This window comes from Plectropomus leopardus, chromosome 16 (genome assembly GCF_008729295.1).
Source record: "Plectropomus leopardus isolate mb chromosome 16, YSFRI_Pleo_2.0, whole genome shotgun sequence".
NCBI classification, from domain to species: domain Eukaryota; kingdom Metazoa; phylum Chordata; class Actinopteri; order Perciformes; family Serranidae; genus Plectropomus; species Plectropomus leopardus.
The window spans coordinates 11004847-11149025 of NC_056478.1; the positions used below are offsets into that span (position 1 = coordinate 11004847).

Below are 144179 nucleotides of genomic sequence, written 5' to 3' on the forward strand. Positions count from 1 at the left end.
ACCTGGCTTCTCTTTAGAGGTGACTCCATCCAGACCCTCCTGTGTTATGCAGGTGACGTAGACGAGTCGCCGAGGATTCGCCTGGTGTCAAGGAGCTGTTTAAAATTAGAGCATGGTGGCGCAATTGATTTTGTTTATATTTAATGTGATTAAACACAGTGGAGACCATTCGCTGTCGCTGGAATCACAATCACGGCTTTCACTGGAGCACAGTTGCAGGTTAGAAAAATGTCCTCAGGATAATGTATGCCATTTGGCGATTGCATTTAACCAAAGTGTCTTATCATGATTGAGGGCATTTTAATAATGAGTGGTGCAGTGATAGTGTTGGTGCAACAATGCAGGAAAGCACCAGTGCAAGTAATTTAAGAGTTTATAAAGACTGATTTTTCTTTAAAATCATGATAAAAGTAAAATATTGAGATTTTGCACTGTTATGAGTAATCAAAGGGATCTTATCTCTAAATAACTATAATACAGTGTATCCTTAATATAAGAAGCTGCAGTGCAAGTGCAGACGGACAGTTTAGGAGAAGCTAAAATATGCATTTATTTTACATTTCATTTAACATTTTTAGGCATCCTCTGCCTGTTGGTTACTGTCAGAGATATTAAATCCCACCACCACTATAAGAAATGACCAACTGCCATTATGGATATCTCAGTTTGACAGCAAAATTAGGTCCACTCTCAATGCAAGACACATCCCAGCATACATTTCTGTCCCTCATCCTGTGTGTCCAGCTCCCTCAATCAAGATATCTGAGTCCTGCTACGAGTCCCTGATTAACACCGCCGCTCTCGTAGTTTTGTTTTAACTGTCCTCAGTTAAATGAGAAATTAAGAGGCAAGAGATAGAGGCTAATAGCATTTATTAACCCAGCGTGAACGGGCAGCGGGGCGACCGCAGTCCTCCACCAGCACCGTCTAGTCCTGGTGGCTCAGGCAGCGCAGCCCAGAGAGGGGGAGTGGAACATAATAAAAACCAACAAATGCACCCAGCTGATTAATGCAGCCCTGTGGCTATAGTAATTATCCCTCTCCACACTCCTCCGGCAGACGAGCCAAACGAGTGTGTGGCAGTGAGAGGGGATTGTGGAAGTGATGGATCTGTGGGGTTCAGGGTGTTTTTAGTGAGCTGCGTGTTAGTCGATTGATAAAGACACTTTTTTTGTTGATTTGGTTGTTTCTGGAGGTGGAGTTGAAGATTTTACACTCACATTTTAAAAGTTTTATCTCAATATCTGTGTACAATGTGTTTGTTTTTAGGGTGAGGGCTCAAATTTTATACGTGTAGATGAAAACTTAATTCGTATTGGGGCTGCATTATTTTCACTGTTGATTAATCTGTTGGTTGTTTTCTCAGTTAATGTATTAGTTCTTGGGTCTACAAAATGTCAGAAAATTGTAAAAAATGTTGATCAGTGTTTGCCAAAGCACAAAATGACATCTGCAAATGTCTTGTTTTGTCCAAAACCCAAAGATAATCAGTTTATTGGCACAGAGAAGTAAAATAAAATATCACATTAAGAAAGGTGGAATCTTTGGAGGAATTTAGGTGTTTTTTTTGTCCTTTAAAATGACTCCAACTGATTAATGGATTATCAAATTAGCTGGTGATTAATTCGATAGTTGAAAACTTATCAATTAATTCATCGTTTCAGCTGTAGCTGTGGATATGACTTGTGACAAATGCGATGTGTCAACTTTTAACAAGGAACTGATTTTACTCATTTGTTTCTGCATCATTTTATTAAACAGATTATTTATTAGGACAAACACACACAAAAAAAACAATAGAAACCAGAAAATATACACATTTAAAAGCTGGAATCAGATCATTTTTACTTTTTTTATTATCAAATTAGTTGGTGATTAATTTAGTAGTTGACAACGAATTGCTCAATCCATTAATTGTTGTAACTGTGATTTGTATCTTCAAAATATTTTGTTTCAGTATTAGAGTGAGAGCATTTACATCCGACATGGTCCCAAGATGTTAAAACATTTAATATGAGCAAAAGCATCTTGAAACAAAAAAACTACATCATTGCAAAGTTAACTAGAGAGAAAAAAAATAAACATACACCTCCATAAATAATTACTTTCAGAAATGTGCACAGCAGAAACATCGGACTCCTCATATCTTTTTTCTTTCTTTTTATTCTAACCATGTTTCCACAGTGTGCCAGTACGTCTGGCAGAGATGAAGTTGTACACCTCACATGACTTTAGTTTCCTCAGTACGAATAAATTGTTAGTTAAATAACATAAATTTCTATCTCAAGCTAATAATGATATTTCTTTATTTTTCATTTTTTGGCTCTCATAAGACAAGACGTATGATGAACATGAATCATCAGCTGGTTTTCTTCTCTTGTTCTGAGTTGAGCAGAAAAAATCTAATTTGAATGAAAACAGTTTTTTCAGTCCTAATTTTCTCTGAGATGAAACTGATTTCATCAACTTGCTACAATTAAAAACAAAATTGTATTTGATAACTAATCATTTCAAAAGTGAAACATCACTGACGAAATATGTTTGGGGAAAAAGACTGTTTGACTCGTATATTTTCTAGATTTCTTTATTGAACTATCAGTACTTTGATTAAAGCAGCAGAAGGTCATGTAATGACTTCATTAAAAAAAAAAGAGAAGAGAGAGAAGCTCCTCAATAATTCTTTGTAAGGGAGCTACTTTAATATTACATTAAACAAAACATTCTGTTGTCTTGCATTTCATTCAATTATTCTTATATATATATATATATATGTGTATATATTTCAGAATATATTCCAGAAACAAATCAGTTAACAAAAAGTTTAATCCTGTTAAAAGTCATATCCACAGCCAGAGCTGAAACAATGTATCAGTTGATTATGAATTCATTAATAATAGATTAATTGATTTGAGTCATTTTTAAGAAAAAAAAACCTCCAAATTGTCTGATTCCAGCTCCTTGAATGTGATTATTTTCTTGTGTCTTTACTCCTCTGTGACAGTAAACTGAATGAATATCTTTGAGTTGTGGACAAAACAAGACATTTCAGGACATCATGTTGGGTTTTGAATAACACTGATCGACATATTTTAGCATTTTCTGACATTATATAGACTAAAAGAATAATCACTTAATTAACTAATTGATTAGCTGTCGATTATTAAATTAATGTACAACTAAGTTTAGAATCAGTTAATCAATCTGAGTAATTTTATAGAGCATAAAAGTCTCATGTCTCAGATTCCAGCCTCTTAAATGTGTTTTTTTTTTTTTTTACCCCTCTTTGACATTAAACTGAACATATTTGGGTTGTGGACAAAACAAGACATTTAAAGATGTTATCTTGGCCTTTTGAAAACAGTTTTAAATGTATTTCAGCATTTTCTGACATTTTATAGAACAAAGAACTAATTGATTAATTGTGAAAATAATTAATGGACAATAAAAGTGATGATAAGTTGCAGCCCTGTCCACAGCACAGAGTGAGCTTCCTGCTGAGCCATCGGCCGCACAAACAGTGTCTGTTCAGAGAGGTCAGAAGGTCAAACATAAAAGACCAGTTTGCTCATGAATCAGGAATTTAATTACATGCAGCCAGTGTGACGGGGAGATTGTGTCCCTCAACTCACCGCAATATGTAATTACTATTTATTGACAGATAACGATTGGTTCTGTTTCACTTTTCAGAAACAAGCTCCTGATTGCACACAGACGGTTAAATCTCAGATCAGCTTTCAGAAACGTTTTGTTCAGGTTTTATGCGTTTTCTTCACGAGTGCACACATTTTCAATTGTGCACACTGTATTTAAATCTCCAAAAATAAACCCAATTCCCTTTTCATTCCATCTGTTCTCTGTTAAATTAAGGCCATATTCCTGCATTCAGATGGGGAATACATCGCTGAGAATGAAAAACAGCAAATGAGAGCAAAACTATTATGAAAAACACAAACTGCTGCCTGAAAAATGTGCTGCGTGCAGACTCGCTGTGATCTGCTTAAAGACACACAGTCTTGGTTGTAGAGCTGAAAATCTGTTTTGCTTAAATACAAACCTAATGATTGGATTACTGTTTCTTCGTTTGGCGATAGCGTGATAGTGGGATTACAGACTGTGCGCTCAATAGATTTCCTGTCAGATGCCATGAAGCCCTGGTGTCCCCTCGCTGTGTAAGCTGGCTGGCTGAGTGGGAAGGAGGCAGATGAGCCTTGGACTCACAATATGGCCCACATCAAAAAACTGGCAACACAAAATAACTGTTTTTTGATTGATAAAACGAAATGAATCCACCATGATAGATAAGAATGTCAATTTGATCATCTTTATTCAATTAAAAAGAGTTTAATTACCTTTTATAAAATTTGCTATAGCTGATGTTTTCACATGCCTTCTAAATTTGCATCTCACTTAAACATTTATTCATTTTTATTTAATTAACTTCATCCCCTCTATTCATCCCTAATGTGAAATCATACATACCATCTAAACATTAGTGTCTTTTCTTTTCTTTTCTCTCTCTCTCTCTCTCTGCCTCATTAAAAACATAAACATATCTCCTCTATTGATTATGTCTGGATGTCTTAATCAGATCAGTGGGAATATCCTGGTTTTCCCTCCACGGGAAAGTACATTAAATGCCAAAATATTGATCAAAAATTTAATTGAGAATGCACAGCTGCTTTTATGAAAGCAATCAGCCCTCGCTCCCGTGACTTTGATACGGACTGACATGAAAAGATTCAAATTTATAATTCCTCTTTATTTAAAAGACAGTTGGGGAAACAGAGTCTGTCCCGAGGCTTCTGGCGACACAGCAACGCTGTGATCAATAAGAGCGTGTGATGGGTTTTGTATCGATCAGGAAAATGTGGGTTGATGAAGTGGGTTGAAGGGGAGGGAGGGTTGGGGTGGGGGCTTTGGGTTTCCTCTGCCACATTACACCGACGCGGTAAAGATCCACTCAAAGTTGTCTGTCGTCGTCATCATTATTATCATTCCTGCCGAGGTCATTATCACTCTCGGTTTCGCTCATCCTGCCTCCTCCGGGATTGGTGGATCCCCCTCTCTGTAGAGGGTGATTGGTGATATGTGGTGGGAAGCAGCTGCCGTTACTTTAAAGGAGAGCAGGCTGTGGAGAGGCAGAGGAGAGGATAAAAGAGTAAAGGGAGCTGTTTAGCTCTGTAAGCTGGCACTGAGCCTTTTAAAGCACTGTAAACAGACCTCTTTAAACTGCTTTCAGTGAGCGTGTTTCTACTTCTGATGCTTATCAATTACTTCTGCCCACTTCAGTTTACTTCTGCAGCTATAAACACCAGCTGTGACTCCCAAGAAGCTCATCTTTATAACCATATTCACTATTTATCTGTCTGAGGGGGTCTACATGTGTTTTGCAGTGCTCCCTTGTGAATGACTGGACACAGACTGGTCCCTCATTAGCTCGTCCCAGCTCAGTAATCTGTCACCCCCATTGGCTGCTCCCAGGACAGCCTTCCTGAATGTGACCAATGGCAGCAGCTCCACAGGCACCAAGCCACTCCCTCCTGCTCTTAAAGAGCCCCCATGACTTCAATGGAGACTCAATCCCCTCACTGACTTACTCAGCCTGAGTGCGCTCTCACCGCTGCTGCTCTCCATCCATCTGTGTCTGTCTTTTATTCTCTCTTTCTCTCTCCATCACTCCCCTCATCTTTCTTCTTTACGCTTACTTCCTCTCTTCATCTCTACCTCAGGTTTTTTCCTCCTCTCCTCTCTTTATCACCTCTTCCTCTCTCCACACGCACTCCTGAGCTTGAGTGTGCAGCACCTGTGCAGACTGGAGTTTGTCGGGCCGAGGCAAGAGGTTTTTTTTTTTTTTTTGGCTTTTTTTTTTTTAATATTGTGTGAGTGTGTGTTGAACAGGGGAGGGAGGGGAGACAACACCCAGGGACACCTGACCAACATTTCAGCAAGATATGTGGAGACTTAGGAACTGATCTCCTCCTCCAGCTCCCCCCCCCACCCCACCCCAGCTGTTTGTTTATCCGCTTTTTTTATTGCAACACCTGGAATGCTTAACGTGGACTGATGGATGTTTCCGAACTGTGCATCCCTGACCCTCTCTGCTACCACAACCAGTAGGTGCATCGATTTACACTTTGTCCTATTCTTTGTTTGATTTTCATCACTAATTTAAGCTAAAAAGGAGAGAATCAAAAATCTCAGTTTAAGTTATTTGTGGAAAAAAAATCTAATGCAGGAAGTTAAGTATTTCGAAACTAGGGAGTTCCTCGCTTTATCTCAGCTCCACCTCCCCTTGTACGGGACAGCAGAGCTCAGTAGTGTCAGCGAGGCTGCGGTAGTGGTAGCCCGCGGGGAGTCCAGGTCGGACGGTTGCCCTACAGCTGTCTAGCTCTGCCTCAGGATCCAGGGTTTAACCTCAGCCACAGGGAAGAGCCAGAGGCAGATTAATGCAGACGATATCCAGACGGCTATCCTCTGGCAGCAGCCGCTGTCCGGCGGCGTCCCAGGGACAGAGAACTGTGACTGTACTGTCGCCCAGTGTGTGTGCATGTGTGTGTGTTTGTGTGTATGTGTGCGTGTGTTCTTGAGAGACAGATAAGAGTATCTGCCTGCGTGCTCTCTGTTCAGTTAAAGCTTTGATCACTTTTTGTGTGATTTTTCACTTAATTTAGCTGCTTATGATTAAATCACAGGGATTTGAAGTTGCACTTTAAGTAAAGCAAATACAGTTTATTCTATTTAACGGAAATGAAAGTGCTGCCAGCTTTGCATATACATATTTTCATTGTGAATTTAGCTCATAAGTGCAGCTTGTTTTACGAAAAGAAACTCTCAGATCTCTAATGATCACCAGCCCTCGTCATTACCTCACTCGTTGCATGCCTGGAAAGACGCTCTCCTCTTGAGCAGATATGAGTGGACGGGGAGACCCTTTCCTGGGATCCTCTTAATGTTAAGCTGTAGATTGGATTGGAAAGGTTTAACCTGTTTAGCACTTTTTACAGGACCCTGATTAGGAATATTTCCAACTCCACACGAGACTCTTTACAAGTTAAAAAGAAACAATCTCCTGTGGTGTTAAAAAGTTAAAATCAGCCTGTATTTGTAAAGCAAGATAAATTATATAGCCTTTTGAGCATTCAAAAGTAACTGCTTCCTTTCAAAGGGATTGGTAACAATTATTTAAAAGTATATGTAGCTTTTATACACTTTGCAGTGATGTGATGCTATTTAAAATGTTTTAACATGAACTTTTTATGATGCATTTTAGAGCTGTACTAACAAAATGGCACTTAGGTAACAGATATAGTGTAAGATTGACAATTCAAACTGTTTCAACGGTGCAGTGAAATGTGTAGCACTCATAATGTAACATACATTACATGAATTACATCAATTTAATTTAATTGAATTACTATGATCAAATTAATTGCTGTAATTTCTCAGTGGACAGATGGAAATTGTTTCAGGAGTGTAACGTTTAACCACAAGTGTTTAAGAGAATTGTTTTGATATCGCATATAAAAGTAACACATCTGGGTTACATTTCTTTTTTCAATGTTTCAATGTAAATTTAAATATATATCAGTTTTATGTGTTGTCTTATAAGTTTTTAGCATTCAGTATTGTAATTCTTGTGCACATTGCGCTGCAGTTGAAAAAACCTCTGAGCTCTTCTTTTTTGCACAATCATCAATTTTCAGAATCTGTAAAACTGCATTTTGTACACATCCATTTATTTGTGAGCCTCAACTTAGTATATATTTCACATTAAAAACATTTTCAGAGCTGAATCTGAATTACAAAAAATGTGATGATAGTGATCCTCGGCCAGGTCTTAGTTATGTGTTGTACATTGTGTTTGTGTATGTGTGTGTGTGTGTGTGTGTGTTTTATTGTGTTAGTGGGACTGTGTGTTTGTGTGTATCTGCATGTAAATCCTGCAGATATGTTCGCACACAAAAAATAAGCATGTGTGTTTTGGCGAGTCTGGAGCTGGTTTGTGCATGCATGTGCACACACATGTACATAAGTGAATGTATGCGTATCATCGCTGCTTTCAGATTGCCTCATCTGATATCAGCAGGATCTTTGGGTCACATTTGATGGGACAGTACTTTTTATGACACTCTGGCATCACCCAAAAACCCCATAAAGTGGCCTCTTTACATATTTGAACTACTTATATTTGAGATCTTCCTGAGATTAATGCTGTATTTTCTAAGGGAGCAAGTTTAACTTGCTACAGTATGTTGATTTAGGTTTATTTTATGATAGAAAAACGTGATAAAGCTTTTAAATAAAACAGCCTGTTACTGTAGGAAACTTGCGGTTTAAAGTTTCAAAAACTCTCTTTTGCAAAAGAGCATCGTAACAGAGGATACAAAAAGTTAACCCTTCTGTCACTCCACCTAGAAGTAATTGTAGTTGAACGTGTTCTTGGAAATCTGTGCTTTCAGTGTGACATAAAGCTGTGCTTAGTAAGGTCTGGCTATTAATAATCCCCTTGAGGACTTTTGGTCTGACGAAGATCGTACTGTCTAGAGGTGAGAGGTCCCACGACTACTCTCACCCTCGACACGACTCTGCTGAGGAAGCTAACATGCCCCCCCCCCCCCCACCAACAAACTTTTATTAGCTTAGCAGTGTCTCACTAGAGATATTTAATCAATATATGCAAACAAAAATTACATTTATTTATTTATTTTATCCTTTTAAAGGATAACAGAAAGTGACTCGTGTATCAGAGATGTTGTATGTCACAGTGTTTCTTCTGTGCACAAAAAAAGAGAAAAAATTGTACATGCATGTAGATACCATAATATGTTAAAACGTGTGTTTAGAATTTATTATTTTAATTTTTATATAAAATATTTTCATGAGGGCCATCTTGGGGCTTCTTCAACCAAATTTTAAGCGGATTTGTGTGTAACCATAACCTAAATTACCTGCAGATGCAGTGTAGATTAATAAACACAAACTGGACCAGAGTCCGTTAAAATTGTTAAATTAACCTTCTCAGTAACTCCTTCACTTTTTCAATCAGACAACATGATTTTAAAATTCTGTGGAGAAACATGTCTTTTGATTTTTGCTTAGTTTTTTCATGGTGGACACTTCTTTTTACAGAGGTGATAGGATTTTATATCTTCATTATGAAACAAAGACACGTTATTTTACATTTTAAATGTTTGCCAAGTTATTGCCAATTTAAAATGCTCACCGTTATTATGTCTGTAATTAGCCGCGGCCGTTTTCACAACTGCATCATTAACACTTTCAGTTTAAATGCTGTTTATGTTCACTTTGGCTTATTTCTTTCTTGTTCCGCCTGCTTTTCCTACACGTGCCCTTCACAAGCAAACCAACAGGAACACGTAAGCTCAAATGTATGCATACACACACACTCACACACAAACACACACACATCATCGACACATACACACATATGTCCGTGCACATACAGATGAGAGCAAAGAATCACACACTGACCTGGGATCTAATTTTAGCGGTGCCATATCATGGAAACACCTGACCGTGTCTGTTAAGAGAAACAGATCTCATCATGCTTTCTGCATTTATTACAGGAGTTATGGTCATAATGTGTTTAAAATGTAACGTTTACATTAGTTGGCATCATAAATATTCAGAAAAATAAATAGATAAAAGCACCACAGTCTTGTCAAAAGTGTTAACTTGGCTTCATAATTCCAGATCATAAAGAAAGTTGGTATTAATATATATGTAAAAAAAAAAAAAAATATTTGTTTTTCTTGACTAATTATTCACATATTAAACATTGAATCAAAAGAAAATATTTTTGTCACCGGGTAACCACGTCTGCCCAATAAGAGGACATTTTTAAGACACATGCAAAAAATTTGAAAATGACCATAAGACATATTAGCACATATCAACACTGACCAGTTTTTGCTCTGTGATTATTTTTATTTATTTTTTAAGTTATAAAGAGCCACATGAGGTGGTGGAATGTGTCCTATATATGTTTAACCAGTCATCTTCGGTTAACTTGTAGTTGCCTTTTTTTCTTCCACCGTATTTTAATGTGCATTATGGAAAGATTATTAAATCCTAGCAATAGGTTTTCTGTCAATATTACCCTTATATGTGTGGGTGAATATCCTAATCAGACTCACTCCTTTAGTAATTGTAATATTGAAATAAAATATTTTTTATTATGTGGAATGGGGGGGTTAAACCCTTTAAGACCTGGATCTACATCATATTCAGATGCCTATTTAACCCTTTGAGATCTGAACAAATTGGTTTGATTTCTTTTGAAAACATGTGGGAAAAGGCAATGCAAAGCAACTTGGAAAGAAAATCTCCCACAAATTGCAAGAAATTGGTAAAAGGTGACAAATAAATTACCTTAAATGAAATGAAATTAGTTTAGAAAAAACTAAAAAAGAAAACAAAAAACATGTTTAAAATTATTATGATAATATGTATATTTTGAATAATAAGAATTCAAAAAATATATACTTTTTTTCTATTTTCAGCAATTTGGTAATTTTCTTGTTTGTTTTGTTTTTTGTTTTACGTTTCTTTTGTTAAAATAATGTTAGGGTAATTTTCTTGTAACATTTTGCTTCAATTTTGATAAGTTGCTTATTTGCTCAGGTTTCAAAGGGAGTGGATCATGGAGTGTTATAGTGTGCTATGTTGTAATGTGTTGGGCCGAGGTTAAGGCTTTTAACCTGCATCTGCCATCTTATAAAACTCCCCCCCCTAAAAAAATATCTGACACAGACAGACCACATTGAAATTTCTGCCACGTAGTGTTGTGGAACAGATTTAATATGTTCACTGATATATTTGGGGCTTATCGCTGCATCTTTGTGTGCCTTAAAAGCCTTTAAGTGCACGTCAGAAACAGTAAATTGAATTTTAAGTCTTGGTAACATTACTGCTGATGTTGGCCCAGTGTTTTACACTCTGCTTCATCACTGCAGTGAGTGGACAGTTTTGGCTGCTTCCAGCACACCTTTCTGCTCTGCATGGAAACAGAAATTCACTGTCTTTAAAGTGACACAGTCACTGGTACCAAAATTATGAAAACTAAATAATGAAATAAGTAAATAAAAAAACATCTTTAAGTATGATAGTTGGCTGATGGTATAGTGTCTGGACTGCCTTAAAAAATTTACTAAATTTGAGCAGACAAGTTGAGATAATTTTGCAGTGATTCAATTTGTCTTCTCAAATTCAGTCAATTTAAAAAGGAAGTCTTGAGACTAACTTTTTTAAGTTTAAACAAAAAGTTTATTTTTTACAGTACACCGTCACATTACAGTTGTTCAGTTATGCACAAGAACCAGATGCGCTGTGCTTAGTGTTTGTAGCATAACACTGATTTGCAACTCCCTTCCACAGGAGGCGTCTGTTAAAAATTAAAATGCTAAAAAGGAAAGAAAATGCATCCGTAAGTATGTACACAAAAGAAATATCAGCAAATCTATGCACAAATATTACAAATACATCTACTAGTAATACACTAAGATACGTCCAAAAATAAAGACACAGAAGTACATCCACACAAAATACAAAAAATAACAAAAATCGAGTCAACGGAAAGTCGATGAAAGGATGGAGCAGTTGGTGAGACAGTAGTTGTGTGTTCACAGTTTTGGGGAAAAAAATGCTCTTTACGTCCAACTTTTCTTTTTAACGCCAGCTTTAAGTTTTCGTAAAGAAGTTCAAGAAAAATAACTCAAAAGTGTTCAGCCTGACGTGTTTATTAATGGCTGCTGCATGCGGACGGTCCAGCTCTGTGTGACGGCATGAGAGGAGAAATAACTTCATTACATGTCATGACCCTCTCTTGATATAGATATATCCTTTAGGCAGCCCGTCAAGGACTCTGAATTCATCAGGATGTAGATGGACGCCTTTTTTTTTCTTTTTTTTTTCTTTTCTGCAGCCGCTATTCAATCAAAACGTGTATGTGGCTTTCACAGGCCGAATGTGAGCAGCAGAGAGGACTTCTTAGTTTGTTTTATTGATCAAATGAAATTAACACAGAAGAAGAAGAAGCGGTGCGTCTAATCATCGAGTGTGGGTCAGCCAGCATGTTTAATTTAATGGGCCTCATCGTAGCTTCACGAGGTCTCACATTGTGAACTTAATTCCTCTTCACCACGTTAATTTGCATTGTGTCAATTGACCGGAGCGCTTACTGTATCAGCTTGAGTCTCACTTGAAATTCAGCCCATGCCCTAATACCATTAGGCAAATGCAAAGTTGTGTCATTTACACATTTGGAAAAAAAACGAGAGAGGGAGAGAGAGGGAGAGAGAGAGAGAAAAGCCAATTTGCGCCGGACAAGACTCGCTTGTGATTATCAGTGGATGTTATTACTGTGGAGGAGCAGACGTTTGAAGGTTATGTTTCTGGGCAGTAATTGAAATGCAAAATAACATTAGGATCGATGGCCATCTCTGTTTATTTATGAAATCAATATCGTAACTGTCCCTCATGAGTCCCCCTCTGATTCCCAATGACGGCTTAAGTCTCCACTCGTTTATTCTTCTCTCCCCCATAACCTCCTTCTTCTGTCTCTTTTTAAAAGGCAGTTAGGGGTGTGTTTGACTTTGCAGGGAGAGCAATTTCCTGGAGGTGGTGGACGCGTATGTAGATGGGGGTTGATACTCCAGGTAAGGAGACATCATCCATGTGGGAAATCTATGCAATCTCTCCTCGTGGCAGTGACATTGAAGAGGCCATATGCTGGAAGTTCTGTGTGTGTGTGTGTGTGTGTGTGTGTGTGTGGGTGTGTGTGTGTGTGTGTGTGTGTGTGTGTGTGTGCGCGTGAGTGCATGAGTGCATGCTAGAGAGACAGAGGCACAGAAACAAAGTAAATCTGCCATGCAGTACAAATGGAGTACTTGAACTTGGTCAGAAGTGACAACTTTAAAGTAATATTTTAACCGTACAGCAAAATGACAAAGATTGTGGAGATTTATTCATTCAACTCTGACATAAACCTATCGTAAATATTCTAAAGTCAACTTACTTCTTCCCAGAGCTTTCAACCATATCCCCTGACCTTCTTCTAAGGGCATAAGTTTCATTTTATTATTGTGGGGGGGCGGCACATGTAAAAACGAGGGGTTGGGGATTAGGGAATCGTGAGCATCAAACACTTGGATTTGTTAAATTTTTATGCACCAATTTGTGCCTTTTCTGCATCAATGCTGGGTGGAAATTTCTTCATTTTCGTCAAAATTAAAGTATTCTGCTATTTTCATGTTTTTATTGGTGGGCGACAAATTCACATGTTGTGAATATAGAAGGGGACGCGTCCCTCCTGAAATATACGCCCATGCTTCTTAAGCTTTCGAACCTGATCTGGCAGCAAAGTAAGCATGCTTAAATTGATTACTGCCGAAAAATTGACTTAGTCCTTCACAATTAGAGCACAAAATACAAACTTCAGCTTTGAATCTTTAGAGATAAAACAGTTACAAAATTAGGTGGCGGCTTTTTTGTAAATCAGTTGATCATTGAATTATTTTTTTAAAGCAATGATGGCAAACATTTACTGGTTCCAGCATCTCGGTTTTGAATATATGATGGGTTTTTTTTATTCTACTATAATAATAGATTACTTATCTTTGAGTTTTGGACTGTGCATTAGACAGAACAAGACAGGCGTCCGTTAGGTCTCTATGAACTTGTGATGATTCTTTCAGTTTTTTTTTTTGTTTGTTTTTCAAAATAATCAGCAGATTAATCAATAATGAAAATAATCATCAGCTCCAGCCCTAAACTTTATTTTCCCTGTCTTGAAGCGAGGTGAAACACTAAATGCACACACACTTGAACATGTAAATTTAATCAAAATAAAATTAATAAAATTAAATGCTTTCTTACTGCTTTTATTTTATTGTATTCTATTTTAAACTACTATCATTGTAGCCTACTTGAGTATAATGACAAAGATAATTCATTCATTCACTCATTTATTAATTTCTCCAATTTCTCGTAAGAGAAAGGCTTATATCATACATAAATACACATAAATACCATACATATACCTATTATATATATACATGTAAAGCAGGCACAACCTACCACCAAGAGGCAAGATGTAAAGGTACAAAAAATTACAATAAAATCTAAATTGGTAAGTAAAGTAATTTGCATAGCACCTTTTACGTATAAAAAAAATCCTAAAGTGCGTTACATAAAAAACAGATACACAATAAAAGCTATATAAAAATAAAAATAAAATAGCTGTGACAACCAGCTCAGAGCTGACAAAGTTAAATCAGAAAAACAACAAACCAAATGAGGGCAGACCTGGAATAACATTTAAGAAAAGAGAAATGACCTCAGTCCAAAACAGCCAGGTAAATAAGTGTTTGTCTAGTGTTTTTGTTTAAATGCATACTGATTGAGGTAAACTCTTCCACAGTTTAAAGGCAAAGGCAGCAACTGCATCATCTAATCCAGCAGACGTTGATTAGCAGACATTAAGGTGGTATATGGACACAACAATCCAGACTTGATAGGTAGTAACTAGATTTTTATATGTAATATATATTTTATGGCTGAGAGGCTGTGATTTAGTTGTGTTAACTGAAGCTGCAAGGCTTGAGCGGACAGTTAAAGATGATGAAGACATGCACAGGCTGCACATTTTAATAAACATGTCTGTTTCCATTGTAACAAATAACCTTAAAATATGCTTTGAAAAAATGTATTTAGACTAATGTCTTCTCTCTAAAACCCGACCTACAGCAGCGCATAAATGCATTTAAATTTGCACACTTTTTTTTTTTTGATGACCTTCATTTGTGCCAACACTATGTCACGCACATGTTGTTGTTACTACTTAACACTTGGGCAACACACGCTACCCCATTTTCCCGCTCGCATGACCATTCATTTCCCAGACACCCCGGCTGCGGACTAACAGTGTAATCTATGTGTCAGGCAGGAAGGGGGCACTCAGTTTAAAGCTGATAGAGTTTGCCCCAAACAAGGACAGCCTATCATAGAAAGATTAATGAACTAATTTCATGCATGGCTCCTTGCCTCTGTCCTTCTGCGGCTTCCATGTTCGGCTGTGTGTTCAGCACCATGATTTACGCTGTGTTCCTTGCTACAAGCTTAACCCCAAGCTTAACAATAATATTTCCCCTCAGTGGGAAAATGCATAGTAAAATATGGAGAGTTTAACCCTTCACTCGTAGAGCCAAGAATAGCATGAGGTCATTGTGGAGAATTGCTTTGAATATGCATTTTTAAAATATATTTTTTATTTTATTTTTGTGACTGCTGGTAAAAATTTATAGCGCAGAAATGTGGAAGCTTGAAAACGTATTTCATGGTTTAGGGAAGAGGTGGATGGATTCAGGATTTATGTAGGGAAGCAGGGGATCTGCAACACTGCCAGCAGGAGGAAGCATGCCAAAACACACACACACAAACACACACACACACACACACACACAAACATTTGAGATTTTAAGCCGCTCTGTTGGGACGTTTTCACACCCATCACACTTTGGCTCCAAAATAAAATGAAAATAAAACACAGTGGTCACTGATCTGAGCGTGTTCAGCCAGTCAGGCAGCGTCTCGATCATATTAAACATTATGGACAGCTCTTTTTTTTGTTTTTGTTTTTTTACACGGCACTGCCCTCGTTCTTCCAGCGTGGTGGACACACTGAAACCTGTGCCTGCTGCTGCTCTGAGGCGTCCATTGCGGGACCGTCTGGGCCTCTAACAACAGCCGAGCAGAGAAGGCAGGTGACCTTCACGTCTGTCTGATGAGTCTTGCTTGTCTGCTCGGTTTGTACCATTTTTCTGCGCGGCAGAGCAAACACCACCCCATTAGATATTAGGTGCAATGCGTGTTTGAGTGTGTGTGTTGCCAGGGGAGCGGGGCGGGTTTCAGGAGAGTCAGCCTGAGAAAACTGTCTTTATAATAAGAGGAAGAAACCAAATTATGAAACTATGAAGCTATTTCTGTCGGCACGAATTGGTGGTTCGTGCCATTATTTCATTTCGACAGATTTGAAAGGACCCATTAGAAATTTCCATTAAACCTAACAAAAAACATCTCCCCAGCGTTACTGTGTGCTAAGTGGGGAATGAACTACTTTTTACATATGCCACAATGTACTATTCCATAGGGAATCCCCCTATCTGGCTGCGATGATGTATTAACTGTTACCACGCCGCTCTCTGCAATTCCCTCAGATGGGAGAAAATATACCTTCTGATTGACTATAGGTGCATGCTGATCGCTAACAAGATTTAACATGAGCCATGTGAATCTTTTATAAACCGCGATAGAGTCAGAATGAAGACTAACATAATGTATCGCTCCATCTCGCACTATGTTAACAGTCCTGACTGATTAAAAATGCATAAGGAATGTCTGGGACCCGTAAGAGGAGGGTTTATTTTTTCATGCCTCATCTGGAACAGGAAGGAAGCAGAGGATCAATAGATCTGATCTGGGCCCAGGGGTAGAGGCTATCTCCTCCTCCTCCCTCCACCGGCTACCCGTTAGCAGTTAAAAGAGAGGTTTCATGTTGTCGGGGCCTGATGACTTCATGGCTTTATTTAAACACTTATGCAAAGAGGCAGCAGAGAGAAAATACAAACCACAACGCCAAAATTGAAAAAACAGGGGGCAGCCAAAAGGCAACAAGTTCAGGGGAATCTGGTCGGCAGCAGCTTCCTGTTAGTTTCAGACATTCTTAACATGGTTTTCCACTGTTCTCACCCCACGTTCACAGCTCACAAGCACGTAGGGCTCAAGTTGTGTAAGATCAGCACCAACTCTGACGGACAGAGTCAGCGGTTCTAACACCGATCCAGGCCTCATTTCATGCTTTGTTTGAGAGGATGTTATTGAAGCTACTGCAAGTTAAACAGCATGCAGCACAGAGGCTATACTGCCTTAAAAAAATATTGGCCAACAAAAGCAGTATTAGCAGTTGCTGTGATTAATGCCCAGCCAGTCATAACTTCTTACACAAAATGTAATACGCCAAATAAAGAAATGTGTCCTCTTCAAAGGGAAACTATTTTTCTTATTTTCCCATGTTTTTGTGTCTAAAGCCCCTTTCCCACTGGGCAGTGACTGGACTATGCTGTAGTCACAGTATTTATTGTTTCGAGCTCCTATCAGCTCCAACTGGCAGTGATGGAAATACAACATACACTACACAATGTTTTTTTTTGTCCCGTCCATGATATCGAACTTGACACCAGAAAAAAAACAGAAAGTCATACTCATCTGCTACAGAGCTGTGTATATGATTCTGGTCTACTGGCAATGGGAAGAGAATCTACAGTCTATTTTAAACAGATTTTTGGCGTTTAAAAACCCACAAATGTATTAATTTGAGTAGAAAGAGTGGAAAAAACATGGTCCAGCATTGATAAAGACCATTGCAGGCGACAGTGGTGTAACAGGCTGCAATGTAATCTCTGCGGCACTGTCAATTTTTATCCACTAAAAAGTGCTTGTTTTTGCTAGTGACAGGCTGACAACATTGCGGACATAAAAATTAAAAGTTTTTTCTTTAACCTGTCTGTTTGCTCAAGGAGAAATCTCGCATTGAAATCTGAGAGTTGACTAAATGCAGGAAAAACAACTATGGTAGAATTAATGAGGTTTGGTAGAGAGAAAAGGTAGCCGAACGTTTTCGAAAAGATTTTCACTGTCATGGCTGAATATTTAACATATATTTAGTTGACGTTAATTGATGACTGACATTGCGCCAAGTTGTTACATTGCAGCTTGTTTAAATGCTGCAGTGGTTTCATTCAAAACTGGGCCAGTTTTTAAAGTTGTCATTTCCATTAGTCATGTAGGCACAAAAATGGGCTAATATGGTCCAGGTTGAAAAATCCTGATGTTTATCTTTTAGCTTTACAAATAAAATCTGCTTTTAAGCAGCACTGCAAGAAGTCCTCCAGGACCCGTCTGTTTTTGATCACATCTGATCATATTTAATAATTATCTTGCAACCAAAACAGTTGCTTTTTGCCCATTAGTTTGTCATCTGTCTTGTGTACATAAGCACTGTTTCCATTAATTCTGTCTTTTCCCAAATTTTATGATGAAATTTGGGATCAAGTAATTTAATCCCGGGTCAACGCCTCTTCCTCAGCCTCTCTAACCTCTCTCTTAAATCCACCGTAACCCGGCACCGTCCTTTGGCAAACTAACCGGGACTATTGATTGGGTCATGTATTACCCATGATCCTCCATATGCTGAGTGTAACACCTCTCTCCGTCCATTAACAGCCTTCTGAAGTTTCATTCATTCATTTACTCCTGGCAGCCGACCAATTGTGGGCATTGTTTGCAAGATGTATGGGGCATCTGTTGACATGGTCGTTAGTTACCATTTTGCCTGAGAGAAATAAGCTGCTGTAGTATATCACTTGGCATTCCAACACATAAATGGTTGTGTCTGTAACATAATCTATCAAACCGGGACGGAGCGGCGCGCTCCATCACAGCTGATGAATCTCTCGCAGAATGATCAGGAGATGATGGAAGAAAGCAACGCTCAGTGCATCTTGTCAGACTTGTTAGTGGTGATAATTTCACTGATACCGGGGTTTTCTGATGTGCATTTACTTTAATGTGAGGTTCTTTGTGTCTGTAGAAAATCAGTCCTTATTTGCATGTGCAGAAAACATGGGCCATTTCAATATGGCTGATGTCTGAAATTCTAGTCCCTCCAGTTTTTTTACTTTAACCCTTTACATCTCGATCCACATCAGTTTTCTTGTACTGCGTTCAGACGCCGTTCACTACCATTTAAAACACTTAAACCCGAGAAAATGTGTTTTATTTCTTTGAGAAATACAGAAAAAAACATAATGAGCAACTTGGTAAGAAATATCCCAGGGATTATTAGATATGATCAACAAATGACGGAAAAACTATATTTATGGTTCTCTTAATTATATACTTAAAAGTATGTGACAAAAAAGATTGTGCATACATTTTCAGCACAGGTAATTTTCTAGCTTTTTTTTTGTTTATTTTATTTACTTTATTTTTTATTTCTTTCTCTTTTTTGTGCATATTTTCAGGTAATTTTCCATTTAATGTAACGTTTTACTATTTTTTTTTGCTAATTTTTGGGCCATTTCTTGTTAAGTTGCTTGTCTCCTTCCTATGTTTTTGAAAAACATCAAGCTCAAGTAAAAAAAAGGGCTAATTGAAAGATCCATGACGAGTTAAGAAATTTAGGAAACTTCTTGGGCTTGCAGAGTCCTTACAAAAAATAATTCTCAATTCCTGAACTTGCTCAGTTGTTCCCCACTTTGCACAATATTTTTTGCAAATTCAGCCCCCAAAACTGACCACAGTTCTCGCCTTGTGTGTGTTTCTCCAGGTTGCTAACCAGAATGCCCTCTGAGGACAGACACCTATCCTCCAGCTGTGGTTCATACGTCAAAACCGAGCCTTCCAGTCCATCCTCCTCACTAGTAGACACCGGCAGTCACCACAGTCCCAGCGGCAACTCTGACGCCAGCGGCGGCTACGTGAACGGCAGCAGCAGACACTCGCACGCCCTGGACTCCCCGCCAATGTTCAACCCAGGCATGCTCGGAGGAGGCGCTGCCTGCCTACGCCGCTATGAAGAGTGCTCCGGAGTCGTGGCGGACGACTCGCCGATCAAGTGCGAGTACATGCTCAATGCCATTCCCAAGAGGCTGTGCCTGGTGTGTGGTGACATTGCCTCGGGCTACCACTACGGGGTGGCCTCCTGTGAGGCCTGCAAAGCCTTTTTCAAAAGGACGATACAAGGTATTTCCCACTTCTTCTTACTGCTTTCACTGGCTCACCTGAGTCGCTCCCAGTTAAACCTGAGAATAATCAAATTTTCTGTAATTTCCCAGGTGGTTGAATATTCTGCAAAGAAAGTGTTCATCCTTTAACCGAGCTGTACTATCACACCTTTTCGTGATGATTCTAAATACTTTTTATTAGCTTTACCACGACAGTTGTGATTGCCAGGAAAACATATTGACCTGATTGTTATGTGCTCCACGTGCTCCTCAGTGCTGGTATCCAACCGTCTGCTCATATGGGACTAATACGAGATAGTGATTACGAGAGTCCACAGCAGGCATTAGGCCCAGACTGTAAATCTGCTCTGGGTTGTGATTTTTTTTTTTGATGCGTCTGCATGTGAATCGTACGTCTGGCATCGACTCTGCCATGTGTGGGAGCCGCTCCAGAATAATCACTTGGACAGAGATAATGTGCTGCAAAGTGAAATGCAGAATTTTGTATTTTATCTGCAGGATTTGTTTGTCTGTAGACATTGAGCTGGACAGCAGGTTAGTGAGGTCTGGGTAAATTTGATCTGTCTAGACTCTTCTGAATCACTGAAGTAACACAAAAATCTTTTGCATTCCCTTTTTAATTTTATTTATAGTGCATCATAGGCAGCAAAAGTTGAGAAATATAGCTGATTTAAAAAAATGTAGCTGGTTACAGGTGTTTCTAATCTTCCTATTTCTGCTGATATACAGCACAAGTATAAAATATTGACTCAGTCGACATGTATCCTATTAGACTACTCAAACAGTAATACACTGGAAGGTTACCCAGATACTCCTAAATGAAGAAGAAATATCAAGTAACAAAATATCAATCATACTTGCATCTTCATGACAAACTTCTCATAGTGCCCAACAAACTTTTTTGATCTACGTCTGATTGTACAGAGCAACCACTCATCTCTTTTTCCCTCTGCACAGATACTCTTGATAAACTCACTGATTTGTGGTTTTGCAAAAAACACAAAATCAATCTCAGTGACAACAAGATGATGTGTGACCGCCTTTACTGACGTACAGAATAAGCAATCACAAAGAAAAGTGGAGACAACAACAGTTAGTCTTCAAACAATGCTGCTAGATGGGCATTTATGAAACGGACTGCATACAATAACATTTTCTTAAGCTGTAGTTGATAACTTTTATAAAAAAGACTTTTTGGCATATTTGCTGAAATTGTCACCACATCCACACAGCAATACATGAAACAGATAATCTGTTGGAAAAAAATCCTCCTCTTAGTGCTTTTAATGGTGTTTGCATATGAACAAAAATAACCAGAGTCGAGGAGTCTCTAACTCAATCATGTCGATCACTGCTTGTGAACTTTGGTCAAACTAGGCAGCGCTGATCAAATATGACTTAAGATTCTGTTACTGCATTTCCTGCTTTTTGCCTAAAATGTTTTCTTCAGAAACATATAACATTTGTGAACTGTTTAGCTATAGAATTAGTTGAAATTAAAGTTTGACGAAAAAAGACGAAATGACTCCAAAAATTAGCTAGAAATTAGTTAAACGTACAAGAAAATTATGATTTTTTTTAGAGAAAGAAAATAAAGTAATAATAACAAGTGCTTTAAAAATACAGTAATTTCATAACATAATTTTAAATATATAATTATTATCATAAGTAGTTTTTCCCTAGACATTTTTTTCTGTTTTTTAGAAATTATTTTCTAAATCTACTAATTTCTTGCAGTTTGTGAATCATTTCTTGCCAAGTTTTTTCCCCACGTTTTTTTAATGAAATCACATCACTTTCCTCCGGGTTAAAAGGTATAAATATTGTGAAAGGAATCTGAAAGGTTTCAGAGGGTTAAATAAAAAGCAGAGACTTCCTCTCTGCCTAACTTTGTCATTTTCACTCCATGTGATCATTTACAGTCTCCATGTGTCTAAATCTGACCAGCAACACAGTGACGGACTGTAAATAGCGCTCATGCGTGACTTTGTGTTGCCTTGCAAAGATCCCCCCCTCTCTCTTCTTCTTCTTCTCGCTCTCCTTCGTGGAGGACAGCCCCATAATGAACCTAATCTGTCCGTCATTCGTCCTGAGCCGCGGGAGTTTCAGTCAATAACAATCAGTGTTGGGTGACTGTAATTAAGAACCAGGCATTTCATTGGGAGAAAGTCGAGAAAGGAGGGTGGGAGGTGTGGATCTGTTCTGTGCCCCCGGGCCCCTCCAGCCCACACCCATGAGGGAGGAGATGGGGGGGCCAATTAGAAGCTCAGGCACGTGTTATCAGGGCAATAACAGAGGACGGGGAGAGAGGAGAGAGACGCCGAGGAGTCCTCCAAATAAAAGGCAGAGGGACAAGGGACAGGGGACATGGTCATTCACTGAAAGGAGAAGCCGCTTTAATGGAATGGTAATCAGGAAGGGGGGTCCCGGCCCCGGTAAAGGAGGAGGACAAGGAGAGGTCCATCCTGAGTGGAGATGAGTGCGTGGATAATAGCATGGCATAATAATATATCAAAATTTAGAGGGAAAATAAGAGAGGTTAAGGAAGGATATTAGAGTGGCTGAAATGTCCTTTGAGAAATAAAGGTGGACACAAGACCTGATTAACTAAGAGGGTATGCCGACAGTGAGCTTTTAGAGGTAGGCAATTTAAGACTATTGTGGACCCCTAATGCACCCTTCACATACACACATAATCATGAACACACACACACAGGTTATTTTTGATCCGTTCAGGAATAAAATGTTTCCTTTAATAATCTGAAAAATATTAAATCAATGTGACCTTCTCTAACACGATGAAAAATCTTCTGTATTCTTTTTTTAGTTGTGTTTTTTTTTATTATGTTTATGAATAAAAGAAAAATAAAAGGAGAAATCGTTATCAAGGTTTACTCTAGTACAGGATTCGTATGAAATCCTTGAAAACATGCGTTTTCAATTTTTGAAGTGCTTGAAACTGCTTATAATTGCAATGGCATTACATTTATAATAATTCACTATCTGACTGAGTATTTCCTGTTTTAGAAGTAAAACAAGTAGGAATTCTCTTTTGCCTTTCACACAAGATGAAGATGACTCCGCTCGCGCCACGCTCGCCACTCTGTGCATGTGTGACCTGTCAGTGTTTTTTGGTGTTTCCTCTTAAGGAGCGTTGGTAGGCGAACAGACAATAACATGCCAATAGGTTGCAGTTTCAATGAGCATTGGCGTAAAAACGAAAAGTACATTAATGGCACAAATCATTATTTTGATCATTTATCAAACAAAAATATCTAATTTAATGTGATGAAGAGGGGAAATCATTAGTATTTACAGCACTGTATATGCATCCATTAATTGATTTTCATTTAAAGGTAATGGCTTTTTTTGGCCCATCTCACATGGAATTACAACACATTGTTACTTTGAAACCATCTTCCTGTCTAACATGTGGACAAAGACAAGAAAATGAATAAAAAAGAAAATCCCAAATGAACAGCTCAAACAAGAAACTACCAACATTTACAATAAAGAGCTCTATTTCAGAAATATGTAATGTACCACTGCTGTAAGGTCCCTGAAACGCTTGAAAATGCTCCCTAAAAAAGCTTGAAAAGTGCTTGAACTAGGCTATGGAAAAGATGTAGGAACCCTGGTAATAGGCACTCTGTAGTTTCTTTGTGAGTGGTGAATTGAGATTTTGGGGCACTTAGGGATCATCAGCACTTTTCAGTGCGATTAACAGATGGACAACAACACTAAAATGTGATGCATTGCACTTTGGGACTGTTAGAAGAAAGTAGTGTACATGCAGTATGTACTACTACTAATTTCATACTCAGAATTCAAGCAAATGGACATTAGATAAAGTGTACCGCAGTGTGACAGGAGGACACAGCAGTAACACTGATGTGCACTGCTAAGTATTAAAAACAAAAAAAAAAAAAGAATCAATAAATAGAAAACATTTGCTTTTGTGAAGTTAATTGACATTGGCATCTGAAAGACAGATTTACTGCCTGTCAGCACATGTATTGCATCACTCTCTGCTTGTAGAAAATAATACATTAGGTGTGCCCAAATTTTATACTACATACTTCTCATATACACTATGTACTGCAGATTGTCATAGTACTGTTTTTACAGTATACTGTGACATAAGTGCATATTTTTTTGTAATATAAAAGAAAAACTTATACAGGTTTCCAAAATGTGCCATCAGTCAAACTATGATCATAAAATACCACCGCTAATAACATTTTTTAAGGAAATCATATACATCTTTTGTCTTCCAACATCTCTTGTGTGAACTACTTGTGTGTATTGTGGGAAATTAGTGTTCATCGACAGGATCTTAAGAAAAGTGCTCTGTTATTATGCATACTTTTGCATACTTCATTTCTCACTTTAATGTAAACACAGCGCATATTCAAATCCTGTCGTAGTCTTAAATTGGGACTAACTGATTCAACTGTAGTATTTTAACTGCACAAACAGTAAAATATGAAAGATATACAGTAGTACATGCTGCATACAATAAGTTTGTGATAAGAGTTATTTGTTTTTAGCTTTGATATTTTAAATTTGGGTCTATTCGTTACTCTGAGCCCATTTTAAATGTTGTGGTTTACTTATGATTGACATTTAATACTACCAGCTGCATTTCAGTCTATTCTAAATGTTGGCATCTTTTTAGTCATGACGTCATGTTGATATTATGACAGCAAAATAACTGAGTCTATTTAACAACGGTTGTCTATATGAACCTGTGATGACGCTGAAAGGTCAGCAAATGAAGCAAAGTCTGTAGTGTAGACGTGGTGCACAGCATGTGTCTCTACACATGAGCTCTGCACTCCACTCTGTGTTCCCTCTGCTAACGCAGCTCAGTTTAAAAGACTTCACCCACCCTGAAACCAGCAGCAGCCTCTGCCAACATGCTGGCGTGGTGCCCCGGGCCCCTCACTGTGCATGTGACCCTGCTGGCACCATCGATGCCAGGGATCCTGACAAATGTTGGCACCTTCTCCTTGACCAACAGGGGATTGTGTGTGTGTGTGTGTGTGTGTGTGTGTGTGTGTGTGTGTGTGTGTGTGTGTGTGTTGTGAGGGGCCGCTCTGGCAGAACTGTAACAGATAACACCTGGTTTGCTGTTTTTAGGTACCATTAATACATCTCTGGACTTACGGGGAATTGTTTAAACACTCAATCAAGGGATTTGGATACCTGGGAATGAGGATTTGTCATTGGATTCTTTGGGACATGTCAACTTTTGATGTGACTGCGTAATAAACCCCGAAAAAAAAAATTGTTAACCGGAAACTGGTGGTAAAAACAGACAGCAGTAGATTCAATATGTCTGCATTTTCTGGCTTTTTTTGGACTCAGAGTGATTAAATTGCATAGGAAATATTTCCATAGTGAGCCAACAACCGTCGAGACGGACTTGAATAATACATCGAGCTTTGCTACATGATATGGCAGCCTTAGATTGGCGAATCTTAACTGCAGCTCTCGGTCTTTACCGGAGAGCATTATGTAGAGCACTCGGCTGCTGCGCGTCCATCTCCTAGCCCTTGTGTTGTTGAGGGAGGGCAGCTTTCCCATCATCCTTTAGGTGAAGAAGGATGGGCTGCACGGGGTCGTGGTGAGCGTTGCTGAGAGGACGCTCTGCATTAATGAAGCTAATTTATCCGTGAATCAAAATGGGGGTGGGACTCCGGGGCGGAGAGGTGCTTTTTACATGTCCCATCAAAATGCCACTAAACCCTCCTCTCCTTCAGGAGTGTCACACGGGGTCACCTTGGGACAGGTGTGTGCGTGTGTGTGTATGTGTGTGTGCATGTGTGTATGCGTGTGTGCGCGTGTGTGTGTTTTACCATCTTTGTGTGCCTGTTGTTTACCGTTTCTGATTTGCTGATGTGCAGGCTTTTTTAATTTATTAATTTAAAAAGGGAAATTGTCATTAATCCACATTTGAACAAATGTAAATGCATCCAAGTTAGCTGGGAAGCTAATTTTCATCGGTGGCCTGATGTTAAAAGGCATCCTAATTTTTAAAATACAATATGTAGATACAGTATGTAAAATGGTTAAGACAAACAACATTAAGGTAAAACGGCACACAGTATTGTTAAACTTGTACAAATTAAGAATATTTTAAATTAAATTTTAAATTAAATGTTACATTTTGTGCTCACAGAATTAATAAAACCATGTTTTCTAACCTTCTGCAGGGAATATTGAGTACAGCTGTCCAGCCACCAATGAATGTGAGATCACCAAAAGGAGACGCAAGTCGTGCCAGGCCTGTCGCTTCATGAAATGTCTTAAAGTGGGCATGTTGAAAGAAGGTGAGTGCTGATTTAATTACCTGGTCATTTTTGTTTGATTTGACTTTATTATTGAAAAAAATTCTATTTGTCTTAAATAAAATAAAAAAATATTTAACCAAACAACAAAACCATTCTACAAATGCTACGCATCAAATCATACATTATGAAAAGTAGATGCAGTGCAGCAAATAATCCTTCTTTTTGCATTCAGTGTTTGACCCATGTATCATGAGGCTACTTAGAGGACACACTCTGATTTAATAGGTTAACATATGACGATTTCTGACTTTAATACCACTTATATAGATATAGATAGATATATAGATATAATTTAAAATGTATAAAAAATGCTCGTTCTAGCTTCTCAAAGTTAAAGTGTAGTTGCTTTTCTCTTTGTCATGTCATAAAATTTAAACAAACACAGTTCACCTTGGCAACCCTGAAAAATTGGGCGGCCTTTTTTACTATTTCAGGACACTTAAAGATGAATCATTCAATAATTAGAATAACTGTTTGCTGCAGCCCTGGTGAGATTTTCAACAGTCAAGTCACTTTTACATGTATATATGCCGCATTTTTAAACAACAGGGGTTTAACCAAAGGGCTTTCCAGTCAAAGCAGATGGGGTTGGATCTGCCTCAACACAAGTTTACATGATTGAAAAAGTAAAAGCTGCGTAAAAGGTTATATATAATGTAATACAATAAAACAGTAAAGCAGAGAAGGCAGTTATATGAAAAAGCCTAAAACAAAACACATGATAAAAGCTACATCCAAGCTAATCTACATCCATTCCATCTTTATCTTAGGAGTATATATATATATATATATATATATATATATGTATGTATATATATATTCAGTTTTCTTCCAATTATTATTTTTTTAAATATCGTCGGTTGTCTCGTGCCAGTGAATCCAATACAGTCTAACAGTGTCTGTGGGAGCTAGACGAGGGGTCGGTGATCAGATATTACAGTCGGAGACACTGGTGACATCACCCACAAACCTTACTCACCTCTCTCCTCGCACCGCCGAACCTCTCTCGCCGCGTTCAAAAAGCTACTGAGTTGGATGTTCCTATCAAGACTGACTGAGAAGTGTAACATTACTCTTGAAAAGCACAGGCTGTTCCCCCAAGACTTCCCTCTCCCCTGGGCTCTGGGTGTCTCTCTCCCTCACCCTCCTCTCCCTCTCTGTCTGTCTGCCTTCCCCTCTCTTGCCTGGCGTATTGATCCGCTAAATGCTTTCCGAACATCCCACCTCACTTCCTGCATGTGTTGTTTCTCCTCCAGAGAGAGACCTTTGGGAGTAGTGAGGGAAAATCTAGCTGATAGATTTTTTTTTTCAAAGGAAAGAGGGTTTTTTGTGTTTGTTTTTTTTTTTACATTTGTGTGTTTAGCTTAAAGGAGCTTTTCCATGTTTGTCTGTGGCACTAAATATAAGAAAAGTCCCAACACACTATGGACAATTGTTGAGGTTTTTAAAAAGAGGCTCAAGACCCATCTTTTCAATCAGGCTTTTAACTAACTAACTAAGTATTTATTTATTTATTCTCCTTTTTTATTTTATCTTATCCCACTGTTTTAGTCTCCCATTTATTTATCTATCTAATTATTAGCGGTTATAACCTTTAATCTATTATATGTATGTATATATATATTCAGTTTTCTTCCAATTATTATTTTTTTAAATATCGTCGGTTGTCTCGTGCCAGTGAATCCAATACAGTCTAACAGTGTCTGTGGGAGCTAGACGAGGGGTCGGTGATCAGATATTACAGTCGGAGACACTGGTGACATCACCCACAAACCTTACTCACCTCTCCTCGCACCGCCGAACCTCTCGCCGCGTTCAAAAAGCTACTGAGTTGGATGTTCCTATCAAGACTGACTGAGAAGTGTAACATTACTCTTGAAAAGCACAGGCTGTTCCCCCAAGACTTCCCTCTCCCCTGGGCTCTGGGTGTCTCTCTCCCTCACCCTCCTCTCCCTCTCTGTCTGTCTGCCTTCCCCTCTCTTGCCTGGCGTATTGATCCGCTAAATGCTTTCCGAACATCCCACCTCACTTCCTGCATGTGTTGTTTCTCCTCCAGAGAGAGACCTTTGGGAGTAGTGAGGGAAAATCTAGCTGATAGATTTTTTTTTTCAAAGGAAAGAGGGTTTTTTGTGTTTGTTTTTTTTTTTACATTTGTGTGTTTAGCTTAAAGGAGCTTTTCCATGTTTGTCTGTGGCACTAAATATAAGAAAAGTCCCAACACACTATGGACAATTGTTAGGTAACGACACAAAAAACAAAAGGTAATTCTATAGAAATGTAGCTATTATTATTATGGACAGTACCTCTCTATTCACTGTGTTGGATTGGTGCTTAAATTAAATATTTAGAAGTGTTATCAACTTTTATACACTTAGTTATTGTGGCAGTATAAGTCTTATGCAAGAGTGTAAGAAGGTATTATGTGTGTCATTTATTTGTGAGGCACAGAGAGAGATATGCGAGGCAAAGACACTGTGTGAGGTGAAGGGGACAGGTGAATGCAGGTGTTCTGAAAGCAACAGGAAGTTAAGCTGGATACACTGTGCAATTTTAGAAATGTTGTTTTAATTCCAACTCCTACTGTACAATGAAATCATCTGTGATGTGAAGCCAAACCAAATATTTTATGCGTTCACGCTGTATTTTGCAATCGTCAAGCCACCTGAGTGCTCACCCTGCACGTATAAATAGAAAATAAAACGGTCTGGCAGCCCCTGCGGTCTGCTCTGGCCACTGACAATTGTCAATAAAGATTTGTTTGAAAGCCCCAAGACAGGAAGAGGTTTGTTTGCTAACAGAAATCTGCAATGTTTCACCAGTATAGTTAACAGTAATGCATTTTTGCCAGCATTTCTCTCATTCATATCAGTCGTGAAAGGAGGAGTGATCCTAAAGCTTAACCGACCTGAGCTTCATATTTTTCATCTACGTGGCACAGTAACTCTTTACTAGTTTCTTGCTCATGTTTGGAGCCATTTCTTGGGTTTTTTTTTTTTTTTTGAAGAAAATGAAGCCAATTTGCTTAGGTTTTAAAGCCTCAAATTTTTAAAACCTCAAATTTCATGCTCCTTCCAAAAGTAATTCAGTCAAATCTGAATGCAGATTTAATATACAAATATTTAGATTAATCTTTATGTCATTCCACCCCAAATAAATGTCCATAAAGAAGCTTAAATTCATAGCAAAAAAAAGACATTCCCTCAAAAAACTTGCCTGAGAACCATGAGGTTTTTAAGTTTTCTTGAGTATAAAAGTAACACAGTGAGGGGGCATAAATGTCTCCGTTTTGTCCGACGTTGTATCCCAGTTTTAGGACAGATCACAGCAGGTTAAGTTCTGGAGTTTAATCCACTGCCATCAGCACTGATTGTATGATTTATAGATATCCTGTATATCCTGCTATAAAAAGAGGTGTTTAAAGAATTTGTTTCTAGACTTATCTTAGAGACACAACATCATTAATTTCCTAAAATAACCCGTAGTCACAGTTTTGTTGTGTTCTGCCAACTCCAAACACAACTCATAATAGAAGCCAGCAGCAGTTAACTGCAATCTGTGCTGGTAACACAAGATTGTATGTCAGCCTCTTGGTCCACTGCCACTAATACAACTTCACTACGTACTGACGTAGCTGTGTTTGTTCATCCCACAATGAAGGGTCATCCATTGTATTGCCATTACAACACTATTTATACATGCGCCCACTCTTGATGTCTTCATCCCGGCCCAAATATCTCACACCGAGGCTTTGACTCTCGGCCAGAAAAAACAAAGTTGCTTCAGAAATAAAGCTGAAACTATTAGCGCGTGCTTAGAGGAAAAACGGTGGGGTATTGTCTGTGGCGGGCCGAGCTAAGCCGTTGATGTGGACAGTCAGCATGTGTGTGTGTGTGTGAGGGGGAATCTGTAGCCTCCACCGCCTGCTGCTCCTGAGACGCGGCATCACAGCCACAGCGACATGTGGCACAGTAGGTGATTCTCTGAAAGTGATGGCATTCAATTAAAAGGAAAAAGGACATTTAATCGTGGCGTAGTGCCGTGGCGTGGCCTCTCACAGACGTGGGGGGGCTTTGATCATGGAATCAGTGGGGGACAGCGGCTTGCCCTACTTCATGTAATGAGATCAGCATGTAACAAGTGGCCAAGCGCTGGTCATGGAAAAGAAATAATCGCATAGTGTCACAGGAATGCAGGTGTCATGTAAGAATCAAACTAGTTTTAAAGGATAACTCTGTTTTTTAAATGTTTTTAAATTGGCGTTGAGCGAGAGCACTGCAGCCAGCAGCAACAAAACAGGCTGTACTGTAACCACTCTGGGCTTTCGTGCACCCTCAATTAACGTCCATTAAAAGTGCCTGTTTTTGCTACAGACGGGCTCAGATTGTTTGAAGACATTATAGAAAGGATCTCTACAGAGATAAAACTTTTGGCAAAAGTAATTTTGGGGCTGTTTCTGGTTAAACAAAAGGTCCATCTCTGCAGGGATCCTGTCCAAGCTGTTGTCACTTGACGGTGCACAATTACCCCAAGTAGTAGCAGCTTTTAATCTCAACTGCCGGCTGCAGTTTTCTCACTCACTACTGGGCCTATTTCAAAAACTTCCATTCCCATTAGTCACTTGGACACAACACGTGCTAAAATAAGGGTCAAGATTTAAAAAAAATACCAAAGTTATCCTTTAAGAGATATGCATTACATTACGACCACATGCTGCCATTATTATCCTCTGCTCTATTTTAATTCTATTCCAAAGACCAAAATATTAATTTTTTACAGTTATTTCCTCATGAACTCTTATTACCGTTGCCCACATTATCCCAAAGTTGGGCTTTCACCTCCCACAGTGCGGCAGTATCACAAGAAATGCCTCACACTGCCGAAGATGTTGAGAGAACTTATGTGATCACTCGTTCTAAAAGTGTCTAATATTTCCACAAGGACCCCTTTAAGCTCCGCTCTAAGCATGCCATCCTGAATTATAAAGTGCCAGCTGCCACAGTTATAGACCAGCACCGTTGGTGGGCATGGGAAGCCCCTCCTCACTGCAACACCTGCCGCTAATCAGCCGAGTTCAGTTTTTAAACTGGCTTTGGTGGCTTCAGGTGTGTTTGGAGTCTGGTGTCGGCCAAAACATCAACTGCAGCTGTTATATATTAGGTCTGTTTGATAGTTATGCGTGAGTGTGGTTGCGAGTGACCAGTTTTTGTGAGAGGAAAATCAAAGAAATGCTTGGATAAAATATTCGAATCAGAGGCTTCTGTCCAGATCCCGCTTTGCCTCTCAGCAGAGCAGCTGGATGAGCTGTGTGGAGGGTAGCGACAGGCGTCTGTTCGAGAAAGCCTGCCTCGCTCAGTGACCCCTTAAATGTCCAGCTGAGGCTGATAAAAGGTCACAGGTCCAATGGAAAAACTCTCACGTAATTACAACTCGCGGAAGGTATGGTGTCAGTCACTCCTGCCAGGAGTCCGAGCCGGCAGCTAATAGCAGCGCTAATAACCCCATAGCATTACTGTATGGTGTTAAATGATGCAAGAATTTTTTTGGACTGAATTAGCATTTTTTTGGCTTTGTGATTTGACTCACTCCTAGTATTTTCTGCTTCAGATGGGAGGTTTATTTTTTAGCTTTTTTTGTTGTCAGAGGGCTGCAACAAGTTGCTTTTGTCAAGTAATAGCACCTTCACGTTAACAAATCAGAATGTTTAAAAAGTATGTCCAGTTAAAAAAGACGTGTACAGCCCCTGCTGGCTGACATTTTGAACAATTTCAATAAAAGACACTTCAGCCTTTCCTCCTCTGAGGTCGATGCGCGCCGGTTTTAGCGTTAGCTCAGTGTTCCTGTGGTGTATTCTTTGCTTGTGAGGTTTTTCTGACACCACTGTAATGTGGTGGATAAATACAAGCTGCCAGACTATTTTGGCAACCTACACTGCTGTCTCGCCCTCGCCCGACCACAGATAGGGATCAGCAGTCTTTCCTGAGCGAACGTGGCTACCGGGGTAACGTTACAGCCTTATTTTCCTCCAGCCACATACACAAAAGATTAGTAAAGCCATATCCAATATCACAGACTGTCAGGTCCCTTTCCAATCAATAGGCTTAGATCAGAAACCAATCTATACACTAAGATTACATCATCAAAATAAAGATATAGCAGAAGTCTATACTGTATGGATGCCTTTAAAGTCTTAGCCGATACGTTTGAACTGCACTCAAAACCTGTGTATTCAAGGGAGTTAACCCATTGAAACCTCGAGCGACATCATTTTTCTTGTGCTGCTTTCAGATGCCCTTCACAAGTATTTTAAGCTTTCAACCTGAAGCCAATTGGTGCAATTTCTTTAAAAAAACATAAGGGAGAAAAAGCAATGAGCAACTTGGTCAGCAATGTGCCACAAATTGCAAGAAATTAGTAGATTTAAGAAATTATTTTAAAAAGCTAGGGAAAAATGTTTAGGGAAAAAAGAAAAAAGTAGGGAAAAACTATATTTCTAATTATCATAATTACATTTTTAAAATTATGTTACAGAATTCTTATAATTTTTAAGCACTTTTTCTTGTGTTTTCTTGTTTTTCCCCTTTTTTTGAAAATTAATTTTCCGGTAATTTTCTTGTACTTTTTACTAATTTCGTCTGTGGTTGCCCATTGCCTTTTTTTTTTGTTTTTTTTTTTTTAATAAATCAAGACGATTTGCTCAGGTTTCAAGGAGTTAAACTGCGAAGAGAGACCCCTCTGACCCCGTGCTACTTGATTTTTCCTTGTACTGCAAACTTGTCTATCTAACAGCACATGTTTGGGGCCTTGTTTGCTTTTTCGGGTGTCAGAGTAGCTGGCAGACTGCAGCTGAGAGTCAGCGCCCACCCAGAGGCTCCGCGCTGGCCTGTCCTCACTGTCTGGCAGGTGATAGATCAGACACGGAGGCTAACACGTGTTCCTCTGAAGAGGGGGATTTAGCGATGTGCTGACCTCTTTACAACCCTCTGACACACACACACACACACACACAGACACACACATATTCATGTACGCACATGCCAAATGTATATCACCCATGACAAGTGGCATGGGATCGGACCTTGAGGTCCATGTTTCCTGCTGGCACCCTTCTCCCTCTTTGTCTTTTTCTCCCACAACAGTTTGTGTGAACGCCACAAACCAAACGCCTGCTACGCCAACACACCGGGGGATCCTGAATCGACCCGGCCATCTCCAGCCGCGCAGATGTTTTCGATTACAGGCACATTTGTGGTCAGCGCGGCTCTGTAATACACAGTAATACCCCTTGCGGACACGCCGGCTCAGATTTATGAAAAGTGTAAAACATGATAAAGAGAGCGATGCCAGTGTGCGCGGTTATGGGAGAACAACTCCTGCTTTGTCTTGTCAGCCCACTGGGGGTTAGAGCAGGTGGGACGCCATCCTGAAACGCCCCCCTTCCTCCCCCTTGTCCTGTACCCATTTCCCTCTTCCCTCCCTCTCTTGCTACAATCAAACAAAAGCTGTCCGATGTCTGCAGCTCTTCGCAGACTCGGCCCTCAGAAGGAGCTCTGGAAGGGTAAGGTCCCTGCGCCTTGTAAAGGCTGAGCGGCTGTGTAGGAGGGGGCGCACGCTGCATCCCACTGATTTTTCCCAGCTAAAATAGGGAGCTCCTAATCTCCCTTTGGCAGCGTTAGCCAGCCAGCCAATTCTGACACATTCTCTAGAAAGAAGCGCCTCTGACAGGTGAGCGGCTGAAAATAGTTGCGTGAGATACACGCGCACATGTTCATAGTAACACACAAGCTTGATACACAGTGTATAAGCCACATGCACGTGATGAAATCTGTCCTCTGTAGAGCCTCTGTTAGTCTCTAATAGATATTTCTGAAGCTTGCTGTTTTGACTTTTAAACTATTTTTCTTCCAAATCACTTTTTGTTTTTTTATGTTTTTTTACTGCCCACCCTTCTCTCCACGTTGTCTCTATTGGTTATGTTTGATTTGTTCTACTTTTTTCTAATCAGTGTGCAGACCCTGCAGCTACTGAGGTCACAGAAGTCATGTTTTTAAGGGGTTTTAAAAAACAACATAAGAGTTACATACTATAATTTAAACAAAAACTTAAGATTACACTTAATTAATCTCACACTTACAAAATGTACACATTATAGCATCTCAAGAGTCAGAAGCATGAGGAAAAAAAGGGGGGGGGTGTTAAATGAATAATGATATGACAAAAATTAAACATTTTAAAATATGTTCAAAAATAATGATAATAAAAAATGTAAATACACTATATGCACTTTAGAAAAACTTGAAATGTTAGGATGGTGGGTATTATATATGGTGATTCCAGTATCTTTGGACCTCAGCTGTAATTATAATATGTATAAATATTCAAATGTGCTCAAAATATTCCCCCAATATACTAATATATATATTTATTTTCAAAAAACATCAACTTATCAGATTTGACAATGTACTAGGCTGTAAGACTCATTAGAGTGATGCATCTTTTCATCAATATGTCTCACAACATGTGAGACACAATACGTACGTTTTTCATAAGCAAAACTTGATGTCAAATCTTTCATTGGTGAGAATTAATTATACCTGTCTACAAATGTGTTTGTAAGATTTTGACTTTATTATTATTACTATTTTTATGTGGACATAAAAGGAAGATTGGCTGCTTGGTTTAAAGGAATAGGGATCCAAATAAATAATAAACACATTAAATTAATGAAATAAACCACATGACACATGCACACAGCGGCCGCCACATAAAGGAAAACACGGCCACTCTAGTCGGGAATGTGCTTTAAGGTTGTACAAGTCAATAAAGATATTGAATGTGAAAGGGAAGCCGGGGGTCAGGTGGCCGTAAAGATTGCTCCTATGCAAACATGCCTCATCGTCTTTCCACACACACACAGAGCAAGGAGCGACTGTCAGCCAGTATCTTTGTGTCTCAGCCCGTCTGTACTGCTCTGTATGATCTTACCACGCTCGTAACATTCAGCACACACACTTCCACCACCACTCATTCCCCACAGCCTCACCCCTGCATCCATATTTTGGCTGCCACACTTTATGAAGGGCCAGCAACCGTAAAAAATGGATCTGGATGCTTTTAAGATGATCTGTGCCCCCCAACCCACCCCCACCCTCTCCCATGTCACAGGCTCTCCCACAGCCGAGACACGAGCTCTCCTCTGGACCAGATTGTCTTGAAGCACTGAGGCTGCTGCGGTTTTGGGCCTGAGGTGTGGAATGTGGTGCTGACGGTGACACAAACCCTCCCTCCCCTCCGCAGCCCTCTACAAGGGGCCTCATCCAGCTGTCTTGTTGTGGTCAGATTCTCAGTACTGTGCCGTATCACATGGGGAGGAGATAATCCTGCGCTGGTCGGATCAGGCGCTGGCTGGGACAGGCAGGGCTGTCAGGGAGGGAGATGTTACACCCGATGCTGAAAAGGAGAGAGGAAAAGAGACAGACAGAAGGAAGAGGAAGAAAAAAATTGAGATCTTGCAGAAAACTGATACATTCAGCCAAAAACAGCAGCTTGTTCTGTCTTATTCGCTCCCCGTTCTTCAACATTATCCGACCCCCTCTGTCAGTCTCTCTGCCCTCCTGCCTCTGGTCTCTGCCGTTTGCAGCGCCGCTAAGCTGTAAACTGAAACTGGTTAGCGCTGAGCTCTTAATTCTTGTCAGCGTCTATTAATTATGGGCCAGTTGGATGTTCCAGTTCAAACAGCCCCCGCGGATCTTGGAATTCTAACTCCGGCTGTTTGGTCACTTGTCGCTTGTCGCAGCCACATGACCCTGCAGCCTGCAGCAGGGAAACCTGTGTGTGTGTGTGTGTGTGTGTGTGTGTGTGTGTGTGTATCTGTGTCTGTGGATGTGTGTGCTTCTGTGTGCATGTGTGTCAGGGACAAAAGCAGCAACAATTTGAACAGCATGTGAATTTAGTGTATACACCTGCTTGTTACAGTGAATTGCAAACATACAGTGGATGTCAGTCAGCAGGCCCCAGTTTGGAGAAGCAGACAGGAGTCCAACATGGAAGCTAAGCAATGTACACTGTAAAATCTGACAGGTTGATTGTACTTTTAAAAAAAAACATCTAGGAAACAGATTGCCTTGATATAATGCTAATTCTTAATTGATGTTTTCTTTATATCTGGTTGTTCACTATTTACATTTTTTATATTTACTTAATTTTGGGGAGTTGTTGCAACATAAAAATGACAGTTTTAACAACTTCAGTTCACCAAGTTTACTGGTGAACTGCAAACTAGTCAGTCATATTTGTATATTCTCAAACATGCTAGGAAACAGAACTCTAACTTCATCATTAGGCAAAATCCTCTTTGTCATGATCAAGTTAAGTCAGATTAACTTGGTTTACTGAAGTTGCTAACGTTCAGAAAAAAACAGCTAATCTCACTTGTCATTTTTAAGTTGCAACACCTTCACAAAATTAAGTAAATGCAGCTTAAGTTTAGGTAAATTTAACACTCAGATATAAAGTAAACATAAAGTAAGATTTGAAGTTGTATTTTTTTTCCTTTTTCAAGACATTTGGATTCCAAGATTATTTAAAGTAAGATCAACTTGTCAGATTATAGAGTGTACTGCTGTGGATGGGGACAGCAATAAAATATATTTTAGCTACTTAAAAATAGGTTCCAGTGAAAGAATGGGTATTAGTTCAAGTGTATTTAATATCAGTGGTTCCCAAATGGTGGGTCACGGGTCCATTGTTTGTTTTTTACATCAATGGATTGGTTGTATGTTGTTGGGCTTGGCTTTTTTTTTTTTTTTTTTTTTGCTGATTTTCAGCTAATTTACCTGTACTTTTTACTAATTTCTTGCTCATGTCTGGGTCATTTCCGCTGATGCACATTTTATTGCTGACCCCCATCCACAGCAGTAAATTGCTTTGCTTCCGTGTCGGACTCCAGCCTGCTTCTCCAAACTGGAGGTGTGCAGACCGCCCTCTACTGTATGTAATACAGTGACTATGGAGAAGTACCTCATACAACTCCGCTCCAAAAAATCTGAACTCTCCCTTTAAGTTTTTGCATCACACAAGCTTGTTGTTGTGAAAGCCTTTACTAACTGCATATCCCTTTATTAGGCCTATGTGTGTCATTTAATAGAGAGAAGCTATTGAATTGATTAAATATCTGGAGTGCATGTGCACACTTCCCTGAAGCACAATTTATAATTTTAAATTTACCTTAACCAAGAGTAATGGTAGGAACAACCACTGAAGCTCCATCTGCCGCAAAAACCCAGTTCCTAGCTGCCTAACTGACTAATTAAAACCGCATCCACATGTGTTCAAAGAACAAGAAGTCTATTTGCAAGCCTTATTGATTACTTTAAGGCGTACAAATGGAAAGCTGTGTTAGGAGAGGGGCTCTCGATTTAGCTTCAATCTGCCAGGCATAAAATGATCTCACTGTGTTTGCTGGGAAGAATGAGCTCCCTCTGGGCACGCTGGGTAATTAGGTTAGTGGATAGTCGGTGTCAGGAAATTGAAAGACCATCCTAATCGGATTCTTTTGTTTCCAGGGGAATCAAAGGAATTTATACGAGTCACTGGGAAATCTCACACGACTCAATTCCACTTGACCATGTAAAATCTGTTTGCTCTCTCTCAGTGCTCAAACAACTTTTAATACGAGGGTGTAAATCCAGCACATAAGGTGCGCCTGATGTAGCCTGCAGTGTCCTCTGAGATGGCTTTCATGATAATCCCTCATATGTCAGTTTGTATACTAACTAGGTACTTACACTCTTCCATCTGCAACAAGGACTCTTTCAGATTAAAGGTAAAAAATAATGTAAAGTATATGCGTATATATAATTACTACATTATAAGAAAGGCTTCTTTGACGTACTTGGTACTCCAGTTAGAAATATAATATAACCAGAAAAATGTTTCTTTGCAAAGCTGTATGATACTGAAGAAATAGTCCTTAGTTTTATCATGAAATTAAAAATAATAAAAAACACTGAAATCCTTTTCATGACTCAGCAAAATATATGCAAATAGCTTTAGTCAGTAGAGGTAGTTATTGCTACAGTAGCAGATGTAAATGCATAAAATCTGCATCAAAGTTGCTTTGGATTTAGCTACTGTTTATACAGTGCTGGACCTCGCAAATTTTGCGCCCAAGGCAAACTTCCCCTGACCCCTGACACGCCCCCAAACAAGAACAAGAGCATAATCAGAAATCCACATAAATACATAACAAAGTAAACAAACAATAAAGACAAAAAACGTAGCAGGGCAATAGCAGAATACGATACGTGTAAATTTGCAAATTTCTTATTGTTCTCATTTCTTTTTGTGTACTGCATTCCTAATGGCTTTTGCCTACAGGCACTTTTACACTTCCTGTTCATGGCGGGAATGTAGTTCTGTTAAGCCACCTCGCCATTCTCTATTTAAGGTACAGTTGCAGAATGGGGGGGGGGCAAAGTTGTCTCACCTTTGAGCTGTCACAAGAGGTAGTAACGGTGCCAAATTGGTGTCTACATAAACAAGACAGCTGGCAGCACAGGACCATGGGTAGGACGGGTGTGACGTTTTAATGACATGTTATCATGCGACCCATTGCAGGAGATTTAAAAAGCAGACAGTGGCAGTTAGCGGCTACTTCAAAGAAGAGCAGCAGCCTTAAAGGTCCGCCAATTGTGAAAACAATGAGATTCAATATCTCCGAGATCAGCCGCCATGTTACAGAGATTAACAATGAGTGTTATTGGTATGTTAATGCTATTGTTATTATTTTTAAAGCATGGCTGTAGATGTCACACTTGACCCCAACACTGTTGTGTTTATCATCACGCCCGTCACACCTCTTTTGATTCCATAATACCGGCATGCTGTCTAAAATCACACTGGATACCACCATTGTTCTGTGCAAAAATGCAAAGGAGGCATAAAGAACAAACTTCATAGCGGCCCTTTAGCACGATCGCTGTGGTAAAACCGGTTTGTGTCGCCTTTAGGCACATCCGACACTGCATTTATACATGTATGATATTTTTTGCAGGTGTACGTCTGGACCGGGTGAGAGGGGGGAGACAGAAGTACAAACGGAGGTTGGACGCAGAGAACAGCGCCTACCTCGGCCTCAGCATCCCCCCTCCAGCCAAAAAGCCACGTGAGTCACAGAGATTGTTTTTCTATCTCGGTCGGCTGAACGTTGCAGACTTAATTGGAACCCTAGCATTACAGAAAGACTTCATTTAGCGTTTATATCAAAGCTGTCGTTTCACAACTTGCACAACTGCATTTTAAAAAAATTGGGACTAAGAATGTATTTATTTTATAATGCACAGTGACATTTTTTGTAGATTTTCGCTATGATGGGGAAAAACACCTGTTTTCAGTTATGCTATAGTCAGATTCATCATCAGGCTGACCTGCAAACTTTTTTTGACTTTGCACCATACATTATGAAGTACCAGACTATATCTTGAATTAATATTTTGAAAATGTAATATATATTCTTTGGATGTATAGACAGTAGTTTTTACTACATTAATGTTGTTTTGTATTTTATTGTTTATATTTAATCCACATGTACTCAGTGTAACTTTGCTGCCTTCTTGGTCAGGTTATCATTAAAAAAATGATTTCTTTTTATCTCTGTTGGTTTTTATGTGGTTAAATAATGTTTTAAAGAATGATAATATTTTTTGTTACCCTAGTTAAATCCAGCCTACAGTTTTTTTGTTTTCTATTTTTAAACTGTACATGCTGTCCCCTAAAATTGTCTCACACCACATTTCTCTCCTCTCCCTCCATTCCTGCATCCCCTCTTTCAGTGACCAAGATTGTTTCCCATCTGTTGGTCGTGGAGCCAGAGAAGATCTATGCCATGCCTGACCCCACCATGCCTGACGGAGACATCAAGGCCCTGACCACGCTGTGCGACTTGGCCGACCGCGAGTTGGTGGTCATCATCGGCTGGGCGAAACATATCCCAGGTAGAGAGGCGTGACTGCTGATGAATGACTGTGTTATCTGGGCTATGGTTTTAGGACCCATCTCTTATTTTAACATTTTAACAATTTTAAGCACTTATTTGAACTTTTTTTGTAGATAGATGAAATAGATGAAAACAAAATACATTTTTTTTAACTCATAGAAAAATAACTGTATGACATAAGAAATAGATTAGGATTATTTGATGAGTTGTTTTGGTTCGTGACATTTAAAAATCTATTTCTAATGCATTCATTTGTGAGTTTTAATAACTGGATTCATGAAAGGTAAAATGATTAGGTGATATGCTGTTGGTAAAGCGAAGAAGTAAAGCAGCATTTGAACATTAATTTGCTTTAATGATACAGTATGAGATTACTGAAGTAGTTCACTGACTGTTGCACACACATAAACACCCCCCCACCACCACACACACACACAGAGAGAGAGACACACACAGGATAATTAACATCTGCTACTCATCTGCACCTAAGGGAGAAGCTAGTCCCATATTCTAAAATCTAATCAATAAAGAGCAGCTGAAACCTTTGATTTGACTGGGTAGGGTAGGAGAGTCTGGGGGGGTTGTAGGGGGGATCCGCCCCTATGTCAATGTATTCCATTTCAATCCCAGACTTAAAGAAAGCAATCCTCTTACTTACTTAAGGAGACTACACAGTAAAATTGATTTATTTGGAGAAATACTGATGGATTTCCCTGGCCCTTGTTGACGAATTCTTAAATAAGACTTGTTATGCAAATGTTGTAAGATCTTCTTTCCTTTTTATCTCTGTCAGTTGAAACAGACACTTTTAGGCTCAGTATGTTTAAAGGGAGCACAGGTCAGACTCAAAGTAAAAACACCTCATTGATCCAGTTAAATGTAACGTTGACAAAATTGCACATGCGGCTATTCCACAATTTTTTCATTCGCTGCAGCAAACAAGTGTCATTATGAATTAACTGCCAATTGTTTTCTTTACTGATCAATTAAATGTTCATCACAGTTTCTCAGAGCACAAGAAAAGCAAGCAAGAAAAACTTTCTAGCACATTTCATTTCAGGTGGAAGCACAATGTGCTGCACAAAGTGTGAGATAGTAGTTACAGGTGCAAAACAAAAGCCAGCAACCAACAATATAAATTAATCAAATCCATTAAAAATATCAACAAAACATCATAAAGTAATAAGCAGGATGGAGAATAAGCCAATAAAAGATAAAATGATGTGAGTCAGAACTATTAATATATATTATATTAATATATAAAAAAATAATACTATAAGTAGACCATTTAAAGTATAATATGTATGAATTAAAATAAATTGAAGGACAAAAACAGAATAAAATAAGATAAATAGGCCAAAAAAGATTATAGCATGTGTAAAACCAACAAAATAAAATAAAATAATAGATAACCCTAAAAACAGTAAAATAACTGAGTCATGGTTTTACCTGAGTTAAAACCAATAAAATAATGTAAAAAACAAATATTGTACAAAATTGTCTTGTTAGACAAATCCACAATCCTTGTTTCCTCCACATATACTTCTCTGCTATTGGTTGAGGCTGCGACTTCGCTGGTCAAAGTTCACTAAAGTTGAACTTGGTGTGATGCAAAGATGCAAATTTGCTTTGCCGCCAGAAGCAAATATATTATTTTCCTCTTTGCTCACACTGAATGGAAGTGAACTATTTTGATTTTGTTCACGTGTGACCTTATACAGTATATGTATGTACAAAAACCTAAGATATTTCATTTAAAATGATGTAAAACAAAGAAAAATGCTCACATTTAAGAATCTGGAATCAAAGAGCACTTGATGGTTGTTGTTTTTTTAGAAATAATTAATCAATTGTCAAAATAATATAAGCCGTAATGTAATGTTACATAGTTATACATGGCTAGTTTGGAGATTTATTCACTCGTTTCCCAGCTGGCAAAATACAAACCAGCAGCATTTGTCTGGTCTGTCCATGGTTAGCCCTAATCACTCATTCATCATCAAATTTCCATTTTGCGCCTTAATGAATGCAGTTTGGAGTGGTTAAAAAGTGTTTCGTTACCAAACCTGCCCTGGGAACCTTTCGAGGATTGACTTAACAAAAGTCTCAGGGGAGCTGTGAGGTCTGATCAGCAGATTTGGCTTTTCGAGGGACACTGGGACCACTGGGAAGACGCTTTCATGGGAACAAAGAGAGTTTTTCCATCTTGAGAATGCAACTATATTATAAATAGCTTATTAAAAAATTAAATTCCTGAGAGTGATCCACAATCAAACTCTTCTATTTTAATCACAGCTACAGGGGTGCAGAAATTAATTTATGAAATTCACCATCATTTTTTTGGACCTCAATCTCTGTTACATTTTCTATGCATAACTATTGATCTTGAATGCTATGCAGTAGATCTAAATCCAGACTTGACAGAGTTATTAAAGGGGCATGTGACACTCTGGGGACATTTTACCCGGGGCCAGCGGGTCAGAGTGTCACCAAGTAACGATTAAGACAAAAGGGGTCCCTACAGTTTAACAGTCCACTCCCACCATTACACTCATAGCCCACTGCGCAAATGGCCTTAACGATGAGGTAATAAGAGTCATTACTGCAGATCGCTCCATTAATGTAAAAGTCCTTCAACATACAGATGTGGAGGAAGCATGCAACGTATTTCTGTTACATGTTGTCATTTTAAAGGCTTGAATATTCCCACTATAATCTGCCCGAGTTTACTTTAAATATAGAAGCAAAATATTTGCATCGAGACGTTTTTCTGTGAAGCCGACATGTTTGCGAGGAAGGCTGTAACTCATCACGAGGCAGCCATTGATTGGATGTTACATGCACTGTCATGAAAATGGAAACAGAATCGCAGCACGATTGCCAGGAGGTCAGAGGTGGCCGCTAATTTGCGCACAGCTGTTAACACACACGCCGTCACCGACATGGAAATGCAAACAACATGTGTAGATTTATATTCGAGGCAACAGCATTCACCACCCTCTTGTATTTACCGTTCAGCACCACTTTCTTCCTCTTTCCTCGCTTTTCCTCTGCCACACACACACACACACACACACACACACACACACTCATCATATCTCTCACACACACTCTCTGGCTTCCTTGTTCTCTTGTTCCCCTGGCTCTCCCCCCTCCTACTCCTCCTGCTCATATAGGGCCCTCTAGTCTCATTATTACCTCTGTCTTTTTATTAGGCCCATTAGGGCTCTTAGGAGGCCTGTAATGATACTAAATGAATAGAGAGTGAACTGCTGTCTGTTTTAGACCCAGCTCTCAATGACAGCTTCAAGCTTCACTGCCAACCACTCAGTCTCTTCATTGTACTGAATAGGGATTCAACTACTTATCTGATCTGTACCTGTACTGTACTGTTGCATAGCCAGAGCACTCTTCTTCTCTGTAAACAATCACTAACAGCCCACAGTCTGCTGAGGACTGGGCACCGTATAGAAATAGACACATGCTATGGTGTTAAATCATATGGTTCAGTATGTCCTATTATATCATGGAGTGTTACGGATAAAGAATTAATTTCCAAATTGGATTCACCATCATTCAAAAGAGCATTACAAAGGCAGAATGGACTCGTGTGGTTAAATTGTTTAGGCAACATAAGACTTGGTGGGGGAACATTTTGATTTTGATGCTAACAAATCTCCCTTTCCCACCAAAATTAGCGCATGCACACAGGTTTTTCAAACACGGGTAAACCCACTAAATATCGGTGATAGACTGCATTCCCCGGCCAGTGAACACACCACTGCAGCACACAAGTCTGACTTTCTGTTAGCTTTTGTATGTGTGTGTGTGTTTTGTTGATGTGCCCGTGTGATGTCACGGACAGACCAGAGGTCCCTGAAATTTTTTCAGTGGCTTCTTATCTTTATATATAATGCATTTTTATTTTATTTAGACAGGGACAGTGCACAATAAAACATTAACCTTATATAAAATAAGGAGAGATGCATTGTAACAGGTCTTAGCAACCTTCTATTTTCCGCCCATAGTCCCTGGGCAGGTATTTGGAGCAAATAAATTAATGAAAGAATTTGATTAAATAAACATTAGTTCATTTTCCACACATTATTTCCCCCATATGCCACCCCACTTAATTATGATGAATCTCAAATTTGTGACAAATTAGAGCTAGAAAATGATCAGGGCACAGTCATTCTTACATCCTAAAACCAGTTTGTTCCTTTTTCCATCCAATAAAAATTAGATATGTGCAATGCTGCACAATCCCATATCCCAAAACAGCATGTTAAGTATTACAGAACTACAAAACAGATCTTAAAACCAAACCACAGTAGATGAACTCTGGTTTGATTTGGCTAAAGCTAAATTTACTTACCCCGCTCTCTCCCTTACTGATTCTGAACCAATACTTTGAGAATTTTTTTTCATTATTTTGAGATATTTAGTTTGTTATCTTACTTACTATGACAGTAGCTCTACAGCGTACCTGAGCTAGTTTGACTAAAAAGGTAACTCGCCAAGCTTAGCTGAGTTTTAGTTCTGCCATCTCAGCTTTTGACTATAGTAAAATTCTCTCAATTTGGTGTATTTAAGTTCCTTATTAATCACATATTTAAATGCATATAACTGTAGATAGGTTTGCATTTTGTTTCAAGTGCATCTTTAGGTATTTAGGTATTATGATAAGTCTTAAAGGTAGCAAATGAAGGCATTCAACCCCTTCTGTGTTGTGCTGGTTAACTCCTTTTCCTTAATTTCTATTTTACTGCTCTCCGTCTTTGTTGGGTGGAGTGACAGATAATTCCTGTTCATATAGTGCAGTGAAAACCTGTCGTTCCTCCTGTCTCCTCATGCTTTTTGTCATCAATAGGGGAGAAAACTGCAGAGACGGAGACATAAACATTACCCAGTTTGCTCAATATTGTGTCATGTTTGGTCAAACGGCAGTAAATCAGTGGGGTGAAATATTGATATTTCATCAGTGGGAATCACCCTCCACAGCGACACTTAACTCAGCCACCTCGGGGCGACACACCTGAAGCTCCGGGGCGACCCCCAGGGAGCCGGGAAGTCACTCCATCGCTTCAGTAAATTGAGTGGAAAGGGAAAAAAACACAGGCTGGGGAAAAGAAAGATGAAGAGAAGGAGGAGGCAGCTGAAGAGGGTGACGCTTCCTTCAGAAAATGTGTAAAAATAAATGTAGAAAGAAAAGGCGGAGCATATAAAAGAGACGATGCCCCAAAAGGTGGTGTACTACTGATTTATTAACGCTTTTATTCTGAACTGAATGAGAGGTTTGATGTATGAAACATAATAATAAGCATTAGTCTTGTCTGAATCATTGCTCCTTCACATCGGTTTTTCTAACTCACTTTGTCCACACATGTAACATGCTGCAGTCATTGATCCTCCCTCATTATTCTAAATACACCTTATGGGATTAAAGCCATTAATTTTCTCGTCTTTTGGGGATGGAGAGTAAATTCATGAATTCCCGATGCAGCCTACAGTATCTACGTTCAGTGATCCCGTAGTTCCTCCATCCCCCCACTAAACGTGTACCGGATGTCCTCCATCAACTGTCTGTTTGTCAGATCTGAGGCTTGGATCGATCCCCCTTTCGCATTTGGTGGACTGATTACAATCTACTAATCAATGACACCCCCAGCACTCTTTTCTCTCTCCCTCATTCTCTCTCTCTCCCCGTCGTTTCTCTATTTGCTTGATAAGAACCATCGGGAGGACCTCCTTTTAAGTCAGCCTGCCCCACTCCCATCCATACAGCCTCAGATTTAAGTAAGCAGTGTGTTGGGTTCAAGGCCCTGGTCAATACCCCCCAATCACCTTCCTATTCACTGTAGAGCAGTGAAAGGTATTGTGGCGCTGGAGGTCCTTTCAGATGTCCGTCTGTTTGATGTGGTGTGTGTGAATGTTAGAGAAGAGAGTTGATGGGTCGACCTCGAGATCTTGGAAGAAATGTTAGAAGGTTGAACACGAGAGACAAAAGGATCAAGAAGGTGTCTATCAGGTGTAATATATTTTGTTATTCTCACTTTTTTTTCTTGTTTCGTGCTGAAAGTGGCTTTATATAAATCCAAAATTCCTTGAAAGTTCACATGACTAATTTATAACCTTTATTTTAAGAAACAACACTGATAAGAAATGATACCTGCTACATTGGAGAGAAGTTTTGCACCTTATTTGATCAATAATTTTATAGTATAATGACAAATGGTGACACATATCAGAAATAATGATGAATCGGGACATTTTGTCAATTTTTAAATCCAGGCTTCAGTTTTTTGCTATGAAAAGAATTAATTTTGTATTCTCTCGTGTACCATGACAAGAATAAGAGGTGGTTGGGTTTAAGAGTGGATTTGTCCTCACTAAGCGGTGTCTCATGTGCTTATGTGGTGGGTTGCAGCAGGACCGACTGTCGACGGTTGATGGTTGAAGCAGCCGGCTCATGTTTCAAAGGCCTCCGTACTTGACAGATTTATATTCTTCTCTTAAGCCACCGCATACAGTCATCGGCCTCTGTTTCAAGTTGGACTTCTCTGGGGATTATACAGGGTTGTATACACAGCCCGTAAAACACATGGAGGACTTGAGTCGGCCAATTACAATGCGGCGAGGTTAATGGGTTGATCTCATGATTTGTCATGTGGTTAAACAGTGTGTGTGTGTGTGCAGCGACACCTGGAAAGAAAATCCCCCAAAATAACATTTTCTTTTTAATTCTGCAGGTTTTTCCACTCTCTCGCTGGCAGACCAGATGAGTCTACTGCAGAGCGCCTGGATGGAGATTCTGGTGCTGAGCATTGTGTTTCGCTCGCTGCCCTGCGAGGACGAGATCGTGTACGCAGAGGACTACGTGGTGGACGAGGAGCAGGCGAGGATCTCAGGCCTGCTGGACCTGCATGTCGCCATCCTGCCGCTGGTCCGACGCTACAAGAAGCTGCGCATGGAAAAGGAGGAGTTTGTCACGCTCAAAGCCATCGCCCTCGCCAACTCTGGTATAGTTGACCTCCAGGATCCCGCTGTTGGTGTTCATAAACTGATACAGTGCAGCCAAACATTGCTCAAACCCACAGAACTTTATTCTGAATTCCAGCAGTGACACCAGCGTTTCCAAAAATACCAAATATTTTAGGCAGCTTTGGGGAAACATGGGAACACACCAAGAATACTTTCATTTGACGCAGTCTTGAGCCCCCTCCCCACTGAACGAATAACCCGCTAACAACTAATACCTGGCTGTAGTCTTAAAAAGGAAGGTTTACAATCAGTGTTCATTCCCAGTAAAAATCACTCTATTTAACAGCTATTTATTAGCTCCAGCTCCAGTCAGCATTGATGGAAACATGATACCTGGGTGCACAGTATTAGCCTCTTTTCTAGCAAGATGCTATGACTGCTTGTTGCTTCCCACTGTTATTGGGTTATTTCCCAGCATCCTATTGTTTCCTTTAGGCCTGTACCTAATTCAGAATTATGTCAGGCAATCATAGAGTGTTTTAAAGTCAAGAGCGTTCACTCTGCAACAAAATCTGGAGACCAAAATGTCTCCAGAAGTGCACTGCACAGCATGCTAAGTAGCAAAAAAACAACAAAAAAGCTGTCTCCATCAACTGAGGAGTCTCGAATTGATGATTAGAATCTGCGACTTTAAAGGGGCAGCTCTAGTTTCCTTTATGTTGATTTATTTGAACGCAGCTGATTCACAAGGCTTATTTATGCTCCCTTTACGTAAAAAAACAAGATATGTCTGTTTTAAACAATGTAAACGTCACACTTTCATGCAATCTTTATTATGGCATTAATACAGCTAATAGATGGCACTAGAGGGCGCAGTCAAAAGTTTCACACAACAACTAACAAGGTGACGGTGACGGTGGAGGAGGTTGTTGCAACATATATTTTTGTTTGTTGTCAGACTCTTTTTAATAGGTCCGTCTTCCTTCTCTGGGATGCTCTGCAGTGTAGGTTGTTGCCAATGCTGGAACAGCAACTTTCTCTGCAGCGTTCTCAGCCGTTGAATCAGGCTTTTACCATCTGAAGGGACGTCTATACTCTTTTGCAGAGGTAGAACGGCTAATAGGAAAGCCCTTTCTCTGAAATGACCTGTGATTGGACAGAATTGTCATCACAAGAGTTGATTTTCTAAAGACTGAAAACAAGAGGAGGTGGAGAAGTCCAGTTTTCCCTCAGTCCTCTTGAATTACAAGATGCTCAAAATTTATTATACAATTTCCGTCAAATGAAGCCAAAATAAAACTGCCTACCCCAGCTTTAGAGTGAACATTAAAGGAAAAATACAGTAAAAAATATGTCAGAGCTTACATTGTAATGAATATGTATGTGTAAGATCACTTTTAAAACGATGAATTGAATTCATGGTTTATTGTAAATTTCAGTAATTCATATCATATAATTTTTCTCTAAAAACATTAAGGCATCAGGAGCTTGACATAAAGCCACATCTCTATGTTAAACCTTAAATAAATCTAGATAGTCGGCATTTAATTAAAGTAAACAAAGAAATAGAACAAAAAAAATGTTAAGTGGTCGTCTATATCTGGTGAGCCGATCACTTCCACGCTGAAGGAAACCTGATAAGAGGACATAAAGGTCAGGAGAACAGTTGTTTAATTCAGCACTCCCTATATGTGCGAGAGCGTGCGTGCATCTATATTTTAATCTATGTGCACGTATGTGTGCGTGCGTGTGTGTGTGTGTGCGTGCATGCTTGCTTGCGTGTGTGTGTGACTGTCACATTGCGCTCTCATTCTCTCCATCTCCATAACAGTGGCTGCCAGCGCGCCGCAGCCGAGGGAGATATATTTAGCATTTCATTAGGAAAACAGGGGCTGTCAATAAAATGTGTTAAGTGGAGTGGAATGAGCGTTGGGGAGCGACGGGCCTCGTTTGTTCCAATGTGAAGATGCTGCGCCCATATCGACAGTTTGCTTTTCATGAGGCCGGGCCTGTCCCCGACTAATCAATGCCTGTTAGGAGTCTTTTCTCCTGCCTGACTGAAAAATGAAAAATGCTGAGCCCAGAGCTTTAGTCTTCTGATGACAAACTCTCCATGGGAGAGAGAGGGGGGAGGATAAATGGGAGGGGAGAGCTAAAGGGAAGGGGGAGGGGGGGGGGGGGGTGATGGAAAGACAGGGATGTAAAGGTAAGGGAGAAGTGTGAGAGAGGAAGGCAGGGGTTGAGAGGGAGGCTCAGGGAGGGCGAAAGGGCAGCTTCGGCTCGTTTGAACACAGTCTCGGAGAGCTTCGGCTCCAGGGGTCCTGTGGGTGTGACAGCTGTGGAAATTCATGGCCATTGATTTTGTAATTAGCGGAGTATCGACGGGATTGACGCCAGGCTGCTGACGGATTACATGGAAATTGTTTCTTCAAAGTTAGTTTTGCATTCCGCCCCTAACCTCCTTCAACACACACACACATTTAAAAAAAAAAAAACACACTCCCCCTGTGCGTTTACACACACTGACACACATTTGAAAATCTTTCTTTCCCCTCCTCTCTCCGCCTAACACACACACACATATGCTCGCACAGCCAAACGAGGATCAGATCAGTATTAACATGAAGGTTTCAAATGAAGAGAGCTGGAACACATGTGCGGTCCACATAGCCTAGTTAATTTCCCAAGATAGAAACGCAATTTACACAGAAGGCGACTGGTAAAAGAGACTTAATCAGTCAGTTAGGAACATAATTAGCCTTGTACTTTCCTTTTTTCTGCCTCATTTACATGTTTATACACGGCCTTACTTCACTCCACAACTTTCATGACACATTGCAGGGCCGATCTAATTCACTCACACACTTCAATCAGCAGCCACGTTCGGTTTAGCCTCGGTAATGCGGCGTGTTTAGGATGAGACGAGACGCTCTCGTTCTGTCAGATATACCAAGATGAATTGTTTCGATTCAATTATAATGCAGAATTGAATTCGCACATTTGTATCTATCAGTTAATGAATTGTGGATATGATGCGTACACAGATTAGACCCGACACTGTGAGTCTGTGTGGTGAAATTGGCTGAAAGCAAACCACTGCTTGTCCATTAAAACGCTCTCTGTCAGCTTGTCCTTTTGGAGGACAAGCCTGTGTTTTTTTTCTCCTCTGACTTGTAGACTTATACATAGAGAGCAGTTTTTAATAAGTCTCAACTGGTTTTATTTTAGAGCCTATACATAAGGGGGCCAACTGCTCTTTCTTATGGAAATGAAGGCCATCTGCCGCCATCATTCAGCTGAACGATATCCTAGTAATGCAGCCATCTGAATTCATTAGCAGGGGGGATGTATGTGGTCCATGATACCAAAAGAAATGAATCTTTTTCCTGTCCCACCGTATATTTATACGGACCTACAGTACCTTCTCCCGCTCTCTCCCTAGAGTCCTGGCCACGCACAGGCATTTATTTAAGGAGCGTCATTAACTACTACCAAGAGAAAACCTCTCTCCAAAATTGCATGTTTGCAAAGACAAGCTGCAGAATTTAAAGCCAGCCAATGCTGCTTCAAAACACCAAGGTCCAGTCTCATTTCTTGTTTTTTTTTACCCTTTGTTTTTGAGTGCCCATTTGCCCCTCTGAACAGAGTTAAGACCCTGATACGTCATCAGCAGTCATTGATGGCTTTTACATAAACAGAAGTAAATGTGGCAAGGTTTGTGGTATTATGGTATTACTGGAGCTTGTCCAGTATTGAGAGAGACATCTCCAGCTCCAGCAGCGAAACAGGTTACAACATAACATCTTAGTAATTTTCCCTCATCAATGTACATCCATTAAAGTGCTGGTTTTTGCCACTAATATGTTCAAATTGACATTAGTGTCTGACAATATTTTGGAAAGGACCCCAGAGAGAAAAAAATGTTTGTTTTTTTGACCTTTTTTTTTTGAGTCTCGCTCAAGGAGAAGTCTCGTTCTGAAATCTTGGGAGAAGTGATTTGTTGTAGGAAAACAATGTTAAAAGCGTTAGTGAGAGTCAGAAAGAGGAGTGTCAAGAAGAGTTTGTTGTGTTGGAGTACAGAAAGCAGAGCTCAGCGTTATCTGAAACATTTTCAGGGTCATGGCTTGAATTTTTTGCCGATTTGGACAATGTGGAAAAGTCTGTGAGGTTTCAGAACGGGACTTCTCCTTTAATGAGACTTGGCCATAATAGACAGGATCAGTGAACAGTGTACAGAAAAACTTTTTATTTCTCTGCAGGGCCTTTTCTAAATGTGGTCAGACACTTACAGTGACAATCTGGACCTGTCAATGGCAAAAACCAGCACTTACAGTGGCTGTAACATTGACAGTGCACAATTGCCCGTAGGGATAACTTAGCAGTCTAGTCTCTCTCAATCGTGGACCAATTTCAAAAGCTGTTGTTCTCATTAGTCACTTGGACACAAAAACAGGGAAAATGGTCCAAATTGAAGAAATACTGAAGTTTCCCGTTAAGTTTAATGCTATCAGTGGATAAAACAAGTCATCAAATAAAAAAGAACACAGCTTCATTTTCAGGTCACTCATTTGTAGGCTAACGTTAGCAATCCGTATTCTGACCCTTACAGTCCGCACTTAAATAAGAGGAGCAGTAACAAGTGCAGCAACTTTACTGCTGGTCTAAATTTCAGGCATCGTAAGCCATCAAAGCCAGGGAATTTAACATGAGATTTTGTCAAAATGAGGGACTGTCATGCACACATCAGCAATTATAATGCAGTCTTAACTAGAAAGCTACCTCTATCAAGTAATCCGCATACAAGCAATTTTTTTTGTTACTCTAATTATAAAAAAAGGACCGTTATACATTAAAACAACACTGAAAGTGCTGCACATAACTGGAGACAGATTCACAGGTCGTCAGATACTGACTTTGTATCGTCGACTACCCCAATTGTTGAATTTGTCTTTCTCCAGAGTTACATACATCACGTTTAAACTAAGATTATACATGGGTTATTGGAATTTTCAAATCTTTATTAACAGAGAAAATGCATTTGTGGGTTTCTTTTGTTGCTTGCGCAGCCATCTTGCTGCTGATTTCTCATAACACTCGATTTGGAGTGTACTGTTGAATAACCTCAGTTTGAGGGACATTCAGTCCTAACACTTCAAATCTTCTCTTCTCTTTCTCCCCCCACCACTCTTCTTGCTCCAGACTCCATGCACATAGAGAACATCGAGGCCGTCCAAAGGCTCCAGGATTCTCTCCACGAGGCCCTGCAGGACTTTGAGGGCTCCCAGCATCCAGAGGACCCTCGGCGGGCGGGCAAGCTGCTAATGACCCTGCCGCTGCTCCGTCAGACCGCCACCAAGGCCGTTCAGCACTTCTACAGCATCAAAATGCAGGGCAAAGTCCCCATGCACAAACTATTCCTCGAGATGCTGGAGGCCAAGGCTTGACACCCGGGCCAGATGTTTGACAGACAGCTGCATCACCCAACGGGAGGCGAGGGACAGCCCATAAAAGATAAAGGTGGTGTGCCAATTGACAGTAAAAGGATGAAGCTTGGACTACTGAGTCATTTTAACTTTTAAACAGTAATAAACATAAAAAAGGGACTTGAAATGGTTTTAAAAAAGGGTGAATATCAACCTGAGTCACACGGGATCATGATGATGTATATAAAGATGTTGTGTACAGAAATCAGGCAGCCGCGGTCTTGTTATAACCAGAGACCCGTTGCTCTATATCACCTGAGGCTTCTGTGAATTTGTTTCTTATCTTATTTTCATCTCAAAATCAAAGTGTGTTAATATAAATGTCCTAAAGAGCCGTACGGCTACGTAGCCACATTATGTATTTCTTTCTTTCATATTTTCTAATCTCAGTTGTTAAAGCAATAGTCTCTAACTGGTCTACATATAATATGTGTACTGTATATTGTGTGAAATTGCACTGGGCGGGAGGGGAGAATTGTTCGACATATTCTTATATTCGTCATCAAAGAAAGTGGCGCCCACCACGGGTCTGTAAGATTCTCGATTTCCTCGTACTATATTTACCTCGTAGTAGCTTCATCGACTCAGCGGTTATAGTCAACTTGGTGCTTACCGAAGGACAATGGTTGGCTGGAGATCATAGTTCACAAGAGTTTGCACTAAGCATCTATGAATAACGTGGCAATAATGGGTGTTGAACAAGCGAGCTCGGAGTCTCAGTGAGTGGTTTCTGCTCATAGACACTAAACTCACTCTTCACTTCTGTCTGTGTTCAGCAAATATTGGCAACTATACAAACTGTGAAGGATACACAATAAGCTACAGTCTGTGCTGATAATTTTAAACTGTGACGAATTAAAAAAAGGTTTATAATATTTAAACGCAGGTACAATAACAGCAACATCTATGCAATTTAATGCAATCTAATTTACTCTGTAATACAGCCTACAACAAATACTACCGTTGTGAATTTTATAGTAGGGATGCACGATATTTTGCCGATATCTGATATGCCGATATTTTCCAACTCATTTTGGTTAGTTACCGATGCCGATACCAATATATGCACTTTTTTTCCCTCCTAACTACAGAGAAAATCAATATTCTCCTGAAGTGCAATTTACATATCATGCCTACCCTTGTCGTGATGGCGCACAGGCAGATGCAGGTACATTCATTGGTCAAAATACGAAAACTACTCCAACTTGAGTTTTATGTAGAATATGTCATATTTATTTTTATATAACATTTTAAAAAAAAATTTTAAATTCCTCCTACTTAAACAGGCTTGGATAATGCTCTCTCTGAGACTGTCCTGAAAATAGCCACAATCAGGGCGATTTTGACCAATTTTGTCGAACTAATGGTGCACAAATAAAGAGTCATCTTATCGGCCTGTCAGATCGGCACAAACGTTTATTTCCGGCAGATGTCAATATTTCATTTTAAAGTCTTTGTGCTGATGTTATCATGCATCCCTAGTTTAAAATGTTCAGTTTGTGTCACATAGGTGCTGATTTGGCTCTCTGCTCATTTTTAAGTTTGCAATGGTGGCATATTAGATTGCATTATATTGTGTAGGTTTTGCTTTTTCTTTTATCCAGCCCCCTTTGTTGAGTTTGCTCAAACAACAAGTGTCACTATATTGATCACATTATTTCCACAGTTAATCACATTAGTTTGTTTTTGGTCAAAGTCCTGTGTGATACCAAAGTCTGCTTGCTAGATTCATCTTAATTTTAAACATCTCCTGTAGTTTGTTCTCAGTGTGGACAAAAGGTTAGATAGTGTGACTCACAGAGAGGAAACTTGACTCCAGTTAGGGATGTTAATGGTCAACTGTTAATCAGCAAACTACTAAGAATATTTTTTAATTGTTAGGCATGTCGGGCTATAGGTTAAGTTTGCTACTCTAAGCAGTAGTATGCTTTTAGCACTATAGAGACAGAGTGCAGCCGGTCATACTCTGGAAGCTACACCCACCAGGGGAAACTATCGGTGCCACAATATACAAACAAGGACTGAAACGCTAAAAAAATGCCTGAAGCTATAGCTAAAAACATTAGATATAACCATGTCAAAAGGTTGATTTAGCAAATTATGGTCTCCCAGAGAGGTAAAAAGTAATAGTTAGCTTTAACCTCCACAGTTTGCCCGGTCAGACTCGCAAAATAATTGCTGCTCAAGGTTCACTAAGTGTCAGGATCCCACAGTTCCCCCCCTGTTGTCACTGCTGATCCCTCACTTCTGTATCCACTTTTGTCTTCTTAAAAAAAATTTTTTTGAGTTCAGCAGCTTACAAAACTTAGTTCTGAGTTATTTGCACTGATGGTAATGTTTTGTTCCACCACACAAAAGCTTTTAGACAATTTTTTGTTGTTTTCTAGCAGACATAAATGTCAGGGAGTCACCTTCATGTAATACAAAGTCATTGGAGAACAGTGGATTGTTTTCCTCCCTGGAGGGATCGGGATTTAAACGTGCTGTCTCAAAACTGATAATGATGCTGCACTGTTAAGCTCGCTGCTACTACTCTTGCGCACCACCCAAGTTGAGTGGGAGCTAGCTAGTATCGCTTCTGCTATAATCGCAGAATAAGCATTGCAGCTAGCTAGCTCTGGTTGGTGCGTAGTGCAGAGTGGCCGAGGCTAATTTCAACTAACCAGTGCAGACCAGAGGATGGGCCCCATGTTTCAGCATGTTAATGCAATAAGCAGGCCATCTGTCAGCAAAGCCAACAGAAAATGTAAAAAAGGCAAAATATTTATGTTACAAAACATTAAATTTTAACCACCACCATAGTGCTTTGAAATGCAGCACTAAAGCTCAATGAGTCAGTGGAGCGCAGAAATAAGATTAAAGGCCTCTTGCATTTCGCATCATTTTCTGTTTGTTTTTTTTATCTCTCTTGAAAAACTTTCCGATTAGTTAGAGGTTTTTGGGTGTCGGTCTACTGAAAGCAAAATCACTCTAAACTGACATCCCCTAAAACAAGTTAAAATTGCATTTGCAACTCCAAAACCCATAAATACTCATTAAATAAAGATGTTTTCACATGCAAGTACACACTACTGCACCAGCTTAAGCTTGACAGATGATGCTTCCTTTTTATTACTTTCACCAGTTTCAGGGCAAGTTGGGTAAGACAGCAGCGTTTAAATCTATTTGGATAAATCACAGATGACTACAGGTTTAAATCACCAGGAAAAAGTTGCATTGAATGTTTCTGTAAACCACTGATACATTACATTTGCACTTTATTTTATAACAGATACGTTGAAACTTTACGTTCTCAACAATGCTGTGGTTTACGTGTGGTTAGGTTTAGGCAAAAATGAGTTGGTTTTGGTTAAGAAAAGATCATGGTTAGCTTAAGATACCTATGTTCGATGGCTCAAACACCTGTGGAAATGCTGTCATGTGCTGTTGAAAACACTGATGGAGGGTTGCCAAAAAACAACAGGTTTTGTTGTTCGTTGGCCTCCAATGGTGGTTTGCAGCTTGGCAGTTGTTTCGCCCAGATGATACGCAACCCATCTCCATCTCCCAATGACAGATCACCTTATATATTACCTTACTTTAGAAATGTTGGTATGATGAATGCAAGGTATTCATGGTTTGCAGAAGCGTACAATGCCAACCTTTCCTTCTGCGGACTGCGCTGTGAAACAATATAATGACACTTGTGTTTCTGAAAAAAACTTAAATTACTCCTCAAAATGAAACTGAGAAGGGCAACAACAACACTGAGAAGGGCTCTCAGAGAGCGCAGACCTCCGCCAAGGCCAAATGATCCCACAATGGGAACAAAAGTTAAAAATAGTTTGAGTATCCGCTCCATGATTGGGATCCACTCCAAAATTGAATGGGTACTTACTTGGCCCATGCTACACTCTTCCACCAAGTTTCAGGAATATCAGGCCAGTGGTTTTTCCGTAATCCTGCTGACAAACAAACAAACAAACAAACAAAATGAACCTCCTTGGCAGAGATTATAATGACATTTTAGCTCGCTGAGGAATACAGATTTTTTTGCTCATCATTCAGACTGGCAGTGTATTTTCATTTCTGCAAAAAAAGAAAAATAAGTAATAAATCTGTATACTCCAGAAGTGATAGCTAACTTTTATAGGGTTATATCTATCAGTTGTTAGCGAGTTGCCAAATTATTCAAAGAAAGCAATCAGAATAATGTAATACAGTTATAAACATGTTATCATAAGATCAAACTAGTACAATAATCAGCTGCTCGTAGGATTTTAGTGAGACCAATGTTGTCCCTTGTTAACACTTTAAAGCAGTCTTTAAGTGATTAAAGTGCCATTAGCTTCTGCCCAAACAAAAAGTAAACACTAAGTCAGGCGACCACTAACTTCAGGCCAGTTTCTACACTTGAAATGATCCCCACAGGAACAGACACTATTGATTCACTGTAATGTAATGCATAGATAATTATAACCCAAGACAGTAGATAAAACAGTTCCCATGATGCTCTTTTCCAAATATGTAGCCAGCTAATCCATCCCCAATGAGGGATGTGTCATCACTGTACAGAAGCAAACCAAAGTCTTCAAATAATGGAAAAAACTGCATTTTGAGCCAACCAGTCAACATGGCTGTTATTGACAGCATTAAAGGTTGTACCTTCATCCTGCTAATCGTCCAGCTGTGCATCCATTCATTGTGAGCATCTTCTGAACCTACCATGGTGCAAACAGCTAAACAAAATGAAAACTTTCTTTCTTTTTGTTCAGCCAATTTGTGCATTGATTAAGCATCTTTGTCAATATGAGATGCTGTGGGCAGTCTGCCATAAAAAAGTGATGTGTTTCATATTACTGTAGTATAAAGGAGCAGTGTGTAAGATTTAGGAGGATTTATTGGCATCTTGTGGTGAGGCTTGCAGCTTGAAAACAGCTGAAACTTCTCGAATTTAGAATTCCTCTAGTGTTCATTGGTCAGATGTTTCTTTTTTTTGTCAGATAACTTCACAGATGTTCAGAAGGTTTTTAACAGGGGCTGAATTAACTGCAAAGGTCTCTTCCTCTCTAAACTGAGATGGTCCGCCGGCCCAGCACCTGCTACTGTGTGCTCGCCTTTTTTCTCTAATAACTTTAGATTCAGACATTCAGGAGCTTTGTACCAGCAGCCAAACGATCTGCAGAGTTCTTGTCCTCTCCAAAACAAAGAGACCCAGTGATTTAAACCGAAATTAAAAAAATAATCATTAAAAACTGAACAAAGGCGTCTCATGTCACAAATCAGTTGGGTTTTTTTGTTTGTTTTTTTCACAGCTGTCGGAGACAGGCCAACAGACAGGCCTACAGCTTAATCAGTGTTTTTCCAATGCTCCTCATCGCAGAGGGGCTGCTAACTGTGGTGGCCCACGCAAAAACGTTAAAACAGGTATGCCTCTTGTCTATTCTGGGCTACTGCAGAAACATGGCTGTGCAACAAGGTGGTTCTGTGGCGAAGGACCAGTGTCCTAGGGTAGCGCCATGCTTTGAGCCCAATTTTACATAGTGGTGAAAAAGTGGAATTACATTATCTGGATCCATTGCGTGATGTCATGGTGCCTAAAAAGACTTTTTCCCATGGACTTAACTGTGAAAAAGAGTCTGTAAATCAGTGGATACATATTTTTGAGCGTAAAAACCCCTGAAAAATTACTTGTGTTCCTATCAGGATTCGATTAAATCGGCCTGATAACATTTCTAAAGTCTAGAAGAAATGCAAGATTATATCATTTTATCCCCATTCAAGTTAGCAAAGGGCTAAACCAGAAGTAAGCCATTGAGACGGTGGAAGTTAGCCGCTCGGCCACGCTTGGCTGCTGCAATTCTCAAGTGCATTCGCTCCACGGGCTCCATAATGTTCATACCACATAAATTGACCTTTTGGGTGTCATGCACCACTGGGTAATATTCATAGGAATCGGATGCTGTCTCCAGGTCTCTCAATACATCCATGACGAAGACCAGCTCCCTATGTAGATATAAACGCCTTGTTCTAAGGTAATTTTTTAGGTAATAATACACTTAAAAAAACATATTATAATTACATTTCTGCCAATATATCCCCCTAAATCCTAAACACTGGACCTTTAAAAGAGTGTTGATGAACACGTTTTGGCCAAAACAGGCAAACTGACCTTCTCCTCTGTGCACTTTGAAGACTGATGGCAGATAATTGTTTCCCAACTTTTCCCTTCTTCCCAAATTAATATAAGAAAATAAAAGAAAAATGCTTAATTTATTTTCAGAGTTCTAAAACGGTTGTACTACATCCAATTAATTCTAATTGTCTCCTAAGCTGAAATTCTCAATAGAAATGGAGCAATTAAATTTCTGCTTTGGCTCTACCTTAGGGACGAGAGACGTTTTATTTCGGTTGACGGCGGGGAGGGTTTGTCTAAACCTTTACAGAGGCGATTTCACGGGTGTCTGTAATAGTTTCATAACAAGAGCGATCACTGGGCTATGCAAGGCGAATATGGCCACCTATGTTCGTTGTGTCGTGGAGCTTCAGACTGACATTTAGTTGTGCTTTTGTTTACAACGTGGACAAACTGTACAGTGTTGTACGCTGCAAATGTATATTTCACCATACTATACTGTAGCTGCTGTGCATTGATGTAGCTATGATTGTTTAATTTAATGAATTTCTCATGATGTATCAGCAACACACACACTTAGAGCCCACCTGAGTAGCTGTATGATATAAATCACTGTATGAAGTCATGTGTTTGGTCTACGGTGGGATATCTTCTTCTTTTCTGTGTCTTTGTGTCTCTCACTGCTGAAACACACACTCTGTGTTGTCATCGATTTTGGTTATCAGCACAGCGGGACGTATAGCGAGTGAAGTAGTCTAGACCCTATACCTCAATTCATATTTTGAAAATTACACTGGGTTTGGAAACGGGCCATGGGTCCCTCCTGGGAATCAGTGGCACAGAAATAAAGTGACATCACTGACTGGGTATTAAAAAAAATGTAGATGAACCTGCTGCAATTGGGGAGCACATTCCTCGGAGGAGAAAGCTGCTTATTCGCTGTTCCATTTGCGGACTTATCTTATCTCCATGCACTCTGAGATGACGAGATTTACATAAAACATGGAGGAACCTCCCTGGCCGTTGTGGTCCGCGGTGTATAAAGGACCCTGCTAGGTGTATGTACCATAGACATGTGATTACCCAAGAGGTTTACTCCCCTCAAAAGCAATATGTTAGCAATCGTGATGTATGAATCAAGTTAAAAGGGAGCTTTGGTTCATTTTAATTATAAACTTACCCCATGCTTGGTAAAGGACAGGGTAACTATGCACACACAGTTCTGGGGAGACAAAGACGGGGAAATAAATGTGAAAATGTTGGGATGAGGAAGCAAAAAGCCAACCACAGCTGGGTTTCACTGGACAGTATTGTGTGGCATTTTTCTTGTGTTTTGTTTGTTGTGTTCATGCCTAATGTACCCATGTGTAAATATATGCTTTTTTTGGAGTGAGTCAGATCTAACAGTGCACTGAATGTACAGTGACAATAAAATCACATGGTTTATGTATTCACTGCAAATGATTTCTTTCAGTATCTTCAAACCAGCTAACAATGGGTGAAAATGCCTCCATATTTAATGCTAATGTTAAATTAAAGGGTCATTTTAAGTTAACCTGGACCCTATTTCCCCATGTTTTTTTTTTTTTTTTTGTAAGTGACTAATGGGAGAAACAATTTCTGAAATGTGTCCAGTATTTAGTGAGAGCGTTGCAGCTGGATTGGCTGGTGTCAGCTGCAGCCCTATTGCTCAAAAATAGACCAATTTCAAAAATGTTTGTTCCTATCGGTCACTTAGACACAAAAACATTGGAAAATAGGATCCAGCTTGAAAAGTATCAGTTACCCTTAATATATTACCACTTTTCAGGATTGCATTCACATTTAAAGAAAGGAAAATACACTGATATCTTTTTATTCTACCTGAACATGACAATACATGGTCTGTATCAGATCAATCATATTTTTCTTCTGCTTTTTTGTGCAGATTGTCACCCAGAGCCTACAAAGATGTCTAGATGCATGCACCTCTTGGTGATTGCCTCCATGGATACCCTCAACAAAACTGTATCCTTGAGCCCATACAGCATATTTAGCATCAACTAGTTTTTGTTTTTAACACAAAGATAAAATTGCAAGATACAATGTTTTCACCCTACAATAATGATTACATTAGATTAAATATATTTTATTATCATTTCCCCCATGCACATTGAAAATATACAGAGTTTTAACATTATGTACAGTAGGTGAAGGAAAAAATTAAAATGACTTTTTCAATGAGACATACACACCTTTAAGAAAATTGTTGTCAGGTTAGTTTTAAAATCATTAAATATCTATATAAGGTAAAAGTTCCATAATTTTCTCCAAAGCTGAACAGGCTGTTAGTTCCTTTGTCCACCTGTTTGTAATATAAAGTAACTTTTTAATCATTTGCTGTAATGTGCTGTTGTTTTTGGCTACTCTACATCACTCATTCAATGAGTGTCAACAAAATATTAGTGAAAGCTAACATCATGCCTTCATTAGACACAACTGTATCAACAGTGCAGCCTCGTCCGGATCTCAGCTTATGAAACGCACAGCTAAACGGCGCCCAGCATGACTAATCATGTGCGAGTGCATCTGTCTATGTGCACTTGTACTTTTTGCAAGACGGTGCCTCGGGGTGTTACGGCATCCTCCTGCCCCGACTGTCAGTTGGTTAGCTGTCTACACAGTGTCCCGTTTGACCTTGTGTTGGCTACAACACTGGCTGAATGCACATCTGACACACTCTCTTCCTTTGTGGTGCAATCCTGTGGAAGTCATTTCATTTACTGGGCTTTCAACTTCAGCCAATATGGGGGTTGGGTGGGGTGGTGGGGGGGTGAGTCTGTGTTTAATCAGCCTGCCACAAAGCATTCCCTTAAACAAAATCAACTATGATGTCCAGCGAAAAGATCTCCCAACAGAAGATTGAATTAAACAAATAAATGGGCTTGTCACAGTTTCATTTTTTATTTATTCACTTGGCACGGCTACGCCCGCCACTCCGTATTATTGCTGGAAATAACAACTGGGTATTAACTTGTGGATTGTTCTGCACAGTACATCAGTGCTACCTTATGTTAGTGTATCAACTGTATCATCCATTGACACTCAAATAAGTAATTCACTGCTAGAAAGATGGTCTTTTTGTAAAACTTTGCTGATTATGACTAGAGGGATGAAAATACTGCTGAAATTGCTGCTGCTTGGCCAGAGAAAACAAAGACAAAGGACTATGGCATTCGCTTTTGCTCTAGAGGTAGAAAAACTACCACAACCAGAATGCAATGCTGGTGAGTGACAACATGCGAGGTCGGCTGTTCATCCACAAGAGAACAATATGGCCGCTGAATGGTAAGAAAGAATCTCTCACAGTTAAACAGTGGACTAATATTTATTTCTAAAAACATCTGAGAAATAGGCAACACAGTAACAGAATCTTTGTTCATATTTTATCAGCGCTGCTTAGTTTCACGTTTGATCTCAGTTTTTTTTAGCCTCCTTTTTTTTCCAAACAGGAAGCCATACAGCACCCACTTCTTGTTCACAAATTCTCATTTTACAGCCAAACAGTGCACTAAATATATTTCTGAAGACAATCGAGGTGAGAAGTAGGCAATACAGTAACAGAATCTTGGTTTATATTAAATCAGCACTGCTTAGTTTTACAGTTTGATCCTAAAATAGCTCGGATAAAATTAAAACAAGGGGAAAATAATGCAAGGCGCAAGAACACAAACTGGTCAAATACATTTAAATAAATAAAAGACGATGATACAAAGAATATTGGCAAGGTATCCGTTAAAGTAGTTTTTAGAAATAATATGAAGGAAGAAAGCTTGCAAGGAAAGTACAAGAATAAACATAATCACTTGAACTTATTATTGCAGCTTTTCTCTCATACGATTGAGAGTATTTTTTTTTCCTCTGTTTTCAGCCTTGTCAAAGAGAATTAGGGCATGACCCACTGTCCTCAGAGTGACTTTCCTTCCTGTAAACCACATTTTATTCTCCTTAAATCATCACCAGACATCAGGCCTGCTCTCTGGACATTGACACCGTCACACTGCGGTCTGTTAATCAGGCAACCTTGTTGCCTACCTCTTTGAGGAAATCTATGATCACGCTGTTAATGCAACCTTGTACTGTCACCACTGCCTTCCTTTTCCTCCTGTGAGGACTATTCAGCGGCTGAGGTGAGAGTCTGCTGAGAATAGGCTGTAAAGTGTCAGTCATGGTTACCCGGAGTGGTGTTGTCTTAGACAATGTAACTAGGTGAAAGTGAGTGAAGGAGATAGGAAACCATCAATATGCTCCCTGTGTAAATTGAAGAAGGTCATGATTTATGGCTCCCGGCTACAGCGCACATACATGCTGAATCTACTCTTTTTTTTTCTCCCTCTGTCGCCTGGCTCAAGGACAGGTAAGGGTGCCTTTCTCCGCAGCTCATCCCCACTGCTGTGGCACTTTGTGATGGACAGCCCTGAGAAAGGCCGGTGCATTTCAAAATGAATTGAGCGCCATCTATGGGCCGCCACGGTGACTGAGTGACGGTGCCTCTGGAGTGCAGCAAAGATTCAGATATGCACTTGACTACCTGTGATAGTCCGCACCCACCTGCCTCTTTGGGTTTTTCATCACCTCATCAGTCACGTCGGTGTTTCGGTCTCCTTTTACTTGGGACTCAGACAGAGAGGGGACAGCTGTGGGTTTTCTAAGGCCTCGCAACAGCTGCAAACCCGGCATGGCATTGCATCTGTTCAAGTCTTGCAGCATTACGGCCTGTATCTCAACTAAAGCAAGTTACATTACAGTTCATAGTGGGGTTCTCTCTGGTCTTACCCTATTAACCAGTGAGCAGATGGAAATTATATGGCAGAGTATTAGGCCTGAAAATGGACTTGCAAGCATCTTGCTGTCTCAAGCATGCTGCTTAAAATGGGCTAATTTAAATAAGGCCACATGAGAGAAATCAGGTTGTAAATTCATTGGAGGTGGCACAATGAACTCTCTGAATCTTAAAGTTTATTATTTATTGGGATGATTTATTATGTCTGGGCGCCTCTGACGCCGTTACTTTGCCTTTGGAGGGAGCCAGACGTAACAAATGGAGCGCTCATTAGCATTTGACCTCCACATTATGCTTTGTTTACCTGCCTCTCCTCACCTCTATATCTCCTCAGACAAAATCAGGGCTTTCACAGGAGCCTGTGAGTGTGACACAGTTTTGTTACTGGGCGGTAAAGGTAAGTACCACATTTGCATTGCAAGATTTCTCAAACAACTTGAGCATGCAGAAACAAGGGAAGGGGGAAAAAAAAGATGCTCTGCTCCTCGGGGACGTAGCCACTCCCAGACGCTGTCGTCTTTGCTCTGGAGTCCTGACAGCTGCTTAAATCCCCCGAGATGATCGAAAGAAGTATGAACAAAAGTTACAGTAAAGAGTCACAGGCACATCCTGTTGTGTTTGGATAGGAAGTTTTTTCACCACTAATTGCTTATGGCAAGAAATATCATGAATGCTTTATATAAAAGGGATTTTAGCTGAATGAACAGTGCTTTTCTTCACCTATGATAGTGTTTGGGCATTCACCGATTTTGAAATTCTGGATGATACTGATGTTTAAAATAACAGCTGATAGCCAGTACCAATACTGATACGGATACTGATACTTATGTTTTTGTTGTTGTTGTTAATATTGTTTTTGTTGTTATTTATTCCCACTTTTGTGCCAGAGAAACAAAAATCTTCATTATATAAAGTAATTGTAGTAAATGTTTAAAGTCATTCGGCCCTTTATTACACTATCTTTGAATGAGCAAAAATTCAGTCATACATATTTATGAAACTATTACCATCAACATTCTTTAACATGAAAAACATTTTTTAAAATAACTGCTCCAAAAGACTTTTTTAAATACGTATAATATAATCATAACTCCCTCTCTAATGTCTGTTACATATTGCTGTGAAAACATTAAGTTGCTCCTCCAAACAACAATTTATTTCAGTTTCTCACCAAAAACTAAATTTACTAAATTTCATTTGAACACATCACATTAATATCATCATTTATCGTCACACAATACTAATTTTTACTGAATAGAGCCTGAATCTATCATAATGTAACTTAATGTAACCTCCATTAGCAATTAGTATTGACTGATAACAATCAGGGCATCCCTGATAGCAATCACACAAAATTATGATTTCACTGCAGCTTTTCTAAAACGTTGTGCAGCATGTTGCAATGTTTTTAGGGTTTTTTGCGATGAAATTAGCAATCCTATAAAAGTGAACATTAAAAAGCATTGTAACATAGTAACTTTACCAAAAAGGCTAAACAAAGCTCTTACACCACTTTTAATCTTTTTATCATTTCTAAACTACTTTCTTTATCTCTCACACACACACACACACACACACACACACACACACACACACATACACACAATTTGATCTGACATGCAAACACACAAGTGCACCTCTGTCACTTTGCAATTTAAACTACTTTAACATTACCACTAACCCTGCTTATTTAATCTAACTCATCTTGGTCCTTAATGCACCTGCATTAGATCTGGATGCAACAGCCTCTGTCATGGTGATTTGTCTTGCCTGTCTTTCAACCATCCTCCAGGTGTGTTTTGGGGTTAAAAGTGTTTATCAGTGGATGAATTTTATTAATGTGCTACCACAATATTGCACATGGTACAAAACTGTTTACTCCCACTCTTGTGCAGAACATCAAATCACTTCCTTGCATGGTTTTAAACAGTAAATTTTGTTGGTTGACATGAGGCATTCAAACAAAAAGTCAGTTTGGCAGCTTGTGGAAAATGTATTTGATTGGTCAAATTTGTAAAAGGTTGCAGTGAATGACCAAAAGGTCACACAGAATTCACAGGGATTTGTTGATTTTGCATTGCGATCACAACATCGCAACATCACAACATCCTTGAGGGGCTGGGTTATGGTTTCAGAATCATAAAAAAAAACACATTCAACAGTTCCAGGTTCACATAAATGGGTCAAAAATAATGATAATTAAAAAAAATGCATGAAAGGAATTTTAGTCTCTGTAAATATTTGTCATGTTCGATCTTCATTAATACAGTACAACCACACCAGAAGAAGAGAACACTCGTGATGTAAGCTACAAGTGATATTTAATCAAATGAATAAAAAAATTAAATGTTGCTGAAAAACTTCTCAATAAAAGATAAAGAAAAAAATCATTACAATTGCAATTATATGCTCTGTGCAATATTAACATTTCCACGTTTCATGGGCAAGCAGGTCATGCATACAGTATGTGTAAAGAGAATCAGAAGCAACAAGTAATGGCAAGTTGGCAAACATCCCAAAAAATACACCCACACACACACCCCTACATGCAGGCACACACACACACACACACACACACACACATTATATTACCAGACCGCGGGGTGTGGCAGGTAGCTGTGTGTGCTGTAGTTAATTGCACAACGAGAAACTGTTCTCTAATTTATTTCTCGCCTGTCCATACAAGAGTGATCATGAAAACCCATTCATTTCACAGAACACAATTTTCATATTTAATGAGCATGACTCCAATACAATTACAGTAATTAGTCAAATCTCACTCACGGCCAATGGAGCTCGCCACCATTATTAGTGGATCTTATTAATGATGTTGCACATGTGGTGCTCATAGGGTAATTGAGGGCATGTGTGGGTATGGGAACAGGGGTGCTGGGGATTGGAAAGCAGCATCGGTGTTAGTCTGGTTTTTCTCTGTATTGTGCTTTATTTTAAATGGAGAAGTGCATTATATTATACCTTTAAAACAAATATTTAAGGTTCAGTGTGTAGGATTTAGGGCTATCTATTGACTGAAATGATATATAATATTCATAATTATGTTTTTATTTATTTATAATCACCTAAAAATAAGAATTGTTGTGTTTTCTTACCTTAAAAAACTTTTTACATATACATAGAGAGTGAGTCCCATCCCATGGAGTCCACCATGTTGTTTCTACAGTAGCCCAAAATGGAGAAACCAAACACTGGCTCTTTGGAGGAAAACTAGCATTTCATGCAGCTATCATAGTTCCATTTAAAGCTTTGCACACATGAGAAATTTCAGCTCTGCTCAGTGCTAGATGCCACAAAATCCTACACACTTGACCTTTCAAGCCTTCTTTAGACCAAATATTTGTGACAAGACAAGTTGAAACATGCAACTACTTGCAATGAGCCAGATTGCAGCGCTCTAAAAATCTGCTGGTTCACACCAAAGGGACTAGACGAGACAGTGTATCACCTCTATAACAACTACTCTCTGTACTCTGTGCTTTATAAATAAAGCTGCCTCACCTTGCCTAAAAAGTCTGCAAAATCCCAAATCCTATTGTTAAGCACCCTGTATTGCAATTTTGCACAAAAGGCGCTATATAGCTTGAATTTTACATGAATTAAATCAAATCACTGAGACATTAGTTTGCTGCTCCATCAGTTGACCTGAAAGTTTGTATTTTACAAGCTGCTTTAAATAATCACATTTATATCACTTCATAGCATCACTACCATGCCATGGACCCAGGAGGATCCCAACAAAAAAGGGAGACTCTGGGAAAAAGAAGCCCATTTGCTGTGAGTGATGATACTGCAGTGTCTGACATTTTGGAGGTTTGTAGAGCTTCTTTTCTAGACTGACCCTTATTAAACCTATAGAGCTGCAACCAGAGTATGCAGCAGCAAATGACACATCTCTGCCTCATATTGAAGGAGCCGTTGTGTACTGGGCACATTTTTCTTTGTGTTGGCATGTGCAGCTGTGATTAGAAGACTTTCTAAATTTGTGATTATTTAAAACTTTGATAGAAAGCAACTTTTACATCTTGCTATGATCTTTTAATCCTGTTTTTTATATACACGCACCATGGTGAAAGCTGTGTCTTGTGTTGTTTCATGTGCTTTGAACCAGGGATATGTTTATAAGGAAGCAATAATTTTAATCAGAGAAAAGTGACTTAATGGCCTCTTATCCAATTAAGGGCAGTGTCACCGCTCAGTTAATGAGTGTGACGCCGTAACAGAAAAAGCTCCATTAACACAACATAATTAGCGGAACATGGTGGAATTAGACAGCAGCAATGACAGTGCTTTGGTCTTTTTATAATTAAACACAGTGAAAAGACAACAATTAAGCCAGATCTTTAAACCCCAGTCTCATTCAAGCCAGAGAGGACGGGTATTGTTTTGGGGAAAGCTCTCGAGACGGAGCTGCTGTTGTGTGAAGTTTGAATTACAGTTCAAAGACAAGAGCTGAAAGTGAGGGAGGTCATGAAAACAATGTGGGGGATTCAGTCATTGTACAGTATGTGTCGTGTTTGTTATAGAGGATTAAATGACATATAATATGAATATCACAGCTGCATTTCTGCCTTTTGATGCTTAGGAGAAAACATGAGGGCTTGAATCTTATGATTGAACTTGAAACAAATTTTTAGCACAGATTAATGTTCCATACGGTGGCATATTGCTTCCACTGCAACAAAAAGCAAACCACATCTATTCTTGTTTAACCCTTTGAAACCTGGATTGATATCACTGTTTTTGTGCTGCGTTCAGATGCCTTTTACAAGTATTCAAACCTTTGGACCCTTTGATTTGAGGTCTTTTATAAATGTGGTTAAAAGGCAATGAGCAACTTGGCAAGAAGTGTAGACAATTATATACAAAGTATTTTAAAAAGCTAAGCAAGAATGTCCAGAAAACTATATTTATGATTATCATAATTATATATTTCAAATTGTGTTACAGATATAGAACAGAGGCAGGTCTGCACACTTCAGCTTTTCTTGCAGCTTTATTATTGAGCTACTCACAAAAGTGATGTTTAGAGCTACATGTTCTTCTTCAGTCACATTTTTCATTGCAATTGTGTTACAGAATAATTATTTTTAGGCACTTTTTTTAGGTAATTTTGGGGCATTTCTTTGCCCATTTGCTCATTGCTTTCTTTGTTATGTTTTTTAAAGAAGGCAAGCAACAAAACACAACAACCATACATAAGGTGCTTAACATTAGTTTTAAAACAAAATTGACTGTCGGCTCATAAAAGACAGGAACTGTGGTCCCCTGGATGAATTTCCAGTGTGAATCTCAAGGCACTTAAAGATAAAGCAGTAGTATCTGACACCCTGGAAATGAGATTGGGCTCCAAAAATCCTAGATGGTGAAAGCCAAAATGGCAAACTCCACCAACAGGTGGCACCATGGTAGTTACGTCCATTATTTTTATACAGTCCATGTGTTAGAAGTGCAAATGAATGTTAATGTTGCAGTTTCATGAAGTAACAATATGTCAGTTTTATAACAGCTTGTTGTGCTGCCCCCAAGTGGCCAAAAAAATCAGTCATTACAGGTTAAAATGATCATTTTTAACCAAGTTGACTTTGACTTTACATTCCACTTGAGTGATCATTTCACCTCAAAGTGTTTCATTTTTCTGAGGAAATTACCTCTCCTAACAAGGCCTTGTTCATGACTCAGTATCAGTGCTCACAGTGACGGCTTGTTGGGATGCATCTCAGTCTGTACCAACCGATTATTCTCGCCACAGCATGCTGGAGGGCAGGCCTTATTAGTGATGTGCTAATGTGACATTAATTGCTTTTACTTTTTCACTCCATTAAGAGGCTGCTATCTGTTTCAGGAGCCTGGCCAGATGGTTTATCGGCTCTGCTCTGGCAGTGGTGTTGCTAATGGACTGGAGCGTGGAGCTGTAAAATAACGACAGCAACAGGCGACCACGGGAAATGCCCATAATTGAGCTGCAAGTGTGAAAGGTATGGAGAGCACACATTGTGAAAAGCAAGACGACTGTTTGATATCGTCTTTCACTCAAATGTTGACCTTACAATAATCAAGAAAGGGAATTTGGAGGGGAAAGAAATGAAACCTTTGACCTCAGAAGGATCAAGTCTGTTTGTTTAGAGTATTTTTAAGCTTTTGTTGAAGAGTAGTGACAAGTCTTCATTCAAAATATTGGCAGCCATTGACTATGTGCTGAAAATAAGGCGACTGCATTGAGCAGTAAAGCCAAGCGCAGGGTCAAATGCTAAATAAGAAGAACCTGGCACTACAGAGACCCAGGGGGAAACCTCCTCCTCCTCTGTGTCCTTATTCCCCTCCGCCTCCGTCCTCTCTCCCATCCACCACCCCTCCACCTCTCCCCTACCTCTATGCCAAACCTCCATGACCTAGGCCAAGATCAATAGCACAGTTTAAAGAGGATGGACTGTGTAAACAGAGACGATAGATCCTGCCGATGAGGATACCTTGACCACTGATGGCCTCTGACTGGTGCAGTAGCATTTGATCAAGTCTAACATTGGTGGCTGTCAATACATCTGGCAACAGAGAGGTTTGGGCCCTGTCACTGGGACATCAGGACTGTGAAATGTGTTGGGTTTGGGTCCAAAGATGAGTGGTCAGTCAGTTCAGGATAAACTGGGGGCCATTAGGGATCTGGAGTCAGGTATCGGCAAATGGACATCCAATAACAGCATCCTGTCAGTGTCCAGTGTGCAGATTCACCTTGTTCACTTCAGAGCAGCTAAAACACACATATATCCTGTTAATATATTTCTTACTATTAAGATAAGGTAACATCAATCTCAGCTAGCATAACAGTCAAGTCAATTTATCTATTAGCTGATTGACAGAAAATTAATCTGCACCTCTTTTGTGTAACTTATCAAGGAGAAATACTGAATATTTCTTAACTCCAGCTTCCTAATTATGAGGATTTTCCACTCTACCTGGCTTTATACCAATTTAAACTGTAAATCTTTGACCTGTTTACACCTGAAATTGACAAAAGGATTAAAAGAATAATGGAGGAGATAATAAAGGAAATAAAGAACATTTAATCAAATAATTTGATAGATGACTTAAAAGCTTAAATGTATAATTGTCTTTCATGTCAAACTAAGCTGTAGCAGCAGCTTAGTTGTCCGTTCCAGTTAAGATTCAGATTATTGGTTTTAATAGGTATATTAGTCAGTATGATTGGTAATTGGTGAGGACGTCTTTACGAATGACTTTTTGGCTGTGACTGTTTTTCACATATGAGCATTATATGTGTGCACACAATTTTTTCATGGAAACTAAAAGAGTTGTTTCCATTTTCCACAATAATATTATGCATCAGGTTGGAAATCCCCAAATAAAACCTGGATGGCATGCTTTTTCAAAAGTGATTTATTCTAAATAAAACATTTTACTGCATCTTTGAAGACTTGCATTACCATACCTTGGGGCATCAGCTTTTCACAGTATTCCTCTTTGCAGCATTTTAATGGACCATGTTGTGTATGACTGTTAACAGTTACTGGGCCAAACAGCCTCTAAACTCCAGGTGCATTTGTGAACTGGTACTGAGAAGTCGGAAACTGGACTTCCAAACGGACACATTTTGGAGGTTAAGAACAGGTTTCTTGGTTAAGAACTTTGTGATATCTTAACAACAGGAAAAGTACAGCAGGGCATTGTCTTTATTTCATTTTATCTGCTAACAAGCAGCCAAATGACAGCAAATCCATCCGACTCATATTTAAAAACTGCTGGACCAAAACTCTTTTAAAATATTAAAACTGTTCTAAAATATTTTACTTGTCCTATGTTTAAAAGAACATCCTAGTCACAAGAAAAAAATATTGGCATTGCACATTTTTGCAAACACAGATATGTTACATTTGTAGGGTCACACAAACATATGACATAGTTCAGATTACATGTATGTGAGCTGAGTGGCGCCTAGGTGAGACAGCTGCTGAGCAGCAGACAGCAGCCGAACCCGTTTGAGTATTTTTTTGCCCATTTGAGTATCAAAATAAGAGGTTAAAAAGAAGAGTTTTGGGTTTAACTTAAAGTGTTCTCCACTAATTTAGCATTTCATTCTTGTAACATATTTGGACTCAGATGGACAGTTTTGACAAAAAAAGGTATCAAAATTGCAGGAGCCTCAGAGATATCGTTTTATTTATTCCATTTTTTTTTTGTCTGTCAGTGCTTGGCAACTACATTACCCACAATGCAACTTGAACTCTGACAGTTTGGTCAAATATTCAGGTGTGTTGTGCTAGTTGCAGCTATTGTAGCCTAAAGCTGCTACCTTCAGGCAGAGATTAGGACTGGGCTGCAGAGTTAGAAAACTCACCTCTTTCTAACGCCTCAACTCCAGATTTTCAATTTCAATTTTCAAACTTATAGTCTTTAGGCCCAACCAACGTTGACTCAGGTGACATCTCTCAAGGTAATTAAACAAGTTGTAAACAGACTTTAATGTGGAAAAAATGGTGGAGTTCCCCTTTTGTTTGGTTGGTAAGAATCCCCTGTATATGAAGGAACAGGCTAAAAATAATGTAAGCTACATTCATGTTTAAAAAAAAAATGCTGACCCAAAACATGGATTGAATGGATGAAGTCGAGGTGTAATCCATTCCTGCAGCATAACTATGATCAAGATTTATATGTTTTGTGAATGTGGAAACCTACCTATTTTACACTTCTGTATCTATACAAAAGTGTAAAATAGGTTGAGGAGATAGCATCTCGCCATCTGAGTGAATATTTCTTCAGCAAAAACAAAAACATTACTCACCTCCATTTACACAGCATGCATATCCAGGCTTATACTTTGTAAATGCATAGTACGTTAGTCATAATTCTGCTTATCTCACACGTGTGACAGCCCACATTTTAGTGTATAAACCAGCCCATTACCGCCTCTGTAAGTTATATGCAACAGCACAATCTGTTGAACCTGCAGCCAGCCAGCTGCTTGTATTAATCAAACAGCCCACTTCCCTTTATGACACAAAGCAAATAGTCATAAATGCTCTTATCTGCCTTTCTAATAGTGTGGACGTTACAATCAGATTCATGGTGGCATAAACTATTACATTTCATCTTTATCATATCGAACAATCACCTCTTCCTCATGAGCGTCGTTTATAACCACCGGACACGTTGTTGCGTAATGAAATTCAAAGCAGTCTATCAGCTCCAGGGATCTCTCGCTCTGTTTACTTATATTTACATATATTTATGTGGATTTTGTTCCTCCACAACAGGCAAACAGGCATGATGAATGTATGGCTGCGGTCCCACTGGGACATATGGCTCCCTGCAGAACTGATCTGTGGTCAGGCAACTTCCAGCTTTACTGTAAAGTCTGGAGAGGCTCGATCTATTTTATTTTGTGGAGCCTCTTCATCATGTCAACATGTTGTACTGACAAACAAAGACTCTTTTTGTCACACTAATGTGAGGCTGACATTATTGCACCATTTTTGCAATGGTATTAATCACAAACTGAAGGAAAATTATGTGGAAATTCTATTGTATTTAAAGGACCAGTGTGTAGGATTTGGTGGCATTTCGTGGTGAGAACTAGAGATTGCAACCAGCTATGTGCAAAGCATGAACCACCAGTGAGGATTCCTTCAGTGTTCATTTTTTAGGAGGTTTTTACCAGCAGCCGAATTATCCACAGCTGTCTCTTCCTCTCCAAAACAAACAGACCTAGAGATCTAAATGGGTAAAAACTCTAAATAAAGCAGTTTTATATTGCTAATCTCTGTTTCTCTTACACTGTTTGGCATTTTGCAGAAGGACCACTAATGAAACACCTTCTAATGCTTGCACACTTTTTTCCTCTGATAACTTTTAAGGTTCAGTGTGTACGATTTGAATATAATATCAAAATTTTATTTTCTTTAGTATATAATCACTGTTTTCGTGATTCATATCTACATAGGGAGTGGGTCCTTGTTTATGGAGCTTGCCATGCTGCACCATTATGTCTCTACAGTAGCCCAGAGCGGACAAACCAGCTCATTTACTCTCCAACCTCCTCAAATACTGCCGCACGTTCAATGATTTCGACGTCAGACACTAATCAAAAAAACTACCTTTCATGGCTGTATGATACGCCGCTGAGCAGCATCAATTTATGACGCAGCTGGACAGAATCTTTTGTGGCAGTATTATACAAGTGATGTATGCATCTAATGAGCTAACACTGTACATTTCCTGTGAAAATGGAAGTGTATTTTGAAAAGAAAAAATGCATTTAACAGACATAAATTGACATAATGTCCTGGAACGACAACAAAAGACGTAGGAGGCTACATAGCGCGTCATATGTAGACCTGAACCACACTGACCAAGTGGCAATATTTTTAACAAGTTGGGATGAGAATTTGTTGGACAAACTAAACACCAGCTCTCGATAGGTCCATATACATTTTCATGTTGGCCACCAAATTAGCCCATCTGTGATGAGCAGTATCGTAAAAACATTGATTTGTAACATAAAACTGCTTTATTTTGTGTTTTTATCGGTTTAAATCACCTGGTCCGTTTCTTCTGGGAAAAAGACACCTGCTGATTTAAAACCTCATGAACAATGAAAACTAAAGTATTTTCAGGTGATTATGCACTAAAGAAAACATACTTATTATATTATATTCCTTTTCTGCTATTATATCCCCCTCTATCCTTCACACTGGACCTTTAATTTTTACAGCAAAAAACTTACACCAAAACCCATTTCAAATATTTCAGTCAATAAGGATATTTGAGGTATATAGTCAGACATCAGTAAACAGTTTATCAGTCAGGTATGTTTGCATCTTGTGAAAGAGCATTTTTCACAATAAAATGTGAGAGAAATTTTCAGACCTCCGCTCTGTATACTCCCCCTTTAATTTGGAGCACTTTGATTAATCAATTAATATTCCTTTCTCAAGGTCTTTTTATAAACCTCATCATTAATAAAAGCAGACATTCAATTAGCAGCCAAATCTTGATTGCCAATTTTGTCATAACAGTCTCCCTTTCTACGCTCTTTTTTTTCCTTTTCTTTTAGGTTCGTTATAGTTAGGAGTATGGTGTGGGTAGGAAGAATTAACTAATTTCATTAATCTAATTGTCATCGCTTTCAACCATCCCACTAATAAGTACAAATTAATATGATTAATCAATTTGACGACATAAACTCATTCAATTACAGTTTTTCAAAGGCAAGTGGGTGTGTTGGGGTGATAGGGAGGCACGGCGAGTGAAGGGAGGTGGGCGGCCGAGCAGCTTGCTCTGTGAGGACCCAGCCCACAAAATTGAAGTCAAGTCAGGCAATTAGTCATTGTGAATGATAAATAAATGGTGATGAATTGTGGGGGGCAGATAACTGCAGTCTGATTTGATTTACTGAAATTTCTTCCTTTTTATGTAAAAAATGATGAGACTGTAAAGCCTGTAAATTATTGACTGTTTTAGTATTTTAGACCAGAATGTGTCCATCGTCTTTCACCCCCAAACTAATCTGCATTCAGTGTTGGGACAATGGTGGTACAACAGTATGCTGTTTTTAGATTGGATTTAATGTTGAAATGTCTGACTGTGTTTAAAATACATGAACAGATAACAACTGACAAATTTCATCTCTTCATTTTTTAAATTGTCTGACTGTAACCTTTTTGCTGTCCTCACTTATCTTTGTCCAAATCCAGTCATAGCAGCAACACACAGATCAGGTATACACAGGGGGGCAGGGTCTGGGAGATTCTCCCCTGGCACCTTGTTTTTATGAAGGGTTTTTTTATGCTTTTAAATCGATATACTTCAGAAAAGGAGAAGACGCATTATTTACATTCAAAGCACAAAAAACGTGTGAAAAGTGTTCCCTGTGTGAATAAATTTATTTTCCTTGTGAATTAGAAAATATTTAGTTGGCCACCCGACACATAATCATAAGTTAAGTATCAATGTATCAAAACAGTCTTACTTTTTTCACAGCTGAAAGATTTTGACTCATTGTGGAAAAGATTTATAACATTAACAATCCTCTGCTCTATTTAAGTGTCCTAGTAATGCATGACAGTGTGACAGTGAGCCAGCATGCACAATACCAGCACCCTGAAACTGGAGCAGCTAAATGGTATTCAGCCATCTTTTTTATTTCCTTTTCACACCTGTGCTTTTTTATGTGACATATCAAGATGGATTCTGCGAAGGACTGTTGATTATGTTTCAAGCAACAATATTTACAAAATGTAACATACAAAAACAGATTTAAATACCAGATCAGATAACTAAATGTTTGACATAACATACCAGCAAATTCAAGGTCATTTTTAAATTTTATCTTACTGTAGCTGTCCTAATGCATAAAAGGCTCATAACTGAGATTCAAACAGTATGAACCACAGTGTATTAATGAGTCTAGATTTACTCAGAGCAGCTGCTTGGATTTGATTTGTATATTTCAGACCGTGCTGAGAGGAAGATGTGCTGGCGCAGCGGTTTGGGGTGATGCCCTTTAATGCACTCTGTCTTATCAGCCCACCATCACCCCTATTCAAACCGGCGTCTGATTGAGCAGCGTGATGTTGTTTGGGTCTTACATTGGGAATAGTTTATGGAGGCACCATCTCTAATTTGTGAAGTGAGGTATTATAGAGGAGACAATTAGACCGGGGTTCGATTGGCGTGTAGAGGCTTGGATGCTGACAGTCAAGAGAAGGCTTTCAAATGTCATACCAATTAATCTATCCAGCCATCAAACAATATTCTGGAAACAAAGTCAGGGGGGGCGATCAATCCGCATCACTTTTCTCCTCACCGGGTTATGGGAAAATTGATTTGTCAAACAAAGCATTTTGGAAGCAGCGCATGGACTTGTTCAGGATCCATTAGCCTCCATTGAGCATTTTGTTTAACATAGGATTTTCATCACAGAGAAAATGCAGTGTCCTCAATACTGTGAGCTACAACTTTACGATTTCTGATTTCTTTGTTCTTTGCTTAGAAAGCTTCAGAAAGTGCTGATGAAGATTGAAAAGGGCTAACTTCTAATGCACACTTCAAATGGTATTGTTATTAATACACTACACAAATGAACAGTGTCTCCTCCCAGGCATTATATCAGTATTATTGTACACTGTGGGGCTCTCCTGCCATCCTATACAGCGTGGCTGTCCTAAGCTGTATCATGAATTCCCTGTGCAGTGTATTGTTCTAAGACAGAACTGTATCACATTGTGCCCGTCATGCTGTTTTAGAGGGGAGAGAGCTTCCTCTATGGGATTTCTCCCAGCCCCATCCCCTGATAATGTATCTCTCCCTAAAGGCGAGGCCTCCGTGACCTTGTCTTATTCATCGAGGGCGTCTTAAGCGAAAGAACTGAATCCTGAATGGGCCATTTCCCCTCTTTTAACACCCCTTTAATGTCATCAGTGAAATATGAAGTCATTAGGCGATATTAAAACACTGCTGACAAACTAATTAACGGGAGACATTAAACAGGACGGGCTTGATTAATCCGCTTTAACGATTCTTTTTAAGTGGTTCTGGTCAAAATTAATACAGATTTACTGGTGATCTTAAGAAAAAAATACTCTTATGTGTATCAGACCTCAAGGGCAACCTAAAGTCACTGGTCTTTTACCTCCCACTGCTCTCCCTCCCACCCTGCCCTCTCTGTTTCTAAACACAGTCTGAACTCACACAGTTGGTCTCTGACAACAAACTGCAGATCGTATGTGACATGCAGGCTGTAGGCCTCTCTACGAAGATTTTTCAGGCTATTTTCATTCATTGTTTCATATGCAATCTATTGTAATCAGAGTAGTTACATATATGACTGTTGTTCATTTAAATCATGATTTTACTTCAGTCAGCAGCCTGACATATTTTCACGTACATGAAATATTTTTAGAGCTTAACATTTATTGGAATTAATAATTCTAATTGTTATTATTGTTATCAATAAATTATTTTGTTGTTGTTTCTTATGAGTTGAAGATCATCACAGATCTTTTTTTCCTCACAGTCAAATGTTCTTTGCTTACAGAAATGTTTTTGTAAATGTCTCCCTCTTGTGGCAAAAGCTAGGTCTAGGTCTAGGTGCAGCTGCTTGGTATCATAATCACTATAGCAACTGTGAAGCTTTAATTCACTCCGAACATGTTTTGACCCCCCCAGAAAGGAAAAGTTGTTTTTTTTATTTAAATCCCTTTATTTTGTTATTAATAAAAATTTTATTTTTTAAAAAAAAAAATACATTTTCCATTTTTTTCTGTCCAATGTTCAGTGTAAATAAAGGTTATTATCATAACACATTACATTATTATTATTGGTAAAGTAAATATCTGACCCAAGACCTTTCTTTTGTAGTGCATTATCAGACAATGAATCCACAAAAACTGTATTAACAAGTATGATCAATGTTTTGCAGTATAAAAATATCTAAGCAAAATTATACTGCTGCTACTGGTAGTTTAATTTGGGTCCATTCCATTCTGTGTTTGTTCAAAATCAAAAAAACTTGTTTCCATTCACTTAAGGCTGATAATAATAATAATACTACTAACTAACTAATAATAATATAATAATAATAATAATAATAATATATTTTATTAATATTATTCTAAATACATAAAAAATTTATATATACATATACACATTGGGTATCAACCAAAATATCAAACAAAAATGTTTTGACGAATTACAAATGCCCAGTGTTTTCTCAGTTTTGCTCTTTCATTTCATGTTATGTTTGGATTTCTGGAGCCCATTTACATTTCTGAATGTAATATTTCCCGTGAAAAAAAAGAAAAAAAAATCTAATTTTATTTTATTTTTTCCAACTAGCAAGTCCATTTTTATCATACAAAAATATTATATGTCTTTTTTCTGTTTCAACCCTTGAACTAGTCAGTGTTTTAAAGAAATGTTCCATTTTCATCAAAAATAATTTAACGCAGAGGCATTCATAAATTACATGACAAATATTTTCGATGTCGTCCACACACAAGACACAAGTTGTATCCATATCGATCCATATGTCTGAAAATCCATAATCACAAAATGTTTGAGCTCTACCGGAAGTTGTCACTTGACGACTTGTGACGCGCTTCCGTCATCAGTGGCTGAGCGAGTGCGTCTCTGTAGCATCAGGCTCACGAAGGTATCACCTTTTCTAAATGTTATTTTCACAAGGCTAGACGTGCACATTTCTTTCTCTAACGGATAACGGGTAGCTGGTACAGGGTTGGCGTTTATACTCGTACTGTAACGCGCTCTGGCTCAGTCGGGAAATGAAAATGTAACGTTGAGTAGGTTAGCGTTAGCTGTTAGCTGTGTTAGCCTCTCCGCCCGGCTGAATGTGAGCACAAAGGCCGCGCGCACACCTTCACTTTTTTCATCAACAGTAGAAATCAGAGACTTGATTCTGCTTTTTTTAACAATGTATCCCTCCTGGGGAAGTTATGGGGCACCCCAGTCGCAAAACTATGGAGGGAGTGGGCCCCGTAAACCACCTGGTGGTGGCCTTACCGGGACGACACCGGTGTTCGGTGGCTTCGAGGCCTCCTCCTCCTCCTCCTCCTCTTCCTCCGGTGGCTCCATGTTCTCCAGTCTCCAGGAGCAACACCTCCAGCAGATGCAGCAGCTGCAGATGCTGCACCAGAAACAGCTCCAGTCTGTGTTACATCACGGCAGCAATGATAACACGTACGGTGGCGGACACTCAGGTGGATATTCGGGGTCATCGTGGCACTCAGAAGGAGGAGGGGGTACACCTCAGTCGTATTATATGCAAGAGGAGACACCTGCACCACCGAACAGAGGTCCTCCTGCTCCTCTGGCGGGTCAGCCTCAGCTCCTCCCCGTCCCACCGCCACCCAAGCCCAACGACTCTCAGCCGGTTCCTCCTCCTCCAGAGCCCCCTGCAACCAAACCAGCGGAGAACAACAGTGCTCCCAAACCCAAAGAGGCCGTCAAGAAAGAGTCGTCCACGGCAGAGGAGGACAGCTCCTTACCTCTGCAGGTAATGGTCTTTATCTTCTTGTGTTGACATGTTTTTGTGCCAAATCCCAACACATTGATCACAACCGGAAGCGAGAACTTGAATTCAAAGAACACCTCAGCCATTGTTTTTGTTTACTAGAAATTACCCACCTGTACAGGTGTTCATATTATTTTATGTCATTTATTTAGCTTTAACTATCAAGAGTGTTTTACACTCTGCTTTGTCTCAGTCCGGTTTTGATGGCAGGGTATGTAAAAGACAGATTATCAGCTTGGCTGATTATCAGGGCTGAAATCTGGCATTTTGCTAATTATCTGTATCAAGGTTTTATGTTGTTTGTATTACACTCAACCAACACCAGGAAAGGCAGTCTGCAATACACGATCCAAGTGTCTGCATTGGAGGAACTTTTACTTTGTAAAACCTTAGGTAGCTATTTTTATTCATTCATTTCCTTACTTAAATGTGCACTGAACTTTCTTAACAAAGTTGCAGTGAACTTGCTGTATATGATGTTGAAAGTTTTGATTAGACATTTGCTGAATGCATTTAAACAGTTTTGTTTTGGAGTTTGTTTTATTCCACCATCAACATTTTGACAGAAATACTTTCATTTTTATGTGCATATTGTTTCCAAATATTGGTTATCGGTCTCATTAAGTACTAATAATTGGTATTGGTATTGACCTTGAAAAACCAATATCGGTCAACCCCTACTATGTAATCCTTGTGCACACAAATGCATAATGCAAGCATCATACTGTCCATATAAAATGTTGCGGCAAAGTGAGGAAAACAAAGTATATTGAAAATCAAATAACTGACAAAGGCAATTAAGGGTATGACTCGAAAGATCAATGTTTTGTTGTGTTCATCTCATGCACACTGAACCAGTACAACTAATATTTTTTGTATTCAGAACCACCATAACTCATGCACTGAGACTCAATCTCATCACTGGCAGTGAGGAGGGAAGTCTTGCTTATGTACACAGAACGTTGATCAGAGTATGGGTATGGGTAAAGCATGAACTGGGTGTACTGTTCAATACATTCAATATAAAATTATTGATGGGATTTCAAACAAGTTTTGATACTTCAGATTAAAGACTACCAGTAGATTATTTCAGAATCAAAGGGCGGATGATAACAAATTACTTAATTAACAATCAATAAAGTACTTGAATGTCTTTGGTTGGATAAAAAATGTGGATATTTTAGATCCCACAACACATTTTAAGAGTTGCTCCTTGATTGACAATCATACAAGAAACAGGATGAGCCAGTCTACATTTTGGGTTGTCATACATACAGCCTATGCACAGCCTGATGTTGCATTATGAATGACAAAATGGCCTGATCATGTCTCTATTACTTGGCAATACACTTTATTTGATTTAAAAATGCTTCACTATTTTTGTGTGGAATTAAAACAAGATTAATTAAAGAACATACAGACAGGGACAAATTCAGTAAAAAACTTGAATAAAACAGTAATGAAAAATATTTAATTCAGATGCTTCCATGCACCAGTTCTTACTGAATGGTTCCGCAATTATTAAGTTAATTTGAACAAAATTCAATAGCCTTTACAGTCAACAGATTTCAGTGCATTTTAACATCTATGGAGAATTTTTAACCAACATGTAAAACGATGCTCCCCACCGGAGCAAATGATCTAAACGTTCATCTTCAAATTGATTAAGTAATGACTTTGATTGTCTCTGATGCTGTAGGTCCTTTTGTTATGTCTGGCTATGTTTACTTTTCTTTCTATCTGCTTCACTCGCTATAGAGAACTTGATCTCAATGAGATTAGCTGATTTAATGGCCACTGTATATTTTAATTAGGTAATATTTTGTGGTGTTAATCCCTCCAGTAGAGTTCCACAGACTTGGCAATGAGCACTGAAGTTGTTCTTAAAGGTCATGGTGGCCTGACACCACGCAAAGGCACATGTTGATTTTTCCTTGTTGATTTTTTTTTACCCATCTGTTAATAAAGAACGAGCTATGCAGAGCATTAGTTTGAGGAAATAATAATTTAATTCAGCAGTATAGCCTGGTATTGTATGCATTTCTAATGTGGTCATTATGAATTTAGAGTAGAGCTCTGTGATGTGCAATGTCAAGCCTGTTAATTTTATAGCTGAGCAATATTTGTGTGTGAAATGAATACTGCCCCTGTTAATTTACTATGTTTTTCAAAAACAAGAAACGCAAGATTGCACAAACATTTGTTGTAAGTTGTAAGTACGAGGTTCCCAGAGTGCCTTGTCTGACGAATATTTCCGTTATTGATTCACACAGGAGCAACAGCAACTTTGGTACAAACAACATCTTAAAAATCTACAGAAGTTAAAGCAAGAGAGAGCCAAACAGAATCAGAAGAGTGGTGATGGTCCTGTGCCGCCACCAGCCAAGGGCCAAGGAACTCATCCTCCTTCATCAGAACAGTCAAAAGGGGCACCTCCTCCACCCCCTCCAAAAGACGAACCGCCAGTACCACCTCCTCCTCCTGAAGATGCAAAGGTGAGCATGACTACAATGTTGTAGAGGTGTGAATGTCAGAATTATCTTAGGTAAAGGTGAACCCCACCAGTTTTACAAAGGTCAATGTGAGTTGTAGAGGACATACAAAATATGTTCTACAAAGCCCTTTGTAGCTTTAGAGGGGGCCCCTCACTTGAGTCATCATGGGTTGGGGCTGGAGATTACAAGTTTGAAAAAAAGTAATCTGGGCGCACAGATTTAGAAAGAAGTGTTTATTGGACTTGTCCTCGTTGCTTAATTTAGCTGGTACTAAGATTGTCAACAAAAACTGTTGAAGATGGCAGTAATCTGGAAAAGGCAATAAATAAATAAAATTGCAAAATGTGCAATTCATAAGTTAAACACTGTTATTTATTTCATTATAGAGCTGCGCACAATTCTTTTACTCAACCACAAGTGCTTTTGTAAGTGTTGCATTCAAGAACATGCCAAATCCAGTTTTAAACTAAGAATGGCAGAGAAGATGTAAGATCATCAGTGAATCTAAACATTGTTTTTGCTGTTTGCATGAATTTACAGAGTGACAATGTAGGAAAATCACCTACATTTACGGACACAGTAAGTCCCACTAATCACTCTCCCGTTATCATGTCCACAGATATTTAACCATATTTGATAACGTGGTTATGTGATTACTGTCATGTCATGAATGGTTGAAATTCATGGGACTCAAGCACATTCATTCATCTTTCCCCTTGTAATAGTGATAATTAATCCCCATTGACCTTCCCACCTGTCCAGTTTAAGTAACAGAAGTGATAGTAATGCGCTTGTATCCATACTTTTACCCACCTCTTGTTATATGTGAGCAAACACCAGGTGCTTTATGCATGGTAGCCAAAATCAGACTGTGGAATCTGGATTAGTACCTGGATCGGTGATGCCAGTCCGAAATGACGGAGTTACGTCAGTTTCGGAACTCAGTGCCAATACTGGCTTGGATCAATCCCAGTTCTAGCCAAAAAAGGGGCAGCTGTGGCTCAGGCGGTAGAGCGAGTCAGGGCTGCACACAGGGTTTTTGGCCTGATCATGGTAGCCCCCTGCTATCAGTCTGTGAGTGTGTGCATGAATAGATGAATGAGCGGCAAAAACCTTGTAAAGTGCATTGGATAAATAGGGTTATATGGATTTTGCTGTTTACATTTCGATTGAATCCTGTGTAATATGTTCTAATGTCACCCCCTAAACAACCACCTGTTATGTTAAAAAGATTCCTTGTGAGTTACAAAAATATGCTCTGCTCCAATATTGCTTATTTCTGTTTAAAGCCTGAGGTCCCAAAAGACCCAGAGGAGGCTGCCCGACTCCAACAGCTACAGGCTGCAGCAGCGCAGTGGCAAAAGGTACAACAGCAGAGAGCAGGCTTACAATACCAAGCTCTTATGCAACAGCACGAAAAGCTTCAGCAGGTCCTGGAACAGTACCAACAGCTGATTCAGCAACCTGCAAACCTACAGGTAAGTGAATGGTACTGGTTATATACCCTGCTCCAAAAATTACCTGTTGTTTACAGAAAATGGCAGGTGAAAATCAAGCAACGTATATTTTGAGGAACCAAAAGACTGGAACAACTCTGATCCGTAAACCTAGTAGCATCCTGGAAGCCCATAAGTTTGTAATTTTTACATGTCATGTCTCAGTGACTTCTTTGTTCCACATCTACATGAAAGATACTACATGAACCAAATGTCCTTTGCTACAGGCAATGTCTACTGACATGCAACTGAGGCACTATGAAATGCAACAGCAGCAGTTCACCCCTTTATTTGCGGACTGGAATCGCACCTTCGCCCTGTGGCATGAGCAGTTCCAGACCTATCCCCACAAAGACCAACTGCAGGACTATGAGCGCCAGTGGAAGCAGTGGCAGGAGCAGATGAATGCCACCAATGCCCACCTTCAAGAGAGAGTGGCCACTCTCACTGCCATGGCACCATTCCCCACAAACCAGTATAGTAGTGGAATGATGGGACAGTATGGCCAGTACCCAGGACAAGACATGCAGCAGCAGTCAGCAAACCCGGGTATGCAGAATTCCCCAATTGCTGTTGGTCCCAATTCTCAAGGTCCACGGCCCACTGGCTTTGGGCCAGCTTCAGAACCAACTGCTGCTCCCCTTTTGAGAGGACCCGGCCCTGCTGGCATTGGAGTCAGACCCCCAGGTCCCCCAACCATTCAGCCACCAAGCATCAACAATGTCAGAGGTCCACGGTCAGTCTGGATTGTTTGTACTGCTGTGATGCCTTTTTTTGTAATTAAAATTGATAAATTTGAGAAAGGATTTTCAAAAGGAAACATTTTCATAACATCACTATTTGAATTCATTCAACACCTCATGTTTACTACAAATATGTTTTGTTTTATATTGTTGTGCAATTCCTAAAAAAAAGCTTTACTAATAATATTTTTTCTTACAATTCCTGTAGTCCTGCTGGTCCCAGCGGAAACAACGCTAGATTTGACCAGCCACAGCAGCGCTTTGATGGACCCTCAAGGTTTAACCAACCACAGCAGCGTTTTGATGGCCCCTCTCGATTTGACCAGCCAAGGCAACGGTTTGATGGTCCTCCCAGATTTGACCAACCACGGCAGCGCTTTGATGGTCCCCCCAGATTTGATCAACCTCGATTTGGGGGGCAGCCCAGGTTTGAACAGACCCCAAGAGTCACTGCCCCCCAACCTCTTCTTGAACGCCCACCTGTGCCCCAGCAAAAACAACAGCAAGCTCCCCAACCTAAGCCACAACCAGCTCCTAAACAACCAGCCAGTATGGATTCAAAGACTCCTGGAAAGTTAGCCGGGCAGCCACAGTCTGTAAATGAAAAAAGTGAATCAGAACCACGCAATAAGGCCAATGCTGATGACATGACAGATGACAACTTGCTTGGAGCTGAGGGCTTTTTTGTCCCAGATGACCCCATTCCTCAGACATCACAAACAAGCACAAAGTCTGAAGAATCAGATAGCAAGAATGCTTCTAAAGGTAGTGAAAAGCCAAAACCTGCAAATGGCAAGCCTTCCGTAACTGCTTCCTCTACTGTGGTATCAAAAAATAGTGCTCCACAAACTCCCATCAAACCAGATGGACCATTGACAAACAACAAACCCCCAGTTCTTCCAAAGCCGACTGGAATCCAACAGGAACCACAAGAGTCAGACCGTTTACAGTCAAGACTAGATCCTCCAAGGCTTCCCCCAGGGAGGGGGCGAGGCCAGCCCCCAGTACCTGTCCAAATGCTTGGACGAGGGCGTGGGCAGAGGGGCTGTGAAGATTTCAGGGGACCAAAAACCATGCCCCATGGGGAGGATATGGGAGAAATGTCTTACGACTACATGCCGTCTGAAGAGAACATGGAGATGCCAGAAGAGCAGGAAGAGTATCACTGGCAAGATCCTTCATACGAGGAGTGTGGTGGTGAGGAATCGGAGTTGCCATCCGAAGACATATGGATGCCAGACGGACATCACTATTCAGCAGAGGAAGAGTATTATGAAGAGCCTATGGGAGGACCCCCTATGAGAGGAGGGCCACATATGATGAGAGGAGGGCACTTTATGGGAAGAGGAGGACCACCTATGGGTAGAGGTGGTCCTCCTATGGGAAGAGGTTTACCTATGGGTAGAGGCGGACCCCCTATGGGGAGAGGAGGGCCACCTATGGTTAGAGGCGGACCACCTATGGGTAGAGGGGGTCCACCTATGGGTAGAGGAGGACCTCCCATGGGTAGAGGGGGACCTCCCATGGGAAGAGGGGGACCTCCCATGGGAAGAGGGGGACCCCCTATGGGTAGGGGAGGACCCCCAATGGGAAGAGGAGGCCCCCCTATGGGTAGAGGAGGGCCACCTATGGGTAGAGGTGGACATCCCATGGGTAGAGGAGAGCCAATGGACAGACACTGGGAAGAAGAGTCAGAGGAGTACTCAGAAGAAGGGGATCCTTACTGGGCAGAAAGGAGACCTCCAATGAGAGGCATGAGACCCCCATTTCCACCTGGTCGGGGTCGTCCTCCTCCTGGTCATCCTGGTTTCATGCACCCAGGACGAGGACGCCCCCCTCACCCAGCACATGGGCCGATGGATCACGAGTCATTAGGTCATGGAATGGACATGGATGATAGCGAAATGGATCCAGAAGGGTACCATGGACATGACCCTCATGGCCATCCGATGCATCCTGATGCAGGAAGAGGCAGGCGTCGTGTACCCCCACCGTCTCACGAAATGATGGATGCCATGGAGGAGTACGATGAGGGTATGGAGAGAGAATCAGAGTGGCAACCGCCACATGGCAGAGGCCGTCCTTTGCCTCCACATGAGATGATGGATGCGGGAGGAATGAGGCGGAGACCTATGGGTCGAGGGATGGCAAGAGGCATGTGGCGGCCAGGTCCAACACATGAGGAATATGAAGAAAGACATAATGAGGGTTTTGTAGAGGATTATGGTCATGGCGAAGAAGGGTATCGCTGGCGGCCACCAAGGGACTATCCTCCTGATGACTATCGACATGAGGCAAAGTACTATGAGTCAGAATGGGACAGTGAGCGTCCTCCTCCTGAGAGGGACTATCCTCCCCGTATGCCGCCACCTGAGCCCTACAGAGATGGCCATTGGCCAGAGGAAAGAGAAAGAGGTCGCCCATATCCTTATGATGAGCATGACAGGGGAAGAGGAGAACTTAGAATTCGTGAGTATAGAGATGAGACACCGTACCGGCAGGAAGAACCACCATACCCACCACCAGCACCAACGTCAGAATGGGATAGGCCAGAGAGAGGGTATCCTGCTGACTATGAGGATCACAGAGCTCGATATGAAGAGCGCAAAGATGAGCCTCCTTTGGATATACGTTCATCTCTACCAACTGCTGCACCTGTCACGAGTGCACCAGGGAGCACAGTTGATCCGACATTGCAAGGAACAAGTGGAGCAAATGTACTTGCTCTCTCCCAGCGTCAGCACGAGATCATCTTGAAAGCTGCTCAAGAGCTTAAACTTATAAGGTAACTTCTAGACTTTCATCATTAATACATAAATCATAAGCTAGGTTTTCACAAAGTACATTCTGCTAGTATATTACATACTTTACATTATGGTCTAATGAACTTGGGGAACTTAAACTTAGCTTAAACTTAACTTTCATTCTTTTGTCTAAAGGGAAATGCAGGAGGGGAAGACAGCTGGCACTGAACCTCAGCCTGCACCACCTGACATCCTGTCTGAGCTTCCTGCTGGGCTTCTTGGTCTGGAGATCCCACAAGACATCAGGAATGTCCTGAAGGTAATTTATTTTCACTAACTCCTAACTATTTTAGCCCAATTTGTGGGAGCACATTGCTTTAACAATCGCATCATCAGTGGTTATGCGTGTCAGTTCAAAACATGTTGTCAACATGGCCACTAGAGGATAGTTGGCAGACTTTTTTTTAGCATTTATGTTCCAAACAATTATACAAATTCCTTTTCTCAGTTATATTTTTCTAGATTTTTTAAATTATTGTTATTTATATAATTATATTAAAATCACTAAATCCCAATACACAATATGTATCTCAATTTTGAAATCTCCTGTAAACTACTGAAGTACTGAATAAACTGGTGCCAAACTTCAGTGAAATAAAGTTCTGTTATAATTAAGTTAAATTACTTTTATAAAATTAAATAAATATCTGTTATAATAAAGTAAGGTAAATTATCCCCCTGTTATAATTATGTTTAATAAAGTACTTTTGTAAAGTTAAGGAATGCAGTTATACTCTACTCTTTAGCTTTAAAACGCAGCCACGTAAAGCATCTTAAAGACAGTAATGTTGGCGTTTAAAAAAAATAGCTATTAACACGTTAATGCTCACAGACCTAGATGAAATGAACCAAAGTGGAACAACTGGTGCTTTTATTCTGAAACACCTGACTCGTCTTGGGTTAACTTGAAGCTTCCAGTAAACAGTTAGCTGTTAACTGTTAGTAGAAAGTTAAACCTCTCTTGTTAACGTGAGGATTTATTCAGTGTGAGCTTGAATACTAAGAGGCCTCCAGTTCGTATATCAGTATTTGCAAGACCCTCTGGTGCTCCATGGTGGCAAAAAAAAAAGTCAAAAAATGTGGCAAAATGATTGCGGTATTGAGCCCTGTAAGTAGAAAAACACACACCTCGCCGGCTCACACGCTATCGCCCATGAGTGCGTGGCCAGATGGGCAGGGGGAGTGCATGCGATGTATGATGTTTGTGCTGGTGGCTTGATGTTTATTACATATAGTCACGATACATTGCATATAATTAGTATATTGCTTGTCGGTCTTATTACATTGCATTTATTAATTTTTGATCGGTATCATATTAAATCTTTAGGGCATGTCTGCAGCGGCAAAGACAGCTGTAACCGATCCAGTGTCTTGGGATACTGCGCCTCCTGCCACAGATTACCAGTCATCTCTCTCTGCATCAACAACTTCATTTATTCCAAAGACAGTGGATTATGGGCATGGGCATGGTATGAGCAGCAAAGATGAACATATTTGACCATTTTAACAGATGAGAAACAGTTTAAGGATGATATTGGTGACATTAACGCTCAATGTTTCAGAGCCTGGAACCACCGTTGAGCGGATCTCTTATGGTGAGAGAATAGTGTTGAGACCTGACCCAGTGCCATCAGACAGGGGCTATGAAAAAGGTGAGTTTCTCTCCTATAAAGATTTTCTTTTTCTACACAGTTTGCAATTTTCTAACTGTTGTTCATTGATTAATTTTTCTCCTAGAACCTCTTGGTCACAGAGATCCTTATAGCCGAGACCCATATTACGATAGACGATCAGACCCATACATGGAACGACGGGATTACAGCAGAGAGAGGGAACTGTACAGAGAAAAGCCTGAATATGAAAGAGAGAGATATGAGAGGGAGCGCTATCCCCCACGAGAGAGAGATGACAGGTAACATGTTTCCCCTGCGGCCTTTTCCCAAACTGTGGGGAAGTGCGTTGCTTCCATACATATGTAATATTCTTTTTTTTATTTGTCTGTTTTTGATCCAAGCACACAGTCCATGATTGAAGAAAGGTACTATATCACATTGTGTCTCTACATTGTGATTAGTCGTCAGTGTGTGCCAGTTTGAAGCAGGAAATTCTGTTGACGAAACTTCTCCTCTGTGTAGATCTCCACTGGCACCTCATTCACGGTCAGGATACAGGGAGAGAGAGCGGGATCTTCGAGAGAGGGACCGAAGTGACAGTCGGGACCGAGACGATTATGGAAGGCCTGGCTACGAGCGACATCCATACGAGCGCACCTCCCTTGACCGCAGTCTGCCTGAGCGTTACGGCCACGGCTCCTCACCTTACGGTATTTTTGTTTTCTGCGACGTCTGCTCACAAACTACAGCTGTGTTTGATAGTAATTCATTTTACTCTTAATCCCAGTTCAAACCACAGGTTTGTGACGAGATGAAACTGGTTTAAAACACTGGGGAGAAAAGCTATAGAAATCAAAACTGAAGCACATATAGTTGTTGAAATGGAGACACCATCTCAGAACGCTCCAGATCATCTCAAGTAGTCGCAAGTTTCAGCTAACGTCTCGCAAAACGTTAGTCTGTACTGAGCTTAAATCCCTTTTTATTTCTTAATTACTGAAAGTAGATCTAGAATGGGCAAAAATGCCATTTAGAAAAATACTTGAACTGCAATGAATATTTTACAGTAGACAGAAGAAGTTATCCAGACGACCGAGGGCCTCCCACTGCACCACCCCTCCCACCTCCACCACAGCCTCCCCCACGAGTCGAGAAGAAGCCAGAAATAAAAAATATTGACGATATCCTCAAACCACCTGGCAGATCATCTCGACCTGAAAGGGTACTAATTACCGCTGCGATGCTTCCTGATGTTACAATATCACATAATAAGTCCTTAAATAATGAGTACTCATTTCAGTGACATATTTTAACAGATTGTCATCATCATGAGGGGGCTTCCAGGAAGTGGAAAAAGCCATGTTGCAAAGCTCATACGGGTGAGTGGAGTCATATCAGCAAATCATAGTGCGATGTAATGTAACTGAACTTTAAAACAATACAGAGCAGCAATACTCACAGAGCCAGGTCTTTACTTTCTTTTTTTTTAATATAAATATTATTGTCTCATTAAGAAAGCAAGCAGAAACATGAGAACTTTGCTTTTCAATCTTGTTGGTGTTCAGGATAAGGAAGTTGATTGTGGCGGCGCACCTCCAAGAGTTCTTGTTTTGGATGACTATTTCATGACGGAGGTTGAGAAAACTGAGAAAGATCCGGACACGGGGAGAAGAGTCAAAACCAAGGTGGGTGCAACAATAAAAGTGTGCAGCTGGAAATCAAATTCACCATCAGTGAGCAGTATCAACTAGGGCTGGACAGTTAATCAAATATTAATCACAATCATGATTTTGACTTAGCACAGGTAAATGAACATGATTGTTTGCTATATTGACACTTAAAATGCGTGCTCTGCCCTAGGGCTGACCCGTGAAAGTTTGAAATTTAAATAATCCATTAAAGACTCCTCAGTCGACTGAGATTGCTTAAAGTTGAGCAGTTATGGGTTTTTTGTTGTTCTGTCTTTTTTTTTTTTGCTAGTCAGTGTGCTGTGCAGTGTTACGCAGTGTTCTGCATTGAAGTGGTGAATTTACAGCTCACAGGAACATAGTGCAGTGCAGTCTCTGGCATTTGTTTAATATCTAGTGTTTGCAAAAGATGCAGAACATTTCTGTTCTAACATTAGCACTGTTATGTTGTTTACAATAAAAATAAACATTAACAGCCAAATCTAATTAGACTGGCATTATTTTTACAACCTGACACCGCTCAGAGAAAACTCCACTGCATACCAAAGCAAGTGCTTCCTAAACTAAAAGCCTGCTTCCACTTATAAAGAGCTGTTGTACATGATAATTGAGTCTGCGCTGCCAATAAATGAGAATAAGGACATCTTATTTTGATGCAAAGATTTGCAGGAATGTAGCACAACATGGAGGTGAAAGCAGTGTTCTGTTAATTTAAATATGAAAGTGCAAAAAAAAAAACGGTACTCCTACTTTGTTCCTAAATTCAGTAAATAGTCATGATTAGTAAATGTTGATCAGAATAAGTGCGATTATCATTTTGGCAATAATCGTGTAGCCATAATATCATCTGGCAGATGTATAACAATTGTTACTGTGAACACTGTAAACAATGTAATGCAAAAGCAAATGTGTCTTGCAGGTTCTTGAGTACGAGTATGAGCCAGAGATGGAGGATACCTACCGTAACAGCATGCTGAAAACATTCAAGAAAACTCTGGATGACGGCTTTTTCCCCTTTATCATTTTGGACACTATAAACGACAGGGTTAAACATTTTGATCAGTTCTGGAGCGCAGCGAAAACAAAAGGTTTTGAGGTGAGTTTTTCTCATGAATGAGTTAAAAAAAATTGTTATTCCTGTCTGCCCTGTGCTAAAGAGGTTTTGTTTTTCTGATTTCAAGGTGTATCTTGCTGAGATCACTGCAGACACTCAGACTTGTGCGAAGAGAAACGTCCATGGGCGCACACTAAAGGATATAATGAGGGTCTGTAATATCAAACAAGTGTCTCAGATACGTTTATGATACGAGTAGTGTCTGCTGAAGCTCCTATAGAGCACATATCTTAATGGAGCTCTCTCTACACAGATGTCCAACAACTGGGAGCCTTCGCCACGTCACATGGTGCGCTTGGATGTCCGCTCCCTGCTTCAGGATGCTGCTATAGAGGAGGTGAGTTCTTCTGTCGGTTCTCATAATTGTGGTTAAAGCCCTTTCTCCAATAAACTGAGATAAACTAACGTGTACTTCTGTTATTAGGTTGAAATGGAAGACTTCAATCCCGATGACGAGCCCCAGGAGCCAAAGAGAGAGGAGGAAGAAGAGGGTGATCTGGTAGGACACGAAAAGCTTAAATTTTTAGCCACTTAGTTTTCAGAATCATTTCCACTTATTTGTATTCCCATCTATCACATAACATCCAGTAATTTAATTTATTATGCAGAAAATATCGTTTACAAGAATGAGCAGAACAGAACAGTGAAACTGAATCAGTCCTAAAATGATAGATTCAATAATCAGTTCCAATAAAGGAGCAGTTGCAAGGCTTCCTGTTTTCCTTTATTTACTTATTCTTGAGGATTTACCTAGATTTCATGATGAGTTAAATTTGAAGTAGTTGTCATCTTCACACCAAGAGTGAAAAATCACTTTTAAGTTCAAAAGGTAAAAAAAAAAAAAAAAAAAAAAAAAAAGATCAAAAGAAAGAGACTGAATATCAACCACAATAATAAAAATAAGGGGGGGGACCTGTCTAATCTGTTTTTAAGTGGAAAAGGTTCTTATGAGTAATCAGTGTGTCATTAATTTTTATTATGAAATCACCAAAAGGTTAAAAATTCTGACATTTTAAACGGAATAAACGAATGACATTAATTTGTCTGCCGAATGAAATTTACAAAAATGAGCTAAACATTTCATCTGACATGAATTTAAATGCTGACAGCAGCAAACAGTGTTTTTGGGCTCCAGTTATAATACAGTTGACAAAGCTAATAATATAATTATTTATCCAGTTCTAAAGATGTTTTACAACTGTTCTGGTAAAATTTTAACAAACTTTGAGGAAAAAAAGGTAAAAAATGATTTACCTGCACTGGTGGAGTTGTGTCGACATTTTGATGAAATCATAAAAGCTGTGGCACTAAGAATTTAGTAACAGATGTTTGAAGTTTCAAAATTTCATGTTTCGCTTTGGTACTTCATACAGGGGCATTGTCCCCACACACAGTTTACAAAGCTCAGGACCAAGCTGGACTGAGGAATAATTTCCATGAAATTGTGATCACAAAAAGTCATTTTTATAAGAACAAAAAAGAAAAAAATAGCAGAAATTTTAAAAAAGTTTACAGTGGGCTCCATTTGTACAACTGCATAATATTCACACAAAAAAATCATTTTTACATTAAAAGCACTTATGATAGATATTTCATAATAATGTATGAAATGACAATGAAAAACCATGTGAATGAGTCGCTGGCAGTGATCAACAGAATCTGTAGCTCCCATCGGCTTCACAGAGCTTAACATTGAGTTTCAGCTCATTGTTAAGATGTCAAGCCCACAACTTTCCTGTCTTAGTTCTCTCACCTCTCTCACAGCAGTCTGTACACCTACAACAGCTGGTGACCTTCTGGTAAACTGAGCAGCTCAAGAGCCAAATATTTATTTCAGGTGTTGGTAGAGTCAGAGAAGAAGAAAAGATAGGACGGGCGAGATTTTAGAGTTTGATCAGTTTACTGTTTTGCCTGTCAGGTTTTCTGTTCTAGTAGCTCAAAGTAGTTTGTTTTTATGCAAATTGCCTGAACCAGCATTTGTCATTATGACATACTCTGGAAACTTAGAAAGTAGCCTACATCAGCACCCTGGCTTCATTATGTTTGCTTTATAACAGACTAATGAGCTTTTAGTGTCTGACAGGTCGTGAGGTGAGCACGGCAACATAAAGGAGATGAAAAAGATTTGTTAATTTATGTTGGGGGGGGGTTGCTGAGACGACACATGGCAGACTTATTATCACCACCAGGTGGACTGTAGTCCCTTCGCTCTCATTCATGTGTTCTCTCAGCCTCATCATGTTTCACTCGGGAGCAGCTACTTCATTTTGGCACATCTGTCTGATGTTAATATCAAAACATTTTGAACATTTTTACACCAGCCGAACCCAAAAGGATTCATCCTGTCAATGGATGATCATTTTAACATCTGTCATATCATAATATGATACAGCACTAGCGCAGTATCCACCGGCACATTAAAATGCTCCACTAACATGCGAGATTGCTTTGTTAGACCAGCTCTGCACAGACTGTGCAGGTTCTGTCTGTCATGTTTATAGCATATCTTGATATTTATAAAAGACTTTGATACAATTTTGTTTACAAAAACTAAAGTCACTGTGATTTTTTACATTTTTTTTTAAAAATGTGTAGTACCCCTCGGTTTTAGCATTAAGTGCACTCATGCAGTTTTAAATTTTTGATGTTTCAGAGACATAGTCAGTTGTTGACTATTCTTTGAAGTATCCAAAAAAGTGATGGAAGTGGTTCAAGATGTGTGCAGTAAACTCTGTATTACCTTAGACTAAATAGTAAAGCTGCTTTGATCATCATTACAATCAGCCAGTTAAGACCTGCAGTTCCACACAGCGCACGCATGTTGTCTCCCAACATGGAATTAGTTTCTTGTATCTAGATACTTTTAAGAAATAATGGTAATTACACTGATACCTCCAAAGCCCTTATGAGGGTTTCTAGCACCTCCAGTGTTTGAACTCCCAAAATGAACACAACAGTGCACAGTGGAGGCAACGCAAAATGCAGCGATCTTGTTATAAGTTACACAAGTTTTTAAAACCAATTACATGATATATCTTACTTGGTGATAATGGCTTGTTTTAAATTGTATAAAAACTTAAAATTTTCTTTTTTGTTGTACATCGTTCCTGAAATCAAGAAACATTACCACAGTTACAGACATCATACCTATAACAAAGTCCACAAATTTCACAGTAAGTGTCTTTGTACTGAAGCTTACATCAAGCTTTCCTAAACCTGGTTTTCTGGTCCCTCAGTGGACACAATTATACAAATGTGTAAATACAATTTCAATGTTTCATGTTTGTAAAAAGCTTACATTTATATTGATGCTTTAGATGAGCAAAATCGAGTCATCAAAGAATGGCTCATTTGACTCAAAATAGGAAAATCAATGTTTCCAGTAAAAGCTTTGCTTACATCTTCACAACTATGTGCAGAGGCAAGAAACACTTTATCTAACGGCCACCTGTGCCCATAAGGGCGGGGGGGTCGTTAATGTAGTGCATCATGTCCCTGGGATATACTTCTGTATGGGAAGTACTTCATACAAGCCACTATATGATGGTTTAAAGTACATTTAATAAAGCTTAATATAATACTTCAGCATGTGCAGTATGTAACCAATGGAAACATGTTTAATCATGAATTAGATGAATATTATGTTGTTGTTTTTTTAAAACCAAGAATTTAAAATGTTTGTCTGTGGTGCTGACACTCTGCTTTAGCATCATCAGTCCACTGTTAATAATCAGTATATTTTCACAATTTGAATTTACCACACCCGGCATCACAGTTGGATGTGGTCAGTTTGTTGCAGTCGCGGCCACATCCAGCGGTGATGTGGCGTGGCTCAGGAGCGTGCTGTGCAGTGCTTTACTGCTCAGTGTGTGGACAGAGCATGTAGCCGCTGCTACTTGGCAGTACAAGCTAAGTATCCAGTATGTTTGTAGTGTTTTTTAAAGGTTCCGTATGCAGCATGCAGAGCATCAAATTAGCAGCAAATCACTATTTAATATGTAAAGTTATAGTGAAGTTATGATGTCCTGAGCAGAGAATGAAGTCACGCGATCTCTGTGTGTGTTTTAAACAGACCCTCTCTGTTTATTGAGTGAGATGCTCTGGCCGTGCATGCACTTGAGTGCATGCAAGTCCCTGTGTGAATGTCCCACTTGCTAATTACGCCACTATGCACTGCAGTCATACGTCAATTACTGCTGATAGCACAGTCCTTGCCTTCAGTGAAGTCACGGGGTTGTCACAGAAACGTAATGCCCACCCTCCAGTTCTCGAGAGCCATGTGCAACAATCATGGTTTAGGCGTTATATATAATAGATATGCTCTGAATGCTGTTTACAGCTACTTATATTTGATTATTTCATTGAAAGTCTTTAAAGAGGCAGTTTGTCTTCTGTGTGTGTAAAAAGATGTAACGGTTTGAAATTTTCATATCACAATTATTGTGACCAAAATGATCACAGTTATCAATATTATCTTTATACTGTTATGTGCTGGAAAATGTTGAAAAAGTACTGATACACACTCTGAAATCATTTCACCTAATTTTGAATTAAACACAAACATAATCATCATCACAAGCATCAAGTATCAGCACTTTGCACTTTTTTGCATAAAAAATAAAATAATAATAGTTATGTAAAAAAACGGCAACATGAAAACCACGTTAAATGTACATGAGAGGAAACTGCACTTTGTGCACATTACAGGTAAAGGAAAACTGCAAACACAAGGACATTTCTTCACACATGCTCAAGTAGTCTTTTTTTAAAATTTTGCAGCGCTGGTCTTGCTCGGCCAGAGGACGTCATAAAAGCATTGAAAAGGTCTAAATGAGCACAATATCACCCAAGCGAATGTGCTTACAATATAAGCACAAAACCCATATAAACAAAGCAATGTGCATGTAAGAACATTACTCTCACTAGTGCTGCCCTCTGCCATGCTTTCAGATTCATGTTGGCATGTTTCAAAAGAAGAAGGGACGGGCTGAATGTTCAACGTTGCTGCATCTGTAGTAGATTGTTGCTTGTAACTTTGGTTGAAGCATTACAGTCGGACAATATTTACTGTAATATAACAATATTTCACAGCGGAGTAAACAAATACGTTGTCATGACAATTAAAATTTGAATGGTTGACTAATCATCTGGGAATTTTACTGTGATTATCATTATAACCGGTAACCGTTACATCTCTACGTTTGTAATATATTTATGAGTAATCCAAACAGACTTTTAGTCTGTTGTCTTGTAAAGCAACTGGATTCCTTTTGTCCTCAGCTTTATATCATAAAGCTTTGGTTTGTGTTGAAATCTGCAATTCTGTGCATCTAATCTTAAATTAATCCTGAGCAGATGCTGCTGGAAGATGAATTTCCAGCAGCGCATCTTTATTATTCTTGTTTTGTTTTTATTTGTTCTTCCACATGTGCATACTCAACAACTCAACGGATCAGAACTGTTATATTCAGCTTAAATACTACAGAAAAAAACACTTACAAAAGGAGCCTTAAATATACTGAACAAAAATATCAACTTCTTTAAAGATCCCTTACATCCAACGTCCACCAACGTGGGAGTTTTCACTTCCTGTGCCTGATTAGACCTCCTGTCAGGTTTGAGTGGGTGTCTGTGAGTTTTCTCTCTGTGACGCCGAACGTCTCAGCAAACTGCCGCCCATCTTAAACCTAAGCAGAGGTCGAATCAGAAAAGAATAAACTCATGCCTCAAACTTTTTGCACAAAAATGCAAGGGGGTTAAAAAAAAAGTAAATTAAAGTAAAAAATAAAGAAAAACAAATAATAAAAATACTGCAAAAACAGCAAAAATGTCAGAAATACAAACAAACAAGCAAAATGAATGCATACTTATATTTTAGAATACGTCTCGTGGAATTAAATAATACTGCAGTGTAAATATTTTCAGATTAAGTGTTCCTTTTATTAGAGAGACAGGTAGATTAATGTTGTTGTAATAAGAAATAGAAAGTTATAAAAAAGACAAGACTCCTCCACATACTCTTAACAAAGAAAAACATCAAGAGTGAAAAAAGCAAACAAAAAAAGGAACAAAAATGTCAATAAAACAATCAACAAAGGGACATAAACTGACCTAAATATGTAGTTTCTCGACCAATGACACCAGCAAACATGATCATAACATAAATCATAACATTTTGACAGAGATGGGCAACAGATACAACTGTTACCAGTTTTATATATTTATTTCATGACTCGTCGCAGAGGCTCTTACTGCTCAGGGCAGTGGTTTTTAGCAGGGCTCTAAAGTTAATTTTGAATTTTAATTAAGTGTTTGCATAAGAGCTGAAATTTCTAACTTCAGTACAATACCTTGAAAAATATTGACATTCAATACCATTTTCCATACCACTGGTAAAAATGTAAGTTGAAGATATAAAATGTACAACAGTCTGTTAAAAGATTTGTAAAACAAGGCTGTAACATGACAGTGATGACTGTTGGAAACATTAACGATAAGAGAGAACAACAAAATGCAGCTTGTTCTGGTGTACTGACGCTGCAGGAAATGAGTACTGAAATTGTTTCAGATATTGATAATTAATATATATTGATAAACTGATACATTTCACAACACTACTTGACATGCTGGTCATGATTTTGACTCTTGTGTTATTTTGCTCTCAAAACTGAAGCATGTAGTTATCCAAGATAACTTCCTTCAAGATTAGCAAACTACCCTGCAGGGTTTATTGCACTTAATATCTAATGAGTGCCCAAGAAAGAATTTGGTGCAGTTGATATCTTACCTCTGTTATTTTCCATCCAGCTGTTTCCTTACTGAGGAACTGGCTATTGCTGATAGCAAACCATCAGCAGTTTGCTGTTAGCTAGCCAACCAAATAGCATCATATTACAAATTACATCAGTGTCATTTGACGGCTGAGTATTGGTTAGGGATGCTGTTGGAGAAGCACACAGTGTGCTTTTGACTAGGAACATTTTCATGTTCAGTTATCGACACTGACATTAGTTTTAAAGTGTAGCAGGACGGCAGAAAGGGACACAGGGGCATTGTTCTCTGTAATTTCAAATGTGCTGATCACACTATCATATGTTCACACATGCAAACTACACAACAGAAGATTGAAATGCTTGTCAGTCCCTCCAGGACGTCACGGCCTGTTTTTGTGACTGTTGCAAAATTTGAAGGCATTTTTTTTTTATCAAGTATTTTTAAAAGTTATGATGCATTTTTAGAGAAAATATTGATGTAAAGTAAAACAGATATTTTTTTTTTTAAATCCTTGCCGGTCCAAAGTTTTCTTTGTTAAATACGTCAGAGCCAATCAAGAAGTTTTAGAAGGCAACAGCAGGATCCATGAGGATGAAACAGGCCTATCTGATCGTAAACACAGTGATGATAGGTGGAATAGGCTACATTGCAGATGAGGAAGACGTATCAGTGAATTTTCATGGTGCATTTGAAATGATAATTGTCCTCACCATGAAAGATGCTGAAATTCACCTGCCCTGGGCTCAGCTCGGGATTAGCTATGGGAGCGCTCCACGTGTTTGCGTTACGGTACTGCTCAGTAAACCTGTTACTAAATGTTATAAGTGTGTGAGACTCTGCAGCAGGCGCTACAATAATCTCATGATAAACGCACAGAGAGGCAAGATGCTGAGCATATCAATGCGCTGCAGGCAGCTCTACTGAAAAGAGCTTTTACCCGTTTAAATAGTCAAATTTGCGGTAATGTTGGTGATTGGACAAAATAGTAAGGTCATGCAGAATCCATCGGGATTAGATGAATTTGCATGAATTGTTGTGATCACAGCGTTACGAAGATCCTGGAGGGACTGGCATGTTGGAGCAGACGTTGTGTTCTCCAAGAAGAGCACAGCTGTTTTCCTTTCTTACGCCTGGAACACACTGCATTCATGAGCAGCACGTGATGGCAACCTCACCGAACTGCAGCGTGCTGCACGCTCGCGGCGTTCACACTGGCTGCGTTGTTGCTGTGACACTTCTGCGAGGCTTTCAGCTGCTATGAGTTCAGTATTTCCACAATTATCAGCACATATTTCTACTCTCTAATGAAGTTGTGCGAGCTCCTGTGTTGTCAACAACAAGGTCTTGCAAATGTTGCCCAATAAAATGCCTTGTGTCAACAACTGATGGGTTTCTGTCAACAGAGGCGTTGTCAGAGGGCTTTTATTTTTAAAAGGGAAGGAAAAATTGCGTAAAGCAGACAGTTGTATTTCCTTATGTCTGTGACAGATAAAGACATTAAAACTGTAATTAAAGGCGGTGCTATCAAAACGCCATTTTCAGCGTCTATTTCTGCTGACAGCCGAGAAGACAAGCGCAAAAAAATCAGTAAGCCACTGTTCTCTAGATGTACCACGGCGGAAAAGCAGCTGAGATGTGCCTGACCAGCAGTTTGGCCGTTCTGACCTGTTAACATGGATGCCAAAATAAACCCAACAGGTTTCGCGTCGCTCACACGCTGCTCTCATAAGCAGTGTGCTCCAGGCCTCCTGTTCCTTCTACATGTAGCCCAGAACGAACAAGATCATTTTTTTCTGAACAATTTAGTTTCTCCCAACTTGCAAGGTCAAAATATTTGCATGCCACTGTCCCATTATGTCTTGCTAACTCGACACGTCCTCATCCTTCAGTTGTCTTTGTTGTCTTTTGATAAACCAGTCTGCTCTCTTTCAGCCACCCCTGCTGTGTCTCTCCCTCTCCCTGTGTCATCCAAATGTTTAACCATTGCAGTGTTTCTTTATATAATATAGGGCTACATCCCAAAAAGCAAATGGGAGATGGACACATCCGAGGCAAAACTTGGTAGGTATTCCTTTTTATTGTTTGTTATTTTATGACTGACTACCCAATCTTTTACCTTTGTAAGGCTGACGATGTTTGTTTGATTCATGATGTTAATGGTACTTTAAAGTTGTGTTTGTGCGTTTATCTCCGTATCTCTACACACAGCATGACAAGCTAAATCACTCATGTTGTGATTTACAGATGCTGTCTTTCATATTTATTTGAAGAAAAATGAGAAAAAAAGATGAGGCTCTGCACACTAGGTCAAAAGTGTGCCTGCTTTTCCATATAGTTATTTGTGAACTCAGTATCCATGTAACTGTTGGGTGTGGTTATCACTGGTTTCATATCGATACAATATATTGATTCTTTGGACAACGATACAATATTTGCTAATCGATCTTATCATGAAAACTATCACTGAACAAACATTAAGGTGATGAGAACTTCCTTCAGTGACAGAAATCATCTTTGGGAAAAGTGTGCTTGTTTTTCGTTTGGCCTGTGTCCCATTCACTAACATGAAGGGGCGGACTTTATGATCTATACTGCAGATGGACACTAGGGGGCGTTCAAGATTGAAAAGATATACTTTGGGGGAACTGTCATGTTGTCCATCTTTGTATACAGTCCATGGTCAGGACATAGTGAAAGTTTCATAAAATATCACAAAAATATATTTACATAATCAGTTAGAGAAAAAGCTGCCCCTTTCTTTTTACTTTTGAACAAAAATAAATATAAACCAACACATAAGCATTTGGAAATAACCATATTACTAACATACATAAAACATGGCTTGACAACAAGAACATTTAACAATGTATTGAATCAATTTCAATAATTGTCAAGCTGTTTTTTCGCTAGTCACTGTCATTAGCTTAAGCCTATTTACATTTCATAAATTAGCTTAGCGGCTACGGACACATCCTCGGCTCATTGCTTAACACATTACGTGTATTATTTATACTTTTTCGTACTCACTGTTGGTTTAAGTCACTGCATCTTTTGACAGAACCGCATGTTTCAGCGAATGTTGCCGTAATGAAAGCAACAGTTTTGCAATCTAGAGTGGGAAGTATGGGCAGGTTTGTTGTGTTTCCTGAGTGTTTTATCTCAGTGGCATTTTTCACACATTTTCTCCGAAATTAAAAATATTTCCACACTACTGATTTATTCCCGAGAGGGGAATATATATCATCTTGTTCCTGGCTGCTTGTCATGCCATTGGAATTTCAAAATAAAGGTATATCTGATATACATTTATGGATTGATGTTCTCACTTTGCACTGATGATATTGTGTCATTGATTATTGAAAAACTTGATGGATCTTTACCACAGTCAATGGTAATTTCTACACGCTGGGCAAATGAGGAAGGGAAGTGAATAAGAAAACCTGTAGTGTTGATGTGATTGTCAGATGTTCGTGAACGTGACTGTGTGAAACAGGACGTCGCTAAAACAGATAATGCTGTTTGACTAGATGACTTTTCACTGATAAATTAATGTCAGGATGATGAGGTTAAAGTTTTCATGGGACTGACCACAGCAGCGATCTTCCATTTCTACAGACAAGTTGGACGGTCTGGGGAGCGGCGGAAAGAGGAAACGTGAGGACATGGGAGACCTGGAGGACTACCTTCAGTTACCAGACGACTATGCCACACGCATGTCGGAACCAGGAAAGAAAAGGGTAAATTACTACACTGTACCACAGAGCTTTTGCTTCGGTTGTATTTAAAAAAAAAAATACTGTATTGAATACTAAATACTGCAAAACCAGGTACTCCACGTTAGTTTTGAAACACACCATTTGCATAATATTAAATAATGTAACTGATTAAGTGATGTACTTTTTTTCCCACTTGCTGGTCATGACGCAACACCCTTTTTTTTTTTTTTTGTCAAGGTTCGATGGGCTGATCTCGAAGAGCAGAAGGAAGCAGATCGAAAACGCGCTATTGGCTTTGTGGTGGGTCAAACGGACTGGGAGAGAATAACAGACGAGAGCGGACAGCTGGCACAAAGAGCTCTTAACCGTACCAAGTATTTTTAAGAAGATATCTCCTTTTTTTCCTTCATGTAAAGGTATGTATGCTCCTCTTCTTCTGTACGTTAGGATTAGTGTAGGTGTTACTGTTGGCTGTCAGCAGTTACTGATCAGATCTGTGTTTTAAATAAAATTGGTGACTAGTGTCACATTTGAAATATTTTCATACTAATACACTTTTAATCATTTGATGTTTTTCTTGAATGCGAGCTCACCCTTGTTCAGCAAGCCATTTCTTCTAAATGGCTTGTCTTTTTAATATCCGCGCTTAAGTGCAATAAATAGTGAATAAAATGTTTTTTCAAAATGCTAAGTTTGATTGTGATCACATTTTAAAAAACGCCTGTAATGACTTCTGTAATGACACAAATACAGTATAAAGGGATTGCTATCATGATGTCTGAATATACCTGAATTCATTGGGAAAGAATTTTCATGGCAGATTAAAATTTACCTTGATCACAAACAAATATGTCTTCGGCCAAAGGATCAATAACATTTTTTTTCTTTCTGCAGGTTTCCAGACTGTGAAAACACTGAAGCTTACTTGTGGTGAAATAAGAGGCTCATCGACCGATAGTTATAAAATTCTTTGTTATTTCATTGATAAGGATGCAGTATATGTTTTGTTTCTTATTATTTTTAAACAGGCCCTATGGTTATTCACTGACCAGTTTGTAGTTTATAAATTTGTGCTTTTTCTGGTCATGCATTCTGTTTTCAGTCATGTCTCCCGCTGTTTTCTACTCTTTATGCTTCTGTACTGTTTACCTGTAGCACTGTTTCTGTGCCCATGCATTAAACACAATAAAATATTTCACAAAATTACAGTAAGCTGGGGAGTCTTTCTTGCATTCAGGCTTACAGCCTGAAGTGTGTTTGCCTGCACAACAGTTAAGAGGAATGTGCTAGAAATAAATCAGTGAAGCTTTTTTAAGCCAATGTGACATTTTTTAAAGGGTAGGTTGTGTATTTTTTTTATCATGGAGCCAATTTTCCTATGTTTTTGTGTGTAGGTGACTATCAAGAACAATGTTTTTTGAAATTGGTCAAATTTTTAGCAACAGTTCTGGCAGGCTGCAAAGTAGCTACATCGTCAGTGTACGTCCATCAAAAGTGCTTGTTTTGCCAGACAGGCTCATATTATTATTCTAAGTATCTGAGAACATTATGGAAAGGATCCCTGGAAAGATAGACCTTACTGTTAAACCAAAAACCCACCAGGCGTCTAGGCACTAAATAAGGTTGAAAAATATAAAACTTGCCCTTTAAGGAGGACTGTTAACAGGTTTAACACTGTGAATGGTTAAATGAGGAGAATGAAAGAAAGAGAGTAAATGCTGATGTGAAATGTGTGTCGTGGAGCATTTTCATGAAGAAAATTTACATGACTCACTGCACTTACACAAATTTTAGTTTAAAACGTTCTTTAATTTATGGCATCTGAACCCCCAGTTTTACACCTCTGTGGCCCCCAGTCCCTTGATGGTGGCACATTTTGTCCTTATCTTAGTTTTTTGTCAATTAAATAATGTGAAATATACAATATTGTGAGAAAATTGCACTCGAGAACAAGGTGCCAATTTTAAGAACCCTTGTAGTTTGAAATAAGGCTGTTTTTGTGAGAAAAATGCATGTGTTTTTTTGGGGGGGGGGGCTGAATGGGTTTGAGTGTCAGAAAATGAAATGTTATAGAAGTTCATGATTGTAGGGCTGAAATGAACCACTGTACTCCGTGTTTATCACACGCAGGTTTGGTAGCTTCAAGGGTTTGTCAAGAACTCTGAAAGATGCGAGGTTGTCATGGTGAATGAAAGGGAAGTAAAGTGAGCGATACTGGGGACATCGGGGCTCAAGTGAATACATCCTTGTTAAGTCAAGCCTACGGTGGCTTTTCATGACAAAAATGATGTGTTTAGTTTTATCTTCTTTCTTTTTCTAAAAAAATCTTGCCATTGTTTTGAAGCATTTTTACTTTCAAAGTAGATACAAAAATTAACCTGTACCACATTCAGCTGATTATTAGTTTACGTGATCTGCACATTACCAAAGCCTGAAATTAACCATTACATTAATTTAACTGAGGAAGAACAGTCCAAATGAAGTGAAGAAGGGACTGATGGATGCGTTGCTCGCAGCTGTACAATTCAATTTTATACATTTTCAGTTATTTAAAAAAATAATCAATATGCTGGTAAATGTTGATACTGTGGAAACTCCCCAAACTAAGTAAATGAATGGGTAATGCTGGATATTAGCAGAGATGTACACTTTACTGTCAGACTGTGGTTGTTTGCCTGTTTGTCGGGAGGCAGATCACTGCTGCTTATGTTAGGAGGACAGTTTGCAGCTCTACTTCTCAATTACTCTCAATTACAACATGTATTTCATGTATTCTTCGCAGTGTTTGGGGTTTAGATTTTTTTGACAACGATTCTTAAAAAAAGAAAAAGGCGCCATGCTCCCTTTAACACATCTGTATACTAACAAAATTATTTTTAAGCCATTATTTAATGTTAACAAGGTTGCATGATGTTGCTTTAATATTCTAGAACTTGCCTGTTTGACTTTTTTTCTGACTCACCGTTGACAGCAAGTTCATTAAAAACAAAATAGTGCATATGTAGTTTTTTTGCATTGCTTTTGAGTTTTTTCAGTAATTTAAGTCATGCTGACAGTCAGGGCTAAAATGTCAGCAGGTGTGTTCAGTTTTTAATATGAATTTTATATTTACAACCTTTGCACGTGTGAAACAAAGGGTCCAAAATTTTCACCCATGAGGAATTTTCTGATGGATTATCGACGCCTTTACGGGAGTAACTGAAGACAAAACAAGGATCAATGAAGACCAAACACACAGAAGCACTGATGAAGACCTGTTTGATTTGTCCTTCGACAGCCAGCCACAGTGGATGGATGGATCCTCATGGTAAGTATGGACGAGACACAGAAACGCTGCTATTTTTAACAACAGAGAAACATCATTTACTGATTCATTTCAGAATTCATGTAATTTCTATTGTACAGTATATCTCTTGTACATACATACAGACTGATAATAATGAACATATGCTGAATATTAAACTTTTTTTTCTTATGTGGTGTGGACATTGTTTTGTTCTAAAAGATGTTTTCTGTATTTCTGTATTTCACGGATAAAACTGACTCACAATCAAAAAAATATGTGTTATTGCTATATAATATGGTTAATATAGCAGAATAATATTGTGTCAAACTACCTCACCATGCAACAATAACAGATGCCTTTGATGAACTCAGACATCAGTCTGCCCTACTGGAGATGTGCAGCCATGTACATCACTGATCTATTTGATATTATAGCATGCTCTTCATTTAAATCTAATAGTTTGCTAATCAAGGCACGAGTAAGTCCACATTGTGACAATGACCACTGTGGCACCTGATGTCTCCTGGTTGGTTCTCATCCAGAGCGTTGGCTTTTAAATTCAGCTGGTACGTCACTGTCCAGTTTACAGATCACCTTGTAGATCGCTTTCTTCCATGATGGATCTCGATCCTTTCCCATTGAAACAGAAATGTAAAACTCTCTCAGTGTAATCTCAGCAACTTCCAGGAATCTGTCAGGAACCTGTGAAGATTAGAAACATTAAGACCCTTTACAAACATCATGTTTATGTTACTTAATCAGAATCAGGCTCAGAAAATGAAGGTAAGTAACAAGACAATTTTTTAGTAAAGGCAGTACAATTATTAAAGAACAATATTTAACTAGTTGAAATTATTAACAAAAGAACTACAGTACTCACAGCAGCAGCCTACACCTGACTCTGCTTTTATTTTTATTTAATGTGAACCTTCAGTGGGTCTTTTCTGTTTTCATGTACTTTGATATCTATACAGATGTATCTTGTAACTATTATATTTTTTATTTCAAGCAGTACAGGAGGTGGTTGTGTCAACAGCATTGTGTCTCCAGGTTAAAAGTTGCTCTCAAATGTACAGTCAGCTTCACAAATACCCTCAAGCACAGGAGACACTGCGTCAGTGTGGTGCAGTAATGTTACATAATTCTCATCTTTCTATTATTTAAACCTTCACAGAAAGGTACAACTCAGCTGCAATCAAACTGTTTTTAAATTAATCTTATTTAGCACCAAATTCTTCAAATATCCCTACCCATGAAATTACGATCCTTACTGAAAACTAGAGCCTGACTTGGTTTTTAAGGCCAATATTTAAAAAAATACAACAATGGCATATATATATATATATATATATATATATATATATATATATATATCACACACACACAAACACACACACACACACACACACATATATATACATTGTCATGCTAATAATCAATTATTAGTGGAAAAGAAATAAGATTAAAAATCAGAAATATGAGAATTCACACCATAATAGTTTAGCTAATTCAGAAAAACTAAAAAAAAATAATCTCAAGTGAATACATTGCACCTCTTTAAGTATTAAATTAGTATTAGCTATTTTAAAGTTAAGACTATAACTTGGATGGATGGACTATAATGACCCTGTGGCATTTATAAATATCAGACTCTAATGAGTCATTTATTAAATCTTGAGCACACATTTGTGCTCCCCAGAGGATGGACCCTTTCTATGTTCGATATTTGATGTGCTCAGTTTTGGACACAGGTTATGACAGAATTTGGCAAATATTCTACAGTTTGCTGAGGCCTTATCTCCCACCTCAAGACAATTTTTTTTAATTTTGAGCACCTCCACCAACCTTTAAATGGATAATGGAGTATTTTTAACCTGGGCCTCATTTTGGAACAACAGCTTTTGACTGTCTGAAAGAGCTGTGGCCACAGCATCATACATGGAAACAACAGACTTTCATTCCAACTCTCAAATTAGCTTTTACTGTTTAAGTTGTGTGAAGACCTGTTTGAAACAAAGAGGACAGCTAGTGTTTGCACTCTCTGCATGTTTGAATTCAGCTCCCACACGCAAAACCACTGCTGGGTGTGTTCATGTGTGCAATCTATTAAACAGTTTGAAATTGACAGTGATAATCCTGAGTTGAACCTGAGACATGAACTAAAGTAAAAAGGAGTTTACTCTCTTTGGTGTTCTGGAATTTTTGGTGCTTCACCCAGAGTATAATCACATAATTGTCATTTTTACTACATTTTGAATCCTATCCAAAATTGCACGTCTCCAAAAAGTCTCTTAAAAGCCCTATAAAGTATTGAAAGTTTTATATTTCATTTATAAAGTCTTAAATATTTTCACTTTGCCGCTGCAGGCAGTCTGATAAAATGAGTCAAATAGAATTTAGAATTTTGTAAAATTTACTGATAGAATGTTTTCAATCTAATTGCAGGCTGTCTGGAGATGTTATTCACAAACAAACTAAAAGATTTAAACTCCTAAGGGGGATATTTCGTCCTTTTGTGGTGCTCAGTGACTGATAAATTGTTGATTTTAGCAAAAGAACTTGTATATATTTAAAATATTACTCCATTCATCTGTGGGTTTTTTTCATATCCAGGTCCAATTTAATTAAAACATAATTAATTAATTCTGTCTGTGTCATTAGGAACTATTGCTATAAGCTGCTGGGAACTATTTTAGTTCCCTAATGAGTAGGCCATATCATCACTACTAATTTTCTGTCATCCTTTTGTACTTTTTTCAGTATAATGATAAAACAGGTTTTAAACAGCATTCTGTGTGGTATTAAAAATGCCTTTTAAAGTTTTAAATTTAACCTAGTGTACCTGCGGAAAACTTGTTCAAACACTTGAGTCAGTGTCAAAGTGAATCCTTTCAATATGTGTTATAAGTTTTGCCTGTTGGAGTGTAAAATACATGCCATACCATATGTATTTGTAATAATAAGTTAAAATTTACAAGCTCCTGGGTCATCTCCAAGTCAACATTAGAAATAAGGTCACTGTTTAATTTCCATATAGTGGATTTAATTTCAAAAGTGGGTGTTTTGTAAGAATAATTAAATGTTAAAACTGAATATAAATACCAATTTTAATAAGTTGGATACATTTTAAAAAATTAGCCACCTAGCAACCCAATTAATTTCTGTGGTTTATGCATCATGTTTGAATCATCTGCATGCATTAATGCATCTAATGTTGCCAATAGTAGACACAAGATGCAGGAACTTTGCCTAAATCGAAGCATGCCTTTAAACTATTATGTTTGTTTTTTAGCGTCTGTACTTAAGCAGTTCACATGTATAGTCTTGTAAAGCCACTATAATCTATACCAGTTATAATGAGAAGCAGTGAAATGAATTAAGCTTTGAGACTACAGAGAAATATGAAGTGCAACACACACACACACACACACACACACACACACACACACAATCACATCTCACAACAGTGAATGGTTTTGGACTGCACATAATGAAAAATTCTGTTTGATCTCAGTCAGATATCAGCAGAATTTTGTCCGTTGAGAGCACAATAAGGATGACAGTGTGGTGTCAGTTTACCTGGAAGTCGTTGGCTTTGTTGTAGTGCATGTTGAGAGCTCTGAAAAGTTCTGATTCTCTCCCCACAGTCAGACCTCTGACGTCCACCACTCCCTCTGCGAGAGCGTGCCGGGCAAACTTCTCCATCTGGATGTAGTAAAACTCCCTGAAGTTACTGAACCACTTGATGAGCTGAGAGGTGATGCAGCGTGTGAACTGAGGACGAAACGCAGCAACAGGTTAGTGAGACGATCAAAGTAGGCGAGTTAACATACTGTAATTGATTTGTCTGATTGTAAGAGTAAGGCTCCAAAACATATTTTACAGTATTAAAAATATGAAGCAAATAAAATGTGAATAAAATTTATTTTTATTTGTCACCATTTTTACATGATTTGCATTTCAAACAGAAATTCAATGGTGATTTAAAGTTGTTAATCTGGATCTGATCTGTTGACAAATAAAAAGCAAAAACTATTAACTTGTCTAATGGATTCTTTTCATAGGACTGGTTTGAGATCATGCCATACATTAAACCATATATGTTTTTAGACTGATAAAAAAATAAAATTGCAGCAATAAAATTGCAGCAACTTTTCCAAGATTGTACTGAATGCAGCACATCTAATTTTTTTCACATTAAAATAATGCAACTTTTTGGAAAAAAAAAATATAACCTATAAAAATGATGCGAATGTGTAAATATATGGTCTCACCTAAATGTGAATATTCGTTGGTTTCTTTACTCCTGTGACAGTAAACTAATTAGCTTTGGGCTGTGGACAAAACAAGATGTTAGGACACCATTTTGGGCTTTTGGAAACACTGGTCAACATTTTCTGCCATTTTCTGACGTTTTATTGACCAAATAAGTAGTTGATTAATCTGGAAAACAATCAATAGATTAATTGACAATTTGAATTTTTATTAGGTTCAACTCTAACGTGGGGCTCAATACTGTCATAATCTGCATGAAAGTTTTGGTTTTTTTAAAAAAGGCCTATTCAGTGGCAAATTAATTTTTATTTGGCAGCTTTCGTCCTCCATAGATTTCCCATACGAAAGCACAAAAAAAAAAAATCTATGATTTAATTCAAAATACATAAACTCCAAAATAGTGGTGAATGCTATCCACCTGTATTTTTTACAGTAAAATTAAGTCATGTTTTGTAAATATAACACATTAGACTGACACAAATGTGTAAAAGAATTGCACCCATGCTCAACATGTATTGCATGTATTTTCTCACCTGAACCTCGTGGAAACACATCTTCAGCACCAGCGAGCTCGGGTAGCGAGTGTAGAAAAAACATAAGCTTCGCTTTCTTCAGATGGTTAGTGGTCAGACCCTCCTAAACGCACCAGCGTTAAAGGTAAACACACTAAATACTAGACAAATTATTACAACTCGGACAAATACAGAGACTACAATTTTCTTTATCAACGTAGTTTTCTAGACATTTTTTCCCTTTAAAAAAGAAATCTAATAATTTTTTGAGTCTTGTTTGAGTCTGTAAAATGCAAAGATGTAGCCTTTTTAACCATTTGAAGTATCTGGTCAGACCCCTGGTCTGATTTCTGTCAAGAACAAAAGTAAAAAGGCAATTAGCAACTTTCCAAAAAAATTTAAAAAACCTAAAAAAGTGATACAAGTTACATACAATAATTTTAAATACATGACTGTAATAGTTATAATTGCAATTTTCTGGACATTTGCCCTTTCTCTTTTGATCATTTCTCTCTTCCTTTTCTTTTGCAGGTAATATCTCTTGCCATCATCTCCTAATTCTTGCAATCTGCCAAGTTGCTTTTTGCATTTTTTTGCATTATTTTAAGAGAAATCAAACCAATTTGCTCAGGTTTCAGAAGTTTTAAATGTCTGTGAAAGGTGAGTTTTCAAAGGGTTTTAAAGAGAAAGACAAGTATTGTGATAACGTTATTGACACAGTCTGGGTGGTTATTTGGATCCCTGAAAGCCAAAAGAAGACTAATTTCAGGTATGTAAAGGCAGCTGTTTGAGAAGCAACAATGAGGAAAGATATTTTCTGTCACTGCTGATTACTTCTTAAAGCCACAAGAAAACATAACAAAAGATTGAATAGAATTGAATCGAAGACTACATCTGCACAGAAGCTTGTAAAGGATACGTTCATCATGTACAGCTTGTTTTTAACCAGGCAATCTGATTCAATCTTGACATGAGGGAGACACAGGCTCTCCAACAGGATGGGATCCACCGACACAGTGGATCTGGAGTTGACCTTCGATCTCACCTTGACCGAATTCCAACGTGTGTCGAACTTTGCAACCTCAGAGCATTCAACATGTAAGCATCTGAGGGCATGATGACGGGCAGTGTTGTGATTCCTCTCAGACGTTTGATCTTCACGCAGAGCGGAGTCACAGCCGAAGGGGACGGAAGTTTGGGACGAGCTCTTGATCTGGACTGGAAGATCAACTTGTCAGCTCTTTCCAGTCGGGGCTTTTGCACCACCAGAGACAGAGCTTCTGTCTGAACATCTGGGACTTGCATTTCTGCATTCACACAACAGGATAATTTATCATCTTTACCAGCTGATGAGTTAGGAGGTGAACCAGTCTCTATGTTTCCCTCGTCATTTGGCGATGTGTGTAGGATCGGCATGCTTTTGAAAATAGAGTCAACACTCCTACTGACAGCTCTGGACAGTTCGTACTTCAAAACATCTGCCATCAGCTTTATCCGCTCAGGTTTGGATTGGAAGTAGTTCATCAGCTTCACCTTCTTCCATCCTTGATATTTTCTTGATCTGCCTTCAGACTCACTTAATGAATCTGTAAATGGAGATGTTTCAGAAGAATCGTTCTGGGTGGGATATTTCTCGTCCTTACTGCTGTCTGTTGTGTTGGTTACTCCAGTACTGAGTTGTCTAAGGTGATGTTGCACCTCAAGCTGCTTCCTTGTCACCATGAGCTCCTGATCTTGAATCTTTTCAATCTCCTGCATGCCGTCTGACTCCTGATTCATCCACACATCTGTGCAGTGCATACCAGGATAGCTGGTCATGCCTTTGATGATGTTTTCTACTCTGGCACGCTTTGCTTGATGGCCGCTGTTTAAGCTCCATTCATGGTGACTGCAAGAACTGGATGCAGGAGACGAGTGCTTTCTCGTGGGTAGATGTCCAGTGAAGCTGTTTCTGGACGGACTGAGCTCCAGCTGGCTGGAAGAGGTCAAACTTGAACCAGCATCACTGCTGCTGTAGTAAGAACTATCTGGTAGTATTTTTATGTCTCGTCTGTCTTTGTGTGAAGACACAGAAACACCTGACACTTCTGAATTTGACAGCATGGGGTCTGGTTGAACAGAGGAGAGATGATCTTCAGTACAGCCGTCAAGGTGAATGCTGCTGGAGGAATACATACCTTTGCTCCAAACACGTGGATTCATACTTTAGTTGGAAACACAAGACGGAGTTGGAAGCTGAAAAGAAAAAAACAAAAAACAAAAAAACATCAGCATTAATTATATAATGCGGGTGTTGTAAGAAATCTAAGATCAAATTCTTGGAATTCTTAGAGAAGTCACAGTAACAAACAAAAACTTTGTTTATTTGCACAAATGTGGATCTGAATTGCCTTGCAAATAAAATCAGAATAATATTCAGTATTTTTCTGGCTAATTATTTTATTCAAGTGACCTGAAATAAAAGTATTTCTAATAATTATAACAACAACAACAACAACAATAATAATAATAATAATAATAATAATAATAATAATAATAATAATAATAATAATAATAATAATAATAATAATAATGATAATAAATGTTATTTGTATAACACCTTTAAAAAAATGCAGTACAAAGTACTTTACAATAAGGGCATTGTAAGCACAGTGTTTCACATGAAAACCAAACTATATTTGGTATATCAATTTTTTTTTTTGTTTGTTTTTAAAACTAGCAGAGAGAGAATATTTTTCAAATATTTAAATTGTTTTCTCTGGAAGTAATTTTTAAATTTATTTATTTATTAGCGGTGCTATATTTAAATTTGAGACTTGATTCAAAGGTTGAGATGAACAACTTGCATTTCAGTTACATATGACAGAGTAAAACTAAAAAATGTAGCTCATAAAATACACATTTACATGCAGTGTTATAAAACCCACCTGTTGCCTGTTGAAAAGGACCCGATGAGGCTGCAGGTCTGGAGCTTGCAGCAGGAGGAGTGAGTCGGGTTCTTGTCGTGGTCCAGCTGAGAGCCCCTCTGAGAAACAGGAGGTGTGGTCAAATATGCCAACCTATCCAATCCTTACCCGCACATAATAACATTAAATATGTTATCTAAATTGGGCAAACCACTGTTAAATGGACCATATAAGGAATACTATTCAATTAGATCTATATTTTTTATAATTTTTTATGCTGAAAAGTGAAAAATTAGGGACTGTTCTTTATTTATCAGAACCCTCCCTAAAGCTAGGAATATTTTTTTCTTGCGCCTCCCTGAGTGACTTGGGGAAAATGCATGACCCTCCCTCCACTATAAATTAGTTGTTATTATTTTAAAACCATACCCTTTGATGATTGAAATTTAAAAGTTGAAGACGAAATCCTGGAGTTGAAAAAAAGGCTCAGATTTTTCATTTTTGTCATGCATACTGGTTGGGTAGTGCCAACACTTTATTTTTGGGGAAAATTTAAACAAGACATGTAGAATAAAGTTATATTGATGAAATATCACTACTTTAAACTCAGATTTATTATGTTTTTTTTCTGACAGAAGCGTTTGTCCCACATAATGTGTTCAAGGGCCATCAGAAATTTTAAAATTCAATGAATGTTTCTAACCCCCCACTGTTTTTAAAGTTTCTGACAAAATAAATGGTAAATAAATATAAAATAAATAAATGGTGTAGTTTTGGCGGTATGCATTCAGGGGCATTTAAAAAAAAAAAAAAAAAAAGGCAGTAAAATAAAATATGGCCATTTAAAGTTGGCCAAAATACCAAAATAAGACACTCAAACCCCAACCCTAACCCTAACCCTAACCCCTTACCTTCTTCTTTTCAAATTGTCAACTTTATTGAAGTCTTTGGATTAATTAAACATCATATGAAGAAAAAAATCCACCCTTAAATATGAAAAATAAAACCATCTTTAAAAAAACACACAAAAAACAACAACCAAACAACAGCAACAACATACATATCCCAAACATAACATAACAAAGCATATCATTGTTAATTACAAAAAGGTAAAATAAAATAAATATATGAGTCTTCCTACCCTAGCATGTTATAGGAACCTATTTCCACATTTATGTAATAAAAAAAAATATAGCCAAACATGATAAAAATTTCCCTTTGTTATCACTTTCATTAATTCAAATGAAGGCTTCATCTTTAAACCAACACCCCCTCCATTCTCACAAGTTAATAAAAGTATCTGTACCAATGAACAATTAGAAAGTATGCATTAGTACTATAGACTGTATAGACATTCATTTTATTATATTATTTTTTATATTATATTTTTTATTATGTATTATTTTTATTTTATTTATTATTTTATCTTTTTTTAGTTTTATATTTTTATTTTTTTCTTAAATTTTATTTTTTATGTTAGATGTTTATATACAGTCTATGATTAGTACCGATTACTACTGAATGCAGGCAATAATACTGCTAATAATAATAAGCTTTATTTGTATAGCACTTATCTAAACAACATTACAAAGTGCTTCACAAAGTGCAAAGAATATACAAAGAAATATAAAAATACAATAAACAAAACAATGTTAGGAGCTAAGATTAAAGTGCAGAGGACATAAACACAAAATTTACATATTATAAATGTGCAAATAGGTCATTAAAATAAAAAGCTTTCCTATAAAAATGTTTTAGGCGTCCGGTATGCACATCTGGACCGTAATGTGCAATGGTACACTCCAGTTACATGTAAATTAATGTTAATATTTTAAAACCTGGAAATAATAACTTTTATTTGACCTACTCACGATGTTTCTCAGGTTTTAATTCATGATGTTCAGTATTATTTTTTTTATCCAGCTCCATCTCCCGCCGTCGGGGACTCCGGCTCCCCCCGCCCATCCAGCCGCAGTGGTTCCTCCCACTCGGACCGCCCTCGTGCCCTGAAGCAGCGAACTTCCGGCCCGCTCCTCCAACTGCTGTCAAAGTAGACACACAAGCCAGCCAGCGCTATGTTATCACGGTCCAGATGTGCATACCGGACGCTTGGTCGCTCTCTGTCGGCGGTGAGCCAGGTAGGTTGGAGGAAAACAGTGAACTGAGCCTGTGTTTTAACTCTGAAACGGTCGGGACTGATTCAAACAAGACACAGTTAGCTGTTGGCTAGCAGCCGTTAGCTTGTGAAGCAGGGCCTCGCCTACAAGGACAGACTGTGACAGCTTCAGAGGCAGACAAGGAGCTCAGCTGAACAGTATCACATTTGAGTATTTCACTATTAAAAGTGGGCTTTATTTCAAGATTAAAAACCACATGTGAAGTTAGCTTTAGCGTGCAAGACCTAACAAACTCCCTAAGCTAGCTAACAAGCTAAGAAACTATAATCTGTCCCATAGTATTGGCTTCTCTGTTAAAAACTGGTCACTACACGAAGCAGTCTACACAGGGCAGAGTTAACATGTTATGGTGTCGTGTGTTTGTCGGACTGAGGTGTGTGGAGCTGCCCTGACAGAAATAGCCCATGCCGTGTTAAATAGATGTCAGTGTATGTGCTGTCTGTGAGGGGATAACATGCCCTCACAAGCTTCAGCTTTCTCTTTAGTGCTTTAAGCGGGTATTGGATGAGCCTGAATCATAATAGAAGGTAAGTTAGAAGAAAGTAGAAGGGAGATTTACTAGGTTTTTTTTTCTAAACTTAGTTTAAAGAAAATAAAATTTGTCCTTGATCCTGCTACATGCTTGGAGTTGAAGGATGAGTTGATTAAAATCACCAGCTACTGTGAAAGATCATGACAGCATTAAGTTTTGTTTCTTGTCAGGGTCTATTTATACTTCAAGGTGACTAATTTAAGTGTTTCGAATTGAATATGACCTGCATAAGGATAAGGAGACATCAAATCATTTGTCAGTTCACTGGGGTTCCTGCAGATCTTTAAAATTCATAAAAGGCATTGAATTCATTAATCTAAAAATAGGGCCTTAATTGTTATTAAAATGAATTAAATTAATAAAAGTCTTTTAAAAAAATTAAAATTGACATGACAAGTAGGATTTTATGGACCATGTTTTCAGATGTTGCATTGTAAAATCTCAGTGGGAAGTGGGAACATGTACTTTTGGTTAAATCAATCCTCAAATTCTTCCTCTTAAATTGTCATGGTGGGAATCCAGACCATAGGATCTCACATGGAGAGTGAAAAACACAAAATTGCCAAGAAAACCAGTCAGAAAATGTATTCCCACTTCAGTTGGTAAACCAAATAGATTAATTATGCAATAATATGTTCTATGTCTTCCATGTGTTCCACTTGGTTTAGATAATCTAATGTTTTCACAGGACAAAAATGTCATGTCCTCTGTTACAATGAACACTCAGGCAAAATTATCCTTCAGTTTTGGTTATTGTAAAATTGGTCTTAAATTTCATCTGGAGAGGCATTAAAAAAAAGTCTTAAAAAGTCTTAAATCTAATTTGTCTAAAGTTGTAGGACCCCTGTAGGTACACTTGGCTGCAAGTAATACAGACCAAAACAAAAGCTCTGCAGTAAAGCATACCTTTACGAAGGTCACAATGTTAAGTTTGTCTTAAGGGCCTATAAGGTGTTGATTTAACTTCACAGTTGTTTTGGAGGCTGTAGTTTGTGGTGCTGTTGAGATAAACTGAATTTTAGTCCCCCCTCATTAAAATAGAAGAGGTTTATGGACTTAGTTACCAGTTTCTTTAGTAACACTTATCTTAAAGTTTGGTCATTTCTGAAGCTGAAGTTTATTGTGCTGTTGAGTTGTATTGTATTAAGTACTTTCTGTTATTTTGTCCGCCCTATTTTTAGCAATAGCGGTAGGCTTAAAAACAGAAACACCCGTCATTGTAATGCAATACAGTTCAACAGCACCACAAACTACATGCTTCACAGTCATACAGTTAAATCAACACCTCCAGAATATTATAACCTGTATGGATTGTTGCTGGGCAGATGCATTAGACATCATAAGTTTGTAGGGTTTTTGTTGTTTTTAAAAAATAAACATATTTATTGTATTTATTTCTCAGGGACAGTGCATATTGATAAACGTTCCAGTAAATATGCCAGAATTACTTAGGAGGCTAGTTTTCATTTGTAGTCCCCGGCCAGGTAGTTTGGCCGCCTAAAATCATGATACAAGTTCAAGAACATTAATCACGATGTAAAACATATCAATTATTAGACAGACAAAAGTTTGGCACAGACAAATGCAAAAATAAAAGCAGAATAAATTACCGTTCAACAAAGCATAAAATTATTAATTCACATCGCAACAACAGACATAAGCAAAGGTAGATATGAGGTAGTATACCTAATAAATAAGCATTTGAGTGTATAACAAGGGGTGCAACTAATTATTACTTTCATTATCATAAAGTACTTTTGGACTTTGGACTTTTGATTGACAGATCAAATAATTGTTTCAGGCACTGATTTATTGAAGGCAGGATTTGTTACTACATGGTACTGCATTACTTTACTCATCCCTCCAAATGCATATCAGTAACAGCACAAAATATTTTAAAAAATCTTTAGAGTTCTGATAAAAGAAACCACTTGTGTACAGAATTAAAAAAGTACATACAAGAGGACTGAAGTCAGAATTAACCAAAACATGTTGGCTGTTCATCAGCCAGGGTAATGCTGTACTCTGTCTTCAGTGGTACATAATAAACACCAGTTGTTCTTGTGAGTCAGAGCTACAAACTATCAAGAATCTTGGTGGAGGCATGCATAGCTTTGATTTACATCAGAAGATTTGATCCATTTCTCAAAACACCACCCTCCTCTGGCATCCCACATCTGAAGGTTTGGGTAACAAGCGACTCCACCAGAAAACATCAGCGTAAAAGCAGCCAGAGCCAAACAGACATCCTCACTGAGGCTTTGCCCTCAAAATACCTACTCACATGACTCATAACACACAGCAAAGCAGCACAGTTTACAGTCAGAGTTGGAAAATCCAGCAGTTTAACGAAAAGCAATAAAGGTTCAGATTTTACTCGTCAGTTTATTTAGAAGACTTACACTTAGGCTTCCCACTGTCATGGAAAACCTGGAAAAGTCATGAGAAAAGCATGTTTTATAGAAAACTTTAAAAAAAAAAATAAAAAAAAATCTTTTTTTATAAAAAAGAAAACAGGTGTGGAAGGCATTCCAAAAAAAAAATAGTTGAGGTCCTTGAAAAGTCATGGAAAAGTTTTGAAATTTTGTCCATGACAATGTGTGAGAACCCTGTACACTTCACATAAACTTGTTCAATTAGCAAATTAAATATGCTCATAAACAGTGAAACATTTGTGTTAGATTTAGAAGAACAGAAGGTGGCGTTTTAGTGCAACAGACACAATGTTTTAATTACATTATGATGAGGGCAACTAATCAATTTCACATTAATTTTATTTAAAAGCTGCCAATAAAGGGTTGTCAAAACCAGAATAAACTCACAATAAATATATACAACTAAGTGCATATGAAACTAATTGTTACTGCTTTGCTTTTTGTCTTTTCAGGCCAATAATGTGCTTGTCCGACAAAGTGTATCAGGTAAGTGTGCTTCTGGTGAAACAGACTACATCTGTAGCTAGATTTGAGAACCTCATCAGTAATGCAACATCTAAAACCGCAGTCTTAATGTTGCTGCTCATGAATAAACAGTCTCTGAGTAGATCATCCAGAGCAGAATAAGTGATGCTTGTTGAGTGACTGAGATGACTTCAGGAGCCCACAAGTGGTTAATTGCAGCTCTCAGGGACCTCCACTCGTATCTCATGTTAATGCCTCGAGAGAAGCTGCTGTTGTTGATTTACTTTCTTTTTTTTTTTTCTCTCAAGGCCTCCCTGTCTGCAGCCGGCTAGTTTACAGGAATTCTCAGCTGTAAGTGCTCTTTCCTGTTCTGTTGTCTGTCCTTGAATGCCGCTTAGTAACCACTCTTCAGTATTATCAAGATCTGTCTATTTTATTCATCCATCAGCTGCAAACCTCTGCAGCAAACCTTATTTTAAAGGGGCTTTATGTTGTGTGGAATAAAGGTAAAAAAGATAAGGAAGTCATCCACGTTTTAATCAGTTTTATGTGTGCCTGTGTGAGCATGATCATTTGGTTTGTACTATTGCATTTATCTAAAAATACTTTTTGTTTTTTTTTTTGCTTGACATTTAGATGTGAATTTCCATCATCAGCGAATGTCCTCCACATCAGATACTTCAAGACGTCTTCTGTTCACAGTATGCTTTTCAATAATTCTCAACATTATGTGTGAAGATAACTTTGTTCAGTGTTTAACTCAACAGCAGCTGTTTTGGTTTTTGTGCAGGGGATGAGGTTGTCACAGTCAAAACTCCTGCGTTCGCAGAGTCTGTTTCAGAGGGGGATGTGAGGTGGGAGAAAGGTTAGTATAAGTTATCATATTTTTGGTAAAATGTTGTCAGTATTTCACAGGTGTCAGTGTTCCATATTGTGTAGTAATCATATCTCTGCACATAAAAGTATACTCTCTTTCTTTGTTTGTGTTTAGCTGTGGGCGACTCAGTGACAGAAGATGAGGTGGTGTGTGAAATTGAAACTGACAAGGTATGAACAAGAAGGAGCCTCAACTGTAAGATAATCTCTGATTTTTATCTATTTTTCCTTAAAGGGGTCCTATTATACGTTATGATTTTATTTCCTATATGATGTTAAAATGATAATGGCTATCTTTTTTTTGATACCGTCATCTGTACCAGACTTGCTATTGCAAGTGTTTCCATTACATAACCTACACTGCTACATGTAGCTACATGCTAACATCAGGGAAACATATGATACAGGTTTCTACAATGATGGTGCAGAGATGCCATAGATACCGCACCCCAAGATGACAGCCTTTATATTCAATTTAATTGCTTGCCTAGAGCAAAAGCCCAAATTGTTTTGTAGATTCCAGTTTTACTTCTGCAGTATACAGGCCACCAAATATGCACAGTAGTGTTCCCACTCTGCTCATAGACTTACACTGTAATAATATCTTTTGGGCCACTGGGCACTTTTTTCCACTGTGGAAAGTGGCCACTAAAAAAAATATGAAGCAAGGCTGTGTTTCCAGGGGCCTGAAAGACACTGAGATGAGGGACACCAAAAATGCTGACCAATCAGTATAAGAAAATGAAGTGTTTTTGATCATTAAAGCCAAGGTTGGAAATTCTGTCAACCTGCCACTATGGCTAGTGGATTCCAAAATTTACCAGCCACTCAATAGATTACCATTGATTTTGTGGCTGGTAAATGAAGCAAATCTAGCAGCCACTTGCATATTTTACCAGCATTTTGCTGGTGGCGGATGCTAATTTCTAACACTGATTAAAGCGTGTAAACATGTTCAAGTAGAAAATATACAAGCATGAACCTAAAAATGGGTACAATAGGTCCCCTTTAAGAAGATTGTGAGAAAATCACCGGTCTGAACAAAACAAATGTCTATTTTGAACTTCCAGACCTCAGTACAAGTCCCCGCTCCGGCAGCCGGTGTAATTGAGGAACTGCTGGTGCCTGATGGAGGGAGGGTAGAAGGAGGGACGCCTCTCTTCAAACTCCGGAAAGGAGGTGAGAAAAGTTTACCATCAGATATATTTTTAACACTGAAGCAAACAAACTTGTAGGCATAGTTTTGTGCATGTTGGTGGCAGTGTGATAACTCAGTTTCAGTACCAAAATAGTACTTTCTTGATACTTTACTGTGTTGAGTAGAAAGGCAGTTTTGTCTTGACACAAAACCCCTAACTTTCCCTTAATAATATAAAGTAAAAAAATATCAGAATATTTTTAAATTGGGGAATATCTGATTTGATTTTTTATGTTTTGTACTGCAGAGACAATATTTTAGAATGTATTCAATTATCTTACCTTCGACACTTCTTTACTTCTGTCTCCTCAGCTGTTGCTGCCAAAGCTGCTCCCTCCCCAGCTGCAGAGGCACCAGCTGCAGCCCCTCCACCTCCACCACCACCTCCTCCAGCTCCAACCCCCACTGCCATGCCTCCAGTGCCCCCAGTGCCACCACAGCCTGTCCAAGCCAAACCTGGTATGCCTCCTTCTTTAGAATATGAATCTATATGGTGCAAAAAGTATTAACTATTATTGTGCAGTGTATATCTTAGCAGGCCACCAGCAATGCTTTAATGTCTATCTGTTACTCTTCATAAAGTTTCTGCCATCAAGCCGACAGCTGCAGCTCCAGCACCAGCTCCTCCTGCAGCAGCAGGCCGAGGAGAAAACAGGGTAACACACATGCACACACACTTGTTTCATGGATATGTTTTGTTTTATTACAACAATACTAGAAATAATAAAGTTTGTTCTGCTTGTGTTCAGGTGAAGATGAACCGTATGAGGTTGAGGATCGCTCAGAGGCTAAAGGAGGCTCAGAACACCTGCGCAATGTTGACCACCTTCAACGAGGTGGACATGAGGTGAACCACTGCAAAGATTATGCTTTACTTTGTTTATAATATTTACATTGGTCTAAACCCTGGCCAGTTAGGACTATAAGCCTCCATACAGAAGAACCTGGTTCTTATATATATCATATTTCAATCATGGGATATATTTGATTCAGGGGACTTCCTTCTTCTTTTTTTTTTAAAGATGTCTCCTCACTAAACAGATTCTCTAATATTTCCTCAATTTTGCTCCAGTAACATTCAGGACATGAGGAACATTCACAAGGATGCTTTCTTGAAGAAGCACAACATCAAACTGGGATTTATGTCAGCGTTTGTGAAGGCTGCAGCACACGCTCTGACTGAACAACCTGCCGTCAATGCTGGTAAGACAACGCTGACTCAACTCTACTGAGTCAAACTTTCCCTAAAGGAGATTCACTTCATGTTTTGCAGTGAGCATAGTCAGCTGTCATAAATTTTGACCGATTTTATTTGCCAAAAAAATGTTTTCACTACAGTTATTGATGATACAACCAAAGAGATTGTCTACAGGGACTACATAGACATTAGCGTCGCTGTGGCAACTCCAAAGGTATGACTTTTGGCTCTAGAAAACTAAATATATATTGAAACTGTTGCTTTTAAATGCTGCGTCACATCTAATACACCTAAATAAAATGTATTTGTTTAGGGGCTTGTTGTACCTGTGATCCGTAACGTTGAGACCATGAACTTTGCTGACATTGAGAAAACCATTAATGCACTGGGGTTAAAGGTAAAAAAAAACAAACTTTGTTTAATAGGTGTTTAACATTTTTCTTTTTTTTCTTGATTGCTATGTAAGTTTTATATAAAAATCAATATTTATTTAATTAATCATGGAAATGTGACAATAATTTGTGCTGTGTCGCCTCAGGCTCGTAACAATGAGCTCGCTGTTGAGGACATGGATGGAGGCACCTTTACCATCAGCAACGGTGGCGTGTTTGGCTCCATGTTCGGTACGCCCATCATCAACCCCCCCCAATCTGCCATCCTGGGCATGCACGGCATCTTCGACCGACCTATGGCCATCAATGGCAAGGTGAGAGTTGTGCGTCTGTAGACACAGGTGTCAAAATTGTTTGTGCATTTCAAAAGAAACAATTACACAAATTATAATAGTATTACTAATAAAACGGTGAAGAGTGATTTTTAGCTTGGAATACACCGTATGATTTGATCCCATTTCTGACACAATTTTTAAGTCGCACAAGCCATTTTACCGTTTTTCTCGTGCAGCTGCAGGGGAGAGCGAGGATCGATAATGGCGAGCTGATGTTAGGGTGAATTTCTGACATTTGAAAAATCTTTCAAAAACTTAGGTAGAGAGCAATGAGCAACTTCAGAAGAAATTACCCAAAAATTAACAAAAAAAAATTGAAAAGTCCAAGAAAACTTACATGAAAATTAGAAAAAAAGGTTAGGTCTGATTTTAAAAAAGATAAATAAAGATTTTAAAAAATTAAACAAAAAAATGAAGAAAAAAACAAAGAATGAAAAAAGGCAAGAAAAAGGTGCAATAATAATAATTCTGTAAAATAATTAAAAATATATAATTATGATAATTATAATACAGCTTCTAGCCAGGTTGACCCCCCCCCCCCCCCCCCCCCCCCGCTAAGATGTTGAATGTTTTAAATACTAGTGAAGGTGTTTGCACAAGAAAAGTGATGTCGATCCAGGTTTCAAAGGGTTTAATAATAAGAATTAAACACTACAGTAAATTAAGATGAACAAAAAAAAAATCTGTACAACAAAGACGATGAAGCAGGTCAGACCTGAGCTACATATTAACATGGTTCTACTGATTTTCCAAATCTGGCACACATGTTTACAAGAGTAAACAATAAAACTGCTCTCTGCATTGGCAGGTTGAGATCCGGCCCATGATGTATGTGGCGCTGACGTATGACCACCGACTCGTTGACGGCAGAGAAGCGGTAACTTTCTTACGCAAGATCAAAGCGGTGGTGGAAGATCCACGAGTGCTGCTTCTGGATATGTGATGTTTCTACAAACACATTACTCTTATTTAAAGTATGCATCTTTAAATGAACTCCATGTCACCAAACACGCACAAGTCATACAAAGTCGCCTACACAACTACTGTTGTCTTTTTAACAGTCTGACTGGACTGCGGGGGAGATACTGGGGTTGTGTTCCAACTCTCACATAGAGCTTAAATACGTGGTATTATCTTTAGAAAATATGCTAAAAAAATGGGCTTTGGCTAGATCAACAAAGTAAAAAAATTGCTTGCCATCTTCTGTCTGTTAATGAACATTTGAATTTCACAAAGAGACAAACACACATTTACTGTACAAGTCTTAAGAAAAAAAAGGTATACACACAGGCATAAAATGATGTGGAGAACTCAAAGACAGGTGTGTGATTATACCCATGTGCTCTTCAGATTGACACATGAAGTAGCAGATAAACACTCCTATCACATTTGTGTAATTATGAAACAAAATGGCTTTTCCAGGCAACAGTTGGCTGCATGACTATCTCCCCTGCTTGTTAGTTGATGCTCCTCCTGAGCCACTTTTTTTCCACAACAGGGCCAAGTAGAGCTCATAAAGTAGTTCAAGATGTTTTTAATGTAAACACAGGATTCCTTCGTTTGCTGCTAGTCATTGTTAGTAGCTATAGCCTGGAAAAAGGAATCAGCAATCGGTAAAGCAGGTTTTTGTATGGAACATGTGTATACCGGCGCCATGTTTGGAGGTAACTCTGGTTATGTTCCTGCTTCGCACAGTCATCCATGTCCTGTATCATTTTTAATTTTGTTTTTAAGCATCAAAGTCTAGACATGCTGATCAAACTGTTTGGAGCTTTTAGTAAAACAGACACATGAATTCACTGTTTATTAGCAGAAACTGTACAAAACACGAACCAAACACTAGTTGTTTTTTTAATCTGTATGTAGAGTGGTACAGGAATGAGTCCTAAAATGTGGAAATGAATCAGCATTTTTGCACTTCGGTCCCTCGTTAGTGAGTGTTAAGTGCCTGAAGTAAGGTCTGTGGTTAACAGAAATGCGTCAGTAAATACCCCACTAAGGAATTTTGAAGTTTTTGTATGTCTAAAAAAAGATGGTAACTAACAATTGACTAAATCAGACTACAGGACGTCGTCGTGCCAATCGTGGCTTCACAGGCTCATGGGGCAGTGATGTTAAAAAGGCATGCATCTGTAGTGCAGTTAGTTTATTGCCTCACATTTGCTTTTTATGTTTGGCGATTTCATTTATGTTTCACAGGGTTCCCACAGTCATGAAAAACCTGAAAAAGTTAAGTAATTATTATCTTGTTGTACAGATCTGGAAAAGTCATGGGATTAGTAAAAATCATCGAAAGTTTTGGAAAATCAATGGAATTTTATTGGGTGTGATGAAGGTAATTTTTACATTAACCTTACAGAGATGACCTTCCACATAATGTAACGCAAGGATAAATTTATCATTTATCGCTTCAGAAGCTACGGCAAATCAATGTTGCAATGAACAACTGTTGTATTGAAGGATATCAAGTCAAGCAGATTAAGTCAAATCACTAATTTGCTGCTTGTTACAAATATAAAACTCACACGTTATCATTTTCTATGACTAATACTGGCCAAGCCTTCCCCTTTAACACAGGTTGCGTGTTTTTGTGACTTAGTGTGGCAGCATTTGTTATGGAGAGTGAGACTCTCCTGAGTGTATCTGTGTAGAAAAGAACCATAACTGGCAAATGCAGCAGATAGAGTGATGCTCATGCTTTTCTAAGATGGAAAATTTACTATTTATCCATGAAAAGTTTTGAAATGTCCATGAGAATGTGGGAGAACCCTGGCTTCAAAAATTATAACAGCGATGTAAATTCTTAATGGTGTAAGATTATCTTGCTGAACAAACTGTGCAGAAACTTGTTTGCCACAGAGCTTATTTCTTGCAATAATCTAAAATCCAGTGGAAAAATCCCATGGGCTTTTTGTTGAGGGAACTAGGGTGACACTATCTTTAGGGCTGCCCTAAAAGAAAACATCATTCCTGCAGCACTCTATATACTTGATATTGTTTATGGGCAATATTTTGGGAGTAATGTTCAAACCGCACAATTTGGCAGCAGATTTTTATGTTGAACTCCAATGTTGGACGAGATTTGCATTGCGCTATCCTATATATAGTACTTGTATCTATTTAAAGAAACAATTTTAAACATTAAACATCTCAAGAGTTTTATGTAAATCTGTCTTGCGCATTTACTTCAGAAACTGTGTACAGACTTGCTGTGTCACCAGTAGTCTAAAAGTGATTTAAAAAGAGCTGGAAAAATTAATACTTTCATTTTCTTTCAGTTTACGTCAAACTTTTTTGATGCATTAATTAGCAACATGACTTGTGTCTTCATGTTTCAGCCTCTCAAATATGACATTTTTCTGTTTTAGCTTGTCTTATATGATTGTAAATGGAATCTCTTTGGATGTTGAATTGTTGTTTGCACAAAACAAGAATAGTTGAAGATGCCATATCCAGCTCTGAGAAGTTTTGATGGGCATTTTTAACTGTTTTTAGAAGTTGTAGATACCAAACAATGTCAAGCACACACTGTACCAGACAAACTGTTGACTACGTGTTTCAAGTTTCAGCATCTGAGAACAGACTTGTCTTTTCGCGAAGGACCAGGACTAGGAGTGTTACGACGGCAAAATAAAAGCACGAGGTTGAGGCAGGGAACATCTTAATTTCCAATCTTGGCTGGAGCATTTTATCTTGTGCCAAATCGATTCTGCTGCCGAATTCTCTGCTGCGGATGAATTCTGATCTTCAAAGCCGCATTAGCCAGCCCACCGCTCGGCTCTTGAGAATCTCCAAATAATGGGATCATCTCTGACAAAGTCTTAAGGGTTGCTTGGCCCTTTCTCCCACTTCACAAACGCAGGCTCGAGTGTGTGCAGCTGTGTATGATGCCCCTTCAGTATTTCTGTTTACTTTAATAATCACGGGGGACAATGGGTCCTAATGTACGTCTTTGTTTCTCTGCCAGCACCTACACAAATGTCTGAACAACACTGTTTGGAGGAAAAACACAGAATTCATTATGACAACACAAAAAACCCCAAACATTAGATTACCATGAGAATACTGGAGGTCCTAATGGGCCTGAATACAGCAAACAATGATACAAGGGTTCCTTTAATTTAATTATTTACTTTTATTACCGCTCAAGATTCCATTAGCGCTTTTGAGATCATGTTAATTGGCGCCGTGTGCCAGTGGGTGCATAGATATCTGAAGGGTTTGTTGGCAGGTTTATTGTTTCGTCTTCAAAATTTGGCCAAATCTGTGAATTTCCAATTGGACTGCTCAATAAGATGTGGGCTTTAAGTCTTTGTGTCCATTCAGATGAAAGATGGCCCATTAGAAATTGGCAGCTAGCTGTTTGTTTTCATTAGGCCACATCAGAGAGATAATTTACCTAAATTATTCTGTTATTTTTGTCCGTCTTTTAAATAGCCAATTATATCAATGTCATTATATAAAGAATCATATTTTAGTCTGATTGAAAAAATGTGTTTTGAGTTCAAAGTGATACTAATACTACCAAGCAAAATTGTCTGTTTTTATTTGTATCTTCCAACACTTCTACTTGTAAATTATTAAGTACAGCCTGTTAAGTTTTATTAGAGTATGAAAAAGCTTTCAAGTACCCTCTATTTAGTGGAACACATTAACACATTTTGTCAAATGAATTACCCTTGTATGCATGTACAAACGAATTCTACCTAACATCCTTTTGAGGTTTTCTTTGTAATACATAATATACACATACAGAATAGATAATTCTGTATGCGTCCCACATTAATTTCAGTCACATTCATCATTTTAGATAGTTAAAAAAAAAACACTGCATTAGTTGTATGATTTTATTTTTATCTGGACTCTAATCAGATATTGACAAAAACATGAAATGGCTTCATTAGTTCTAGCATAATGAAGTTAAGTAAATTTTTCCCAACCATGACTCATATTTCATATATCACTAAAGGTTAAGAGAGGGACGCACATTATAGTAAAAACACAGTGTGACTGAAATTTACTTAATACTTTCCACAAGAGGCTCATCCAATTAAGGTAAGTTCATATGCCTTGATAGTTGTATATTTTCTGGATAAGCTAAAGTATTAAAATAATTTGTTGGAGTATTGAAACACTGTCACAGATTAAATGTTTTGCTTACTAGTGATGTTAAAGCCATAGGTATACTTCACATCCTCAAAATGGTATTGGTTGTTGAAGTATGCCAGGCCTTATTGATAAAAAAAAAAACAAAAAACAAAAGCTTCCTTCATGGTTTAGATGGTGACTTTGATTATACTGCATTGAGTTGTGTGAAAGTTTGTATGCGAATGTTTTGATGTAGTTTTGCTGTTATTAAACGCTGTTGCCTTTTACTTCATCATGGAATTTAGCGGAGGCTTGTGAAAACAGTTTTCTGAATTCTACGTAACACAGGGTGAGTAATCAATATACAGATTGTCATTTGGGGAGTGAAATATTTGTTTAAGTTAATTAATTTATTTTATCTTGTTAAGATGCAGGAACAAGGAGACAGGCCATGCTCACATCAGGGTAAGAAATTGTTTAATCATTTGACACGTACATGTAACAAAAAGAGACAAAATCTCGAAAAGGAAACCACTGGAAGCTTAGATTTCCAGCATACTTATGTGAATGGTTATGGTGACAGTTATTTCATTGAATCTTGCAGGGCCTGGATCATCAGGTATCACATGACTTTGACTCCAGTGTGCTGTCTGGAGGATCCAGGAGAAGGTCCAGTAAGGAATAAGGTAATGAAGAAGAGGTGAGTTGGAAGAGTTTGCACTTCTGACAACTACTACAGCTCCTCAAAAAGTGAGATTGACAGGTTGAGCTGACATACAGATGTCAACCACCATGTTCAAGAAGAGACTGTCTGGAGGATCGAGGGGGAAAGTGATGTGTGGGTACCACACGTTGACCCACTGATCGGGCGGTTCGGATTAGCTTGTTGGTAAATATCACAGGTTTTGGGCGGTTCACGTGACAAATAAAGTGACAAAGCAGTATTCTAAGTAAGTTGTTATTATTACTGAAACATGTGCAATAATCCACAACAAAGTTTTCTCATCAGCACTGCATGTGCTCAGGCTTTCTGATTCAGCTTTTGACCAAGAAAATCTGTCGAGGTCTGACTTATTTAAATCTCTCAGGTCTTAATGTCCTGTTAAAATACTTCCCTGTGCAGATGTGTAGCCTATTCCTAAACCATGTCATTACAGCAAGAAAGTGCATCTCTGTCCACAGGGAATCTGGTAAATAAACAGCTCTGTAAGATCATGTTAACAAAACCCTGTACTTGTCGGCTGTGCGTTCATGTAAACAAACCATATAGGTTATCAGCAGTGCACCTGAGCTCATAGGCTTAAGACCTAACCACTTAAAAGATTGGTTAGTGCTTGCTGTCTTTGTATTATTATTATTTTGTCATTCTACTTTTTAAGCAAAAAACAATCATTTTATATTATGACATTTACTGGAAATTACACAAAAAATAACTAACAGCAAGTAGGTCATTACCAGAAACTTTCAGTTCTGGGTTGCGGTTTTGGTTCAGGTTCCGATCATTGATTAGTACATATGTGTTCGGGTTGAGCAGTTTGGGTCGTTTTTAATAAGTCTGACCCTCGCATCACTACTGTTTACACGTGACTTTATAAGGAGGTGTGGGTGAGATGGTGTGTGCAGTCATTGTCTCTGTGGTTACCACTGGAGCCACCAGACAGAAATGAATTGTACTGTTGGATATAACACCTTGAGACAATTCACCTTTAATAATCCTACTCTGCATAAGTAATGCTGCACATGCATATTCATAAGTGTGCTGTTTCCTTTACAGGCTGTTTCATTCAAAGCTAACCAATGTGGCGAAACAACTAGCTTACATCTGGCCCTATTCTTTCCCTCCTCTCAGTCCTTTGATATGGACGCCAGCTCTCTTTTTCTTCCTCCTCTTGTTCTGTTGTCATACCAGAAGATTATTTTGGGATGAAGAGAATGAGGCAGAGGACCCGGTGGCCCAGCCGCAGACACAGCTGGCAGCGCTCAGGTAGGTGCAGCTGGTTGGTGTCAGAGGTTCAAGTATTCACTGGACAGAATTGGGTTGAGCTAAGGACAGCAGTGGAAGGAGAGGGGAGTTATTAGTATACGCCTGTTAGTGGTGCACAATACCATTGGGCTGGTGATGTCAGTTCCACCTCCTTATAAGTAGCTCTGTATTTAGCAGATATATGACATTGTTTATTTGTATGACACCAATGGAAGACCTATTTAAAGTCACATTTTTAGCCAATACAGAACAAAATCAAATAACAGACTCTGTTAACCTTTATTTGAAGACATCTCTGTTCTCCCTAAACTTCACATCAGTGGTGCTGTACGGCTCTGCAGCTATGACAGCTCAGCAAACTGACTGCAACAAAAAACAATGTGTTGACAAACCTCAACAGTCAAGGATCACTTCATTCAAACTTAAAGGGTCATTTCACCAAAAAAATCTTTTTCTGTTCCTTGTTGAGGAGAAGCTTGAGTTAAGACTTTTTTGCACTATTTTCCAAGGCGCCTTTCACATCTCATATGCAAAAAGGATCATTGTTTAGTCAGTAGTCAATCTATGAGCGAGACAATAGTTTACGTTATATATGCAAACTTGTTGAGTTGTAATAACGTTACATTAGTAATACCATCGAATGAATCTGTGCAGTTAAAGTAGCAGTTACTTTTTGTTTGTCACAGGAACCCACAGTATCTTAGTGATGCACAAAATCTGAGCAAACAATTTTGTTTGTAATTTTGTTTTTGCTCTTACTGAACTATAAATGTGTTTGTTGTTAAGCCTTCTATAACATCACAGCTAGCATTATAGATTAATAGTTCACTGTATTATTAACCAATTTACTTGCATGTGAAATGCAGACTAATTGTTTATGATTTGCTGTAGCCTGTTTTACAGTGTTGGTATATTACAGCTAATATAACATGATTAAATGGTTTAGTCACAAATTATATTTAACTGGTAAAATAGTTATATTTTCATTTGGCCAAAACTAAAGTAATTTTCATGTCTCTGTCGTTAAACGACAGTGTCAGACCTAAATGCAGTTCTTGAGTGCCAGGTTTACTATAAATCTGCTGCATCAAGTTTAAAGTGTCAGAGCAGCAGAAGTGCAGCTGAAAATAGATTTATAAATGTATACATGTTAGCCTAAGAGTTTAAACAATTCGTAGGTTTCTGCCAGCATTCCTCTCACCAGCAACCAGGTAACATGGTTATCTGTGACTGGGGTTTTAGGTTTTGTCGACCAGCTAGGTCAAAGAAAACCTGACTCTGTCCAAATTGCTTCGTTGCACACCCCTCGAGCCCTCAAACTAACAATTTTGGTCCTCCAAAAACCTGTTTTTCTTTTTGTAAAAAGTAAATTTATGAAAACATTACTGATGTTTGTGTTTCTTCTCGACTTGGAAAAAAATAACTTTTTCTGCATGGTGAACATTAGATGACAGAATTACTCTAATGATCCTACATCCACCAGTTCACAGACTAACCTGTAGGTGATGGTGGCTGCGCAGTTCTTGTCAAACTTCCTGATCAACCACTCAAGCTGCCGCTGATTCAGAGGTACGTTAGCTTCCTGCGTGTATGAATTTATCATTTTATTAAATGCTCAGTCATACAATAGTGAATATCTCAATACTTAAGGTCAATTATGTCCTATTGTATGAAAGATTTGTTTTCTTTAATAATGTAATGTACTAATATATGACGTTTTCAGTGCGGTGTGAGACATTATTAGCATGACCTTTACAGCCGTCCTGAAGGCCGAGTTGGAGACTTTCATGGTTCCTTCTTTATCCAGAGCTTGGAAGAAATCTACGATGCTCTCGTTTCTCTCTTCAAGGAATTTCTAAGAAAGAATCCAGATTGTGTTTCAAGAGTACACATGCGTAGAAATGATCTCTTTAGGATGCTTGGGGTACTTTTTATAAGGCCATGAGTGTAAATTTTTACATCTTTTTTAATATCTAGTCATAAACCTCTCTGTCACCAGATTTCTCTGCCTCCCTGATCACTGACCTGAAAGATTTGGAGGGCAGATAAGTTCCTGATGACGGAGAGCATGATGCTGTACTCAACAACCAGAGAAGGACGCCTCTTATGGGTTTCTTCCAACAGCTCCATAAAGGCTTCATACACAAACACGGTCTGAACTCACAAATGCACACACACGGGGATGTTGGTAGCACTGAAGTAGCAGGTCATCACATATTCACATTCAGACAAGATTCATATTAATACTTAAAGGGGGACTTCATACATGTTATTCCTGTGGTCTTAAACCAGGAATATAAATTAATATGAACAACTCTCAACAAAATCCAAAACCAAGAGTGTCAAAGCTAAAATTTTGTGATGTCATCAAGTACAAAATCTGGAGCTACTCTAAAGACAATGAATTTCTACCTGCACTTACTTTGAGAGAGGCAGCATATGTTCACAAATATTGATTGAACTTTCTTGGACCATGAAAATAACATATAGGAATTTTTAATTTAGGTGGTGTTCTGTTTAAGTTAATAGTTTTTTCTGCACTTACAGAAATATCGATCTCCTGCACTGCTGATTTCGTGTTGTTCTTAACTGTCTGGAGCAGAGTCAGAGCTCCAGTATTTGTCAGAGGGTTATTGGAGAGCTGAACAAAATATACACAAACCAAATCTTACATTTAACATAAATGAATCTACAGTTTCTTAGAGTGCCGTGATACTGTACCGGTGCTTGTCAGCTCACCTTCAGGACCCTGAGGGTGTCGTTGGTGGCCAGGCCCTGGCAGAGCCCCCTCACAGCCTGGTCGCTGATATGGTTAAAGCTGAGGTCCAGCAGCACTAGAGCGTTATTTTGTTTCAGGGCTAAACCCAGTGACTCTGCCTCGATTTGTCCAAAACCATTCCGCGACAGCTCAAGCTGCTTTAGAGTCGAGTTCACCTGAGGAAAGAAAAGTGCGGGTGACAAACTGTTAAGACAGGAGACAAACGGTTAAACACACTGAAAGCGTATCTGTTGTGTTTGTCACCTTCAGCCCAGCACTCAAAGCCACTGCACCACTCATACGAAGTTGATTCCAGCTCAGATTTAAGACTTCAATACCTAAATTTGTGGCTTTGATAAAGAGGAAACAAATTCAAAAGGTCACAATATGTTTTGAACTTTAACCGATAAATTATACATCAAGTCTTTAAATAGATATTGAAATGAAAGTGAAACGCACAAAAACCATCTTTGGTTGACTTTCCACTTCAACAACAATCATCATCTCTGTATTGGTTGAAATAAACCCTCTATTCACCCAGTTAGAGGTGAAAATATGTTGTCTCTATACATGCTTCAATTACTTTATTTTAAAAGTCTATTGGGTTTGCAGTGGTGATTTCGGGGCTGTTTCTGGTTAAACTACTTCATCTCTGTAGGGATCCTTTCAATAATATCAGACACAGAATAACATTCTGAACCTGTAAGTGGCAAAAACAAACACTTTTAGTGGACCAAAATCGATGGCGCGAAAATGCCTCAATACTATTGAAAAAAAAACTTGTTAAATTACTTGAATCCCATTACTGCCAGACGGTTAACCAGCAGGGCTGCTTGTTTTGTTAGCTGTGGCTTACACATAAAGCTGTGCTATTTTTTTAGTTTTATATATATTTTATGTATAGTTTCTTACAGAAAAAGTGAAAGGGATTTAAATTTCATTTGGACTTATACTTCTGTCGTATCCGTGAGGGGGTTTTGCTTACACTAGCTACAAATTTGAAAGTTAAATTCTTTGTTTATTTATTCCAAAGATTTGGCATCAGCAGTGACATTTTCCTCATACAGTCAGAAAAGAAGCACTGTACCTAATATTTGCCCCAGGTGTTCCCCTCCTGTATCACAGAAGTTGTTGTGACTGAGGTCCAGCTCTTTGAGCACAAAGTCGCCCTGAGAAGAAAGAAAATGCTGAATGCAAATTCAGATGAGGCAGTTTCTGGATTGACATGTGAAATGTGTAGGAGCTCAAGTGTTGCCACGTGGATTCAACAGACAACACTTTACACTCACCTTTAAAGCATCAGCAAAGTATTTGGCAGCAGAATCATCAAAGTCATTTCCTAAGGGGAAAATAAATCAGCTGATAATTTAAGAACGAGTTAACACTTGTCATTTTAAGACTTAACCAATCACCTGAGAGTTTGATGGATTTAATGTTGTAATTGTCTTTCAGCATTTTGGAGACCATGTCCGCTCCCTCAAGGTGCAGCTGGTTGTTGGAAAGATTCTGAAATGACGACATTTAGCCAACCAACAATGAAAGAGACTCTGCAAAAGCAGGCTTTATACCTCAAAATGCAAAAGATCTTAATCATGCATTGGCATATTGTAAGATATGCTGTCAAATAGTTGAAAAGCTTGTTAAGACAAAATGTAAGTTAAGGTGATTCCATATGTTGATGATTAACGGGATAATATTGTGATTCGGCAATGATAATCATGACATTTTCATATTGTCCCATGTCTAGTAAATACCAGACAGATTTTTCAGAGCTGATGTATTCAACTTCTTGGTTTTAGAATAGTTACCAGACTCTGGATGCTGATGTTAGTTTGAAGCATCTCCATCAGATAGCGTGTCCCCTCTGCTTTGAGAGCATTGTCCTCAAGCTCAAGATTGGAGATGGTATTGTCATTCTAAAACATGAAAAACAAAATCTTTCAGAGAAAAAGGACAGGGCTGCAAAAAAGGAATTTGTTTACCAAAAATAAATTTAAAGAAAAGAAAAATATTACAGAAAAGTTTTTTTTTAAATCACCAAAAAAGTTAAAATTGCCAATTTTTTTTTTTTTTTTTTTTAAATAAAATATAATTTAAAAAATACAATAAAAAATGCCAAAACTAATGAAAAATCACAAAAAAAATTTAAAGGTAAAAAATTGCCAATATTTTTAAAGGGGGAAAAATCCTCTTTTTTTAAATCACCAGATATTTCAAAGGGGGAAAAAAAACTCGCCAAAAATGTAAAAGAAAAAATGTTCTGAGCTAAGCCCCCAGTGTCCTCAGATCATAGAGGCACCCCTGGTTTTCACTAATTGCATTTTATTCTTGCATTATGTTTATTTCATTGCATTTTAAGCCCATGTGTTATTTACACAGTGTCAAATAAAACTGAATATCTTGTAATGTCTCCTTGGACCTTAAACTAGTAACTAAAGAGAAATCTGGACCCAGTGGCTGGGACAGTTGGGAACCACTGGCCTTGATGAAGGAACTGAAGGCCCCTTACTTGCAGAACTACGGCCACAGCTTTGGCCCCTAGGGGGCCCATAACATAATGGTTCAGGATGACATTGGCTTCATCCAAGTGACGGAGGAAGGAAGAAACTGGAAAGGTCCCTATCCCCTGACAGGCCTGCAGGTAACGCTCTGCAAAGGACAAACTGTGTGTCTGATTTTTGGCATCTGAAAGGAACAAAACGGAGAAAAAGCAAGGAGGTGAGTGAGGACTACACATGCATTATTACTGAACTGTATGTTTACTTTAACATACCCTCTGTTTCCAGGTCAGTGTCCCACTGATCACCACTGTCGCCCTCTTGACCCCGGGTCGGCTTCTCCTTGTCCTCCACTGGATGCTGGTTTGACTGATCAGACAGCTGCTCCTCTTTGACCTCCTCACACTGATCCATCACACCACAAGAGCCTCACCTGTGTCTGCAACACACCTGCACAACCACCCAGGAGGAGACAGGTGAGTTTAGCTTTTACCTAACTTTTTTTCTGTGGCAATGTAAGCCTAAACTGTGTTAAAATACGTTATGGACATTTGTCGAGTTTAGAGGTTCACATGACTTTGCTAAGGCCTCGTAATAGCGAGTAACTGTTTGTGCTAGCTAACGTTAGCTTATTTTTCGGACAATTTTGTTTTTTACTCAGGCGACTTGTTAGGGCAGACCAACGTGTCTAAGGTCAAAATGAAACTTAAAAAACAGCAATATTCAAAACAAATATTTGCTTTTCTGATAAACATACGTGTAAATAGCGAAAGCAGCCTACCTGAGCTAGTTTTTGTCACTTAAGTGTAACGCGTTTTTAAAAATAATAACGTTAAACGGCTAAAACCAACGGCCGTTGCTCGGAAATTCACAAGAGAAAACTGCTTTGAAAAAGACAAAGGAAAGAAAAGGAAAATAAATATATCTTCAAAATATTCATTACGTTTATTTTCGGTAGCTGACCACATATCAATCAGTATTTTAAAGTCGTATTGACATATCAAATCTACTGCAGATCACAGTTCACCAAACGTGCCACTAGATGGAGCTGTTGACCGCAGCCTGAGCCGACTCATACATCTAATACAGTTCAGTGAAACTCCATTTACAACAATATCTACACAATTTACTTCATGGTCCAATGCGTCTTTAATGCGTCTAATGCGTCTTTAATCTCCAAGTGTGAATATGAGAAATTACAAATGTTTATAACTATCAGGACATGGTGACCTTTTGCTGTAATCCAAAATAAAATGACAAGTCAGGAGTTGGTTCCTCCTTCAGCAACTATTGACTTTTGCAATTTGACTAGTTTTGTAGTTGCATAACAAAAGTAATAACGTAAAACTTCAATTTATAGCCCGGGCAATTATTTGCTTAAAGCACTGAAGTCAACAGGCTTATGTTTGGGACAGGTGCCTATATGAGACAGGCTTTTGATTAATTTCAGACAAAACTGTTGGGATGGAAACACAGTCAAATTATTTATTTTATTTATATATTTAACCTTTTGAGACATGAAAAACAGGAAGAAGGTAATGAGCAACAAAAAAAGAATTAATGCAGAAGTTAGCAAGATTTCTCTGGAAAGTAGAAGAAATGTAAAATGAAAAATGAATGAAAAATAGTCTTATACATCTACTTATCTCTTTTGCATCTTTCTTGTTTTGCATATAATACTGTCTTTTTTGACGCTCACAGTTTTAGTAAAATTAACTTAATATTTGAATTGTAGAGAATCATACCAAGACAATGATGTGTGTAGCATGTCCACATTGACAAAAGTTTAAAACATATATATTTGTGTGCATGATCTAAGCAGCTAACTAACTCCAGCAGGTAGCCAACAACCCAGTTTTGTACATCCAAATAACTTATATAAAATTAACTGCATGACAACCAATCCAGGCTTCTAATTGAGACTGGCCTTTATTTGTCAAAATGTGTCGCCACACTGGGCTAGTAAAAGGGACTAGGTCTAATTGTGACCAGGCTTTTATTGGAAGTTTTGCAGTAATGACCATTATTATATCACAGAGAACTAAAAACATTGCTATTAAGGGCTCTCTAAACTTTACGTACTTCATTAAAATATATATAATAATATAATAATAATATATAATGTTCAGTGTGTAGGATTCAGAAGGATATGTTAACAAGAATGTACTTTAATACTCATAAATATTATTAGATTATTTTCTGTAGTGTATGATCACCTTAATAACATTTTTGTTAGCTTGAGAAAAAGCTTTATATATCTACAAAGGGAGCTCTTCCTCTGATTCTGCCGTGTTGTTCTATAGGTTAATAGTCCAGATTGGATGAATAAAATATTGGCTTTAGATAGGACCATTCAGCGTTTTTAATACGGTCGCCATTCTTCTACACATTTTGAAAATGGTAGAAGTTTGGTTGCAATCAGTGTTGGAAATTTGCCCCAGCCAGATGCTGGTAAAATATGCAGGTGGCTGCTCGATTTGCTGAACTCATGAGCAAAACCAAACAACCACACAAACAAACAAAAACATTAGTAATCTATTTAGTGGCTGGACAAAAAATGATGATTCTTTTGTAATGCTGCAAGCTAACAGCAAGATGCAACTAAATCTGAAGGAGTTAAAGAAATATAATTAAAAACTAATTGAAATTATAATGCAAAATTACCTTACAGTCATGGTACCCTAGGGCATCTTTGAATACAGTAACAAAGTTTTAGGATAATTTAAAATTTTTGAAACCACTGAAGGGTAACTACAGCTGAAGTTGTTGTGTCGTCAGGTTTGCGTAGACATTTCTCTCACTGGACCCTAAACAAAGGAAGCTGTAAAAACCACAATCAGTATGAACAAGCTTTTTTGAGTTTTCAAAAATGAAAGCAAAGCCCTTCTTTATGCAATATGCCTCAGCTGAAGAGAACATGATTGCACAATTCTCTTCACTTGATAGTTTGTAGAAATGGCTGGGAGGAACTGGGAAACACTTGAGATATTGCACATCTCCTGGAGTAACGGAAAAACAAGCCATGGTCTTTCTTGTAGTTAGAAAATAAAATTTAATCTATTCAGAGTAACAGAGTCATACATAGCAGATACAGGTCCAGAACAGACGTTGAAATACTGCTCAGCTGAAAAAGATTTCTGCTCGTTTTCACAGCTGTTTGACAGCGCAACATGACAGACACAGACTGGAAAGACTGAAAAGACAAATCACATCAAGTGATTAACAAGCATTTCATATATGTTTATGTATACAAAGCAGTATAAAACAAGTACAATAATGGACAAACAATGAGTCCAAAAACGAGGGTGTAAACATTTTGTGTATATGTGCTTTTCATGACGCCAGCGTCACCACAAATCGGATCAACCGGTAACTGCCATCGTCGAGGCAGGGTATAGAAATCAACATTACAAAAACAAACAAACAAAAAAAAAACCTCTACTCCGTCTGGTGTACTTGTATTGAGTATTGTATCCTAAAAACTCTACACCTGTATATTTCAGCTAGCATACAAAGGAAAACTGACGAACACTAAGCCTTTGTGGGCCTCTGTGTTGTAACAATGCCACACAGTCTACTCAGGGCTTTTGTAACAGAGCACCATATCGATATTAGTGTGTTTCCTCAGCGTTGTTTCCAGTCGTACTCTACTCTTCCCATTGGTCCCTTTATGTAGAGATGGTTGAAGTAACAACTAGGCACAGCGGGTGTCAACAACAACACTTAATGCGGAGATGAAACTGGGTATTTCCAGTCTTCCAATGGACAGAGCCAGCTCATGTTGCAGTACTAAAGAAGCCCTACAGCCTCGGGTCTGTGGGCAGAGTCTCCAAAAGTCTTCAGCTTGGAGCTCAAGTGCTTGTTTAGAAATGTATTGGCAGTTTTGTTGTTTTCACTTAAATGGCTGCCATGGTGGTGCTAGTTTGGGCGCTGGGGGACTCCGCGTCCCCGGTTTTTCCTGGTTTCACTTGGCGTCGGCGGACAGCTGCTCCAGCAGTGGGTTGGCCTCGCTCTCGGGTGTTTTGACGCTGTCGGTCCTCACGATGCAGGTGGGCCGGTGGAGATTGAGCATCACCATTAGCTGCTGCCTCTCCAGGCGGAGCTCCTCGATCTGGGCCTTCAGGTCGGAGTTCACCATCTCTAGACGCTCCGACTCCTGGACAGGGATGTTGAATCATTACATAGTACTGGACAAGAACATTGTTCAAAGTACTTTAAAGTAGGGGTGTGCCATATCCAGTGGAGGAGGAAGTATTCAATTCCTTTACTTAAGTAAAAGTACTAATACCACACTGTGAAAATACAATACAATAAAGTAAATGTCCTGCATTAAAAATGGGACTTAAGTAAAAGTAAGTAAGTATAATTATGAAATGTACTCGAATTATGAAAAGTAAAAGTACCCAATTCAGAATAAAACAAACAAACAAACAACATTTTATTTTGTTGCACTGTTTATATTTTATACAGAACCTGAGTTTCTGCTGTTGTTTACGAACTCAAGAAATTAGAGATAATTTTAGTTCTTAGTGAACATTTGTAGACAAACTTACATCTATATGGACATATAAAACCGTAACACTAATTTTGCTGTTATTTTTGTTTTTGAAATAAATAGTAAAATATTTTTCAGTACTTTTTTATATCAGCATCACAAAAATTGCCCAAAATGTTGTGATTTTAGGGCCATATCGCCCAGCCCCACTTTGAAGTTATTAGTATTATACCTGTCCGTTTTTATTATTTTTGAAAACTCTGACTTTAAGTTGTGCAGGTGTAGTAATCTTGAGCTTTTGCTCTCATCATGTTAACCCTTAGTGTGCTGTTCAGTTTAACTGAAGTCAGCCTTTTCTTGGCTCTCGCTCTGAGCTGCTCTGCCTCTGCTCATCAGTATGCAGTGCTGTGTCATGAACTCACCCTTTGAAGGAAGTCAGTTCGTTCCTTTTTTTTGTTTCGGCATCGCGCTGCTGCTACCTTGTTTTTCTCTCGTCTCCGTTTCCTCCTCTCCTCGTCTTCATCCATCTGCAAACACAACGTAGTGTTCATATGAGAAACAGGCATTACATGACTGTGTTATACCTGAAAAAATCAGATGAATACTTTTTAAATTACCTAATTCTACAAATCACAGGGGGGATCACTTAGATATGTTGTGCAACCTCTACACAATTCAACATACAAAATAAATGTGCTGAAGTTTCACACTGTATAATCACCATCATACAGATTATCAAACTATATACATGAAGACTCGTCACTTTTTACGTGGAAATCATTTAATTGTATCGTAAAAACTTTACTTCTGAACATCTGGCAGCAGAGTATAAAATAACTTCAGTCATTAAAAACATCTCTCTTTCGTAATAATTTCCATCACCTCAGATCAGGAACATAAATGACGGCTGGGGTGTAATACAGAATTTTTACTGACAAATGTTGGCATTAGTGATGTCATTTTTTAGGGAAATTATAAAAACTTGCCTTTATAGAGGTAGGGCTGGACAATATATTGATAATGTGATACGAGATTTTTGGCTTTTATTTTGGATACGTCATATCGCAAGGGTTGTCTTTTCCTGGTTTTAAAGGCTGCTTTATAGTTAAGTGATGTAATTTTCTGAATTTACCAGACTGTTCAAACTGTTTGATTAGCTACTTAGTGATTATATCCACATTACTGATGACTATTTATCAAAAATCTCACCGTGTAAATACTAAGTGAAAGCACTAATCAGTCAACCCCACAAAATCATCAAGTATTAATGTTGATATTCAGTCAAAAATATTGTGATATTAGATTTTCTCTAAATCACCCGGCCCTCGATGGAAAGCTTTAGAACATACTGAATCCAGCCACCTCCTTCTTTCTACCCCCCGACTCAATGCAGTCTTTCTCACACCCTCCTTCAGCACTATTTCCTCTTTTCTCTTCCTCCTCACCTCTGTCTTGATGGCCAGCGGCCTCTTCCCCAGCCTCCCCAGGAAATGCAGCGGGGAAAGCATGGTACCCAGCTGGCGGAAGTCAGCCAGCTTGAGCTGGTCAGTGAGTGTGGTGGCCGAGATGCCCGCCAGCGGGCCCAGGCAGGGCAGGGAGCCCGCCGCCAGCGAAGGGTCAGGTATCTGTCCCGGCATCATGTCCGACCCGGCCACCACCGCCGCTGTGGGGAGAGAGAAAAGAGGAAGCGAATGATTAGGATGAGAGGATCAAACCTAAAAAGAACTCGCTGACAGTGAGAATTGAACCCAACTATTAAGCACATGCATTGCAAAGCAAAATGTTCACACGGCTTTTAACCCCTTAAACCTGAGCAAATTGGTTTGATTTCTTTCAAAAACATGGTGAGAAGGCAACATCAACTTAACATGATATGACCCAAAAATGATCAAATATATTAGAAAAGTAAAAGGAAAATAATGAGGAGAAAATGTACAAGAACGTTACTTTTAAAAGTGCTAAAAAAAATTGCTTTTTTCTGTCACATTAATTTGATTTGTTTTTTGTAATTTCGAGTATAGTTTTCTAGACAGTTTTACCCTAATTTTTGGGATCATTTTCTATTAATCCCTCCATCCCCCTTCTAAAAATTAATTTTTAGGTCATTTTCTTGTCACCTTTTACTATTTTTTTTTTGCAGTTTGAGGAACATTTCTTGCCAAATTGGTCACTTGTCTTTTCCCTATATTTTCTAAAGAAATCAAATCAATTAAATAGTTTGTGAAAGGTGTCTGAACGCAGAACAAGAAAACTGATGTTATCCAGGTTTCAGAGGGTTAAATATTCTAGTTTTATTGCGTATAGTTCTATGTATAGATTGTTTTGGGTATTTTGGGAGGATTTTTGTGTAGAATTACTTTTAATTCTTCTCTCTGGTCGTAACATATTTTTATATCCTTCCATTATTGCAGCCAAATGACAGTATCTTTTATCCTTGTTGTGATCATATAGCGTTGGCATTCCATCCACACACAGATTAATTTGCCGTCTTCTGTCCTTGTCATCGAGCATCTTTCTAAATACGGGGTGCTGTTTCCAAGAATGCATTCAGACGTTGACAGCTTTGACAGCTGTGTTATCTTCTTAGTCAGCAGCCGGTGAAAAAACAAACTTCACACTGTCAGCAGCTACACACTCAACTTTGTAGTTTCACATGCAAAGGGAAGCCATGAAACCCCTCCGGCCTGATCACATAAACCAAAACTTATCTCTTACATGCGTGCTTCTAATAATTTACAGTGGTTTTCATCTTGAATGTTCGCTTTGTTTCCGTAAAGAGGATTCAAAGGATATCAAAAGCACTCATGTCAAAACAGAGCGGGTTGTGCATTCCACTGCCACCCTCTTTCAACAATTTTGGGTCGTTTGGAGGGGTTGACCGCAGCACTTTTTAATGTAATCAGCGAGGAATGAGGGACAGAGGGGAGAAAAAGGAGAACTTGTGCAGGCCTAAAGGAAGTGGCTGGAGAATTAAGACGTCTCTCTAATTACTGTAAGACCGAGAGTTGGAAAACTTCTGATGGCCAAATAAAAAACAAATGTTACAGATGGGAACAGTGAAACATGAGCCGACTGTACCCTGCCCATCCCTGCAATCTCCGAGGAGAGGCAGAGCGAGACCAGAGGAAGTCTGACGAAAAAGAAATTATTTCTCTTACTGTTCAGTGTTTATGTAGAAATATAAATAAATCATGTCCAGTAAGAAAAATAATAAAGCAAACCTTTAGCTTTTCTACTGATGAAATGTTACAATGACAAGACACAAACTGTGGATCAAATTTAGCTTCTGACAAAACTCCTGCATGACTGATGCTTCAATAACTTTGGCAAGCTGATAAAATAACCACAAGGATAAAAACAAAGCTAAGGAGTTTTTAAAGATTGAAATTGGTGTGACTTCTGCAAAAACTCACGCTTGCCTCCTGAGCATTGGGCCGAAGCTGAACCTCTACAGGTTGGGCACAAACCGAACAAAGCCCCTCTCATATGGAACCAACAAAGACGAGTATTGTGAGGCGCTACGGAAACAGCTGACTTTGCTGGTGGGTGACTAGCTGACAGGCTGACTGTATTGTAAATTAAACCAAGTTTTTCTTTCTTTTTTTAGTAAGACTGAAAGACTTGCTCTATTACAAAAGTCATAGAGGAGGTAATAGAAAAAAAACAAGGTTATGTAACTCTATTCTAATGTACTCCACCCTGCTTATGGGCTGGTCTCAAAGTGTTTTTACAGTCGGACGGGAGTTTACTGTCGAGCATGGTTGAGACCAAATCAGCCCACTTTTTGTGAAGCTCAGTATTGTCACTTCTGTGCTACATGATTTGAGATCTATTTGTTACATAACGCTTCAAATTTAGTTTTCATACTGTCAAACTTATAGGTTAAACAGTCAATAGGTTTGGGGTATTTGAGGAGAAAATAACTGCATGTAGCATCTAAAATTCATATATTATTTAAGTACAGGGTGTCATCAAGTAAAAACAAATTCAACTTATGGCTTTTAAAGACCTTTTAATACAATTATAAATAAAATTTAAAGGGAAAGTTTAAATTATTGGAAGTAGGGTTGTATGGGGTACTTATCCATATTCAGTGTATGACATACAGTAGAAGGTGCATCCCTAGTTTGGAGAAGCAGACCAAAGTCCGATGTGGAGGCTAAGCAATGCACTGCTGTGGATGGGGTCAGAAAAAAAAAACAGCCATGTAAAAAAAGTCCAACCTAGAAAAGCAATATCTGTTTAGGTGTATGCTGTATTGAGAGTATTTTTACTGCTTTACTTTTTCCATCAGTCAGACAGCCAGTTTCGATGGTGAGATCGTCAGCGGCTTCATTCCCGATCTATGCTTTTGTAAAAGCCATCAGACTCCATTGACAAAAACAGTAGTTTTAGCTCACTGAACACGAGAACTGCTGGTTTCCTGCTGCCTCGGTGAGTCAGTAATTTTGTGTTATTGTGTGATTTTGGTTAATCTCAGTTAACCCTTCCAAACACCAAAGTCACATATTAATACATAAATTAACTGATCGAGGCAGTGGTAGACCAGCAGCTCCTGTGTTCAGCAGTGTTAAATCACTGAGTCTGGCTTTGAAGAGAGCAATATAAACATTTCCCATTGGAAATCACAGTCTGACATTAAAGTAAAACATTGTAAATCCTCTTAATGTAGCCTACACTTAAAGTGATATGG

The 144179-nt window shown here is 38.7% G+C and overlaps 6 protein-coding genes across 8 annotated transcripts in view; 3 read left to right on the forward strand and 3 right to left on the reverse strand.

Moving 5' to 3' along the window:
- The first annotated feature begins 6028 nt into the window (after window positions 1-6028).
- LOC121955513 (steroid hormone receptor ERR2-like) lies at window positions 6029-52597 on the forward strand. The gene is made up of 7 exons (XM_042503509.1): window positions 6029-6113; window positions 19406-19821; window positions 26042-26158; window positions 39231-39341; window positions 40009-40170; window positions 46922-47191; window positions 52353-52597. Exons 1-7 carry the CDS (start codon window positions 6064-6066, stop codon window positions 52595-52597), a joined length of 1371 nt encoding a protein of 456 aa, XP_042359443.1. The 5' UTR covers window positions 6029-6063.
- Window positions 52598-78720: 26123 nt separating this feature from the next.
- ylpm1 (YLP motif containing 1) lies at window positions 78721-109083 on the forward strand. Of its 3 annotated transcripts, none has more exons than XM_042503066.1 (21): window positions 78721-79615; window positions 81907-82128; window positions 83418-83606; window positions 83852-84360; window positions 84576-87152; window positions 87307-87430; window positions 88499-88640; window positions 88734-88823; window positions 88909-89083; window positions 89307-89494; window positions 89852-90006; window positions 90101-90163; window positions 90350-90469; window positions 91392-91568; window positions 91654-91737; window positions 91840-91923; window positions 92011-92085; window positions 100370-100421; window positions 101976-102097; window positions 102314-102492; window positions 102971-103279. In XM_042503066.1, the coding sequence occupies exons 1-20, from the start codon at window positions 79034-79036 to the stop codon at window positions 102458-102460; spliced, it is 5877 nt and encodes a 1958-aa protein (XP_042359000.1). In that variant the 5' UTR covers window positions 78721-79033; the 3' UTR covers window positions 102461-102492; window positions 102971-103279. The 3 variants fall into 3 exon arrangements, with proteins under 3 accessions (XP_042359000.1, XP_042359001.1, XP_042359002.1); XM_042503067.1 differs by having other exon boundaries at window positions 89855-90006; XM_042503068.1 differs by lacking the exons at window positions 100370-100421; window positions 101976-102097; window positions 102314-102492; window positions 102971-103279 and adding an exon at window positions 109010-109083.
- LOC121955219 (prospero homeobox protein 1-like) lies at window positions 105897-112351 on the reverse strand. The gene is given in 6 exon segments (XM_042503069.1): window positions 105897-106064; window positions 108942-109136; window positions 110171-110230; window positions 110232-110273; window positions 111069-111337; window positions 111340-112351. Coding segments are annotated over 6 exon segments (1746 nt in total).
- Window positions 112352-115049: 2698 nt separating this feature from the next.
- On the forward strand, window positions 115050-125831 carry LOC121955220 (dihydrolipoyllysine-residue succinyltransferase component of 2-oxoglutarate dehydrogenase complex, mitochondrial-like). Its single transcript, XM_042503070.1, has 15 exons — window positions 115050-115193; window positions 118652-118685; window positions 118973-119015; window positions 119301-119365; window positions 119455-119529; window positions 119656-119711; window positions 120611-120719; window positions 121051-121197; window positions 121321-121394; window positions 121488-121585; window positions 121811-121941; window positions 122077-122150; window positions 122250-122333; window positions 122475-122642; window positions 123472-125831. The coding sequence occupies exons 1-15, from the start codon at window positions 115131-115133 to the stop codon at window positions 123604-123606; spliced, it is 1356 nt and encodes a 451-aa protein (XP_042359004.1). The 5' UTR covers window positions 115050-115130; the 3' UTR covers window positions 123607-125831.
- A 4220-nt stretch (window positions 125832-130051) lies between these two features.
- On the reverse strand, window positions 130052-135444 carry LOC121955158 (leucine-rich repeat-containing protein 74A-like). Its single transcript, XM_042502993.1, has 13 exons — window positions 135267-135444; window positions 135003-135178; window positions 134302-134409; window positions 133906-133999; window positions 133783-133832; window positions 133581-133662; window positions 132758-132843; window positions 132475-132669; window positions 132281-132376; window positions 131761-131889; window positions 131486-131590; window positions 131232-131317; window positions 130052-130094 (listed from the first exon to the last, which is right to left on the reverse strand). Exons 1-13 carry the CDS (start codon window positions 135403-135405, stop codon window positions 130052-130054), a joined length of 1389 nt encoding a protein of 462 aa, XP_042358927.1. The 5' UTR covers window positions 135406-135444.
- Window positions 135445-138023: 2579 nt separating this feature from the next.
- LOC121956014 (jun dimerization protein 2-like) overlaps window positions 138024-144179 on the reverse strand; it is a 16657-nt gene continuing 10501 nt past the window's right edge. Inside the window, exons 3-5 of the mRNA XM_042504120.1 lie at window positions 140932-141149; window positions 139909-140013; window positions 138024-139147 (exon numbers count right to left, since the gene is read on the reverse strand). Of these exons, the coding sequence (XP_042360054.1) occupies window positions 138956-139147; window positions 139909-140013; window positions 140932-141126 (492 nt within the window). The 5' untranslated portion in view covers window positions 141127-141149 and the 3' untranslated portion in view covers window positions 138024-138955. The remainder of the gene's footprint in view (window positions 139148-139908; window positions 140014-140931; window positions 141150-144179) is intronic.

Coding starts and splice junctions, on each gene's coding strand:
- LOC121955513 (XM_042503509.1), top strand. CDS start 6,064: ATGGATGTTTCCGAACTGTGCATCCCTGACCCTCTCTGCTACCACAAC. Junction 39,342..40,008: donor CCCTCCAGCCAAAAAGCCAC/GTGAGTCACAGA, acceptor CCCCTCTTTCAG/TGACCAAGATTGTTTCCCAT. Junction 47,192..52,352: donor CATCGCCCTCGCCAACTCTG/GTATAGTTGACC, acceptor TTCTTGCTCCAG/ACTCCATGCACATAGAGAAC.
- ylpm1 (XM_042503066.1), top strand. CDS start 79,034: ATGTATCCCTCCTGGGGAAGTTATGGGGCACCCCAGTCGCAAAACTAT. Junction 87,431..88,498: donor ACATCAGGAATGTCCTGAAG/GTAATTTATTTT, acceptor TTAAATCTTTAG/GGCATGTCTGCAGCGGCAAA. Junction 90,470..91,391: donor GGAGAAGAGTCAAAACCAAG/GTGGGTGCAACA, acceptor TGTGTCTTGCAG/GTTCTTGAGTACGAGTATGA.
- LOC121955220 (XM_042503070.1), top strand. CDS start 115,131: ATGTTATCACGGTCCAGATGTGCATACCGGACGCTTGGTCGCTCTCTG. Junction 121,586..121,810: donor TTCAACGAGGTGGACATGAG/GTGAACCACTGC, acceptor ATTTTGCTCCAG/TAACATTCAGGACATGAGGA. Junction 121,942..122,076: donor ACAACCTGCCGTCAATGCTG/GTAAGACAACGC, acceptor TTTTCACTACAG/TTATTGATGATACAACCAAA.
- LOC121955158 (XM_042502993.1), bottom strand. CDS start 135,405: ATGGATCAGTGTGAGGAGGTCAAAGAGGAGCAGCTGTCTGATCAGTCA. Junction 132,670..132,757: donor CTTTGAGTGCTGGGCTGAAG/GTGACAAACACA, acceptor TTCTTTCCTCAG/GTGAACTCGACTCTAAAGCA. Junction 130,095..131,231: donor GCAGCCACCATCACCTACAG/GTTAGTCTGTGA, acceptor TGTTGCAGTCAG/TTTGCTGAGCTGTCATAGCT.